Source organism: Schistocerca gregaria, chromosome 2 (assembly GCF_023897955.1).
Source record: "Schistocerca gregaria isolate iqSchGreg1 chromosome 2, iqSchGreg1.2, whole genome shotgun sequence".
Classification (NCBI taxonomy): Eukaryota; Metazoa; Arthropoda; class Insecta; order Orthoptera; family Acrididae; genus Schistocerca; species Schistocerca gregaria.
Genome location: NC_064921.1, coordinates 952,019,572 through 952,163,750, shown reverse-complemented (window position 1 = coordinate 952,163,750; position 144,179 = coordinate 952,019,572). Strand labels below are relative to the sequence as shown.

Sequence of the window (144,179 nt, the reverse complement as noted above, 5' to 3'; positions counted from 1 at the left end):
GATTAAAACTGAAGAAACTACAAAAAGGTGCTAATTTAAGGAGATGGGACGTGGATAAACTGAAAGAACCAGAGGTTGTAGAGAGTTTCAGGGAGAGCATAAGGGAACAATTGACAGAAATCGAGGAAAGAAATACGGTAGAAGAAGAATGGGTAGCTCTGAGGGATGAAGTAGTGAAGGCAGCAGAAGATAAAGTAGGTAAAAAGACGAGGGCTAATAGAAATCCGTGGGTAACAGAAGAAATATTGAATTTAATTGATGAAAGGAGAAAATATAAAAATGCAGTAAATGAAGCAGGCAAAAAGAAATACAGACGTCTCAAAAATGAGATCGACAGGAAGTGCAAAATGGCTAAGCAGGGATGGCTAGAGGACAAATGTAAGGATGTAGAGGCTTATCTCACTAGGGGTAAGATAGATACTGCCTACAGGAAAATTAAAGAGAGGCACTTGTATGAATATCAAGAGCTCAGATGGAAACCCAGTTCTAAGCAAAGAAGGGAAAGCAGAAAGGTGGAAGGAGTATATAGAGGGTCTATACAAGGGCGATGTACTTGAGGACAATATTATGGAAATGGAAGAGGATGTGGAGGAAGATGAAATGGGAGATACGATACTGCGTGAAGAGTTTGACAGAGCACTGAAAGACCTGAGTCAAAATAAGGCCCCCGGAGTAGACAACATACCATTGGAACTACTGACGGCCTTGGGAGAGCCATTCCTGACAGAACTCTACTATCTGGTGAGCAAGATGTATGAAACAGGCGAAATACCCTCAGACTTCAAGAAGAACATAATAATTCCAATCCCAAAAAAAACAGGTGTTGACAGATGTGAAAATTACCGAACTATCAGTCTAATAAGCCTCAGCTGCAAAATATTAACACGAATCCTTTACAGACGAATGGAAAAACTAGTAGAAGCCGACCTCGGGGAAGATCAGTTTGGATTCCGTAGAAATACTGGAACACGTGAGGCAATACTGACCTTACGACTTATCTTAGAGGAAAGATTAGGGAAAGGCAAACCTACGTTTCTAGCATTTGTAGACTTGGAGAAAGCTTTTGACAATGTAGATTGGAATATTCTCTTTCAAATTCTAAAGGTGGCAGGGGTAAAATACAGGGAGCGAAAGGCTATTTACAATTTTTACAGAAACCAGATGGCAGTTATAAGAGTCGAGGGACATGAAAGGGAAGCAGTGGTTGGGAAGGGCGTGAGACAGGCTTGTAGTCTCTCCCCGGTGTTATTCAATCTGTATATTGAGCAAGCAGTAAAGGAAACAAAAGAAAAATTTGGAGTAGGTATGAAAATTCACGGAGAAGAAATAAAAACTTTGAGGTTCGCCGATGACATTGTCATTCTGTCAGAGACAGCAAAGGACTTGGAAGAGCAGTTGAACGGAATGGACAGTGTCTTAAAAGGAGGATATAAGATGAACATGAACAAAAGCAAAACGAGGATAATGGAATGTAGTGAAATTAAATCGGGTGATGCTAAGGGAATTAGATTAGGAAATGAGACACTTAAAGTAGTAAAGGAGTTTTGCTATTTAGGGAGTAAAATAACTGATGATGGTCGAAGTAGAGAGGATATAAAATGTAGACTGGCAATGGCAAGGAAAGCGTTTCTGAAGTAGAGAAATTTGTTAACATCGAGTATAGATTTAACGGTCAGGAAGTCGTTTCTGAAAGTATTTTTATGGAGTGTGGAAGTGAAACATGGACAATAACTAGTTTGGACAAGAGAGAATAGAAGGTTTCGAAATGTGGTGCTACAGAAGAATGCTGAAGATTAGATGGTAGATCACATAACTAATGAGGAGGTATTGAATAGAATTGGGGAGAAGAGGAGTTTGTGGCAGAACTTGACAAAAAGAAGGGACCGGTTGGTAGGACATGTTTTGAGGAATCAGGGGATCACAAAGTTAGGATTGGAGGGCAACGTGGAGGGTAAAAATCGTAGAGGGAGACCAAGAGATGAATACACTAAGCAAATTCAGAAGGATGTAGGTTGCAGCAAGTACTGGGAGATGAAGAAGCTTGCACAGGATAGAGTAGCATGGAGAGCTGCATCAAACCAGTCTCAGGACTGAAGACCACAACAACAAGACATGTTGAAAACAATAGACTGGCTGGGTGAGATCAAGATATGTGGACACAAAATAAGCAGTCTTGCATATGCGGATGACTAAGCTGTGATGGCAGATTCGATTGAAAGTTTGCAAAGTAATATTTCAGAGCTAGATCAGAAATGTAAGGACTATGGTATGAAGATCAGCATCTCCAAAACGAAAGTAATTTCAGTGGGAAAGAAATACAAACGGATTGAGTGCCAAATAGGAGGAACAAAGTTAGAACAGGTGGACGGTTACAAGTACATAGGATGCATATTCTCACAGGATGGCAACATAGTGAAAGAACTGGAAGCGAAGTGTAGCAAAGCTAATGCAGTGAGCGCTCAGCTACGATCTACTCTCTTCTGCAAGAAGGAAGTCAGTACCAAGACTAAGTTATCTGTGCACCGTTCAATCTTTCGACCAACTTTGTTGTATGGAAGCGAAAGCTGGGTGGATTCAGGTTACCTTACCAACGAAGTTGAGGTTACGGATATGGAAGTAGCTAGGATGATTGCAGGTACTAGCAGATGGGAACAATGGCAGGAGGGTGTCCAAAATGAGGAAATCAAAGAAAAACTGGGAATGAACTCTATAGATGTAGCAGTGAGGATGAACAGGCTTAGATGGTGGGGTCATGTTACACGCATAGGAGAAGCAAGGTTACCCAAGAGACTCATGGGTTCAGCAGTAGAGGGTAGAAGGAGCCGGGGCACACCAAGGACAAGGTACCTGGATTCGGTTAAGAATGATTTTGAAGTAATAGGTTTAACATCAGAAGAGGCACCAATGTTAGCACTGAATAGGGGATCATGGAGGAATTTTATAAGGGGGCTATGCTCCAGACTGAACGCTGAAAGGCATAATCAGTCTTAAATGATGATGATGAAATAGTAATTGACCAGCGTTACCTGGTGAAACGTTGTCATGCCTCGTGTAAGGGGGAGAAATGCGTACCATCACGTTTCCGACTTTGATAAAGGTCGGATTGTAGCCAATCGCGATTGCGGTTTATCGTATCGCGACATTGCTGCTCGCGTTGGTCGAGATCCAATGACTGTTAGCAAAATATGGAATCGGTGTGTTCAGGAGGGTAATAGAGAACACCGTGCAGGATCCCAACGGTCTCGTATCACTGGCAGTCCAGGTGACAGACATCTTATCCGCATAGCGGTAACGGATCGTGCAGCCACGTCTCGATCCCTGAGTGAACAGATTGGGACGTTTGCAATACAACAATCATCTGCACGAACAGTTTGTCGATGTTTGCAGCAGCATGGACTATCAGCTCGGAGACGGTGGCTGCGGTTACCCTTGACGCTGCATCACAGATAGGAGCACCTGCGATGGTGTACTCAACAACGAACCTGGGTGCACGAATGGCAAAACGTCATTTTTTCGGATGAATCCAGGTTCTGTTTACCGCATCATGATGGTTGCATCCGTGTTTGGCGACATCGCTATGAAAGCACATTGGAAGCGTTTATTCGTCATCGCCATACTGGCGTATCACCAAGCGTGATGGTATGGGGTGCCATTGGTTACAAGTCTCGGTTACCTGTTGTCGCATTGACGGCGCTTTGAACAGTGGACGTTACATTTTCAGATGTGTTACGACCAGTGGCTCTACCCTTCATTCGATCCCTGCGAAACCCTACATCTGAGCTGGATGATGCACGACCGCATGTTGCACGTCCTGTACGGGCCTTTCTGGACACAGAAAATGTTCGACTGCTGCCCTGGCCAGCACATTCTCCAGATCTCTCACCAATTGAAAATGTCTGGTCAATGATGGCCGAGCAACTGGCTTGTCACAATACGCCAGTCACTACTTTTGATGAACTGTGGTATCGTGTTGACGCTGCATGGGCAGCTGTACCTGTACACGCCATCCAAGCTCTGTTTGACTCAATGCCCAGGCGTATCAAGGCCGTTATTACGACCAGAGGTGGTTATTGTGGGTACTGATTTCTCAGTATCTATGCACCCAAACTGCGTGAAAATGTTATCACATGTCAGTTCTAGTATAATATATTTGTCCAATGAATACCCGTTTATCAACTGCATTTCTTCTTGGTGTAGCACTTTTAATGGCGAGTAGTGTATTTAATAGATTGCCCGAAGCATCTTGTTGCTGTCTTTTGTCTATCTGTGACTGATTTCTGCATACTGGAGACTGTATATCAGTGCCACCAAAAGGATCTCTTTGTGGACCACCAGCGGCAAGGTAGAACAGGCCTCTATCCTTACCTATAGTGAGGAGAGGGCGAGAGAGAGGCGTGAGGGATGGAAGGGGGGGGGGGGGGGTAAGACTACCTGCAAGTTGGTTAGTTCGTGAGCGTCCTTCGAGGAGGGCACAGCTGCAGCTACTGCGCCTCTGCAACCTTCTGGGGTAGGTTTTTGCGATAGTTGTGTTATTACGAAGTTTTATTTCCCAATCCCCAGTACGTGTGTTGCATTATGACCTATTGATTACGAGTGCTGGCTTTTTTTCACAGTAGTTTTGATGTGTAATTAGAGCAGTGATGCATTTTCCGTCAGTTGTGGTAGCTTGTTACCCGGACTGCAGGGTTATTGTCGTGCAGGCGTCTGTAGCAAACTCTGTGTGAAACAGCGATAGATACGGTCCTCAACATTGTGCGTACGGCTAATACACTTATTAAGCTCCTCTCTGTCCAACACCGGCATTTCGTCAGTTTAATATATTTCCTGCCAAAAAAAATATAGTATCTTACATCACTGCCTTTTTCCCACCAGCTTGTAGGTGAAGGGCACAGTTTGAGTGTTTCTGCCACCAGTTTCGAGAGGTATACTGAAATGTTTTCCCTGCAGCGTAACACCAGTTATATGGCATCATCAATTTTTGAGCTGTATTGCGGTTTTAGGCATTCCTTGTGTATAGTTGTGTAATAAGGCCGGATGTTTATGACTAATATAGTATGTCAGCAACTGGAAGCAGTTAATTCCATAAATTATCTGGGAGTAGGCATTAGGTGTGATTTAAAATGGAATGATCATATAAATTTGATCGTCGGTAAAGCGGATGAGATTCATTGGAAGAATCCTAAGGAAATGCAATCCGAAAACAAAGGAAGTAGGTTACAGTACACTTGTTCGCCCACTGCTTGAATATTGCTCACCAGTGTGGGATCCGTACCAGATAGGGTTGATAGAAGAGATAGAGAAGATCCAACGGAGATCACTGCGCTTCGTTACAGGATCATTTAGTAATCGTGAAAGCGTTACAGAGATGATAGATAAACTCCAGTGGAAGACTTTGTAGGAGAGACACTCAGTAGCCCGGTACGGGATTTTGTTGAAGTTTCGAGAACATACCTTCACCGAGGAGTCAAGCAGTATACTGCTGCCTCCTACGTATGTCTCGCGAAGAGACCATGAGGATAAAATCAGAGAGATTAGAGCCCACATAGAGGCATAACGACAATCTTTCTTTCCACGAACAATACGAGACTGGAATAGAAGGGAGAACAGATAGAGGTACTCAAAGTACCCTCCACCACACACCGTCAGGTGGCTTGCGGAGTATGGATATAGATGTAGAATTACGTAATTAGGATGGATCTCTTCTTCAGTTTCCCAATCAGAATAAATGAAGTACATTAACTTAACCTTCCACTCCTGCATCTGGGCAGATTCTATATGATTTTTTTTTGAGACGGGGGGGGGGGGGGGGGGAGGTAGTGGTGCACTTCGTCTTCCATCCGTAAGGACCAGGGTTCGAGTCCTGGAAAGGGCACCACCATTTTTAATGTCTCGCCAATTTCCGGTTAGGAGGTGAAGTGGGACGTCAGCATAACCCTGAGACAAAGAAATTTCCGCCAAAATTCGGAATTCCCGCGAATAGGGTAGGTGTGGAAGGGCGGGTGAGGAAGTCGGGGGAGGGGTGGGTGTGGAGGCCCATGTGCGGGCTTAGAAAAACACATGACATCATCTGGAGTTGGGGGCAGGCGCGTTTGGGGGTAATTAATTGATAAATTTAATTAATTTGCATTGAATTAGATATCAATCTGATATCAGAATTGTGGTCATACTGCCCTTAGCCCAATACTGATGTTGATGGTGAGTTTGGATGTTCCACATGGTAAGGTTGGTTCCTGGAGCATTTAAGTCATGGGCACACACAGGCTACCGCTAAGGCTGCATTATGCAAGGAGTTGGAGCTTCTAAGGGGAATAAAGAGAGTGTGAATGGAAGAATTATTGTTGGAGTTTGAAGACTTGTTTTTTTCCTTGGGGGTTCCTTGCCAGCAATATCTATTACACAAAATTCCGAGGTGAAATTAATCACTGGCGTACTGGAAACCATATCAGATACCTCATTATTTGCAACCAATGATGATGAAGTTTACTACCCAGAAGCTGACTGATGGGATAACAAAGAACATCAATAGTCCAAATAGGAATTGTTGTCATACGCAAACAATCTATGGCCAGTTCTAAGAAGTCCTGATTGTGCTATGATTACAGTCATCTTATAGTAAGACATACCAAACATCATAGAGACCATCGATAGCTTGGCACAGCATTCCTTTATCATGGATTTAAGAAGTGGATACCATCAGTTGGAGGTGGTTCCGGAGAGTCGACCAAAGACAGCTGTGTTAATACCCTGGAGACATTATCGTTATTGGAGGATGCTGTTCAGTTTGAAGAACGCTCCTGCAACCTTTCAGATATTGTTGGACGGAGTATTAAGGGACTGAAGCCTTGCCAGCGTCTAGTCTACCTGGATGAGGTAACAGTATTCTCAAAGACATGGAGGAACATAGGCAACGACTGAGAGAGGCATTTAAGAGGCAGAGGGCTGTGCATTTGACTTTAAGTATGGAAGAATGTCATTTTGCCTTGGAGGAAGTAGGTTACTTGCGGCTTGTGGTTAGCAAAGATGGTGTGAGAACGGATCCAAGACCGGTATAAGTGGTAAAAGATTTCCTTGTTCTTAAATTGATTGAAGAGCTACAGTCGTTTCTGAGACTCTTAAACTATTACAGGAAATTCGTGAGGGAGTTCACTGATATAGTGCCACCAGTCATGCAGCTGTTAAAGAAAGGTGCAAAACGCATGTGGATGAAGGAATGTCAGGGCGCATTCCAAGGCTAGGAAGAAGTTTTAACCCCAAGTCCAATTTTAATTTTTGTAGACTTTTAGAAGGAGTTTATACTTTTTGTGATGCATCTAGCCATATTCTAGGGTGTTCCTGTATCAAGGGATAAACACTGAGGAATCCATTCCACTACATAGAAAGAGATGCTTAGCCTCTTACATGGAGTTACGTATTTTCAGTGTGGAGTTACGTATTTTGAGTGTTACCTTTCTGGAAGTAGTGACCGACCATACCACTCTGAAATGGTTATTGCGACTAAAAGATCCGTCCAGGAGCCTAATAAGAATGAGTTCGACTACGAAGTGATGCACAAGCCATAGAAGAAATATGGAAATGAACGTGCGTCAAGCAGAAAGGTAGCATTACTACACTACTGGCCATTAAAACTGCTACACCAAGAATAAATGCAGTTGATAAATGGATATTCATTGGACAAACATATTATACTAGAACTGACATGTGATTAGATTTTCACGCAGTTTGGGTGCATAGATCCTGAAAAATCAGTACCCAAAGCAACCACCTCTGGCCGTAATAACGGCCTTGATACGCCTGGGCATTGAGTCAAACAGAGCTTGGATGGCGTGTACAGGTACAGCTGCCCATGCAGCTTCAACACTGTACCACTGTTCATCAAGAGTCGTGACTGGCGTATTGTAACAAGCCAGATGCTCGGACACTATTGACCAGACGATTTCAGTTGGTGAGAGATCTGAAGAATGAGCTGTCCAGGGCAGCAGTGGAACATTTTCTGTATCCAGAAAGGCCCGTACAGGACCTGCAACATGCAGTCGTGCATTATCCTGCTGAAAAGTAAAGTTTCACAGGGATCGAATGAAGGGTAGAGCCACGGGTCGCAACACATCTGAAATGTAACGCCCACTGTTCAAAGTGCCGTCAATGCGAACAAGAGGTGACCGAGACATGTAACCAATGGCATACCATACCATCACGCCGTGTGTTACGCCAATATGGCGATGACGAATACACGCTTCGAATGTGCGTTCACCGCGATGTTGCCAAACACGGATGCGACCATCATGATGCTGTAAACAGAACCTGGATTCATCCGAAAAAATTACGTTTTGCCATTCGTGCACCCAGGTTCGTCGTTGAGTACACCATCGCAGGCGCTCCTGTCTGTGATGCAGCGTCAAGGGTAACCGCAGCCACCGTCTCCGAGCTGATAGTCCATCCTGGTGCAAACGTTCGTGCAGATGGTTGTTGTCTTGCAAACGTCCCCATCTGTTGACTCAGGGATTGAGGCGTGGCTGCATGATCTGTTACAGCCATGCAGATAAGATGACTGTCATCTCGACTGCTAGTGATACGAGGCCGTTGGGATCCAGCACGGCGTTCCGTATTACCCTCCTGCACCCACCGATTCCATATTCTGCTAACAGTCATTGGATCTCGATCGACGCGAGCAGCAATGTCGCGATACGACAAACCGCAATCGCGATAGGCTACAGTCCGACCTTTATCAAAGTCGGAAACGTGATAGTACGCATTTCTCCTCCTTACACGAGGCACCACAACAACGTTCCACCATGCAACGCCGGTCAACTGCTGTTTGTGTATGAGAACTCGGTTGGGTATTTTCCTCATGTCAGCACGTTGTAGGTATGCGCCAACCTTGTGTGAACGCTCTGAAAAGCTAATCAGTTGCATATCACAGCATCTTCTTCCTGTCGGTGAAATTTCACGTCTGTAGCACGTCATCTTCGTGGTGTAGCAATTTTAATGGCCAGTAGTGTACAAGTATTGGGTCATGGTCTTGCTGAATGGCAAGCGGTTCAGAACGCTGACAGTGACTGCTAACTATACAAGATGCAATTCAGCATGTGTGACGTCTTGCATAAGTAAATAGCTGAAGCCACGAGTAGTGGTGCCAACAAAGTAGAAGGAGGAAGTCCTGAGAGAGACACTAACCAAGGGACAAAATTTTATGTCGGACTTGGTAAAAGAGTTATGCCATTTGTGAAGTGTGACGAACCTGCGAACTAATCCACTCTATACACAGTCAAATGATAGGACAGAACAGCTACCTCATACAATCGGGAGAATGTTAAGCCGTTATGTGAATTCACGCCATAATAACTAGAACACATATCTCTTGCATTTGTCAGGCCATCGTAAAATTCAAAGGTCCACCATGTGATATGATTAAGACAAGCAGTGGCAAGGATGGAGAGTCCATCAGTTATTTGGCGAGAACAGTGAGAGTACAAGGTGCATTCAAGTTCTAAGGCCTCCGATTTTTTTTCTCCGGACTAGAAAAAGATAGAAACATGCGCATTGTTTCAAAATGAGGCCGCGTTCATTGTCATTACGTCCCAGAGTTGGCAGCACCGTACGGCAGATGGAAATTTACCGCCAGCGGCGAGAATGAGAACTGTTTTAAATACTTGAAATGGCGACGTTTTCCTTACTTGAACAGCGTGCAATCATTCGTTTTCTGAATTTGCGTGGTGTGAAACCAATTGAAATTCATCAACAGTTGAAGGAGACATGTGGTGATGGAGTTATGGATGTGTCGAAAGTGCATTCGTGGGTGCCACAGTTTAATGAAGGCAGAACATCGTGTGACAACAAACCGAAACAACCTCAGGCTCGCACAAGCCGGTCTGACGACAATGTCGAGAAAGTGGAGAGAATTGTTTTGGGGGATCGCCGAATGACTGTTGAACAGATCGCCTCCAGAGTTGGCATTTCTGTGGGTTCTGTGCACACAATCCTGCATGATGACCTGAAAATGCGAAAAGTGTCATCCAGGTTGGTGCCATGAATGTTGACGGACGACTACATCGCTGCCCGTGTGGCATGTTGCCAAGCAATGTTGACAACGACAGCATGAATGGGACTTTCTTTTCATCAGTTGTGACAATGGATGAGACGTGGATGCCATTTTTCAATCCAGAAACAAAGCGCCAGTCAGCTCAATGGAAGCACACAGATTGATCGCCACCAAAAAAATTTCGGGTAACCGCCAGTGCTGAAAAAATGATGGTGTCCATGTTCTGGGACAGCGAGGGCGTAATCCTTACCCATTGCGTTCCAAAGGGCACTACGGTAACAGGTGCATCCTACGAAAATGTTTTGAAGAACAAATTCCTTCCTGCACTGCAACAAAAACGTCCGGGAAGGGCTGTGCGTGTGCTGCTTCAGCAAGACAACGCATCCGCACATCGAGCTAACGTTACGCAACAGTTTCTTCGTGATCACAACTCTGAAGTGATTCCTCATGCCCCCTACTCATCTGACCTGGCTCCTAGTGACTTTTGGCTTTTTCCAACAATGAAAGACACTCTCCGTGGCCGCACATTCACCAGCCGTGCTTCTATTGCCTCAGCGATTTTCCAGTGGTCAAAACAGACTCCTAAAGAAGCCTTCGCCGCTGCCATGGAATCATGGCGTCAGCGTTGTGAAAAATGTGTACGTCTGCAGGGCGATTACGTCTAGAAGTAACGCCAGTTTCATCGATTTCGGGTGAGTAGTTAATTAGAAAAAAAAAAAAGTCGGAGGCCTTAGAACTTGAATGCACCTCGTAGTACGGAAACGGTTGCAGAAAGCAAACACAAAGGCGTTGGAAAGACAGGAGGAAGCTGCATAGCGTGTAGGGAGCTTATCACATTATAGAGTAGGGCAGTGGGTATTGTTCAACAGCCCTTACAGGCCGAAGAGTATGACTAAGAAATTTGTCACGGGATACCAAGGATCTTATCAAGTGGTTGAACTATGTCGTCAATCAACGTTAGACTATAGTCGCTAACTAGAACGACAGTATAGAATGTTTGACGCCTGAGGTGCTCTTGAGTCGATGTCTGGGGGTAAAGAGCGGAGCCTTAGAAGGGCGCAAAGAGAGAAAAGAAGAAAAGGGGATACTATGGGAGGTATGAAACGAAAATAGGAGATGATGATGGTGTTTGGTTTGTTGGGCGCTCAACAACGCGGTCATCAGCGCCCGTACGAAGTCTTAAAATTACACAGTCCAATTTTTTTCACAGTTCAATCTAGCCACTTGTCACGAATGATGATGATGGAATGATGAGGACAACACAAACACGCAGTCCCCAGGCAGAGACAACCCCCAACGCGGCCGGGAATCGAACCCGGAACCCCGTGATCCAGAGGCAGCAACGCTAACCACTGGACCACGAGCTGCGGACGAAAATAGGAGAGGTAGCGGGGAAGAGAAATAAGTGCAAATGTAAATGTGGGGTTTTACGGAGCCCCTACGAAGGAAAACGTTAAGTGAGCTAAATATTGAAGATGGCAACATTGAAGATGACGATACTGAAGACTACAACAATAGTCTGTGTCCAGGTCCACTCATTTCCCACACTAATTCTTCCTTCACTGACACTTCTCCATGTTATCGTAAGTAACTTGCAACAGTCTCCATTCGTACTGGAAATGCAGGACATGTGAGGGGCCTACGCATGTTCTGCACTTCAAGATACATCGCAGAAATTCTGTTACCCTTCACAAACCTGATATCTTGTAGTATAAACGTCATTGTCCTAGCGCAGATGTTGAGCTCAGGTCTTGAGTTCTTTTTTCTTGAAGTGAGTCTGCACAACAACAGGTGAGGTGGCTAAGGCTCTCGAATCGACTAAATGATCTGATACGTTTCAAATTAGGGATGGAAACAGCTTTTGTTTAACAGTAAACTGCAACGTGAACTGCAGTTGCTTGAACTTCGGGTAATTGGTCTATGCTTGGTTCTGTTTAAAAAGAACGGCTCGGTAATGCTACAAGGACGAGGATACATGTCTGCTTTCATGCCCAGAGGGTAAACTCGCTGCAGATCATAGTATGTTCCTGTGGTTCAACAGGCTAGAGTTGTAAATTAATACAATAATCAAAATATTAAATAAAAGATAAATGAATAATTAAAAAAGATCTGAAATTGATGTGGACAACACAGAATAATTATGCTGGAAAATGTTTATTCAAGTAAGCCGTCGCTAACAAACAGATAGTGGTCCAAAAATCATTTTTGCGCGTGTGTGCTCTTATTAAATGACAACAAACCATTGTTAAATATTGTTTGAACAATTAGTCTTATCTGCTTGACAGAAATGTCTTTGCCATTCTTCTCAATTGGTGGTGTCAGCTAACACAAGTACTGACCACTTCTTAAATTACCATAGTTTTTAACATCGATTGTAATTACATATATATAAAATTAATAGCAAAAATAGTACAATATTCCTTTAATAACTACAAAACTATGACTACATATGAGGCATTCATTCAGTTCCTGTGTTCTTGTGAAGAATATAATGATCTGTCAAACACTCACATAATGAAAAAGATATAGAAAATGTAATTAATCAATAAATAAAATGAATATAGATAAGCAGCTTTGAGATATTACAGCTGTAGTGCAATATTATATTTTGAGATGTGTTCGTTGAAATTCCATGAAGCATTTCAAAGTTGTTAATTTCAAGATTTTGTTGTTATAATGTTAGTCGCTGTAAATTATTAATTTTTGTAGTTTTTAAAATACTGAAAATACACTCCTGGAAATGGAAAAAAGAACACATTGACACCGGTGTGTCAGACCCACCATACTTGCTCCGGACACTGCGAGAGGGCTGTACAAGCAATGATCACACGCACGGCACAGCGGACACACCAGGAACCGCGGTGTTGGCCGTCGAATGGCGCTAGCTGCGCAGCATTTGTGCACCGCCGCCCTCAGTGTCAGCCAGTTTGCCGTGGCATACGGAGCTCCATCGCAGTCTTTAACACTGGTAGCATGCCGCGACAGCGTGGACGTGAACCGTATGTGCAGCTGACAGACTTTGAGCGAGGGCGTATAGCGGACATGCGGGAGGCCGGGTGGACGTACCGCCGAATTGCTCAACACGTGGGGCGTGAGGTCTCCACAGTACATCGATGTTGTCGCCAGTGGTCGGCGGAAGGTGCACGTGCCCGTCGACCTGGGACCGGACCGCAGCGACTCACGGATGCACGCCAAGACCGTAGGATCCTACGCAGTGCCGTAGGGGACCGCACCGCCACTTCCCAGCAAATTAGGGACACTGTTGCTCCTGGGGTATCGGCGAGGACCATTCGCAACCATCTCCATGAAGCTGGGCTACGGTCCCGCACACCGTTAGGCCGTCTTGCGCTCACGCCCCAACATCGTGCAGCCCGCCTCCAGTGGTGTCGCGACAGGCGTGAATGGAGGGACGAATGGAGACGTGTCGTCTTCAGCGATGAGTCGCTTCTGCCTTGCTGCCAATGATGGTCGTATGCGTGTTTGGCGCCGTGCAGGTGAGCGCCACAATCAGGACTGCATACGACCGAGGCACACAGTGCCAACACCCGGCATCATGGTGTGGGGAGCGATCTCCTACACTGGCCTTACACCTCTGGTGATCGTCGAGGGGACACTGAATAGTTCATGGTACATCCAAACCGTCATCGAACCCATCGTTCTACCATTCCTAGACCGGCAAGGGGACTTGCTGTTCCAACAGGACAATGCACGTCTGCATGTATCCCGTGCCACCCAACGTGCTCTAGAAGGTTTAAGTCAACTACCCTGGCCAGCAAGATCTCCGGATCTGTCCCCCATTGAGCATGTTTGGGACTGGATGAAGCGTCGTCTCACGCGGTCTGCACGTCCAGCACGAACGCTGGTCCACCTGAGGCGCCAGGTGGAAATGGCATGGCAAGCCGTTACACAAGACTACATCCAGCATCTCTACGATCATCTCCATGGGAGAATAGCAGCCTGCATTGCTGCGAAAGGTGGATATACACTGTACTAGTGCCGACATTGTGCATGCTCTGTTGCCTGTGTCTATGTGCCTGTGGTTGTGTCAGTGTGATCATGTGATGTATCTGACCCCAGGAATGTGTCAATAAAGTTTCCCCTTCCTGGGACAATGAATTAACAGTGTTCTTATTTCAATTTCCAGGAGTGTATTATTGTTTTATTGGAACCACTTCATTATTCTAAGATCGAAGATGTATTCAGATTTGTGTTATTATGTATCTGTGATTTATTATTCAATTACTGACAGCTGTAAGAAGTCATATTTGCGACTGCCTTAAACACCGTCATTTCTGGTATATCTCCTGTACTGAGTCTGCTGGCTAGAGCTCAGCCACACAAACAAATTTACCTTACCTCTCACCAATTCTAGCTGGCTGAATAAATCGCCTACATATGCATAACGTTACAACACGAAGCTAGAAACCGTAAACAAGACTTTCACGTATGTTCGATTCCAAGGATACACGTTTCACAGTTCATATTACAATCAGTCACAATCGTATTACATTAATTCTTGTAGGAAACATCTTCACAAAAATTATATACACTGTAACTCTGTTCTTCTCTTATTTGCGAGCAGTCGGTTGTTTGAATACAGTATTATGTGGTGCACATCCGAGATCTTATTTGTGCGACCAGCACCGCAAACTGTACAGTTCGACTCCCCACTGCAGACTGACGAGACTGCTCAAATCCCTTCACTTCGTAGCCCACTTCGGTGGGAGCCGAAGGTGTACTAAGTGCTTCATTTAAATACCGTTATTCTAATGAAAATGAAAATGATTACAAAAAGGATATCTGAAATAAGTGGATTAAAGCTTGCTGTTGATTCTGCACGACAGACAATAAAATCTGAATTCTACTTTATCGAATATTAATATATGAATCTTACGAAATTTGTTGCAGGCTCCATGTCGGCAGCCAGTCAGATTATCGTTCTACTAAACTGGCGTAATTTCTCATGGAATTTGCACTCACTGTACATCTGTTTCTTTCTTTCACCCCACCTCTTACGTTATGCCTCACCCGCTATAATCTCACCCAAGCTATGAAGTGAGAATATGGATGGTTCATTTCGGAGGTGCAGTACTCGGTGAAGGAAGTGACAGAGGTATTTTTATGTGTTTATTGATAATTATGTGTGAAGTGTCAGAGTGCAATATATTAAGGGTAAAGGAATGCGTTTTGTATTAAAATAATGGTACTTTGAACTTTCTTTGTATGAGAGTGGCCTTCTGAAGCAGGAGAGAGGATGATGTTAGTTCCTATCCCCAGGTTGTTATATATCGTTGTTGAGGACAGAAGATATGCTAGCAGTGGACCTGCTGCACTTCTTCTCCTCTAGCAGAGTGGGAGCACCGCAGAATGAGCACCTAGAGGGAGGAGTTCTTTTTTCCAAACAAGAGAGTGTGGTGGTCACTAATCGTCACTGAGCGCTAAGTTTAATTTTTAGTGCATGCAAATTCTGGAATTAGGTGGGGAAGCTGGAGGAGATGTTTTCTGGGCTTCGACAAGAGCCATTTATGGCGAAGATGAGTGGGACAGGGGCCATTTCTGGGGAATGTAAGAAGCGGTATAAATCTTATGAACAATTACAGGATGCAGCAAGCAGTGGAGATGGTGCCACATTCGCTGTGTCGACCAAATTGGCGTTCCGTAGAAGCTGGAGAAGAATTCTGAAGACAATGTTGCAACCGCAGGTGCCAGTGGCATCAGAGAATTGAACAGGGTGGCAGAGGCGATAAAGAAATTTGCAGATGGTAGTGAGCCAGTAGTGGATTGGCACACCATACAGATAGCGAGCTTGAACTGTGGAGTGTTGAAAGAAACGCTACAGAAACTGCGAGCCGGACGATGGGGTAGGCAAAGGCATCAGAGGGCGCTGTACATCGAGCTATGGGAACACTGCAAGAATGGGTGTATGTGTGGGATGCAAGTGTCACTAGTAGACAGAGTATGGGATGCATGAGTGATGATGGCGATCCTATGGGAAGCTATTCATCGTACAATGCACAGGCGACCGGTCCTGTCGTCTTATCATCAGAGCAACGCTTGTTAGGTTTGCAAAGTGCAAAGAGTGCAGGGGAATTTGTTGTCGGAGCTGAGATTGATTGCACAGCACAGTAAGCAGAGTTAATCTTTTCATCACCATATGCCATCAGTAGAGGAGAGGAATAACAGGGCATGGTTGCACTTACTTGCTCTATTCTCAGTAGTGGGGAGCACGAACAATTTAAACGTTACACTTTCCACCCCTTCTGGTGAAATGGAACCCTAGGGAAAATTCTATATAGTGGGTTGTTAATTTTTGCGAAAGGAGATAAACATGTAGTAATAACAGAGAAGGAACTATAAAATTGTCAAAAGAAGCACGTTACAGTATGCCCAGTACATGTAATTCAAAGTGGTTTGTTAGTTGATTCAGGGGGAGGGGGGAGGGGATCAAACAACAAGGTCATCGGTCCCATCAAATTAAGCCATGCCCTTTCACAGGAACCATCCTGCTGATTCAAACTGGTGAAAACACATGTGAGGTGCAACTATTTCTGGACACAACAAGTGGACGAGATTGTTTGAGTGACATGGTGGAACCTTAACTGTATTTCGAGCAAGCAGGGTTACAACGGATTTATTCAGCGGGCAATGTTGTAGTGACTGCAACTTCCTACAAGCAGGGGAGAAAGCTGGATAGAACTGACGGGCAGTCAGTTACAGATTAATAGGTTTTTTTTTGTCATCAGTCTACTGACTGGTTTGATGCGGCCCGCCACGAATTCCTTTCCTGTGCTAACCTCTTCATCTCAGAGTAGCACTTGCAACCTACGTCCTCAATTATTTGCTTGACGTATTCCAATCTCTGTCTTCCTCTACAGTTTTTGTCCTCTGCAGCTCCCTCTAGTACCATGGAAGTCATTCCCTCGTGTCTTAGAAGATGTCCTGTCATCCTGTCCCTTCTCCTTATCAGTGTTTTCCACATATTCCTTTCCTCTCCGATTCTGCGTAGAACCTCCTCATTCCTTGCCTTATCAATCCACCTAATTTTCGACATTCGTCTATAGCACCACATCTCAAATGCTTCGATTCTCTTCTGTTCCGGTTTTCCCACAGTCCACGTTTCACTACCATACAATGCTGTACTCCAGACGAACATCCTCAGAAATTTCTTCCTCAAATTAAGGCCGGTATTTGATATTAGTAGACTACTCTTGGCCAGAAATGCCTTTTTTGCCATAGCGAGTCTGCTTTTGATGTCCTCCTTGCTCAGTCCGTCATTGGTTATTTTACTGCCTAGGTAGCAGAATTCCTTAACTTCATTGACTTCGTGACCATCAATCCTGATGTTAAGTTTCTCACTGTTCTCATTTCTACTACTTTTCATTACCTTCGTCTATTTCCGATTTACTCTCAACCATTAATAGGATAGCATGTAACATAATGGTGCCAACCTTCCATCTACCAGCCCCAGTTATGGGAATTACCCAATTGAAAGTGACACAGCCACAGAGATACTCCTGATTCAGAATTTAACCTTCTCGAATAATACGTTGAAACCCAAGCTGATCCATTCTCTGAACCAATAAATAGCCCAACAAGGAGGACAGATTTCAGCGGAACAGTTGATGTTGATGCTACATGTTGAGCAATTCAGCAAAGAGCAACGACGGGTGACAGTGACCTTGAGCAATGCGATACCTAACACTGCAGATGCTCTAAGCCTGCTATCCATGGCCTTCACCTAACAGAATAGGAGAGCTGCCCAGTAACCCAATCCACTGGTGGTAAAGATCACAGTAGATGGGATCCCTCGATCATGGAAGTGAGTGAATGCAAATTTACTGTAGTATGAATGTTGACGAGAAATGTATTTCCTAAAGTATAAGAGGATACAAGGCCACAGAACAAGCTGTGAGAGTGTGAAGAGCTGATCCCTTGTTGTCTCAGAATGTGTCCTATCAACCAGTCCCTCCTTTTAGTCAAGCACAATTTTTTTTCTCACCAGTTCTATTCAGTGCCTCCTCATTAGTCACGTGATATACCCATCCAATCTTAAGCACACTTCTGTAGCGACACATTTCAAAAGCTTCTATTTTCTTCTCATCTAAATTGTTTATCGTCCATGTTTCACTGCCGTACATTGCTACAGTCCAATCATATACCTTTAGAAAAATTTCCTAACAATTAAGTCAATATTTGATGTTAACAAGTTTCTCTTTTTCAGAAACGCTTCTCTTGCCATTGCCAGTCTACATTTTATATTCTCTTTACTTCCGCCACCATGAGTTATTTTGCTACCCAAATAGCAAAACTCATCTGCTATGTACAGTGTATTGTTCCCTATGCCGGCCGCGGTGGTCTCGCGGTTCTAGGCGCGCAGTCCGGAACCGTGCGACTGCTACGGCCGCAGGTTCGAATCCTGCCTCGGACATGGATGTGTGTGATGTCCTTAGGTTAGTTAGGTTTAAGTAGTTCTGAGTTCTAGGGACTGATGACCACAGCAGTTGAGTCCCATAGTGCTCAGAGCCATTTGACCCATCTCGTTCCCTAATCTAATTTCCTCACCATCACCTTAATCCGACTGCAGTCCATTCCCTTATTTTGCTTTAGTTGATGTCCATCTTAAATCCTCCTTTCAAGACAAGGTCGATTCCGTTCAACTGCTATTCCAAGGCCTTTGCTGACTCTGACAGAATTGCAATGTCATCGGCAAACCTCAGAGTCTTTATTTCCTCTCCTTGGACTTCAGTTCCTACTCTAAATTTTTCTTTGGTTTCCTGCACTGCTTGCTCAGTGTACAGATAGAATAACATCAGGGATAGGCTACAGCGTTGTGGCACTCCCTTTTCAATCACTGCTTTCCTTTCATACCTCTCGACTCATAGCAGCCATTGGGTTTCTGTGCAAGTTGTAAATAGCTTTCCGCTCCCTGTATTTTACCCCAGCTAACTTCGGAATTCCAAAGAACGCATTCCATTCAACATTGTCAAAAGCTTTCTCTAAGTCTACAAATGCTATAAATGTAGGTTTGCTTTTCCTAAGATAACTTCTAAGGTAAGCCATAGGATCAATATTGCCTCGTATGTTCCTACATTTCTCTGAAATCTAAACTGATCTTCCCCAAGGTCGGCTTCTACCAGTTTTTCACATTTTCTTCAAGGAATTCGTGTTAGTATTTTGCAACCATGACTTATTAAACTGATATTTCAATTATGTTCACATCTCTCAGCAACAGCTTTATTTAGAATTGGTATTATTACATTTTTCTTAAAGTCTGACGGTATTTCGCAGGACTCATACAATTTGCACACCAGATGGAAGAGTTTCGTCATGGCTGCCTCTTCAAGGCTATCAGTAGTTCTGACGGAATGTCGTCTACTCCCAGGGCCTTGTTTCGATTTAAATCGTTCAGTGCTCTGCCAAATTCTTTTTACAGTATCGCATCTCCCATCTCATCTTCATCCACATCCTCTTCCATTTCTATGATATTGTCTTCAAGTTCATCTCCCTTGTATGGACCCTCTCTCTATACACTCATTCTACTTCAGTTTTCCCTTCTTTGCTTAGAACTGGATCCCTATCTGAGTTCTTAATATTGTTATAGCTGCTTCTCTTTTCTCCAGACGCCTCTTTAATTTTCCTTTCGTTAATATCTATCTTTGTCCTAGTGAAATATGTTTCTAAATCCTTGTATTTGTCCTCTAACCACTCCTGTTCAACCATTTTGTACTTCCTGTCAATCTCATTTTTTAGACGTTTGTATTCCCTTTTGCCTGTTTCATTTGCTGCTTTTTTGTACACTACTGGCCATTAAAATTGCTACACCAAGAAGAAATGCAGATGATAAACGGGTATTCATTCGACAAATATATTATACTAGAACTGACATGTGATTACATTTTCACGCAATTTGGGTACATAGATCCTGAGAAATCAGTACCCAGAACAACCCCCTCTAGCCGTAATAACGACCTTGATACTCCTGGGCATTGAGTCAAACAGAGCTTGGATGCCTCGGGCATGGATGTGTGTGATGTCCTTAGGTTAGTTAGGTTTAAGTAGTTCTAAGTTCTAGGGGACTGTTGACCTCAGAAGTTAAGTCACATAGTGCTCAGAGCCATTTGAACCATTTTTTAGAGCTTGGATGGCGTGTACAGGTACAGCTGCCCATGCAGCTTCAACACGATACCACAGTTTACCAAGAGTAGTGACTGGCGTATTGTGACGAGCCAGTTGCTCGGCCATCATTGACCAGACGTTTTCAATTGGTGAGAGATCTGGAGAATGTGCTGGCCAGGGCAGCAGTCGAACATTTTCTGCATCCAGAAAGGCCCGTACAGGACCTGCAACATGCAGTCGTGCATTATCCTGCTGAAATGTAGAGCTTCGCAGGGATCGAATGAAGAGAAAAGCCTTGGGTCGTAACACATCTAAAATGTAACGTCCACTGTTGAAAGTGCCGTCAGTGCAAACAAGAGGTGACCGAGACGCGTTACCAATGGCACCCCATACCATCACGTCGGGTGATACTCCAGTATGGCGATGACGAATACAAGCTTCGAATGTGCGTTCACCGCAACGTCGCCAAACACGGATACGACCATCATGATGCTGTAAACAGAATTTGGATTCATTCGAAAAAATGACGTTATGCCAGTCGTGCACCCAGGTTTGTGGTTGAGTACACCATCGCAGGCGCTCCTGTCTGTGATGGTCGAGGGTAACTTCAGCCATGGTCTCCGAGCTGTAAATGTTCAAATGTGTGTGAAATATTATGGGACTTAACTGCTAGGTCATCAGTCCCTAAGATTACACGCTACTTGATTTAAATTATCCTAAGGACAAACACATACACCCATGACCGAGGGAGGACTCGAACCTTGGCCGGGACCAGCCGCACAGTTCATGACTGCAGCGCCTAAGACCACTCGGCTAATCCCGCGCGGCTCCGAGCTGATAGACCATGCTGCTGAAAGCGTCGTCGAACTGTTCGTGGAGATGGTTGTTGTCTTGCAAACGTCTCCATCTGTTGACTCAGGGATCGAGACGTAGCTGCACGATCCGTTACAGCCATGCGGATAAGACAGACGCCTGTCATCTCGACTGCTAGTGATACGAGGCCTTTGGGATCCAGCACGGCGTTCCGTATTACCCTCCTGAAACCACCGATTCCATATTCTGCTAACAGTCATTGGATCTCAACCAACGCGAGCAGCAATGTCGCGATACGATAAACCGTAATTGCGACAGGCTAGAATCCGACCTTTATCAAGGACGGAAACGTGATGGTACGCATTTCTCCTTCTTACACGAGGCATCACAACAACGTTTCACCAGGAAACGCCGGTCAACTGCTGTTTGTGTATGAGAAATCGTTTGGAAACATCCTCGTCTCAGCACGTTGTAGGTGTCGCCGCCGGCTCCAACATTGTGTGATTGCTCTGAAAAGGTAATCATTTCCATATCACAACATCTTCTTCGTGCCGGTTAAATTTCGCGTCTGTAGTAGGTGACCTTCGTGGTGTAGCAATTTTAATGGCCAGTAGTGTATTTTCTCCTTTTATTAATTAAATTCAATATCGCCTGTGTTATCCAAGGATTTCTACTTGACTTTGTCCTTTTAGCTATGTGATCTTCTGCTGCCTTCACCATTTTATCTCTTAAAGCTATCCATTTGTCTTCTACTGCATTCCTTTTCCTAGCTTTGCTGTGCTGGTACTGCTAACGCCTGAAACTAAGGGGATACTACAGTCATAATTCTTTCCCGAGGGCAGGCAGGTCTACTGTATGGTTAAATCATGATGGCATCCTCTGCGGTAAAATATTCCGTGAGTAAAATAGTCCCCCATTCGGATCTCAGGCTGGGGACTATTCATTGTCAGGAAAATTTTCGTCATCAGGAGAAACAAAGCTGGTGTTCTACTGATCGGAGCGTGGAATGTCGGATCCCTTAATCGAGTAAGTAGGCTAGAAAATTTAAAAAGGGAAATGGATAGACTGAAATTAGATATAGTGGGAGTTAGTGTAGTTTGGTGGCAGGGGGAACATGACTTCTGATCAGGTGAACACAAGGTTATAAATACAAAATCAAACAGAGGTAACGCAGGAGTATGTTTAATATTGGATGATAAAATGGGTATAAGAGTAAGCTACTTTGAACAGCATGGTGAACGTCTTATTATAGCCAAGATAGATACAAAGCCGACAACTACCACACCAGTACAAGTTTATATGCCAACTACCTACGCAGATGATGAAGAGATTGAAGAAAGTCATGATGAGATAAAGAAATTAATCAGACAGTTAAGGGAGATGAAAATTTAACTGCAGTAGTAGATTGAGATTTGGTAGTAGGAAGAGGAGGAGAAATAAGTATAGTAGGTGAATACGAACTGGGGGAAAGGAATGAAAGAGGAAGCAGCCTGGTAGAATTTTGCACAGAGCATAATTTTGTCATTGCTAGCACTTGATTTAAGAGTTATGAAAGAAGGTTGTATCCGTGTAAGCGACATAGAGACACTGGAAGGTTTCAGATTGATTATATACCTGTAAGACCGAGATTTCGGAATCAGATTGCGAGACATTTCCGTGGGTAGAGGTGGACTCTCACCACAATTTATAGGTTATGGACTGTATATTAAAACTGGAGAAATTGCAGAAACGTAGTAAATTTCGAAGATGGGACCTGGATAGGTTGAAAGAAGCAGAGATTGTTGATATGTATGTAAGTAGAATAATATTCGCAGCTAACTGATCAATGTTAGTGGGCCTAAATAAGTAGCGATTCACTCCTGATTCTCACAGCTAACGTTAAGTACCTACGGCTACACAAGTTGTCTGGCTTATACTTAACGGTAATAAATGAAATACACACATCTTCCTCGTGAATCAGTCTGTCAATTAGTGAAAACCATCCTCAAAATACACTCCTGGAAATTGAAATAAGAGCACCGTGAATTCATTGTCCCAGGAAGGGGAAACTTTTTTGACACATTCCTGGGGTCAGATACATCACATGATCACACTGACACAACCACAGGCACATAGACACAGGCAACAGAGCATGCACAATGTCGGCACTAGTACAGTGTATATCCACCTTTCGCAGCAATGCAGGCTGCTATTCTCCCATGGAGATGATCGTAGAGATGCTGGTTGTAGTCCTGTGGAACGGCTTGCCATGCCATTTCCACCTGGCGCCTCAGGTGGACCAGCGTTCGTGCTGGACGTGCAGACCGCGTGAGACGACGCTTCATCCAGTCCCAAACATGCTCAATGGGGGACAGATCCGGAGATCTTGCTGGCCAGGGTAGTTGACTTAAACCTTCTAGAGCACGTTGGGTGGCACGGGATACATGCAGACGTGCATTGTCCTGTTGGAACAGCAAGTCCCCTTGCCGGTCTAGGAATGGTAGAACGATGGGTTCGATGACGGTTTGGATGTACCATGAACTATTCAGTGTCCCCTCGACGATCACCAGAGGTGTACGGCCAGTGTAGGAGATCGCTCCCCACACCATGATGCCGGGTGTTGGCCCTGTGTGCCTCGGTCGTATGCAGTCCTGATTGTGGCGCTCACCTGCACGGCGCCAAACACGCATACGACCATCATTGGCACCAAGGCAGAAGCGACTCATCGCTGAAGACGACACGTCTCCATTCGTCCCTCCATTCACGCCTGTCGCGACACCACTGGAGGCGGGCTGCACGATGTTGGGGCGTGAGCGCAAGACGGCCTAACGGTGTGCGGGACCGTAGCCCAGCTTCATGGAGACGGTTGCGAATGGTCCTCGCCGATACCCCAGGAGCAACAGTGTCCCTACTTTGCTGGGAAGTGGCGGTGCGGTCTCCTACGGCACTGCGTAGGATCCTACGGTCTTGGTGTGCATCCGTGCGTCGCTGCGGTCCGCTCCCCGGTCGAAGGGCACGTGCACCTTCCGCCGACCACTGGCGACAACATCGATGTACTGTGGAGACCTCACGCCCCACGTGTTGAGCAATTCGGCGGTACGTCCACCCGGCCTCCCGCATGCCCACTATACGCCCTCGCTCAAAGTCCGTCAACTGCACATACGGTTCACGTCGACGCTGTCGCGGCATGCTACCAGTGTCAAAGACTTCGATGGAGCTCCGTATGCCACGGCAAACTGGCTGACACTGACGGCGGCGGTGCACAAATGCTGCGCAGCTAGCGCCATTCGACGGCCAACACCGCGGTTCCTGGTGTGTCCGCTGTGCCGTGCGTGTGATCATTGCTTGTACAGCCCTCTCGCAGTGTCCGGAGCAAGTATGGTGGGTCTGACACACCGGTGTCAATGTGTTCTTTATTCCATTTCCAGGAGTGTAGATCTCGCCGCAAAGAAAACCGCCTTTGTTTCAGTGACTGCCACACCAACTCGCGTATCTCATCAGTGAAACTCCACCCCTATTGCGCGATAACACGAAACGAGTTGCCCTTCTTTGCACTTTTTCTATGTCGTCCGTCAATCCAATCTGGTAACGATCCCACACCGTGCAGCAATATTCCAGCAGAGGTCGGGGTTTGTCGCATCTTCTGAGTGTTCTGCCAACAAAGCGCAATCTTTGTTTCACCTTCCCCACAATATTATCTATGTGGTCCTTCCAATTTAAGTTGCTCGTAATTGTAATTCCTAGGTATTCAGTCGAATTGACAGCCCTTAGATTTGTGCGATTTATCGTATACCCAAAAATTAATCGGTTTTCTTTGAGTACCCATGTGGATGACCTCGCACTTTTCTCTGTTTAGTGCCAATTGCCACTTTTCGCACCATACAGAAATTCTCTCTAGATCATTTTGTAATTGGAATTCATCGTCTGATGAATTTACTAGACGGTAAACTATAGTGTCATCTGCAAATAATCTAAGGAGGCTACTCAGATTATCACCTAGATCATTTATCTAAATCAGGAACAGTAGAGAGCCTATGACACTACCTTGGGGAATGCCAGATATCACTTCTGTTCTACTTGATGATTTACCGTCTATCACTACGAACTGTGACCTCTCTGTGAGGAAATCACGAATCCAGTCACACAACTGAGACGCTACTCCATATGCACGCAATTTGATTAATAGTCGCTTCTGAGGAACGGTATCAAAAGCCTTCTGGTAATCTAGGAATACTGAATGAATCTGAGATCCCTTGTCGACAGCACTCATTACTTCGTGGGAATAAAGAGCTAGCTGTGTTCCACAAAAACGATATTTTTTGAATCCGTGTTGGTTATGTATCAATAAGTCATTTTCTTCAAGGTGATTCATAATGTTCGAGTACAGTATATGCTCCAAAATCCTACTGCAAATTGAGGTCAGTGATATGGGTCTGTAATTCAATGGGTTACTCCTATTTCCTTTCTTGAATATTGGTGTGACCGGTGCTACTTTCCAGTCTTTAGGAACAGACCTTTCGTCAAGTGAGCGGTTGTATGTGATTGCTAAGAAAGGCGCTATTGTGTCTGCATACTCTGAAAGAAACCTGAATGGTATACCATCTGGACCGGAAGACTTGCTTTCTTAAGTAATTTGAGTTGTTTTGCAACACCTAACATACCTACTTTTATATCGCTCATGCTAGCAGATGTTCTGGTTTCGAATTCTGGAATATTTACTTCGTATGGTAGACAGGGGGGCAAGTAGTTTGCGACAAGTTCAGAATTTGACTTGGAGAAGAGCTGTGTTTGGATAGCCGAAGTGGTTCAGGTGTAAAGCAGGAAATCTGGGTTAAAGTCCCAGTCTGGCACAAATTTTCACTTTTCGCCATTGAATTCATTTCAGTGCCATATTGTGGCCAATGTCCGAATTTCTGTTTTATCCCATCATTTGTATATATGGCTGTGGGATCAAGAACTCTGTCCGTTCTTGCTGACATGGCCAAATGAACAGACACCAGACAACCACTGACGGCAAATCAACACCAAGAAGGAGTTGTGTGACATAAACGAAAGTTGGGAGGCGTGTTTCTACATCTTGTAAGAGGTCCATGATTGAAGAATTTGTTGCTAGTGCAGTCGAGCAGATGTAATTTCGATGGATTGCTTACGCGCTGCCTGCGATATGTAAGCTAGAAGAGGATCTGAGACCAGAGAGCAGTATTGACTGCAGTAGGAACTTGTGTAGCAATAGGAGTAAGTTGTTGCTAGCGAGCAGTCTGGTGTATCGTGTTGGCTGGGCCGGTCGTGTGCAGCGATGGCGGAGCCTGAGCGTTGTAGGATAAGGTAAAAGCAGCCTCGCGCATATGTAGTATTGTTACATCAAGTCCCATGTGAATGTTTTAAATAAAATCTGTTAATAATAATATTTCTCATAAAAAGTAACTTTTGACATTCATCTCAATTTAAAGAATTCACTAATTTCTCCAATCCTTGGCCATCCCGATTATTGAAAAGAAAAATCTGTTATTTCCTTTTATATAAGACAAATCTATCGGCCAGCATTGCACTTAGCTGCGCCAGGAAAATTTCTTATAGGAGCAGATATATACGCGTTATCCGGCGATCTAATTAAGGTAAGATTTTTCAGTTTATTCAGAATGATGTATCAGGGCCATGACGCAGCATTGCTGACGTCCAAAATTTACCAGGTTAAATTGACTGTCAATTATTGAAAGGTTTGACCCACATTTTTTTATTGAGAGATTAGTCACATTTTATTATTGATACGTTACGCAATTTTCCTGTTGGTAGGTTATACTGAATGTGAACGACATAATTATATTTTTTACTGTTGAGAGGTTTAGGAATTTTTCTGTTTTGAGGTTACACTAAATGAGAATATTATTCATATTATTTTATTTTGGGGGGAGGTTACAATCTGAAAGATCTTGCCTATTGAGATTTCGCGGCAGTGGCGTGAGAATGGAGCTAATAGCGCCACTGTGAGGATACAAACCAGATTTGCTTTAAATACACGCTGTAACAGTCGTGAGCCTTAGTTACCTTTGACGTTGGACGTTGTGAGTTGATGTTGGCAACGAACGCCCTTAATGCGACAAAGACGCCAATATCAACACCTCACTGAGTTTGAACGAGGTCGTGTAATAGAGCTGCGAGAAGCTGGATGAGCCTTCTGTAGTACTGCAAAAAAATGGTTCAAATGGCTCTGAGCACTATGGGACTTAATAGCTGTGGTCATCAGTCCCCTAGAACTTAGAACTACTTAAACCTAACTAACCTAAGGACATCACACACATCCATGCCCGAGGCAGGATTCGAACCTGCGACCGTAGCAGTCGCACGATTCCGGACTGCGCGCCTAGAACCGCGAGACCACCGCGGCCGTCTGTAGTACTGCAGAACTTGGCAGGAATGTATTCGCTGTACATGACTTCTGGCAGTGTTAGACACGGGAAAGTACGGCTGCAAGAGGGCCGGGCTCTGGACAGCCAAGTGTCACTACCGAGAGGGAGGGTCATCTTGTTCGGCGTATGGCTCTGGCGCATCGTACTGCACCTGCAGCAGCAATTTGAGCAGCTGTTGGCATCACAGTTACACGACGAACTGTTAAAAATAGGTTACTTCGAGGACTGATTTAAGCCAGGCGCCCTGTAGCTTGCATCCCACTGCGACTGGTGTCAAGCCAGAGTTCATTGGAGGGCTGAGTGGATGTCTGTTGTGTTTTCTAATGAAAGCTGGTTCTGCCAGTGATGGCTGTATGTTGGTTAGAAGTAGGCCAGTTGAGGGCCTGCAAGCACCCTATCTGCATGCTACGCGCACTGACCTACACCTAGAATTATTGTGTGGGTTGCTATTTCGTAAGACAGGAGAAGCACTCTCGTGCTTATCCCACGCACCTTGACGGCAGATTTGTACATCAGTCTGGTGATTCAATCTGTTGGTTGTACCATTAATGAATAGCATTCTAGAGAGTATTTTCCAACAGAACACTCAGTCACATACCATTGTTGTAGCCGGCCGGTGTGGCCGAGCTGTTCCAGCCGCTTCAGTCCGGAACCGCGCTACCGCTATGGTCGCAGGTTCGAATCCTGCCTCGGGCATGGATGTGTGTGATGTCCTTAGGTTAGTTAGGTTTAAGTAGTTCTAAGTTCTACGGGACTGATGATCTCAGATGTTAAGTCCCATAGTGTTCAGAGCCATTTGAGCCATTGTTGTAACCCGACAGGCTCGACATGTTGCCTTAGTCTGCTTAACTACCAAATCAGTCTCCAGTCGATCACATATGGGACACCATCGCACGACAACTCCAGCGTCATCCACATCCAGCATTAACCGCCCCTGTACTGACCTACCAAGTGCAACAGGCATGGAACTCCATCCCACAAACTGACATCCACAAATTGTACGAAACAATGCATGCACGTTTACGTACTTCCATTCAAAATTCTGGCGTTTACGCTAGTTATTAATGTAGCACCATTTCACATTTGCAACGGCTTATCACATGTTTACATTAACACGTGAGCTTGCAATGTTAATCCCTTAAATACGTTACCTAAACAAACTTATTTGCGAAATTTCATTACTCTACATTAATAATTTTTTGTGATGTGATTTTTTTGTCTGTGTGTATAAATCTTGTGATTGACGATGGCTTCATTTTCTTACAGTTATTTCATTAATGTATCACTCTTTGTACGCTAGCAAAAGGTGATAAATAACAAACCTTGGAATCGAGAACCAGAATTCGCCTTCATACATAGCTCAATTCTAGTTGTCAGTCCCAAGATTTGTTAAAAATGGTTCAAATGGCTGTGAGCACTATACGACTTAACTTCTGAGGTCATCAGTCGCCTAATACTTAGAACTAATTAAACCTAACTAACCTAAGGACATCACACACATCCATGCCGGAAGCAGGATTCGACCCTGCGACCGTAGCGGTCGCTCGGTTCCAGACTGTAGCGCCTACAACCACACGCCCACTCCGGCCGGCCCAAGATTTTTTATTTTTCACATTTTTACAGTATATATTAGTGAAGATAAGGGCAAGGGGCATTACATCAGTAGTGTGTAGATACGTTCAGAATTTTCGTCTGGCTGGAGGCGTGCTTTGGCAGTCCACACAGTTGCAATGACAACTGCTGAAACGTCCCCTTAGAAAAAGTAATGAATTACTGTGCTGATAAACCTCTTACATTATTTGATTTTCAAACAGCTGAGCAGAACTGAATGTACTCAGACATATTCTTATCAACACTAAACTGACACACAATATTTTTAGCGCAACGCAATCTGACTTTTAATAATCCCTACAAAAGAATGGCCCTGAATAACTATAACCTATACCTTACACAAATCATTTACCTCACAAAAATCTTCGTTACTCGAACTACTGCAATACAGCGAGCGCCACTACTGCCAGCTAAATAAAAGATCCTAACTACTGAAGGCACTAACTACTGATAGGCATAGTTAGCAAATGAAAGATTTTAATAGAGAACAAACAATGTTTTTACCTTAATAGTGTTCAAAAGTCATTATATATATATATATATATATATATATATATATATATATTAGTTCATGACATCCAGTCTTACAAATGTACTGTCTCTGATGGACACACGTCCAGATCATCCGCTCTCAAAATTAGGCCATCTCTCTCCCCACATCCACCACGGCTGGCGGCTCACCTCCAACTGCGCAACTCTAAGCGCTGTTAACATCCAGCTACCCAACAGTACAATAGCCAACAACAATGCAAATCAGCCACAGACTGCACGCAGCACAGCCAGTGATTTTCATACTGAGTAAAGAGGAGACCTGATCTCGAATCCCACTCCAGCACAAGTTTCCACCTTTCCCCAAACATTTTAATCTGTTCCTACCGACAGCTAATGTCACTAATTTAAAAAAATGGTTCAAATGGCTCTGAGCACTAAGGGACTTAACATCTGTGCTCATCAGTTCCCTATAACTTATAACTACTTAAACCTAACTAACGTAAGGACATCACACGCATTCATGCCCGAGGCAGGATTCGAACCTGCGACCGTAGCGGTCACGCGGTTCCAGACTGAAGCGCCTAGAACCGCACGGCCACACCGGCCGGCCATTAATTCATTTTGGTCTTGATTTTTACAGTAGTTTTGTTCTGTGATTTCTTATAGGATTTTCGTTTTGGTGTTGCTCCAGGTGCTCTTAGATTCCTGCCTAACCTTACGTTCGAAAAACGTACCACATTCGAATAAAGAGGAAAGACTAATATATTGTGAGAAACAAGGTTATAAAAATGTAAGTTGCCCTCTTTGGTTCATACCGAAATTCACACTCGGAAACCGTGCCACTTTAGGAAAAAACAGTCGAATATTTGTGAGGACCAGGATTATAAATATGATTGGTACACATCTGATTCACATGAATTTAAGCAGTGTTCTTAGGTTCCTACCTAACCTCACCATCGGAAATCGCGACATAGTCGGAATAAACAGCATAATTAACACTTGTTACCAAAACCCCAGGTAACATTTAATAACAGGGCGGTACTGCTTGCCCCATTGCTGTCAGAAAATTGCCTAACTGATCTCCATGACGTCATAAGAACCGCAGAAAGTGTGTAACACCGCTGTCTTGAGAAGTGGCCGGTAACGACCTCATTGAGGTTTAAGCTGTGCTCTTAGTTTTCTGTCTAACTACACCCTTGGAAATCGTAACATATTCGGAGCAAACATCGAGCTGAGTGTGAGAAGCCACGGTACAAATGCCATTGCTGCTCATTTCACTCACAGCAATTTCAGCTTTCATTTTTTTATTCAAACTCACTCCTGTGACAACGCACTCTTATATACAACACTGAAAACCGATATTGCAGAACATATTGTTATTACATTAATAGGAATGCTCCAGAATCTGTTACAGACAAGAAGTGGAAAAAAATTAGCACATGTGAACATACTTCCATTGATGCCACATCACATGCCTCCATCATTATGCTACAGTAATAAATACAAATTCGTACATTATCTTTCGTCTTCCAATGTCTCGAAAGCGTATACCACTAATAAGTCGTTAACTGACAATTATAATAAATCTTCTCATCAGTGACATGTTTGTAATAGACTTCCAATTCACCGTTGCCTTCAGATAGCATACTGTCACAACACAACTTTTAATATGAGCTCAATGTAATACGATGAATCCATTATGGTGTCCAGCTGTTATTGAGTGCTGTGGTCACTTCAAGCTGCATTACGATGTCATGAGCAATAGTCAATCAGCAAACCCAATTCTGGGGTGTCACACTGTAAAATCATGATGTTCTCATGACTCAAAGCTGACCCCAAATTTTTATTTAGTTTTTTTAGGTGGTAAAATGTTTACAAAACAAAATTTCGAGTTATTAATAAATTCACTACTGTCAAAAATAAATAGTGAAATGGGACAAAGAAAGATGTGATAGGGCTAGTGTGGGGTTTTGCAAAAAGAGGTGAAAATGTTTTTGAGTGAATTTGGAACATTGTGTGACAATTTCCATAAAAATTAAGAGACAATTCTTGTAATTATCTACATGATAAAATGGACGAAATAGAGGCCTATCACTGCCTTAGGGACAACGAGACAACGTTATTGTCCACAGAGGCAATCATTCTTCCTGTGCTTCATATGTGATTGGAATGAGAACTACTGTGATATGTGGTAACCCCTGCATTTCACTTCAGAGTGGTGTGCAAAATATAGACGTAGATGTGAACCACAAAGTGAGTTGATACATGGCGACACTCACATCAATAGGGCGGGGGGAGGGGGGGGGGTGCTAAAATCCGATCCAACCATCCAGGTTTATGTTTACCATGGTTTTCCTAAATCACTTAAGGCAAATCCGGGAATGAATATCGCTCCTCATGCTACCCCATTCCGCACTTGTGTTCCACCTCTTATGTTTCTGCTTGGATGACATCGTGTTTTTTTTTCAGCTTAATGATAACAATATCTCAAAGTTAGCTGTAAGCGTTCATAATGCTTGTGACAATACTAAAATTTTACGATGGTTGCAATATTTCTGCTAGCAGTCTTAAAAGTATAAGTACTGGAGGAGCATTAAGGCTGATACACACTAAACTTCATATCACGTCACGTCATCAACATGTCACAATATACTCATACTAGTCGTCACATTACGTCAGGTCGGTTCACTTTAGCCCAGCACCGAGTGGTGAAACTGAGGTTATGAGATACCATCCGTGATACAAAGATCAGAGTACGTATCGAAATTGATAAAATCTATTAATGGGCAAAACAAACTTCATAACGTATGTTCTTGATCAGTTTTGTATGGTAACGTACAGAGGTGCAAAACAACGTTTCAAAACGTCGACATTTAGTTGTTAGCGAAAATACACTCCTGGAAATTGAAATAAGAACACCGTGAATTCATTGTCCCAGGAAGGGTAAACTTAATTGACACATTCCTGGGGTCAGATACATCACATGATCACACTGACAGAACCACAGGCACATGGACACAGGCAACAGAGCATGCACAATGTCGGCACTAGTACAGTGTATATCCACCTTTCGCAGCAATGCAGGCTGCTATTCTCCCATGGAGACGATCGTAGAGATGCTGGATGTAGTCCTGTGGAACGGCTTGCCATGCCATTTCCACCTGGCGCCTCAGTTGGACCAGCGTTCGTGCTGGACGTGCAGACCGCGTGAGACGACGCTTCATCCAGTCCCAAACATGCTCAATGGGGGACAGATCCGAAGATCTTGCTGGCCATGGTAGTTGACTTACACCTTCTAGAGCACGTTGGGTGGCACGGGATACATGCGGACGTGCATTGTCCTGTTGGAACAGCAAGTTCCCTTGCCGGTCTAGGAATGGTAGAACGATGGGTTCGATGACGATTTGGATGTACCATGAACTATTCAGTATCCCCTCGACGATCACCAGAGGTGTACGGCCAGTGTAGGAGATCGCTCCTCACACCATGATGCCGGGTGTTGGCCCTGTGTGCCTCGGTCGTATGCAGTCCTGATTGTGGCGCTCACCTGCACGGCGCCAAACACGCATACGACCATCATTGCCACCAAGGCAGAAGCGACTCTCATCGCTGAAGACGACACGTCTCCATTCGTCCCTCCATTCACGCCTGTCGCGACACCACTGGAGGCGGGCTGCACCATGTTGGGGCGTGAGCGCAAGACGGCCTAACGGTGTGCGGGACCGTAGCCCAGCTTCATGGAGACGCTTGCGAATGGTCCTCGCCGATACCCCAGGAGCAACAGTGTCCCTAATTTGCTGGGAAGTGGCGGTGCGGTCCCCTACGGCACTGCGTAGGATCCTACGGTCTTGGCGTGCATCCGTGCGTTGCTGCGGTCCGGTCCCAGGTCGACGGGCACGTGCACCTTCCGCCGACCACTGGCGACAACATCGATGTACTGTGGAGACCTCACGCCCCACGTGTTGAGCAATTCGGCGGTACGTCCACCCGGCCTCCCGCATGCCCACTATACGCCCTCGCTCAAAGTCCGTCAACTGCACATACGGTTCACGTCCACGCTGTCGCGGCATGCTACCAGTGTTAAAGACTGCGATGGAGCTCCATATGCCACGGCAAACTGGCTGACACTGAGGGCGGCGGTGCACAAATACTGCGCAGCTAGCGCCATTCGACGGCCAACACCGCGGTTCCTGGTGTGTCCGCTGTGCCGTGCGTGTGATCATTGCTTGTACAGCCCTCTCGCAGTGTCCGGAGCAAGTATGGTGGGTCTGACACACCGGTGTCAATGTGTTCTTTTTTCCATTCACAGGAGTGTATATACATACAGAAACGTCAAACAACATTTACAAGTCAATAAATAAAGCCTTTTACCCTATGTGTTGTGTTTTTTCTTACATAAATAACAACGTCATAAACGATTGCACGAGAGCTGTTCGATAAAGAATAATCATAATTTTTTATGGTCATAATTTCTAGCGCTAAAATTTAATCTTATGATATTCTGTTAGCTTAATGTGCAACAAACACGCCGTAGTACTTCCATTGTTGCGACTCCTGGTTCCCGCCTGCGAGAGGCAGTCAAGGTTACACATGTTCAGTATCCCCTACAGGTGCAATGGAGGTAACACGCGAGGAACAATATGCAGCTTTGAAATGCTGTTCTCGTCTCAACAAATCTCCGGCTGAGGCCTATACAATGTTACAGGAGGCCTATGGAGAGTCTGTTCTCCCCTACAGCAGAGCTCGAAGGTGGTTTAAAATGTTTAAAGAGGGAGGACAATCAATTTCAAAGGAAAGTGGACCCAGTGCTTCAGTTACTGCTCTTACGAAAGAAAACAACACTGCTGCTGTCACTGTGAGATTAGGTCGACGAATTACCTTAAGATCACTTTCTGAAATACTGAACATTTCATTGGTGCCACCGACACGTTGGTGACAGCAAAATTACACAAGACACGTGTTTGTGTGCGATGGGTTCCAAGGCTGTTGATACCTGAACAAAAGGACATTCATGAGCAGGTCTCCATGCAGTTAAAGTTGATGTTGGAGGAAGATCCGGAGTTGCTCTCAACTGTAATCACTTGGCTACATCACTTTGATCCTGAGAGCAAACAGCATAGCTCAGTGTGGAAATCTCCTTCATCACCAACCCCTAAAAAGGCAAAAGTGGTTGCATTTACTAGGAAAGTTATGGTCATCCCATTCTTTGATATTCATGGAATATTTTATCAGCATGTTGTATCTGCACACACATCAGTAACTGCACAATACTACAGGGATCTCCTGAAAAGACAGCAAGTCCATATCAGGAGCAAGAGACCACACTTCCTTGAAGCGGCTGGATGCTGCACCAGCATAATGCACAGCCGCATGTTACCAATGTTGTTGCTGAATATCTTGCAAAAATCAACGTGAAGTGCTTCCCTCACCCATCCTTTAGTCCGGATTTAGCACCGTGTGACTTTTTTCTGTTCCCTAACATGAAGAAACGCCTTCGTGGGAGGCATTATCAACCATCAGAAGCAGTGGTGAAGGCTGTGGAGGCGATTTTGAACGACCTCTAAAAAAATGGTTTCCAGCATGTATTTGAAGACTGGTAGAAACGCTGGGACAAGTGCATCACATTCATGGGAGACTACTTTGAGAAGGGCCATCAAAATTATGAGGATGAGTAAAGGTATATTGTCAAAAAAATTTATGACCATTCTTTATTGAACAGCCCTCGTATATTTCTCCTTCCTTGGAGCTGACTTTTTCATTTAAAAATGTGACTTAATGAGAATTGCTTCATCATCTTACTTTTTATTTATACACAGTGTAGGCATCAGCTCTGTTCTGTCAATTTACTCTTTCAAGTACCTGATTTCGTTTATGGAAGAACACTCAATGGAAAAATATCCAAGTCATCATGGAACATTTACAATTTGCCATGGCAACACAGTAAATAAAGCTTAAAGGCCAGCTGACACTGGGCTTCACATCACATCATGGCATGTCCTGTTAAAACATTCTGCAACACATTTCAAATGGCTGCATCCATACTGGCTATCCTATCACATCACAGCACTATCAAGCTTTCTCAGGAAGAGACAGCTGATGTCATCCATCTGTTGTTGACCACGTGGCCCCAAGTTCATTTCCTCCTGATACATGGCCATGCATAGATCTCCATATTTCGTTTCATTACAGTTTTCGTGGTTAATACAGTTGTTTTTTGTTTGTTATTTGTTATAAACTGTTTCATTTTGTTATTTCTTTTGTCAAAAGAAAGATTAATTGAAGCAGTGAGGCAGCCTTCTCAATTGTATGATGTGAGCATACTAAATTCCTTACCCTTCACTACATTAATAAAGTGAATTTTTATACATAAGGTACCATATTTAATTTTTAGAATAAAATGTATTGCAATATGGCTGCAACTTGAAGTGAAGTACTGTGGGTACAATCAGATTGATTATTAAGTGGAATTAATTTTTATGTTACCAGGCATTTGTAGTTTTGGCCGCTGTGTAAGAGAAGCAGGTCTGGAGACTCTACTAGGGCTGTTACAGGAATAACACACATATCAGAATATCTTCAACACACTAACAGAACTTTATTTGATTGTAGACTGCTAAATACAGTTTTTTTTTTCGTTATTGAATTTCAATTCCTCATATGGGGTGGGCTGGCAGCAGCATAGGCGCTGCTCTTCAGCCGAGAGACATTAAGTATATAACAAAAAGACATTTAAAACAACATAAAGGATAAAATATGGCGAACCCGAGATGTAAAAAGGGGGAACACAATGGAAGAGAGCGTACAAAAAGGGGGTGACTGTAAAAATGGAGATAAAAATCTAAAAAAAGTAGTTAACACAAAAAACACACGGCAAGGATTAAAAGAACACAAGGCGAAGTACGGCTGGAGCACAAAAGTTGCAGAATGATTAACACAGCCACACAATGGGCAGCATAGAACAGAACAATCATGGAGAGCAAAACTACATACAAGTCAAGCACACAATTAAAACCACAACACTTGACGTCACTGGAGAATGGCACCAAACACAACACTGACATAGCACACCGATGGTGAGGATCTGCCAGTGGTAGGGATACGAGGGAGAAGGGAAGAAAGGGGGGAAGGGGCAGTGCTAGAGGGGGGGGGGGGGAGAAGGGTACAGAATTTACGAAGATGACTGCTAAATACTGGGCTCACAAGACTAGGAACGTGTGAGCAGATCAGTTACACTTAGTGAGCTCATTATTTACTTGTGTGACTTGGTACATTGTACATACAGGGTGTTTCAAAAATGACCGGTATATTTGAAACGGCAATACAAACTAAACGAGCAGCGATAGAAATACACCGTTTGTTGCAATATGCTTGGGACAACAGTACATTTTCAGGCAGACAAACTTTCGAAATTACAGTAGTTACAATTGTCAGCAACAGATGGCGCTGCGGTCTGGGAAACTCTATAGTACGATATTTTCCACATATCCACCATGCGTAGCAATAATATGGCGCAGTCTCTGAATGAAATTACCCGAAACCTTTGACAACGTGTCTGGCGGAATGGCTTCACATGCAGATGAGATGTACTGCTTCAGCTGTTCAATTGTTATGGATTCTGGCGGTACACCTGGTCTTTCAAGTGTCCCCACAGAAAGAAGTCACAGGGGTTCATGTCTGGCGAATAGGGAGGCCAATCCACGCCGCCTCCTGTATGTTTCGGATAGCCCAAAGCAATCACACGATCATCGAAATATTCATTCAGGAAATTAAAGCCGTCGGCCGTGCGATGTGGCCGGGCACCATCTTGCATAAACCACGAGGTGTAAGCAGTGTCGTCTAAGGCAGTTTGTACCGCCACAAATTCACGAAGAATGTCCAGATAGCGTGATGCAGTAATCGTTTCGGATCTGAAAAATGGGCCAATGATTCCTTTGGAAGAAATGGCGGCCCAGACCAGTACTTTTTGAGGATGCAGGGACGATGGGACTGCAACATGGGGCTTTTCGGTTCCCCATATGCGCCAGTTCTGTTTATTGACGAAGCCGTCCAGGTAAAAATAAGCTTCGTCAGTAAACTAAATGCTGCCCACGTGCATATCGCCGTCATCAATCCTGTGCACTATATCGTTAGCGAATCTCTCTCGTGCAACAATGGTAGCGGCGCTGAGGGGTTGCCGCGTTTGAATTTTGTATGGATAGAGGCGTAAACTCTGGCGCATGAGACGATACGTGGACGTTGGCGTCATTTGGACCGCAGCTGCAACACGGCGAACGGAAACCCGAGGCCGCTGTTGGATCACCTGCTGCACTAGCTGCACGTTGCCCTCTGTGGTTGCCGTACGCGGTCGCCCTACCTTTCCAGCACGTTCATCCGTCGCGTTCCCAGTCCGTTGAATTTTTCAAACAGATCCTTTATTGTATCGCTTTTCGGTCCTTTGGTTACATTAAACCTCCGTTGAAAACTTCGTCTTGTTGCAACAACACTGTGTTCTAGGCGGTGGAATTCCAACAGCAGAAAAATCCTCTGTTCTAAGGAATAAACCATGTTGTCCACAGCACACTTGCACGTTGTGAACAGCACACGCTTACAGCAGAAACACGACATACAGAATGGCACACCCACAGACTGCGTGGTACAGAAGCTGCTGGTGAAGCAGTGCAGTTTTCCGGATCACTTCTGGGGCATACGTGAGCACTGGAGCAGGCAGTGGAGAAAGCTGTGTTTATTGGCCCACAAGTGGTGGTGGCTCTTGGAAAATGTAGGCCAGACTCACTCTGTCTACAGTGACTGTGGTATGCTTTTCATTGAAGAGAATGTCCATGGTGCAGTATCCTCTGCTGACAAACTGATTTGGATCAGTGAAGGACAGCTGGAGAGTAAGGCTGATGCTGTCGCTATGTAGCATCATGTGCAAGCATGATCTGCCGTCCTTGTACAAACAGTGAACTGTGACACGTGTGGATGGCTATGAGAGAGCATGTTTTCTTTATGTGCTCTCTAAGGGGCTCAACAAGCATAAACGGTTCGATCTCTTGTCACAGGCCGGCTTCTACAAAACCATAGGTTAGTCTCAGTGTTTCTCCATACACTAGCTCCGTGGAGGAACCTCCCAGGTCTGGTCTGTTGTGAAATCCAAGGAGGACGGTTCACAGAGCCTCAGTCCACCCAATTGCATGGCACATCAGGGCCACTTCTGGGGCGCAGTGCCATCATTCCACTATTTTGTTGTTGGCTGCGTGGTAGCTGGTCATTCGATGATGGCTCATACCACAGTGTGCTGCCAGTTTTGTGAATAACTCGGACTCAAATTGTCTCCCTCTATCATTTGTGACATGTAGAGGCCAACCAAACTGCAATATTCAGTGTGTTACACAGCTTGTGCCAACGTTTCAGCCGTAACGTAGTCTATCAGAATTGCTTCAGGCCAACGAATGAATCTCTCAACAATGGTGAGCAGGTAACACTGGCTGTTTGAGGGCTGTAGCAGTCTGACGATGTTGATGTGGACTTGACTAAAGCACATTATGATGGGGAAATTACCTATTGGTGCATGAATGTGCCTGTTAACCTCACCGTGTTGGACTGTAGACAGCACTTTGTCCACTGTCTAGAGTCCTTCGTCGCTCCTATCCAGACGAAGTGAGCTAGAACTAGACAGAGCATACACCTCGCTAAGGTTGTGCAGGAATTCGAACTAGAGATGGGGGATCCGCTCTTGAACTCATTCATAGAGTTGAATCTTCCCACTGCAGAGAGAGAGAGAGAGAGAGAGAGAGAGAGAGAGAGAGAGACGGAGCAATCAGCGGGGCCTCTGCTGGTCACTGCACACTGCACGCCACACAACACAGCCAGCGCCGGCCTCTGCCCTGCTTCTACCTTGGCTGCCTACATTGTGCAGTTCCCCATTGGATTTTGTGTTTCACATATGCCGTGCCGTCTCTGTGCTTCCTCTGCCGCGTGCAGTGTCTGGCGCAGCTTAACTTAGCATCGCACTCTTTCGGCGATCGTTTCAGTCGCACGTCCTGCCCTCTGGGCAGGTGATGCGAGCAACAGGACAGAGAGCCTCCTAGCGGAGAACATAAGAACTACTTGCAACAACCTACTCGCAACAGAACGGACGATTTGTCTCGGAGCGGCTGACTGGTGGCCGTGCAGCGCTCCCCCCACCCTCGGAACTCGCCCGCTCAACGCTCATCCCACCGTTCTCGACTCTAGCCAGAGCGTTGAGCACAGCAACTCAGGTGTCACTCTGGTCTCTGCGGTCTCAGCTCACGCAGTAATACAGCTCGCGGCTCGACCTGCTTGACTCACCGCCTCTGCATCGGAGTTCGTCTTCTTCGCAGTAATACCGCTATGTATATTACATTATTATGTTATGTATACATCATTTGTTTTTATTTTATTTTTATTTGTTTAAACTGATCAGATTAGGTTCCTGATGACTCCTCTTACTATAGAATTTTTATTAAGGACACTCGAATTTGCGCTTTAATTACGAGCGAACTGATAAACGTATCGCAAAATGTGATGCACCAATATTTTCCTTGTTTTATTCTGCGTAAGGCTATATGCAGCACTTTAGTCTTACAGTCAAATTTATGTTTATTTTTTTCTTATTCTGGTACGGATTTTGCGATTTTAGGCGTCTTCGGAAGGAAACGTTCACTTTAAAAATATATGGCTTACGATGTATTTGTATAAGGTTAATGAAATTTTAATACATTATTGCCAAATATATTGTTAATGTAAACTTCAAGCTACAACATTTTCCGATCACCCAAAAAACCACGATAGTGCAAAATAAATCAATAATCAAAAACTTTGTCATATTGTGGAAATTTCAATAAACAATACAAAATTCTTATTCATTATCTGTGTTACTTCAAAATAGGATCAAATAAGATCAAAATAGTACTGAAATAAACCAAGTTTAAAGGGCAATGTGCATTCCGTTTATTTTCTATTGTGAATGAGTGGTGAGTCATGTAAAAGAGCTAATTCATTTCAGGGAATGAACAGTTCTGATCCGATCTCTGAAAAGAACAGTTTTTCCCATCTCTAATTCGAACGCTTGCTGATGGAAGTCTGGAGGCAGGTGTGGACATAGTTTGGCTGCAGACACATAGCAATACAGTTATTCGTTGGTGCCAGGAATGTTCAAAAGCTGTAGTTGTAATGAGGACCCCGTGTCTTGTACTAGGTCTTGAAGCTCTTGTTCCGACCTCTGTGCTTCTGCAAGTGCTGTATAGTCCATTGTAGAGATGCTTCTGACGCAAGAGGGGCAGTCTACCACAATGTTGTCCATACCTGAGACACGCTGGACATCTGTGGTGAATTGGGTTAATACAGCAACTGACTGCTGTATCTCAGCTAGCAGCTTAGGTTATTTTTCAAGAAGACGAATGTCAGCAGATTGTGGTCAGTAAATATTGTGAAGGTACGAACTTCGACATGAGGGTGGAAGTACTTGATGTCATCATATATCTCCAGTCGTTCCCCGTCACATGTGCTTCATTTCTTATGTGAGGTTGTCAGCTTTTTAGAAAAGAAAACTAGTGGCTGCCATGTCTCTTCGACACATTGTTGAAGTACTCCACCTATTGCCATCTGACTCACATCTACTACCACAGCCAAGAGTGCATTCAGCTCAGGATGAGGTAACAACGCTGCATCCACTTATCGTTTATTTACACTTCTCTAACGACACAATCATATTGTCTGTCCAGGTAATTACTAAGTTGCCTTTAGCCTTCAGGCCCACCAGCTACGCTGTCAATGGCTCTTGAACTTCAGTTGCATGTGGCTGGTACTATCGATAAAAGTTCAGTGTGCCTGAGGAGGTAATGTGGTGCCCTAGAAAGCCTATCTGTCTTTGTCCGAAGACACACTCACCACATTCAGCATGATTCCAAGTTTAGTCAGTCACTGGAAAACTTGGATGAGATGCTGGCGTGTTCTTCGACCATGCAGCACTGAATCGACCTCTGCCACATCTGCACCACATTCTGGACGAAGAAAGTCATTAACTTGCTCTCAAATAAGACAAATGGTGCGATAATGGTTGCCACCATAATCTGTGTGTATGACTTGGCGCAATCTAGCGCACTATGTACACAAGCACTGTTCAACACATATCTGAAGTCGTAGAGCAGAGCTACTGGGTATCTGCCAAGAATCATTCAGGCATTCAGAGCTCTGTAGTTTCCATAGGCAATCACGCACCGCACTTTCTAGGAATGAGGTACAGGAAAAAAGATCAGGGGCTATCAGATGGATTCATAATGCCCTCTCTGGTCACGTTATCGAACTCAGCCTTCACTCTCTTCAGTTGGTCTGGCACTAGTCTTCGAGTTTGGTTCGAGATCAGTGGCCGCTCAGCAATCTTCACGTGATGGAAAGTGTTGTGTCAGATGTCCTTTGGTATGTGTGATGGCATCGTTAATGCTAGACTGTCTTTCTATAGTGCAGTAGTGGTTATCAGCCGGGCAGACTGGATGGCTGCCTGGTGCCAGAAGCATGCAGCCATCCGCCCAGTGGTCTGGTCAACAAGCCAGCAGTGGACTTGTCTGGCAAAAGATTAAAGTACACCAAGAAATCCGTGCCTCTAATTGATTCATCCACATCTGCCACAATGAAATTCCATGGGAAGGCATGGTAGAGGTCGATATACAGCATATACAGCTCTATTATGTGCAGACCGTGTGTGGACATTGGCGAGTTGTTCGCAGCCACCAGCCAGAATGTGGTACACAGTCAGTACCAATGTAGCAGCACACATGGGCCAGTATCGCTGATGAATAGGCCTTGTGACATTGGCCAGCAATCTGACAAAGCACCTGTGGTCGATTGCTGCTGGTGTGATGGTATACACACAGCTTGGTCCAGCATTGTGCACGTTCTCCAAAATGCCAGTGGTACCAACAGTCGTCCTTCTGTGTATCAGGTGTCAGTGCAGGTTGTTGACACGCAGACATGCCGAGAGAGCACCTTCTATCCATTTGCAGGATGTGTCTCCACAGAAGCTGCAATACGCTACGAGCTGGCTAATCTGTTGCATCAGCTAATCGACTTTCGCCACTAATGCCTCGTACTCAGCAAACCCTACAATGTTCCTTGTACTCGCACTCTGTGCAGTAGATTCTGGAATGTGTGCAGGGAATTTGGCATCCAGTAGTTTTTTGGCCAATTTTGCCACGGCGTCTAGTGACATCTCTCACTGCGTCGCAACAATCGCCTTGATGGAAGGTGGCAAGCAACTGTTCCAGATCCATGGTGGATCAGTTCCAACTTCAAGTGGTTGTATGCATGGTTTTCAGGATTTCCAATTCTGTAACACACCTCAGGAAGAATGAATTACTGATGTTACTGGGATTTAGCCTCTGTGGTGGGTCCTCCCTACTCAACTTACTAAATTGGTCTATGAATCTCTCACATATTCCTTTAGGTCACTCAGCAATTTTTCATTGTCACTTATTAGTATGTTATTGCACACTACATTGTCACTCCCCACTCTTTCCTTATTTACTTTACTCCACATTGTTTTGATAACATTACTAGGTTCAGCATACATCTGTGCTTTTAATGTTTTAAGTGCTTCCCTGTAGGTTTTTCTACAGGCTTTGTATTTAGATTGGAAGTACTGCAGTTTGATGTCTCTATAAAGAATATATAAAGCCTTCATAAATTCCTTTAATTTTATCATGTTACGGGGAAGTTTAAGATTTCTGAACTGTCAGTTTTCTTTAGTATTTTGACCACTGGCCACGCTTGAGTAAGACAATGGGTTAATGTTGTACAAATTTTATCCCACTTTTCATTAATATCTTCTATTTCGTATAGGCCTAGATGATGCCGATTTATATGTGCCAGGGTTTCCTTTAATGTATGATAGTCAAGTTTTCTTTTATAGGTAAATAGGTCCCCATCAGCTACTATTTCCTTGTCTTTAAGAAGCTCTAGGACTAATGCACCATTATCTGAAATGTGAGTCTCAACATTTCTAACTGCAAGGTCTTCCTTTCTTAAGTTTGTAATAACATGGTCAATATATGTCTGAGAGTCACATGTAATCCTTGTTGGCATTGAATACACATGAGTATAATTATAGGACTGTAAAAATAAATATATCTAAGATAATTTAGACTATTAGTTAAGGAGTTTATGTTCACATGGCCTACTATTAGAGTCTGTTTTTTTTTTAGGTGAGAGTTTGTCTACAAGTTCCTCTAAATGACAGAAAAATTCTTCTATGTTACTGTTAGTGGATCTGTATAGGCTAGATATTATTAAACTCCTATTTATAAGCTTAATCTTATTGCAGCTATTTAAAAAACCATCTCACGCGCAATTTTATCTACCCAACCAATTTTTTCGTACTGGACATTATTTTTGACACAAATACAAACACCCCCACCTTTTTGTTGTTTCCCACAATAGACACTGACCATTTTATGATTGCTTAAATTAATTCTACCGTTTCTTCAGTTTTGCACCTTAGTTCATTCACAAAATGAATAAATATGAAGTCAGCTAACACTTCGAAATTCGTCAGTTTGTTCTGTTTCGTTGGTAATATATTGGACATTTTGTGATATTATTTTTAGTTTACTGTCATTTATGATGTTGTTGTCAAGTTCTTCGCATTCACATATACATGGTGAAGGCTGTTTTCCTCTAAAATTTCTCTGTAGGACTACTTTCGCTTGTGAACGATCTGTTTTCATCTATAAGGCTTTTCAGTTCAATCCTTTCTTTTATTATTTGATTTAATTTTTCACACAAATAATGTTATCTGCATAAATCAAATGAAATCTGTGTTTAGTGTGTTGGTCTCTATCCATCGTTCCAAACTATGGAATTGTACAATTTCCATAGTTTGAACATAGTGCCTTAATTGTAATATTTGTTCTTCTTACTTCCTTGTTAACGCACGAGTTTTTCATCAGGTCGTACCGATACGGGACAGTAGCGACAATCGTGTTTATCTGCTTTTTTTTTCTTCAAGGGAATTCTTCAGAGCTTCAATGTAGACACGAACTTCGTTGCTTCCCACATCATGCGCACCATTTACACAAACTATAAAATCATTGCTACGCAGCATTTTACCTTTCAAGTCGGCGCCTTGAACGATGTTTTTAGTTTTCGCGCCGGATTTCACAACACTTTATATTATATACAGTCATAGAATACTATCACTTCGCCGTTCACGTATGATTGACGTAACTAACTTACTTTCAGAATTAATAACAGCGTACGCTATGAATCACTCGTTTCTAGTCTAGGTCTGATTTTTTGTTACAGTAATTACTCATTATTTATTATGCAAAAATCTCATTAGTCGAACTTCATTGTAAATATCGATATATCGAATTTTGCTGCCATCCTGCCAACCTTCAGCGCAACTATACGGAGTACCTTGTTTGTGTCTTTTAAATACTGTGTGTGTTGTAATTTTAATTGTATTTGGGGAGGGACGATGGCTGGAGCAATAGTTAGATGGCAGCAGGTATTTCGGGGTAGTGTAGGTAAGATACTTCTACTTTAGCCTCACTTTTGTTCTGTAATATCACTGAATCAGTTTAAACGCAATACAGCTGTTATTTATGTGAAAAAGTTGTTATTGTAATTAGGATTATTTTCACAATACCGCTACTAGTGAGCATGAAATGCTTCAGGTAATCGCTTCAACTCTTGATTTTCCTTGTTAATAGAGTTGAAGAACGCGAACAGTGAAAGTTTTGAAGGGGTTACATAATACTCTTCATGCTATTATAAACCATTCGTTTGTAGGGGCAATATTTTTCTTCTTTTGCAGTAACAAATTGTAATTCACCAGTCCATATTTTATATGCCACCGTGCTCCATTTAATCTTGTTACTGTCATCAGGACATGAAACCCATTGTGTGTGCTCGCCTTTTACGATACTGAAACGATTCTGTAACTGATGTAGGCCTACTCCTAATTTATCTGCCAAATTTTATCATAATTGTCTTATTTTGTGTGCGTTAAAAACATTGTTAACAAAGTATGATTATAAATAATGCACCAGAAAAAAATAAAGTTACCGGATTTTGATATCCTGTGGTATATTAAACTGATAGCGACAAAGCTGATTACTTGCCATAGACTCGTAGGTGTAGTACATGACCAACAGTGGAAAATTTGAAGTTCGAAACTCAGGCTTTAACAGAGGGAAGACAATACAAGTGATTAAAATAAGAAGTGGAAAATGGTCAGGCTTTATTTACCATTTGTGTTTTAAATGTTTAATGATGATGCACTGGAAATGCAGCAAACAAATGCTATTTGGTCAGTCTACTCTGCCAGTCTATTAAGATGGTATGACTAAGTAATTTGACCTATTTAAGAGATGTGAGGTTAAACTCCCTCATCAGGTCATTATGATTTATTTTATAGTTTCCTTGAATGATTTGAGACGAATATGATTGTTCTTGGTCCAAGTAGCTGCCGAGATATTCTTGTGCAGTTAATGACACTTTTCTGCATAATAGAGATCACTAATATATATTTATGCTGTAGTGTTCACTCAGCTGTAGCAGATTCAAATAAAGTTATTCTTTCATAAAAAGTTATTGTTAAACATTGTTGCAGCAAAGTCTGTGGCATTGAGTGATATCAGAACATCAAGACACCATCTGAAAACGAATATCACATTATGTGAAACTTATGGATCTTTCAGCCTTTCTTCTTGAAAACATACCTTCATTGGTGTAAGAGTCCTGTTTGTTTTGCAGGTTGTACTGCATCAGTTGTTAACAATGTGCCAGTCAGGCACAACACCACCACAGCCACTCCACCAACAAAGGTAGGTAAAGGAAAGAAAAGGGAAAGACCATGGCATGTCTTATATAGTTTTCTTACTGCAAGGTAGAATGAAAACACTTTACTTCAACTTAACAGTTTTTTCCTCATTGATATAGTTTTACATTAACTAAAATACCTTTCAGTTTGAAAGTTGGTGTATGATTTTTTTTTTTGTTTGTGCCCGTACATTTCAATGAACATATGTTTGTAAACTAAGCTTTTATTTTCAACATGCTATAACCTCTATATGCCAACATACGTTTTACACTTCCAAATTATACCATTGTGTAGGAAACTAATGCTTGCTTACTCTGCCCATGAGCATTGAAATTGCTCATACTTTTGATCTGGTTTCCTTCAAGCTTGAGAAAGACACTCTTCTGAAGGAGCTTTCTTCTGTTATTTCCGGAAATTATATATGGTACATATGTTAGTTTGGTTGTCCAAACTTATCAGAGATATATGGAGAAATTAGATGTTCCCATAATTATAAATCTCTACATGTACCAGTTTTTGTGCAAAGAAGTTAGTTTATTCCATGGTTTCCTGTCAGTCGTAGGGTGTCAACTGGATTGCAGATATATTACCAGTTAGTGATGTGTGAAAGTTTATGCCAAACTGGAATTGAAACTCAGATTTCCCACTTATCATTAGTGGTTGTGTTAACCACATTAGCTATCTGTGCACACTTTCTAGACTGACCCAAACTTCTAGTCTCTGTAAGTCCATTTTTACACTGAATGTTTGTGAGACATTAGCTGTTCAGTATTAAGTGTCAAATAAAAATACCTTCACATATCTCAATTTCCAATTTTATATTACTTTTGCTACCAACCTCTGTGTTACAAGGCTCGTATTTTGATTGCACAAGGTGTGAGATCTTCCTACAGTTGGTCAGATGGCATAATGTAATGCTGAAACTGATAGCAAAACTAATATAAAACTGGAAAGTGAGACAGTTGAGGGTGTTCTATCTGACATTTCAAACTTCTGTTAAGTCACAATGTCTACATTCTTGTGCCATTGTCCCATATATTCGCACCATTACTCTGGATTGTCACACCAGTGGGAATGAGACTGTGATGAGCCTTGACATGATGTTACTATCATTTGCACCCTGGACAGACACCCCCCCCTCCTGTGGCATATATTACTTACTTTCGTGTTGGGTAGAATAGACATTATTGACAATGAATAGCCGTATGAAATCAGTCTGAAATAGGTTTTGGATACTACCTATTGGGTTGGTCCAGGAGACATGAGTGGATAGCCGAAGTTCTTAGGCAACCAACAGGTAGTTTGTCTGTATATAATACAGCTGACATGAAGATATTTGCAGTCAGCAGATTTATTTCAAATTAATTTTGTACGGTTTTCGATCATTAGTATTGTCTATTCTTTCAGACATGAAAGTAAGTTGCAGGGTGCTCCGAAAACAGTAAGGCTTAAAAACTCTACTTGCTACAAAGTAGGGTGTACTATAAATAAAAAGTGGTACCAGTCAGTGAGCAAAAATACATTGTGCATTACAACACACCATATGGGAGAAAATAAATGCAAAAACTACATGATCTTAAAGATGAGTGTTGCTACATTGTTAGTCGCTCTCTTGATATGGTGCCAAATGACCAGTAACTACCTAGAACACAGCCATAACTAGGACTCACACAGAAATATGGCTCCAGTTGCATAGCCGGTGCCAGACAAATGCATTTAAATCCCTGGCCTAGCAAAGTAGGTCATTGGCAAGGCAGGGCCATGCATGGCATCTACAGTGTGTCAGTTGTCCCCACGAGTTCTACAAGCGCAGCCTCATAAGTATGATGCAGTGCTGCTGCCACCAGCCCAAGATTCATCTCCTTGGGTGGCACAACCTGCCGCTGTGCAACTAGGACATCACTGGCAACAATGTAAGATTCCTTCACCGGTTTGACACTGGCTGCCAGCTCTGAGGTGAGAGTTGTGATTGTCGTAGCCAACTTGACGCCCAGAATGCTGAGAACAGTGAGCCGCATCAAGGGCAGCAGGCACAGACTGCAGTCAGTTTGCTATGCTTACTTTTTCTGCATCACCAAGTGGAAATGTTGCGAGACAATGTCAAACTGTGCCACAGATGAGGAGTGCATCCACGTAATTTTCCAAATCTGATGGGGGTAATAAAGGACTGTTTTGTCCACGCTCGTTTTTCTTTTCAGCCACGTCCTACACCACTATACTCTGGAGTCACTCCTGTCTCCCTCACCACCATACAACAAACCTAGGCCACCCTAGGTGGGATTAGTGTGCCTCCTGAGCAGCAACAAGGCGGCTCCCACCACCCAGTGGTTGTCATTGCACCGTTGAGCTGCTACAGACCACTTGATATGGATGCACATTGACAAAGAGTGATCAGTATTTTGGGACACTACTAGCAACCTATTGTACTGGAAATCTAGAATTGATAAATATTTTTAGTTTGAATGATTTCTGCAAATGTTTCAAGGATGATAACAATACATTAAGAGGCCAGCAGGAATTCCACTATTGATGCATGGGAGAGAGAGCACCTAGGTGGAAAGAGAACATTGAGTGCCTTTTTGAGGGCGAGGACTTGCCTAGCGATGTGGCAGGAGGAGGAGTCAGTAGGGAAGCGATAGAGGCTCCAGTATTAGAAGAAGAATTTAAGAGCTTTGTAAGATTTAAGATCAAATAAGGAAGGAGGGATTGATAACATTCCCTTGGAATGTCTAAAATCATTGGCACAAGTGGCGCCCAAAAAGACTGTCACTTTGTTGTGTAGAATGTATGGGATTCGTGATATACCATTTGACTTTCCGTAAAACAATATTCGCACAGTTCTAAAGATTGCAAGAGCTGACAAGTGTGAGAATTCTCACACAATCTACTTAGCAGCTCATGCATCCAAGTTGCTGATAGACTAGTATACAGAGGAACATAAAAGAAAATTGAGGATTTGTTAGATGATGATCAATATGGCTTTAGAAAAGATAAAGGTGCCAGAGAAGCAGTTCTGATGTTGCAGTTGACAATGGGAGAGAGACCAAAGAAAAATTAAGACATGTTCATAGAATTTGTTGAGCTGAAAAAAATCATTTGACAGTGTAAAAGGGTGAAAGTTTGTGTTCTAAGGAAAAAAGGGGTAGGCTGTTGGGAAAAACAGGTAATATACAACATTTACAAGAACTAGGAGGTAACAATGAGACTGGAAAGGCAAGAGTGAAGTCCTTGGATTAAAAAGGGTGTAAGACTGGTATGTTGTCTCTTGTTGCTACTGTGCAATATGTACATTAAAAAAGCAATGACAAAGAAAAGAAGGTCAAAGAGTGAGATTTCAGTTCAGGGTGAAAGGATATCAAAAAGTTTTGCTAATGACAGAGCCATCCTCATTGAAAGTTGGGAAGAATTACAGGATGTGTTGAATGGAATGAGTGCAGAACATGGTTTGAGAATAAACTGGGTTGTATTTTTAGTCAGAATGTTGGTGGGAAAGAACATCCGGTGGCATATGCGTTTAGACAGTTGTCTAAGGCTGGAACTAATTATTTGACAACTGAAAAGTATCAGCAGTTATTTACAAAACTCCTTATTTTCATTGCTGTTTGTTCAGTTGGAAATTCAAAGTGTTTACAGACCACATGCCTTTAAAATGGCTATTACAGTTGAAAAATCCATAAAGCCAATTAGTGAGAATGGTGTTAAAATTGGGTAACGACTATGAAGTAATTCATAAACTAGGTGTCGGATATGAGTGCTGATATCCTAAGCAGGAAGATAGCAGTTTTATAAGTAATAGCTGGAAGTCAAGGATATTGGATAAAGGCACAATCACGTAAAGTAGATATGAAGTACCAGGAAGACGATTTTACCTTCCAGCTACCATCATGGACACAACAGTGATTAACATGTCCCAGCCAAAGATATATAGGCCAAAGGATCCACCACACATATTACCTAAACAGAACCCAATTTTTTAAATTAATGATACCTTAAATTCCACTTTGCTACGCCTCCTAGATGAATTATTAACTTGAGAAAAAGAACAAATTTCAGTTCCTCAAATATTGTAACATGTGAACAACATTACAAGAAACGTAGACAAAATACGGTTATTTTCAGTGTATCAATGGCAAGCATTATCTTGGTTCTAATGTTCATATAAAATGTAAGATATCTCCATCTGAGTGAACTACCCTCGGATACCTGTGGAATAGATGTGAACATTAATAAACAGTTAAGTGAAAAGTGTAATTGGTTTATGTAACCAGGACAGAATTACAAAGTAGATTAATTAAGCAACTAATATTCTAGACATAGGTTGAGAAGCAACCCAGAGAATGATTATAGAACTACTTAAAAAATACAAGGCAGGTATATAATAATTACAAATAAGTGAAAGAAAGGGAAAATTTGGGACAATAAAAAGAGGAGGGACGTGCTATTGTACAGACTAGTAATGGGTAGACATTACAAAAAATTTATCAAAACTCATTCACATTTCCACTGGTAAACTCGGGTCATACCGGAGGCAGAAGCAGGAAGTGAGCCAGTGTGTCGCGCCATAGCATAGCGAGGAACTGACACAGCAGCTAACAGCCTGTTAATGAATATAGTAGAATGAGGACAACACATATGGTCATTACAAACTCAGCTGTGTGTCATAGTCTCACGCCAGCTCCCTCAATATACCTCAGCTCTCATCAAGAGTCAGTAATTGGGATCAGTTGCATTCACAGTAGTGGCACTAGATTTCATGATGGTGATATTGTAGAGAATCTATGTCTTAGATGCCCACTACAGTCTATGAACTAGCCGAAGGTTCACTCAATGATGGACTCCGTCTGGTGAACTTCATGCTGCTTACCACCAACCATTTACTTGTGGAGGAGCTGACTGTTTTCCGACAGCATCAGGTACATCATAGATGGTCATCAGAGGTAATTGTAGAATTCAGAGTGGGACAGAGGACAATCTAGCAGCCAGCCTGAGACCATTTCACGGTGAGCAACAGCGACAGCTGCTTACCGGCAACCTGCCACAGCACTGGAATCATTAAACCTCACCTGTGCATGTACCGCTGAGTTGAATAACAGCTGAGACGGGTGCAGATGGATGACCACTTACAAACATTGAGATCTAATAATGTTTGATTGATGTCTTTGCCACGTCATGGGTTTCCAACAGCTATCCTGACATCACATAGAGGTGTCTGCTGAACCCTCTGTAGTAGTGCATAGAGAAAATACACAAAGCTTTAATTTAAGTTAAAAATATCTGTTTCCGTAACTTTGGTACGGATTTCATTGTGGGTCAGTACTGGGACCTCTTTTCAGTACATAAATAAATTGACTGCAACAATGTTATTCTATAACTGACATCAGTACAGTGGAAAATTCTAACCAGTATTTCGCTAGCAGTTTTACTTGTTCGCAAATGGAATGACAGCAAAAACCTTGGAGATAAGTGGTAGCCTAGACAGAAAATTTTAGTGTCAACCTCAGAAATTACTTTCTGCAGTAGACAAATAACTGGTGTTTTGGAGTGTGGGTTGGCTGATGGGAGAAAAGTAGAAAATATTTGTTCAGAAGTACAAACACCACTATTTGAGATATTTCATCAAGAGTCAAAATATCTGAGACTGATCTAGTTCCCATTTCAAGCCTGCATTACATAGAAATAGAATACACTGTGGGGGGGGGGGGGGGGGAAACAAACTTGTTTGTCCCACACTTTCAACCATAAGGTCCATAGTTTTCGCTGTTCTTACTACTTCTTATCGGTTGTCATCTAGTGCAAGACTTGCTAAATGATGTGATTAGCTGATTAAACCTTTAAGTAGTGAAGTACTAAAACCTAGTTAAGTCACTTCACTTGTATTTTGCAGTGACAAGAAAATCTATTAGGTCACACTGATACAGGCTTTAGTTGGTTGCATAAACTAACATTCTACAAAAATTGGCAAGCTGCTGGAAGATGTGATGGTCAGCTCAGTGTCTTGTTGTCCACCACAGCATGTGAGACATTGATCATTCTTGATGGGGAACTAAATCCGTTAAAAAAAGTTACTGTTAGTTTGCTGGTGGAGAAAAAAAACTCGTATTATAGTGAACGGAATTCCTTTCTGTTTCTCATATTCTGTTCGGTTGTATTGGTAATTATTTTTTGACTCACAGATGTTCAACTATTGTTATTAATCCTTCACATTGAGCCATTTCTGCTTACGAATTGTTTTGTAATTGCTTTAATTATTTAGATGTGTAACTTTGAGTGGCTTAAGCTTGTATTAATTTCAGAGCAAATACGGACCCCTTTCTGATGAAGATCGCATCTTCACAAACTTGTATGGTCGACATGACTGGAGGCTGAAGGGTGCATTGAAACGTGGTGATTGGTACAAGACAAAGGAGATCTTAGTAAATGGACCTGACTGGATCTTGAGTGAGTTTTCTGTGCAGAGAAATTTCAAATTTCTTTCCGCCTCTAATTAAGGAAATGTGTGCCAAACCGATAATAAAATGGAGCAACACTCAGGTATTTTTGCTCTGAGTGGAGGAATGTTTGCTATCAGTAGCCATCTATAGGCAGTTATTTCTGCAGAAAATGGAGGGAATTAAATACCCAGTTAATTTTGGTAAAATAATGCAATCAACTACATCTGCTCATTTTGCATGTAAATAATTTGGAACTTAAGGTAACAAGCATCAATTTTCTGAACAATAGAAGTTGCGCGCACACACACACACACACACACACACACACACACACACACACACACACACACACACACACACACACACACACACACACACACACACACACACACACACACACCAGAGAGGGGGGGGAGGGGGGGAGTTGTACAAGATAGTGAAGTTTTCATATATATATATATTCTTCTGGTTCCAGTCAACGACTCAATGTTTCTACTGTTCAGTTAATTGTTGCATTCACTCCTAAATTATTTACAATCTGCCAGAACTTTCCATAATGTATTTAGCATGTAACACCTTTGTGTAAATGGTTGTTACGAGAGGATATTTTTCTGTTTTGTTCTTAATATCTGTTTAGGGGAGTTTCCTCTACATGCAGTTCAGTGTAACACCATGGGTCTGTCTGGTCCATGTGTTAATTGAAACTCTTTCTCTTTCTCTCTGGTGGTGATGATGCATAGGTACAATGTGCACTTCAGAAGATATCACATTGTCCTTTTTGTTAAGGTTTCCATTTTCAAGATGTCAGCCATCCTCCTACGCATGTCCAAGTTTCTTTTTTAATGATTTTTTCCCCTCTATTTCTCTGTTTACTGTCATGTGGGAATGAATGACTCTTGTGGGTCATACCATGTCAAATTGCCTTATGTTCAGAACATTTTCCTGCTCACGGATTTTGATGAAATTTTATATGAAAAGCAATACTGACCTACATGCAATCACTTTAACTTCAAACACGACTTCACACAGAGTAAGTGAGAATTTCTGGTGACTTTTGACTGTATATCTCAGGCAATATTTTGTTAAAAGAAATGAAATTTGGCTATCTTGTAGAGCTTTTTGTTCTCTTGAGAATTCCAATGAAAAGAATTGTAGGAGCCATTTTCATTCATACGCAAAACTGCATGAAAAAATTTCAAATTTATAACTCTGGGACTAACAGTATGACGAACATGAAACTTGGCATGTAGTAACCTAACAACACGAGGTTCTCAAATGTAAAGTTTCATTTATGTTTCACTTTCCAGTACTGTATAAATTGAATGCAAAGTTGAAGATTTTGTAAAAGATCAGAAATGGAGTACTTCAGACCTGATTTTGCACACAAAAAAACACCAACTGTGGGCTGTAAAAGTTCCCAAATTGGACCCATTAGAAAGACAGTGGTTTTAAACGCAAAAAGTGTATCAACCCGTGCAGGCTAACAATGCTAGATAATTTGAATCGGAGCTGTGCCTAAAAGTCACGCAGCATGAAAATAAAATGTAAACTTTGCAATTCTTATCTCGTAGAGTAAAAGCATAGTGAACGTGAAACTTCATATGCAATAGGTCTGGTAGCACAAGGATGTGGAACAAAACATTTCATTCGCCTACTGTTCTCCAGTAATCTACAAATTTGCTGAAAATGTAATATTTTTTTGAAAAGCTGAAAATGGATATATTCGACATTTCTTTCACAAATACCAGTTTCATTTAAAACATGTTTGATACCCCCACCACCCCTCTCCCCAGAACAGTGGGTTTAATTTCCAGCCTGGACCAGCAGTCCCACATAAATTGAAGCAAACTATCTAGAAATTTCACACTGTGAATTAAGTTTTAAATTAGGCTTCTTATATCTTGCTGATGATAAACATGAAACTTTATCCACAACAACTTAGCAACTTGAGGTTTTCCAGTACAAAATATCATTCATATACTGCATTTCAGATTTACCCAAAAATCAGTTCAAACTTTATGTTCATAAAAATTAAAAAAATAGTTCAAATTCAGTCTAATTGTGGAGAATCTTTTTTTCAGACAACCAGGAAATCATATTTGATATTCCAGCCATGAGCTAACAATATCTGAAAAATACTGACAAATTGGAGGGGGTGTACATTTCAAACAACTTGTCGTGTTTAGCTGCATGTATTTTTTATTTGTTAATCGACATAATATCCTACTATATTGCTTTCATCCTCGGCAACATGAACAGTTCACAAATTAAAGTCTTGAGAACCTGGATGAAGAAACCCAGCCATGGCTGGTATTGCACAGTTATTTGCGTGACCCCTGTGTTGGTGAGGTTGTCAGTTCATGTTCTTGATCTGTTAGTGACATCACCACCGTGGACCAATGCATTATAGTGAGTTGTTGCTTGTCAGTTTAAAAATAAAAACCACATGCAACCAAACCCAGGCAGCAGGTTGCTAGGATGTAGCCTGTTGCCATGGTACATTTCCTCATATTTGTCCATCATTTTCAGGTATTGTTAGCACACATTGGAAAACAGATTTTCTAAAATCAAGTTCTATGTGATAGATTTTTTTAATTTTTGTTAAAATCGAGTTTGCAATTATTTCGTAGAAATTTGGAAAGCAATGTGTGAATGATACTTTGTTGGAAAACCTTACATTGCTAAGATGTTGTGTCCACAGTTTCATGTTTATCATGCCTTTAATCAATATAAGAAGCCTAAGTTAAAACATTATTCGCAGCACAATTTTTCCAGCTAGTTTGCTTCGATTTGCGTAGCATTGTTAGCCCTGGTTGGAAATTAAACCCACTGATCTAAGGGGGGTTGGGAGGGGGGGGGGGGCTACTGACTTATTGCATATGAAGTGTCATGTTCAACATGTATTTACTCTTGAGATACAAGAATACAAAGCTTACATTTTTTCATGTCGCAATTTTCATGCCCAACTTTTGAGTCAAATTATCTAGCATTGTTAGCTTGAGGTGGATAACCAAATAAACTTTCTTGCAGTTGAAACCATGGTCCATTTAATGAGCACACTTTGGTAGGTGTTATACAATACCGATTTTTGCAAAATCAGGTCGAAAATACTGCATTTTTTATCTTTTTACAAAGGCTTCAACTTTGCACTTAATTAATTCAGTTTTAGAAAGTGGTATACAATTGAGACTTTATATTTGAAAACCTAATGTTGTTAGGTTACTACATGCCAAGTTCCACATTTGTCATACCTTTAGTCCCTCTGAGATATAAGAAGCCAACCTTTGAAATTTTTTAGGATCTGGATTATCTTCTTCTTCCTCCCTCCCCACCTCCAGGTAAACTTGTCTAAAAAATTTTGGCTGAATATGGCTCATAAAATTCATTTGATTATTATTCTTAAGAGAACACATGAAGTTGTACAATATGGTGAAATTTAATTTCTTTCAACAAAATATTATCCGATACACAAAAGCTCAGTCATCAGAAATTCACACATGGAGCCAGACAAATGACATATCTCAGTCAGTATCTCTTCAACTGATGTTAAACTGCTCCAGTATTCATAACGACATGCATGAAAGATCACATAAAACTTCAGTGAAATCATTTATGTTCAAGCAGGCTTAGGTGAGTTGACAGAATACTCTTAGTAAGAATTTTGTTTCTGTATGGTTTCATTGTTTTGCAAACACAAATTTTATACATCTTTCGACGAAGTAAGAGTATATTGTAAAATTATGAGATAGAATTACTGACTAAAATTTCCTTCAGGAGACAAAATTATTCAAACTTTCGAATTGACTGTACTTTTGTTTTCTTTACTGCTCACAGCAGATGTGTATCTCCCATATAGGTGTCTGTGATCTTCTCTTCCCTTTTGATCTCCCCCAACATATCCCTCTATCCTCTCAGGAGGAGGATCTAATAGTCCCAGAAAATAGAAAATAGTACTGTGTATGTTTACAATTAGGTGACTGCTTCAGTATTCATAATTTCACCTCTTGGAGGTAGGTACAGGCCAGCAATTCTGACTCATAATTTTACAGCTCTCTCAAATGAATTTTTCTATTGATACTCGTTCAGTATAGCATAATGTATTTAGCTCTCTACAGTTCAGCTATAATAGTTTTCATATTCATTACCCTGCAATCATGCTTGATGCTATCATATAGTAATTATCCTGAAATTATCAGTCATCTTAATGAAATTGAGTTTATTGTCTATGTTGTTAACTGCCATAATTCTGTATTGGGTTTATTGCAGATGAGATAAAAACCTCTGGCTTGAGGGGCAGAGGAGGAGCTGGTTTCCCTTCAGGAATGAAATGGGGTTTCATGAACAAGCCATCTGATGGCAGGTACAAATTATTATTATTATTATTATTATTATTATTATTATTATTATTATTATTATTATTATTATTATTATTATTATACATTTCATATATAATAGTAAACACAGAAAATGAATACACTGTGCTAGATTTCATTTATTATCAGGAGTCAGACATAACCAAGTATCGAGGAATGCGTGATAGATCTGCACGAATTATCTGCAGATACAAGTAAAGTGGGTTTTGGTAGCTGGCAGGTGGGTATTTTATCAGTGTCATTGGTTTTAAAGTGCCCGATAAGATCTTTCAGCACTGCTTCCACTATGCTGAGAACCACAGGGACCTCTTGCACTGGGTTTATGCGAGAGCACTGTAGTTCAGTTTTAAAGTTTAAATATCTGGCAAGTTTTTCAGTTTATTTCTTCTCAGTTCTTCTGTCACTGGTGTGGCAATGTCAATGATCCACACTTTCTTACGCTCCACGATTGGGATGGTTGATATATTGGGTTCTAGCAATTACTGGTGAAAAGTCCCAAAGTAATTCGGTATGTTTGTTTCTGACAACTTTTTGTGGTTTGTGGCCCTAAAAGTTCCCACTGGCAGATGGTAATTTTGGCAAAGAGTTCTTGTGGATCATCTGTGCTCCATCTTTGTGCCTCTGCTTGTAATCAGCCTGAGCTTTTGGCAACAGCTCAAGATATGGTCAGTTGTTAAAACAGCTTTCTTACAGAGTCTACACTTTGAATGTTTTGCTGATTTCTCGATTCAGCCTTTGCTGTCATTGGTTCTGATCAGGGTGCCCGCAGGTTTTTGTGTCAGCAGGGGCAAAACATTTTATCCATTTTGAATTTTTGAGGACATTGGTATCTCTCATCATTTTCTCCTTTTGATCCTACTGTGCTACCACTCAGTGTCATAAACATAAACAAGATAACTGTACAATTGATGTAAAGAATGTTTTTACATTCACAGATTTTACATTTTCCTGCCAGTTATTACTTTCTCTTGTTCCTGTTGTAAGCACTGTTCTCTCAATTGTTTTCCTGCAATTACACATTTAATATGTATTAACATTTCCCATATTTGATGCTGCGAAACCACTACCACAAACTTAAACATCAGTTTGGAAATAGATTTATGTGGAAACTAGAAGTGTTTTGGTGGTGGTGGTGGTGGTGTGTGGAGAGAGCTGACGACTACACTATATATAAATAAGGACGTATATTGATGATGGTTCGTCTCTCTTTTCATTAAATAACCTTTTATTAACTGAAAAAGCCAATTATGTTGAAGGAGAAAAATATAGTTGTTTATAACCTTATTTGCTATGTAGGGAAAAAGTGTAATGGAAAGGTAAACAGACTCTATAACTTCTCTTATAAATATTGTTTAATGTGTTTGTATGTATGTATTAATTTTCACTAGCAAATAAATGTTGGTTTCAAGATTTTGTTTCACTTCTCAGCAATGTACCATACAAACATGATCAAGACTATCTGTTATGAAGTTTGCTTTGGCCATTAATAAACTTTATCATTGTTAGTTTTTCAGTTCTGAAACTATAATCAGACATTTTGTTTAGTGGATGGCAACTTATAATCTCACTTTTACCATTCAGCACTGGGCTAAGCGAATTGACATGTGCCATATGGTGTGAATTGGCCTTAATGCAAGACATAAACCTGAACAGTTTTCTTGCAGAATCTAAATAATTTTGGGATCTGTGGGGAAATATAGGTGCCATTTTTAGGAGCACTATCAAAATGTTTCCACAATGTTTCATGACCTGACCGTACTCTAAACTGCATTCAAGTGTCAAAAAACAGCAATTCAATTTATTTGTCCCCTTAAAGACAATTGTATAATGCACCAAACAATATACAACAACTGATTTCAACTTAGTGTGATAATTTTGTACTAATTTTGTAACATTGTCACTGACAAGTTCTTCCAGATTCTTAATTTTGTTTATCATAAATTAACAATATTAACAAAGTTATTTGATTTTTCAGCTGCATTTTTATGCCATTCAGCATTCATATACATCTCTGCAGTTTCTTGGAACTTCTTCAGATTGGTAAATAGGAGGCTTACGAATGTACCATTCCTTCCAAGGTTTCCTTTTTGGTTTTTGTTTGTTGTTGTTGTTGTGGTCTTCAGTCTTCAGACTGGTTTGGTGCAGCTCTCCATAGCACAAAATACTTATGAATGTCAGTAATTTTTTCTCTCTATTCATTATGCTTTTAAACTTCATGCTGCATAAAATTGTAAGTACTATATTTAACTGATCATAAGACGAGATTTTTTTCCCCCAACTTTGTCATTCAGGATATGTGAGAAACTATTAACTAGTCACTACAACCGTCAGATTGTGTGCTTAAAAATTGACAATTTGGTGAACCACAGGGGGAAATAGCATTAAATTCTATCAACTTTAAAATTTTGTTCTATTTCAATAAGTTTGGAATAAAAGTTCTCATACATGTATGGGGCCATATACATATATTAAAAACAAAGGTTCTATGAATTTACCAAACGGGAAAGCGCTGGTAGATAGACACAATAAAAAAAACACGCACACTGTCTTTCGCAACCAACGGTTGCTTCGTCAGGAAGGAGGGAAGGAGAGGGAAAGATGAAAGGGTGTGGGTTTTAAGGGAGAGAGTAGGGAGTCATTCCAATCCCAGGAGCCGAAAGACTTACCTTAGGGGGGAAAAAGGACAGACACACACACACACATATACAGACACAAGCAGACATATTTAAAGGCCTTTTAGATGGTGGAAAGGGCAACATAAGGCTAAAGTGATATTAAAAAAAATAAAAATTTATAGGGAGAGATAAAGGAGTGAAATTCAGGAAAATTTCGGAAAAACTGCATGTAAATGTATTCAGAGGACTGGTTATGTACTGGCAGATTATGAAAATGAGGCTAACAATTGTCTGACGAAGAAATAATAACATTTAAAACTGTGGGAAGCTGCTAAAAAATGATCGGTTATGTGGGAAAAAACGGGAATGGAAATAAAACAAAAGTTGTTGGAAATTTGGACCATATACATACATTTATGCAGCTTTTTAAGTAATGGTAACATTCATCTTGTTTTTCAAAAATTATTACTTGATTCTGAACCCAAGTCAGTGTTCTATTTGGTTGTGTTAAAGTATTGGAATACTGGGGGGAAAGGTTGCCAGCTTTTAATCAGCTTTAGAACTATATGGTGACATTAAGAAGAAATGAGAAAGAAAATTAATCCAGAATTAACTGTCTAATAAATGAAATAAATCACATTAAACTAACTACTATTGTTACTGCAAGAATAAATTGCATTGGAAAGACACAGCCAATGAGAGAGCAGTGGGTAGATGATGCGGTCGCAAGCAAGAGATGTTATTATAACATTCTCACATTAGCATAGAAGCAAAACCTTTTGTGTGATCGGGAAAAAGCAGCTGTGTTCTAAAGTTCTACTGTAACCATATAAGTCTCACTGCTGTCCCCTTAAGATGATTAAAAATAGAGATACCACAGATGACAGGCTAAATAAACAGGTCTGGCAGTGAATGAAAAATTAATGTAAACAATTAATTTTTCTTTATTTTATTTCACCGTGTATCATCAAGACATAGACAGTAAATAAGTGGCACAAGTTTAAAATAAGTGTAATGTTAACTCTTTAGGGAGATACCTTATATCAATAAAAGTTCTTAATTTTGATTAGACAGAATACGTTATAAAATAAATATTTGTCAAGGAGACAAAAAAATGGGAGGTCATCTTGTATTTAGAGTCTTCTTATATTCGGGTAAGTATGATAAACCATTTTTAAGATCTTACATAATTTCTTTCATATTTTTATTTAATGTCCATTTGACACAGGAAGTAATTCTTTCAATTTTGGCAATAATGAGCAATGCATGTACCACTAGGAACAATGCAACAATATTGTTCAAGAATGTATTTGTACATGTTGAAAATAAATAGATGATACAGCTCTTTATTCTCATTGACGTGTCATTTACTGTTGTTGACATGCACCAGTTATTGGTACTGAAATAAAAATATAGTTATTGTATTGATACGGTACCAAACTTAATATCCACTTTTTAAATAACATTATTATTGTGTTGACTTACAAGAGTAGCTTTTGAAACTGAAGGAAAGCAAAATGCACACTCCAGCTAATTCACCAAATACTGAAAGGATTTTTTTAGCTGCAAGCACATGTTGACCAAAAGCAGACATTCCCTCACTTTGAAGAACTTTGCATGCTGACTCTCACATACTGAAATAGCTCTGTGATGGTTAGATGACAATTTCTGTACATCTTCAAAGAACAAAATTTGTTAAAGAAAAATGTAATGCATTTAATTATCCTTTTTATAATTTCATTTGCAATCTCCTACAAAGTTTTTTCCATTACTGTAGGCCATTCTATAACTCGCTTTACATACCCTGTCAGTCAAAGAAGTTTAAAGACTGGATTAAAGTCATCTTATCAATATTTTCAAGTCATTGTTGTGCTAATTTTCTAGGTATTTTAGGTCAAAAAAACCAGGCTCTGCAGTTACAGGTCGTTTTCCATATTCATAAACTAAATGAATTCGTACAAAGGGCACCCCTTGTTCTCATGGCTTGTTGCTATACTACAAAATTCAATATTTAAATTTCATTCTTTAGGGTTCCATTGGTCAACCAAGACCAGCCCCCCACTTTTTTTTTCGTCTTCGTCTTCTCCTCCTCCAAGAGCTGTTCATGCAATGCTTAATTGTGCAGTCTGTTAGTCCGGCATTAAGTTTTGGTTTGCCATACATTGAGAAGCTTGTTGACTTCAATCAGAGCTGATCTTTTGCTATCTTTCACATAGTCTGCCAATGCATGCTCCTTTTCTTCCACTGAATGCCTCTCTTGGAAGAATCTCATACTACCTAGTTTTCTGGGCAAGTACAGCCTTTCAATGTTACTATGAGGCTGGAGTCCACTGTGAATTGTCACGAGTTTTCATGTTTTCTTGTCTAAATTATAAAGCTCTGCTTGTGTCCCATTCACAATGTCTGTAGTGTATCTGATTACATGTATGGCCCAGGTATTGCTTGCCCTAATGACATTGCTGCTATTCGGTTTACTTCTAAAAATTTTCTTTCCCTTTTAGGTGTACTCTTTCATGAACAAGCATTTTACATGTTCATGCTTGATGTGTCCACTAGGCTGGTGGCATTTTGTTTTGTTAATTGGAATTTTAGTTCCTTTACTTCGAGATTTTTCCCTTTCTTTAGTGCCAATGTGGCACACTTGTCTAAGCCAAATTCGATGCTTATGTCCAGTCATTTAACATTTCCAAATTGAAAACAAATTTTGTGTTGCAGCCCAGTTTTATTTATCTATTTACTTTTATTTTTCCAGACCAAAGTATTTGGTTGTTAATGCTGATGAAGGAGAACCCGGAACTTGTAAAGACAGGGAAATAATGCGTCATGATCCACACAAATTAGTGGAAGGTTGCCTTGTTGCAGGCAGAGCCATGGGTGCAAGGGCAGCATATATTTATATTCGTGGAGAATTTTATAATGAGGCTTCAAATATGCAAGTGGCAATATCTGAGGTAAGAATTATCACTGTTAAATATGTGTATCATACTCCATTAATATATTGCATTGAGGATACTAGTCTTGGGTGAAATATTTAATGGTTTCTCTCCCAAGCTAATTTTGTCAAACTTTGACAGTATTAAAATGTTACATTATAGATGCAACACCTTGTACTGTTGATAAACACACACACAAAATAGATGTCACTCCTAGCTTTTCAAATTGCCATTTCTCACCTGATGAAAAGGAATGTTTCATGTCTTACAAGTGAGTGTAAAAACACTTCTCTCTGTACATCAGGGAGGCGGCAGGAATTGGCTGAGGAGAAAGAGGCTAGATCACTCAAAGCACTGGCAGAGTGGAATGCATTTTGCAAAAAGAGGAAGGGTGTCCTGAATTGAATTTTACTTTCTGTGTAATTAAAATGTAATGTCACATTTGCACTTTAACAGTTTTGAGGGTACGTCTACAGATATACTTGTTACACCTATGTGGTATTGATGGGAATTCAGTCACAGTAGTGTGTGTTATAGCCATGATTAACAAGGTCAGTTTGTTACCATCTACATTTACAGAAAGTGACAGTTCCATAGCCAGTACCAGGATTTCGTTGTATTTAATGAGCTGTTCTTTTTTCATGTAGCATTTGACATTGATTTTATTTTGTCGGAATGTTTTGATGATGTTAATCTTTCAACGTAACAATGATCAGATTGGAACCAAAGCAACCTGTTGCACATTGAGGCTATTTTAGGACACAGGTAAAAAGTGTGAGAATGCCAACTGACAGGGAAAATTTTAATTGTTGTAGATTTAGAGCTCTTTCTTTGTAATATAAAATTTACAAAGAAAAGACTGCAATCAAGCTACAAACTGTGAGCTAATTACTAACAAAGAGATAGAGGGGCTGGCCAGTACTTACCTCAGCTCAGTACAGCCGATAGAAACACAAAAAACAACCGAAAATTTACGTTCCTAGCTTTTGGAATAAATGTTCCTTCATCATGGAGGAGAGAGGGGAAAGAAAGGGAAGAAGGGAAAGTGGATTTAGTTACTCACAACCCAGGTTATGAAGCAACAGGGAAAGGAAAACAGGGAAGGCAGCAAGGATGGAGGCATGGTTGTCTGAGGGAAGCCAAAGATATTCTACTGCAGGTACTGTGCCAGCTTCAAACCAAAGAGGATGCATACAGAAGTAAAGAGGTGTATAGTGTAAAGATGTAGGATGGAAAGATGCATGAATGGCTAAAGAGGAAAGGGAAAGAGGAGAAGACTGAAAAGTAAATGGGAGTGAGGTTGTTTAACGTAGGTTCAGTCCAGGGGGATGGCGGGATGAAAGGATGTGCTGGAGTGCAAGTTCCCATCTCCGCAGTTCAGAGGGACTGGTGTTGGGTGGGAGAAGCCAAATGGCACATACAGTGTAGCAGGTTCCTAGGTCCCTAGAATTATGGTGGAGGGCATGCTCCGCTACTGGGTATTGGACATCTCCTAGGCGGACAGTTCGTCTGTGTCCGTTCATACGCTCAGCCAGTTTAGTTGTTGTCATACCAATGTAAAAGGCTGTGCAGTGCAGGCATGTCAGCTGATAAGTGACATGTGTAGTCTCACACGTGGCCCTGCCTTGAATTGTGTATGTTTTCCTAGTAGCGGGGCTGGAGTAGGTGGTTGTGGGGGGATGCATGGGGCAGGTTTTGCAGCGGGGTCGGTTACAGGGGTAGGAACCGCTGGGCAGAGAAGGTAGTCTGTGAATATTGCAGGGTTTAACAAGGATGTTACGGAGGTTAGGGGGACGACGAAAGGCAACTCTGGGTGGTGTGGGGAGAATTTTGTCAAGGGATGATCTCATTTCAGGGGTTGACTTGAGAAAGTCATATCCCTGGCGGAGTAATTTATTGATGTATTCGAGGCCAGGATAATATTGGGTGACAAGGGGGATGCTTCTGTGTGGTCTGAGGGTGGGAATATTGTTGTTGGACGGGGAGGAATGTATTGCTCGGGAGATCTGTTTGTGGACAAGGTCTGCAGGATAGTTGCAGGAGAGGAAAGCACTGGTCAGGTTATTGGTGTAATTGTTGAGGGATTCATCACTGGAGCAGATACGTTTGCCACGAATACCTAGGCTGTAGGGAAGGGAGCGTTTGATGTGGAATGGATGGCAGCTATCAAAGTGAAGGTACTGTTGTTTGTTGGTGGGTTTGATATGGACAGAGGTGTGGACGTGAGCTTTAACAAGATGAAGGTCAACATCCAGGAAGGTGGCTTTGGTTTTGGAGAAGGACCAGGTGAAATTCAGATTCGAAAAGGAGTTGAGGTTATGGAGGAAATTAAGGAGTGTTTCTTCACCATGAGTCCAGACCACAAAGATGTCATCTATAAACCTATACCAGGCCAGGGGAAGCAGCTGTTGGGTCTTCAGGAAAGCCTCCTCCATGCGGCCCATGAAGAGTAAAACTGAAGTGATATCAGGTGTTCCCCAGGGAAGCGTCCTGGGACCTCTACTGTTCCTGATCTATATAAATGACCTGGGTGACAATCTGAGCAGTTCTCTTAGACTGTTCGCAGATGATGCTGTAATTTACCGTCTAGTAAGGTCATCCGAAGACCAGTATCAGCTGCAAAGCGATTTAGAAAAGATTGCTGTATGGTGTGTCAGGTGGCAGTTGACGCTAAATAACGAAAAGTGTGAGATGATCCACATGAGTTCCAAAAGAAATCCGTTGGAATTCGATTACTCGATAAATAGTACAATTCTCAAGGCTGTCAATTCAACTAAGTACTTGGGTGTTAAAATTACAAACAACTTCAGTTGGAAGGACCACATAGATAATATTGTCGGGAAGGCGAGCCAAAGGTTGCGTTTCATTGGCAGGACACTTAGAAGATGCAACAAGTCCACTAAAGAGACAGCTTACACTACACTCGTTCGTCCTCTGTTAGAATATTGCTGCGCGGTGTGGGATCCTTACCAGGTGGGATTGACGGAGGACATCGAGAGGGTGCAAAGAAGGGCAGCTCGTTTTGTATTATCGCGTTATAGGGGAGAGAGTGTGGCAGATATGATACACGAGTTGGGATGGAAGTCATTACAGCATAGACGTTTTTCGTCGCGGCGAGAGCTTTTTACGAAATTTCAGTCACCAACTTTCTCTTCCGAATGCGAAAATATTTTGTTGAGCCCAACCTACATAGGTAGGAATGATCATCAAAATAAAATAAGAGAAATCAGAGCTCGAACAGAAAGGTTTAGGTGTTCGTTTTTCCCGCTCGCTGTTCGGGAGTGGAATAGTAGAGAGATAGTATGATTGTGGTTCGATGAACCCTCTGCCAAGCACTTAAATGTGAATTGCAGAGTAGTCATGTAGATGTAGATGAAGAGGTTGGCATAGGATGGAGCGATCCTGGTTCCCATGGTAGTTCCCCTGATTTGTTTGTAGGTCTGGCCTTCAAAAGTGAAGTAATTATGGGTGAGGATGAAGTTGGTAAGTGTGATAAGGTATGAGGTTTTTGGAAGATCTTCGGGTGGGCGTTGGGAGAGGTAGTGCTCAAGGGCAGAGAGACCATGGGTGTGTGGGATGTTTGTGTAAAGGGATGTAGCATCTATGGTCACAAGAAAGGTTGCATCAGTAGAAATCACGGTGTCTTTGTGAATGTAACTTTGCCTCTCAGCCCAACACTACCGGTAGGCAAGATAATGTTACTTGCATCAAAATGCACAATAATACTTTCCAATCATTCTACTCTGTTTGGAAACTATTTTCTGCTACATGGGTCATCCTATGTACCGCCAAGACGATATCTCAACAAACACAAAATAATGCAGTGTCTCTCATTATCTTAAGTCTGTGAATGTGTTGCAGAGCAAAAATACTTCTAATTACAAAACAGTCCCTTCCTATGTGATTTGACTTGTAAATACCTCATGTCATAATGTGCGAACACAGCACATTTAGCCATAACTGCAGAGGAATCTCCCGCAAGATGACAGTGTGCTCCAGGCTCCAGCCTCCAGCCATGTTCTCTTCGAACAATGGCACATCCTCTCCACTGCGATGATTACATCACATCACATTGCATCCTCACTTTTAAGAACTGTTAATGTTTTTGATGTTAGAATAAGTTCTGTCGATAACTCTGAGACCCTTGCAGGATGTCTGCCAGAACTTTACCTCTCTCTTAACTGTTACAGTCTGTAACTTTTATCAGGTTCTACTTTGCCTCTGACTGTTTATATTAACCTTGAACCTGTCCACCCACTCAAAAAGAAGAGATTTCTGCTGCTGCAAGCTACACAATAATCTTGCTTACAACACAGTTCGTATCCATCTGGCAGCCTTCAAAACTTTCCAGAAGCCATGGCTTCACCTGCACCTTAGTGACTTGCGTTATCTTGGCCAAAATGACACCACTTTGTGACAATGGTGAAGTCTGCTCACTTCTGTCACTCATAAACTGAGATAGATTAGCTAAATTAAACCTTGACTATCTTGTTGCAGTTTCCACCACCATTATTCTAATAAACTTCTCTGTGTTGGTAGATATGCATATCCTTGCTCAGTTCTTTCATTATTTTAATTTGCTAGATCCAAACAGACTTGGAGATGGGGTAATAGAATGAAGGAGGTAGAAGTAAACTCTGGAGGGAAAAGGACCTGACATAGAAAGTAACGGAAATGGCACTGGACAAGATGACAGGAGGAAAGGCAACATGTGTGGACAAAGTACCAAAATGTTGAAGACAGCACTAGGGGTTGATAAACAGTGGATGTATATGTGATGAGGGTGATATGGAATGAGAAGATTCCGGAAGATTGGAAGAGGACACTAATTGTCCCTGTACTCAAGAAGAGCAGTAGGAAGGATTATAGAAACTACAGGAGAGTAACCCTGAAACCACACTGTGCCAAGGTAAATGAAACAATCCTGAAGAGCAGAATCCGAACAAGGGTTGAGAACAAATTGAGACAGGAACAGTGTGGCTTCAGACCTGGGAAGTCAACTGTTGACCTCATATTTAGAGTAAGGCTCCTACAGCAGCACCATTATGGATTTGGGGAAGACCTTGTAGTGGACTGTCTCAGTATAGAAAAGGCATTTGACAGCGTCTTTAGAAGAAAGGAGTGGAAAAAGACAACAAGCAGAGTGGAGGAGACATACTGTGGGAGTTGTGTGAAATGAAAAGACAGATTGGTTCCAGCAAACAAGTGGTGTGAAACATGTCATTGCTTTGTCACATCTCCTCTATATTGTCATATGGGATAAGATAATGCCTAAGGTGTCAGAAAAAAACTAGGTGAAAGCAGTGGTGTTGATGAATGATTTGATGATTTGGGGAAACAGGGGAGAGCTGAATATGTGGGAAGGAACTAAGACAGTATGGAATGAAACAAATGTGAAATCCTGTTTACAACTAGAAAGAAAGATCGGCCATCCGGTGGAATAGTGAAATAAGGTTTGGAGATGAACAATTGAAGAAGGTGGAAAGTAGTAAGTACTTGGGAAGTGTCATAGAGGAAAACGCAAGATATGAGAAAGAAATCTGTGAATGTGACAGGTGGACAGAAACATTCCTGCTAAGTGTTAAAAGCCTGGTTTGGAATAAAGACATTTCACATAAAATCAATGTTGTATATGGAAAATACTACATTTCAATACTGGCCAATGTATTTGAAACATGGGTAGTGAAGAAAAGGGATGTAAGCAGGTTACAAGCATGTGAAATGAAGATTATCGGGGGCAGGGTAGGAGTAACACAGGGAGACATGATGAGGAATAAAAGGGTAAGGGAAATACTGAGAGAGGAATCCTTGCAGAGCAGGACAAAGAACGGAAAATGAGGATTCCCAAGGAGATACATGAAATGGTGATGTGAAGGAAACGACCAAGAGGTAGGTGGCTGAAAGATGTGGAGGAGTGTGATTAAAAAGAGAGCTGAGGACTGGACCAGAGTGAACACAGGAAGATGGTGGGGAAACAGGAATAGATAGTGAGATTAATGTTCGAAGCACATCCAGCCTTGGGCTTGAAACTTTTGATGATGATGATGATTTTTAATTTAACCATTCATGGACAAAAAGTACAATGAGCATGGACAATGGACACACACACACACACACCATGTGTCAGTTGATTTAAATATCTTATATTTGTATAATCTAGAATGTTCCTTTACCTGCCTTCTAAAATATTTGATGATTGTATGAGGTTCATTCAAATGAAACCTGGTCAATGCGTCTATCTTTGCCTTACACGTAAGGTGGCACCACGTAACTGTGTGTAGGGTGGCACCATCTATTGGTAGAGAGGCTGATGCATGTGCACCCTTTGATGTTGCATAGCACCAGTGTGGCTTCACACTATAGAGAAGGTGGTCACACAAGTTATCCTCCACCACTGAACATGCGGGCGAGTAAGCAGGAACAACTAGGGGTGATTCGATTTTTGGCGGTGGCGGGAGTTACAGACCCATCAAATGTATCAACAGATGACGGCTGTGTACGGTGAGTACAGTCTGAGTCATTCAAGTGTTGTGGAATGGTGCAAACAATTCCTTGAGGGGAGCAAGTCACTGGAACATTATGCTCATCCGGACAGGCCCATACCTTCTTCATACCAGAAATGGTTGCAGAAGTGAACGCTTTAGTCTTGGACAACTGCTGCTGAGCTTTTCTGTGTGCGGATCTCAAGTGTAATCTTGCCAAATTTCAATTTTTTCAGCCAACAATTGAGTACCTTGTTTTGAGATTTCTCACACAGGAGTCAAGCCATTGTGTACCAGGTTGATAAAATTGCGAATTTGCCGCACCCGACCTCCGTTAAGAAACTGCAGGCATTTCTAGGTAAGGGTGCATCCACTGTTGCTCAGCCCCTGCATGAGCTTTTGAATAAAAATTAACCTTTTTTTCTGGTGTCTAGCTTGTGGCCGAGTGTTGGGTTTGCTTAAATCTAAGCTTCGGTCTGCCCCTTGTCTGGCCACATTCCACCTGGGTCAGCATCTCGCACTGGCTACGGATAACTGTCAGCATGGTCTCGATGCAACGTTGGCACGCACATACGGACATGGCTCTGAACGGATGTGTGCCTGTCAGGAGTGCAGATGACACACAGGTCACGACCCCGGCAATGCTTGCTGACAGCAGGTACTAGGTTCAGCTGGCGGCCAAACCCATAAGCCCAAACATAGGTGCACCCGGAAAAAACCGTTCTGTAGTCATCAACGCGGTGGGCGCAACATCAGATGCAGCAGGTGAAGGAATGCCTGTGGTTGGTGCCCATGTAGCGGCTCCTCCCATCTCTTGTCGTCCAACAGAATGAAACAGTGAGAATTCTAAAAAAAACGGTCTAAAGGGGCTTCAGGAGACCTGCCAGATACATACTTCCGCATTTGAGTTTTAAACATCAGAACCATGTGTTCGGTCTCAACGTTGAGTTGAAGGTGAAACAGGGGAGCTGTGAGATGGCAAACACCACTAGCCTGACAAAAAGATGAAAACTCTCGAGAAACAATCTGGGGGCTGTTATTGATAACTGTATACGGAAGTCCCTCAATTGCAAAAATCTTAGATGGGGCCGAAATAGTGTCTGCCCTGGACATGGACAGACAATGCGCCACACAGGGAATAGGCGTCCACCACAATGAGCCAATACTGATTTAGGAAGGGTCCATCAAAATCGACGTGTAGACACTCCCATGGGTACTGCAGCATTGGCCAGGGAAAAACAAAAAAGGAAAAGGGGGGGGGGGGGGGGAGAGGGAGAGGGAGGGGGGAGGGGGAGGGAGGGAGAGGGGGAGAGAGAGAGATAAAGATAGAGAGAGGGGGGGGGGGAGCAGCCCATTGCTGAGCACAATGAATGCCTGTCCAGATGTTGCGAGAGGTCCACTAATGACCAATATACAGAAGCCGCTGTACATTACAGCATAAGCGACATAAGGAAGTGGGACTCACAGCCTGGGGAGCAGCATCCTCCATAGCTAACAAAAGAACCCCATCAAATGCAGAAAGGCAGTGCTTGAGGGAGAAGTAATTATGCAAGGTATCCGATCGTGCCCTATCATCTATGAGGTGGATTCCTCTTTCCCCTCCCCTCCCATAACCTCCTCTTCTTTCCCTGCCATAGCTCCCCATTCCATCCTGTTAGTTGCCAGCACTTGCAGCTAGTCTGTGTGGTGGGGCTGTTATGTACCCATCTGGGTGAGCTCCCTGATAACAAATGGATCATACTTCCAATATGTGAGCTGTTACCTCCCATCGTATGTCTAGGAGTGGTTGCTTGTCGTTGGAACTCCCAACAAAGACAGCCATGCCAGACAACCCTTGCTGTGGCTGGCTGGCACCCATGACAAGAGCTCCTGATCAGAGTGGGTGGTATCAGGACGGAAATTTTGCATATGAAACGTATTAAGCACCAAAAAACTGGCCATACTTCGGTACAGCCATCTCTTTGGTTGGTAATGGATCATTTGATGCTGCTGTTTATGACCCTATGGCCTTCGATTCCCTGGCTACACCCTTGGAGGAGGGCCAGTGTTACCAGCTTTGGGTGAAACACTGCCACCAAGCCATTATTTTTTGTGTAAAATATTGAGGATAAATTTGGCGAAGTGTAGTCTCTCAGTAAGGTACCGTCAGATTTGCTATTGATCAAAACTACTTCTGCCAACCAATCTGCAGCCCTTTGTGCTTGTGACCATCTTGGTGGCATCCTGGTGTCCATTACTCCTCACCAGTCTTTGAATATAGTTCAGGGAATAATTTTTTATAGGGTCCTCATCCTCCAAACTGAAGAGGAACTCCGGACCAATCTGGAATGATGGGCCATTTATTTTGTTTGTCGTGTTCAGAAATGTCATAAGGACAATCACACAGATACCAGCGCCTTTATTCTGGCATTTGAGGGTAATACCATCCAGGAGAAAGTAAAGGTTATTTTTATTGGTGTAACATGAAACCATACGCCCTACCAGACATGCTATGTTTTCAGTACTTGTGTTTCGAGCACATCTTCCTGCTGTTCAGCAGACCATCTACGCAGCAAATGTGGACGCTGTCTCCATGAGGAGAGCCCATGTATTCTGCCACCTTAGTACGTTAATTGTCATAACTTTAACTTTCCATGCTTGCCAGATTGTCCAGTTTCTAAGAAGGAAAAGAAGATACAGGAGTAAAAGTCCCTCAATCATTTATCTGACACTGAGGCCCATCAGAAATATAACCGACTACACTCCATGTGGAGGACATCTAAATTTGGTTCTGTTACACACGTTCTCCCTCCTCCTTACCCCAGCACTGCCCCCTCTACTCTCCCCCTCCCCAGCAGTCCCCTCGCCTTCCGTTCTGGGTGCCGTTGGCACTCCTGTGACCCCTCCTCTTGGCTTCTTCCAGGCCAGAGGCCTGCTGCCACAATTCGCCCCAAGGTCGCCCAATCTCTCTCTTAGCTCTAGATCGTGCAGTATCCCGCTCTCCCTCCATACCCTTCCCTCCTTGTCCTATGAAAGAGAAGAAGAAACAGGACAAGCCATGGCCCCTCCCCGTGCTCCTGGAGGTGCCCTCTCCCCCTTGCAATCGGAATCTGATATCTTATTTATAGATTTCACCCTTCCTCTGTTGGTGACGGATGACCCTGTGGCGTGATTGATTCCATCTCATTTGGATTCCTGAGGTCACCCTTTCAGGGCTTCCATGCCGGTTCATACAGATGTTGTTAATACATGAATCTCCCTTTGTACCGTATTGGAAGCAGTTGCCTTTTGGCTCCACTTGGACTCTGTGGTCACGGTTTGCAATCTCTCTTCCCCCCTGACTGGCCACCTACACTTGCAGCCCTGACTGCCCTCCTTCAGCAACTCCCCCCTCCTTCCCTCCTCCTTGGGGATTTTAATCTGCACCATCCTTCGTGGGGCAGTGCTTCTTTGTATGGTCAGGGGCTCCTCATTTATAAATTTCTTGTGGACCATGATCTGTGCCTTTTTAATGATGGTTCACCTACTCATTTTAGTGCTGCATATGGCACTTCCTCTACCTTTGATCTTTCCCTCCCTTGCCCTCCCCTTCTTCTACCATACATTGGTTGCCACACAGTGACCCCTGCAATAAACCGTTTCGCATTAATTCTCCCCTTCCCACCTCCTGACGGCCATGTTACCCTGTTGGTCTTTCCATTGTGCTGATTGGCCTCTATATGCCTCTTAGGTTGTGTTTACACCTTCAGTGGCCTCTTTATACCTGCTAGGTCATGTTTACACTTCCATTGTCAGATAAATGAAGTCATTCGTGATCTGTCTGAGAAGATAATTCACACAGTCAGCATTACTGTTCCACCGTCGATGGGTTCTGTTTACCGCCAACCAGTTCCATTGTCCCCACCATCTGTGATCGTACTTGCGCCTTGGCGGCACACATCCTCCATTGATCTTATTACCTTTAAATGTCTTCACACCAAAGCCCATTATTTAACCAGGCATAGCAAGTGGGAGCATGAGAGTACTTTGCTCCCTAGGTTCCAGAAGTTGGCTTTGTCTGTGCTCCAGTGACGACAGCCTAATCTGTAGCATTTCCCGAGTTCTAGGTTTTTCAGTTGGTGAGTAGTATCAAGGGCTTTAGTTATTTCCTGAAAAGAGCTATGCAGAACTTAGTACAATGATTTGTAATGTATTTTGTCCCTGATGGCCATCATATGGACATCATCATTTGGGAATCAAGGTAGTAAAGAACTTGTTACATGTACTTTTTGTAAATTATGTTTATCTGTGTTGAGTATGTGGGAGGCATTCTGCTACACCCTGTAAAAACGTAAGTGGTTTGATTCAGATTTTGAGTGTTTTCATTTTTAAGTAATAAAAGTAATAATATCTTATTAGTCTAAAATTGTTCTTCATATTACACACTTTATTTGTCTGTATAGTAATAACTGGATCTATTCCTCCAGGCATACCAGGCAGGCCTCATTGGAAAGAATGCCTGTGGTTCAGGCTATGACTTTGATGTATTCATGCATCGTGGAGCTGGTGCTTACATTTGTGGTGAAGAAACTGCACTTATTGAATCACTGGAAGGAAAGCAGGGGAAGCCAAGGTTGAAACCACCATTTCCAGCCGATGTTGGAGTGTTTGGCTGCCCTACAACTGTTGCAAATGTTGAGACTGTGGCTGTTGCTCCGGTACGTAAAACAGAATTTCATGCATCTAATTATCCTATCGTTTTAATGTAACCTCAGTTTGGTGAAGTAGGGAAACTTACATATTCTTAAAAATAATGTATAGATTCCCAGTTGGTGTTAAAACTGAATTAATGATTCAATCCTTCTACATATTTTTAATGTTAAGGATGTTATGTGTTCAAATATATATGTAAACAATACTTGTCAATGAGGTGACAAGAAAAAAAGAGGTTAAAATCTAAAACTCGTATACTAATCCACATGAATAGAACAGTCAGCTACTGTTGGAATGTGTACAGGCCAACTTGTTCTGAATTCTAAACAGATTGTTCAAAAAAATGACATCTTTGTAGTCACAAAGCTGCCACCCTTTAGTTTGGTTTGCATTAGAAACACACCAAAACTTTGAGCTGAGCTGTGGTCTCATCCAGGGCCAGTTAGAGAACATGCTACCACACAAAGTGGCATCCCATTTGATGTCCTCACACACTGATCCCTTGTATACTTTCACATGCATCAGTTTTTCACTACTAATGAAGATACATCCAGTGTATAAATTTTTTACCGGCGCTCCACCAGCTCCCCTTCGCCTTGATGTCACAGGTAGCCATTGTGTGTCACTTATGCGTTGAACTGGCTCTGGTTTCATTTACTGTTGTAAGCTGAAAAAAAAAGAAGTCCTAACACTAAGAAATATTTAATGTTGATTAATGAAATTTCGGGAATACATTTGCCTTCTTGAAACTCTGGGTCAGTGGCCAGCTGGCCACTGAATTCTGCTGGGCTGGCTGCCTGCACACTTGGCGTTGCTGGCACAACCTCGTTACGTAAGCCGGCTGCACACACCCTGTGCCAGTGGTGTGTGATTCAGAAGCTGCTGTGGCCGCGGCAGCCCCTGGCACCGTCCAATGGCATCACGGTGGGGTTGGGGCATCACGGTGGGGTTGCCCACTGCGTTGAGACACTGTTCGATGGTGGAGGATTTTGGCAGGTGCAAATAGGAAGTGACCTGGCGCCCCTTGGGCAGAAGTCACCCTTGCTGTTGGAGATGACCTGGTGAGACCAGCTGCACCATGGCACCAAGTCTAGGGAGAAACTTAGTGCACAGAGCTGTTGGCCTGCCATGGCCTCGAATCAGTGACCATGGCCTCGAACCAGTGACCTCTGCTGGCAGATCCATGTAGGTCTTCATCCAGCGTAGCCCTATTGTGTTGGTTGCTCGGCAAGACTCAGAACAATTCTATCACAGAACTGACCAATACTATAGTTGGCAGCAGCGTGCTTGTTGTACATATGCACCACTACCAGTTAAGTATCTTAAACACTACTGCCACTGTCTGTGGAAATCTGTGTTGCCCCTTGCTGCACTAGTCGGTGCAGTACTCCTGAGTTCACTGTTACAGCAAGCTAACCTGCCTAACAACATTGTAGTTGGCCTTGTTGAATTGTTACAGTGACAATATTCTATGTTCGCCCATGATCAGTGCCGCTGCAGTTCACTGCTGAGGCTCTCACTAATATGCCTGTATATGGCTGCTACATTACAGAACAATAGATTAGTACACCCATTTTAATTAAAACTTCTCACTGCAGAGGAGAAATATATTCAGTTTTGTTGAATCTATGAATTTAATAAATTTTCATTTGTTTTCAGACCATTTGTAGAAGAGGAGGGTCATGGTTTGCTAGTTTTGGCAGACCCAGAAATTCTGGAACAAAGCTCTTCAACATCTCGGGTCATGTATGTAATCCATGCACAGTTGAGGAGGAGATGTCCATTCCTTTGAAGGAGCTTATTGAAATACATGCAGGTGGTGTCACAGGTGGATGGGATAATTTATTAGCTATTATACCCGGAGGCTCTTCTACACCTCTCATTCCAAAACAGTAAGTGTATTGTATAACTAAGTATCTTTCATAATTAATGCACCTTATAATCTTCATTTTATTCTGACAGAAATCCAATTTACTCGTTGAATCCTCATATTTCTTTGTCATATTTTCTAGTGTTAATGAAGGCAGGAAAATAACAATCAGTTGGCGTTGCCATTTGTGAGCTCAGTAGCTGTTTGTTATCTTCCAAATTAAAAGACTAGCCATGTATTTACTGAGGTCTTGCTGTTTTCAACTAGGACTAATTTGTTTCATATTCAGATGTGCCATGTAAGAGAGAACTCTCATATAGCACAACTTTTAATTTGCACTTTGTGAACATTCTTTATCAAAACCTACCTTCATTATTCTTCTTTCTCTTCTTTTTTGTGACTATATCTCCATGGAGTCTGCTTCACCAAATGTACCCGGTATACCCGCTGATTCAGCTCATCCAACGCTGTGGCAAGGAGGTGATCTTTTGCTGGGAACCTGGCCATGTTGGGGTACAGGGTAATGACATGGTTGATAAAGCTGCCAAAGAAGCATGTTAGGATGGTGCTGTTCATCAATGTCCCATCCTCTTGCACGCCATTCTCTCATTTTTTGACAGATGCATCATGCGTCAGTGGGAGACTGAATGGTTGTAGGTGTCAGACAACAGACTGCTGTCACTCAAACTGACCACAAACAAAAGCTTGGCGGACTCAGTGTCAGCCTTGCTGCTGGAAGGGGGTTTTGCTTATAAGACTGCATATCGGGCATAGCCCTTTTACACACAGCTTCCTCCTCTGGGGATAGGATCCACCTTTCTGCGAAGTTTGTGGCGTGCTGTTGTCAGTTCAGCATATTGTGGCTACGTGTGTCCTTTATACTGACAATAGGACAGCCCTTGGTCTCGCTGGTGATCTGCCCACCGTCTTCGCAGATACCGATACCAGTGTTAACAGAGTGGTGAAATTTTGTGAACTATCAGGCCTCATCCCTAAACTGGTGGGGCAAGTTCCCATCTCCGGAGTTCTGATAGGTTGGTGTCAGTGGGAAGTATATTCACTGCGAGTCCAAATCCCAAAGTTTGGTACAGATTTATTGATGACATCTTCATGATCTGGACTCACAGTGAGGAACTACTCCAGAATTTCCTCTCCAACCTTAACTCCTTTGGTTCCATCAGATTCACCTGGTCCTACTCCAAATCCCATGCCACTTTCCTCGACGTTGACCTCCATCTGTCCAATGGCCAGCTTCACACATCCGTTCACATCAAACCCACCAACAAGCAACAGTACCTCCACTATGACAGCTGCCACCCATTCCATATCAAACAGCCCCTTCCCTACAGCTTAGTTCTTCGTGGCAAACGAATCTGCTCCAATCCTGAATCCCTGAACCATGGGTTTCGAAAGCTTGATATTTGTGTGTGAATTTCTAGTTTTTGCTAGAGAGACCGTACATATTGGAGATTGATTTATCACAGTACATCAGTTTTTTCTGAAATCTGACAAGATTAAAGTTTAATGTAATCAAATCGAAAAATAACTTGACAAAGTTGTCAGGAGCCTGCTAATTTTCAGGTTCTTTCCATATAATATTTTGCAGCCATGAATGTACTGTGTAATTTTTTAAAACTTATTCTGGTTGATGTGCTGTGAAACCTTCACCCCCAGCCCCACTTTTCTTACACACACACACACACACACACACACACACACACACACACACACACACACACACACACACAGCCTCATTCCATTTTAATATTGAAGACGGAAATTTTACATCTAATAGTGGAACTTGAGAGAGTAGTGAATTGTCAGAAATAGATCTCTTGGTTGGTCTAAATAATTACTGTTGTTTGTATTCTTCATCCATCTTCCAGTTAGAGAACTTAAATGTTATTTCTGTATAAAATCTCTAATTTTTTGATACTTTTATTCAAATGATAGCTGATTTGCAAGAGATACGTGTGGAACTTATACTGTAGGTAGGCCAATTTAAGTGGCAACACTTGTCAAAAGGAAATATTCTCACAAGAAAGCTTTAAAATTATATGAGAGAATTTGTGGCTATTATTTACTTTCAGCACAGATATGTGTACTGTCATTACACACATGTAAAAGTGCATACACTATTCTAGCTTGTCGAACAAGTAGTTCCTTAATTGGGGAAGAGAGAGGGACAAATAGAAAAAGATTAAATACGAGTAACCTGCCCTTTCTTTTTATTTTATGTGCTTGTTTTGTAAATAGAAATGTCTTTCATATGTGTCCATTAGCAGTATTGTTATCTCTCTTGAAGATATGTGCTGGCCACCAGTTTTGTGCCATAATTTTAAGAATTATAATTTTGTGTACATTTCATCCAGGAAACTCCAGTACCTCTTGCTATTTGCTGTTTATCAGTTTGAGAAAGGATGACGAACCATGTCAATAGTAGTCCGTTTTGGCCTTCAATAACATTAGCTAGTCTGCATAATTGTGGCAGTTTATTGTTGCATAACATCTATATTTCTTTGGTCCTGTAATGAGCACATGGAACAATTAGTAGCTTTAGTGTACTTGTTCTTATTTTTCCAAAACTTTTTCATCCTTGTACTTTGTATCTCTAATCATTTATTGCCCTAGCATTTTTGTGTTTGATTCATTGCTTCAATAGTTTTTCTGTCACTCAGTTTTTCCCCATGGAATTGGTATTGGTGAAGGTTTTACATTCACACACAATTTGTAGTTTCTTGGCTATTCATAGTTTCTTGTAAAATTATGTATTTATTATAATGCTGGAATTAATATTTGTTTGTTGCCTTTTTCAGTGTTTGTGAAGAAGCCATTATGGATTTTGATGGGCTAGTTGCCTGTCAGACCAGTTTAGGCACAGCGGCTATAATTGTAATGAATAAACAGACAGACATTGTTAAAGCAATTGCAAGATTGATAGAGTTTTACAAACATGAATCTTGTGGGCAGTGTACTCCATGCAGAGAAGGTATTAACTGGATGAATAAAATAATACACAGGTTCATAACCGGTAATGCTGAACCTGGTGAAATTGACATGCTATGGGAACTGAGTAAGCAAATTGAAGGTCATACAATCTGTGCCTTGGGTGATGGTGCAGCTTGGCCAGTGCAGGTAAACATAACAAATACATGTATAATGATTATATGGTTACATAGTGTATATGAAATATCAAAGTAATATGTTTATTTCATTTTAGGGCTTGATTAGACATTTCCGACCAGAGTTAGAATCTAGAATGAAGAAGTTCAAGGAACAACAACCTGCTGCTGCAAGTAACTAACTATATATTGTCAGCACAATTTACTATTCTCCAGGATGCTGACGTTTATTGTGTGTAGTATAGTGTTGAGACTATGCTTGAAATGAATGAAGCACACAGTTAATTTATTCCTGTCTTGTAAAAAATGCTCTTTCATGTTTTATTGTGTAAAATATAAAATTGTCACAAAATAGCGGTGAATTTTTGTGTGAACTGCTTGGCAGCAAGTAGCATGTAAGTTCTCGAGTTATTTGTTTATAGGACTATTGTAACTGTATTGTTAAATATAAGTTAGTAGGCCCAAATCTCTCAAGAACAAAGCTATGTTAACTGTCTTTTCCCATATGAGTGTTATGCAGACTACTGTGAACAAATACAGGGGATATTTCATTAGACTATTTTACAACCCATTGATTTTAAATACATTATACTTGTTGTTTAGGGTGTTGTCAGTGATAGAAACATCAGATTACACAAAGCTGTGTCAGTTCCTTCGAATTCTATTGCACCATCCACTGCTTTGCGAAGAAATAAATGTTGTATATCATTTCACCTTCCAATCAGCAAATTACATCCTATTTATGAGGCATGTTAAGAAAATAAGTACCTTTTTGGAAAAAAACTTTTTTTTCTTCTCCAAACAAAAATTTATTTTCACGAGAAAGAGCCTCTCCTAAGCTATTTTTCTAAACATTTGCCATCATTGTTCAGTCATTTTTCGTAGAGAAAAACCCACTTTTCTATACCCTCTTCGTAGGTAGATGCCACCAATGAAAACAGCAACTGCCGAGAATGTTTTTTGTTGTCATTGCTGTCAAGGGGCTTTCCTCCAAGATCACACTTAAAGTTCAAGAATAAGCGGTAGTCAGAAGGTAAGAGTTCACGTCTGTACAGTGAGCACCCTGCTGAATAAGGTTTTGAGTGACTCCAGCAGAATGGGGACATCCTTTGTCATGAAGCAACGCAATGCATTCCACACCTTTTGTTTTAAATTGTGCACCGAAGTTTTCTCAATGAAAACAATCATTTTTTTTACAGTATAATGTAATTGTATAGATAAAAAGTTTACTCACCAAGGGGCAGAACACACACTTGTAATGCCTAATTATAACCTTGTTTTATATATGTGTGCTGCTGCTGCTTGATGAGGAGATTCTATTATCTATTCAATTATTTATGTTGTCAAGTATTCTCAGTGTTTAATCATATTATACCGCATTGATACTTTTACCTCTGGAAAGGAACTGAACAAGTGGCGTGCTTGTGTGTCCAAAACACAGTGCATATGACTTTTTGTGCTGGCAGCGGTGTTTTAAGTGTTTTGTGTTTTGGGGGATGTAAGTGCCTCCACTCAATCAACTGTTGTGTTTCTGGAGTGACATCACAAACCCAAGTTTCATCACCGGTCACAATTCTGTTTAAAAATTCATCTCCCTCATCGCTGTATTTGGTAAGAAGTATCACATCCATAAGCATGTTTGGAACCCAATGGGAACACAACTTGAGAAAATCAATTAGTACATTTTCACATGTTGATGATTAATTTCGGCTGGCTTCGTGTTCTTTGTGTTCAAAACGCATATTACAGAAAGCCCTTCATTGTTGGTGGGCTCAGAGATAGTCTTGAATATATTGTACAATTGCTAACAAATGTAAACTCAATAAATCTGGCAGTGACGGCATCAGTGGAAAGACATTAGACCAAAGAAAGGAGTGTGGAACAGTTCCGCTATTGCTGCGGTGGTGGAAGAATGAAACTGTACCCAGTTTCTGGACATACCTCGTACATGACTTTTAAATGAAGTATACAGTTGAACCCTCCACGAATAGAAACATTATCTACACCCTATAAATTTGTGGATCCATAATGCCACTTTCCTAGCGTAAAAACACATACTGAAGGAGAAAGTGCATGCAGCAACATTGTCTAAACGTTCTTACAATGAATACCAAATGTTAATGTAGTGTTTGAGTATTGTGGTTAGCAAATTGATAATGTATACAGTGAAGCACCACTTTTACACTTTTGAAGGGATTTAAAAAAAGGTGTAAAATGCGGGAAAATGTAAAACGTGGTAAATAAATTTTTAACCTGTAAAAATTACTTATAGGATACCCCCTTGCATTTTATGTATTATATATGTGCATAAAAGGCATCAAAAGACTTGTCAGGGACTTTATCATCTAATAAAAACCACTGATGTAACTGGAATTGATAACTGTCTGGGAAGCGGAAGTGTTAGACTTAATTTCAAACATCATAATCGATGTTTTTGGGAAGCCTGCAGCTGTCATTCATTTTTTTGAGTAATGAAATACTGCACTAGTTACATATTTTTTCATGCTTACCATGATGCGTTTCGAGAATTTTTGTCAAGTGCAAATATGTAAATAAGTATTTTGTATGGTGTTTGAATGTGCGTTATTCTGTGTCTCTTGCACTGTACTTGTCTTTTTGAGGTTATAAGCTACTGTGCCTCATCAGTTACGTAGACACCCCCTTCCCACACCCCCCACCACACACACACACACACACACACACACACACACACACACACACACACACAAAACTATCACTGACATTGTTTGTTTGTGTAATGTTACAAAAAAATACACGCGTAAATAGTGCACTTGACAAAAAGAATAAATTTTCGAAACACGTTTTGCTCAGCATGAATACAATACGTAACCAGTGCTGTGTTTACACTAAAAACATTTGAGCAACGCAAAGTGAATGACGGTGTCAACTAGTGCTCCACATGGCCACACACCAAAACGCGCTAAATATGGTTCGACAGAGGTCACGATGATCACAACAATCCCGCAATTGCATTTGCTCAGTAGAGACAGTTTGGAAATGGCTGTGATTGACCATGGTATCTTCATTCGAATTAACCTTGTTACTCCCATCAGCCACCATGCCAAGTAGAGCTTGGCAGCGGCGGGAGATACGGCACGAATTGTTACAACTTTTATTTGTTTACCGATTCAAATCCAGTGAATAAAGTGCCCTGGTGTCAAGAAACTTAACCACTTAATATTTGTAAACACTATTGGACAACAAACATTATGCGAGCATCATATGTTCGCCACACAACATTTTTTCATAATACATAAATCGCGGGAAAATTATAAATATGTTGACGCAAAATCAGGTGCAAATTAACATTGTGGGCATAGGAAATTTGACGGGACCTTTAAAAAATGTCATAAATGGCGGGAAAACGTTAATTCCGGGAACATAAAAGCAGGGTTATACTGTGTTTCTTCTGGGTGAAACGCATAATGCAGTTTCTCCAAAGATAAAGCAACCCATAGCACTTTACGTGAAATAAATGTTCATTTGCAAGTTTGAAGTGATAATCTCCCCTTCCCAATATAATGTAGCACACTTGTTGTTTATGAACTTGAAATTGCAAATGGGATGAGTGTGGTTTTAGTGGCTGTAAAGTTGGGTAGTATTTCACCAAATTTTCTCACTAATGACATAGTTTTATGTATTCTCACTCACAGCTCACCAGACTTCGCATTTCATAGTTTGTGGTTCATTAAATTCTCTGCTCTCAAGTTTTCATTACGATCTTTTGATATGAACTTCATTGTGTATTCTTTACTGTCAACAGACATAATGAAAAGAAATATTTTATGAAATACACACATTCTTAGTAAACAAATGCACCTGGAGTGGCTATGTTTCCCACCAAGGACAGGAAGCTATGTGCTCTGAAGTACATCTTTCATACCCAGAAGAAAATGCATGCCTTTCTTGTGCTGTGGGAAGCATCCAGCAGGTGCACAAAGCTGAACAGCAAAAGAAAAAACATTGTGCTGATCACAGGCATAACCCCTGCAGAATTAACTGTTAGAGATTTCTACAGTGCCGTACCATACTGGTAAATCTGTTTTACGGTCATCATAGGTCATGTATTCCACGCCTTACATGCAGCTGCTCCGGGATGACTTTGTGGAAGAGGCCTCATTTGTGTGTAATTGATAGTTGTACAAACTTGCTGAAGGTTGGTCAGTGTCCCAGGCTGCTGACTTGCAGTGTGATAAGGAAGCAGCTTGCTGTTGCTGAACGTCCTATAGTGGTAAAGGCCAAAATCCTGCCACTCTGTCTTCGGCTCTGAGCACTACTGTGGTCTCTCCCGTTAGACAGGCAATCACATACAGAGACAGCACAAAACTGAATACAAATAAAGAAATCAGAAAATATAAATACACTCCTGGAAATTGAAACAAGAACACATTGACACCGGTGTGTCAGACCCACCATACTTACTCCGGACACTGCGAGAGGGCTGTACAAGCAATGATCACACGCACGGCACAGCGGACACACCAGGAACCGCGGTGTTGGCCGTCGAATGGCGCTAGCTGCGCAGCATTTGTGCACCGCCGCAGTCAGTGTCAGCCAGTTTGCCGTGGCATACGGTGCTCCATCGCAGTCTTTAACACTGGTAGCATGCCGCGACAGCGTGGACGTGAACCGTATGTGCAGTTGACGGACTTTGAGCGAGGGCGTATAGTGGGCATGCGGGAGGCCGGGTGGACGTACCGCCGAATTGCTCAACACGTGGGGCGTGAGGTCTCCACAGTACATCGATGTTGTCGCCAGTGGTCGGCGGAAGGTGCACGTGCCCGTCGACCTGGGACCGGACCGCAGCGACGCCCGGATGCACGCCAAGACCGTAGGATCCTACGCAGTGCCGTAGGGGACCGCACCGCCACTTCCCAGCAAATTAGGGACACTGTTGCTCCTGGGGTATTGGCGAGGACCATTCGCAACCGTCTCCATGAAGCTGGGCTACGGTCCCTCACACCGTTAGGCCGTCTTCAGCTCACGCCCCATCATCGTGCAGCCCGCCTCCAGTGGTGTTGAGACAGGCCTGAATGGAGGGACGAAGGAGACGTGTCGTCTTCAGCGATGAGAGTCGCTTCTGCCTTGGTGCCAATGATGGTCGTATGCGTGTTTGGCACCGTGCAGGTGAGCGCCACAATCAGGACTGCATACGACCGAGGCACACAGGGCCAACACCCGGCATCATGGTGTGGGGAGCGATCTCCTACACTGGCCGTACACCTTTGGTGATCGTCGAGGGGACACTGAATAGTGCACAGTACATCCAAATCGTCATCGAACCCATCGTTCTACCATTCCTAGACCGGCAAGGGAACTTGCTGTTCCAACAGGACAATGCACGTCCGCATGTATCCTGTGCCACCCAACGTGCTCTAGAAGGTGTAAGTCAACTACCCTGGCCAGCAAGGTCTCCGGATCTGTCCCCCATTGAGCATGTTTGGGACTGGATGAAGCGTCGTCTCACGTGGTCTGCACGTCCAACACGAACGCTGGTCCAACTGAGGCGCCAGGTGGAACTGGCATGGCAAGCCATTCCACAGGACTACATCCAGCATCTCTATGATCGTCTCCATGGGAGAATAGCAGCCTGCATTGCTGCGAAAGGTGGATATACACTGTACTAGTGCCGACATTGTGCATGCTCTGTTGCCTGTGTCTATGTGCCTGTGGTTCTGTCAGTGTGATCATGTGATGTATCTGACCCCAGGAATGTGTCAATAAAGTTTCCCCTTCCTGGGACAATGAATTCACGGTGTTCTTATTTCAATTTCCAGGAGTGTATAATGGCATATTAAATTAAATGTGGGCAATAACGTTATGTATTGGAGGACAAGCATCAGCATGAGTCTGGTCAGGGTGGTAGGAGATGCATTAAAAAGATGCATTTTTAATTCCTTTTGATTCAGTGAAAAATAAAATGTTTCAATCCAGAACTGATAAGTAACAAACTGTCCACACTCATCTGACACATTTTCTGTAATTTAGGCTCTTTCTTGTGTTTCACCTGCAGAATCTCTTCATCCATTGGGAATCACTTTTCTATCAGCTGAGCGGTCACATGTGGCAACAACATGGACCCTTGGGGCAATACTATAGTTTTAGGGAATGTCCTTGAGCTCAAGAACCAGAAATCTACTGCAGCTAAATGGTCAGTACAAATTTTTTATCAGTCTAAAGGACCACTGTCATTATAAAATAACCAGTTGTTTGGTCTGGGTCATAATAAAGTGTGTGTGCGCTATTTGATGCAATTAGTTTCAGGTAACAGTGACCATTGGCTGTTTCTGGAGTGTGAAGCATGACATTTCAGTACTGAACTTACAGTAAAGAAATGTCATTATTCTCTTCTTGCAAAATTAAGAACTTTAAAGGCATTTCTATATTATTGTAGCAAAATTCTCTGTGAAGACGAGTCAAAGAAGTAAAGGTCTGTGAAGTCTAAAAATTAGCTTTCAAATACAGGTTAATGTAACAATATGGACAGTCGTGTCCACACACTGGGGATGTTTAATAGAAATACTCGAGAAAAATTGTCCTGCAAAACAATTAACAGCTGGTCTTTTTCGTAAGGAAACTTCTTGGTAGTAATTAATGAACAGCTCTGCAACACTGTTAGTTTTTGAGCAGTGTGTATTTATGTGCGTGGAACCTACTTAGTTGCGTGCACAAATTAAGGAAATACATTAACTCTATAAGAATGGCACATCATAGTCTGTAGCATGTTTGCCTTTGGGAAGTGTTACACAACATGTCATCAGTAACTATTTTTACACTACTGTGAAGTGAGATGTGTCGCTTTTCCTGGTATTTTTAACTATTTGTGATGCATTTTCAAGTGCCCAGAAGTAAAAAGCCTGAAATGGTTATAATAATCAGAAATATCTTGGACAATTAGCTGTTTCAACTGGGAAGGTATGTACACTTTAAAACAGAGATATACAGTTTTTATCTTAGTGTGAAGAATACTTACAACTTAAGAAAATAACTATTAAAATTATTTACATATGAGACTGACTATATAACATACACCACAGGAATCTGAAAATCTCTTACAATGCAATATGCTGGTAATCAGTTTTCACAATCATCAGTCGCACTGAATTGTACCCATCTATGTTGGATATTAGTAGTTGGCAGTGCAGTGTGGGAGATTGCTGCTTAAAAGACAATCTGGAAAAAAAAAAAATTGTCATGGAGGACAATCACAGAGAAATAACATGGATGGAGATGGCACATTGTTCATTGTGAAGGTGTTCATTGCTCACTGCTGTGCTCACCGTACATCTTCGCCAGTGCAATGCCTGCTCATCCTTACAAAAGGAACTCACTGAATCATCGTTTTATGCGAACTTGTTTCTTTTGCAAATGGTCTGCAGGATGAAATAAAAATTAAATTGAACAATGAAATGTATTTCACACATTAAAATGTACTGTCTGACATTCATATGTGTAAAATATATCTAATGATGCAATACACAAGATATTAACATTGTGAAATTGAGTAAATGGACACTTTTACTTTAGAGAGCTTGAATTACTTCATTTTTGTGCACAGTTAAAAATTTGATAATGCAGAATGACTCATTATGTCGCTGAATGTGCTGGAATATTAACTAGTTAGATGATGAATCAATTTAAATGCTAGGAATTATATAATATACTCGTGGTTTAGCCATGCACGTAGTTTTGAATCTGTCTGTCGTACACTTTATACAGAATGGAAGGGGGGAAAAAAGGAGTTCCTAGCATGAAGTTCAGAACCAGATAGGGAATGTCAAATTGTGCTAGCTTTGATTGCACAGCTATAGCCACAAACTGGCAGCCTGTCAGTGACAGGAGCATAGAATTTTCCCCAGCTAGTGTCTTTCACTGGCTGACTGTACATCACCTTAGATTTGGTGTCAGTAATTCTTAAAAACACAGACAGTACTTTTGATGGAACATAAGTAAAGAAAAGAATAAAGATAACAATTCGACGTACAATTGAAGTGTTGTGTGGCGATAGGCACATAAACCAGATATTGCTTATTTTCAGTCGTGTACTAGTTCAGGTTTTTCAACTTCTCTTTGATGCTCTTGACAGATCAAACAAAACATGCACTCCTTTGTACATGTTCAGTATGCTGGTTGAAGAGTGTCACATTTTCGATCTTTAGTCACTTTCTTTTTAAATGTTTTCACCTTTTTCATTTTTTGGCTGCTTTAGGAAGGAAATAAGTTGTTTACTTTTGTTTCCAAGTCTCTGTATTGATGTTCATTCATTTAATTCTTTGGGTTTCTCCAATGTGGAAAATAGATAAAATCTAACCTGAGGGGCTTCTGAAATTTGAAATACCTTGTATTTTTCACAACCATTGTTAGCATCATCAGTTATTCCTCTATTACCCCTGAGTCTATTTTTATTGCAGTTTTTAATGTTGCTGTAGTAAGAAGACTGCTGCTGTGATACTCTATTCAGTTTTGAAAATAAATTTTTGAGAGATGAGGAATATGCATATTCTGTAGCCACTGCCTTTAGAAGACAGATAATTTGGAAAGGAAAAAGTTCCTGCATGTGGAGGGGAAAGCCAGTGAAAGTGAACTATGTTGCAGTGTGTGTTCTTGTTCTATTAATTTTGAGACAGAAGGTAATCAGGCGATTTTTAACCACTCTGGTTCAATTAAATATATGTGTAACTTTGAAATTAAACTTGGATGACACCAGTTTGATTTAAAAGTTTCTGATGAGACAGAACCTTAGAGTTCAGTATGTATGTAAACAAGGCATATGTTAAGTACCACAGCTGAATCACTCTATGGACTCATAAAATGATAATTTTAATGTTTTTAAGATGATGATCCCTGTTAGTGTTCCTGGATGTTTTTCACTTTCATCCAGGAAAATGAGATACCTAATAACTGAGGGACTAGCACCATATTTCCAGGTACATATGTTCTAAGATCATCATATTACACACTGAGTTCCGATGAAACTACCAGTGTTAAAAATGAATTGCAAATAACCATTACATCTTGCTTGGTCAAAGTGTAGGTTGTCCTGCCGATGAATCAGCCTGCTATATGCTTTACCAATGACTGAACTTATGTGATCACTCCAATAATATCATGAGCAAATTGTTACATGCACATATCTGCAGGTGTTTATGGTGCCAATTGTAACTTAATATTTTAATCAAAGGTGTTTTGTGAAGTGCACAGTTTTACTACTAGTTGCCAATCTTTGGATCACTTTAAAGTCAGTTAAGATATTTACTGGGAAATCTTCAGACTACATCTTTTATGTCTCTACATTGTCACAATTCAGATTAAATCATTTGTCATCTGTCTTTCCAGGTTGATAATGATCAGCTGCTTCAAATTGTGTTGCCTGTGATTTCAGCAGGCCTGTAACAGCATCTTCAAATTTTTTGATGGAGATGGTATTGGTAGCCAAGCCTTTTTTTCATATGGTTGAAGGGGTGGAAATTACTTTGATATGAGCCTATTCTGTAGGGCAAATGTTCAAAACATTTACATTTGAACTATAGCAACAACTGTTAAGATTGCCACTCAGTGTGTGGCCAAGCATTGCCACACAAAAACCAACTCTGGTAATTACTTGATTTCAATGGATCTTCTCAGTTTTCCTAATGTCTAAGAGGATACTTCTGAATTAGTTACACTTCTATGTTCCATAATGCCCACAACCGATGTCCTAGTATTGTACTAGAAAATTGTTTCATAATGGCCATTCTTGGCTACATTTCAAAGCCACATCTTCACTAGGGTTTTCTGATGTTGAACCTTCATTGCAATGTCTACATACCACAAATGCCTTTATATGAACTTTGTTAGTATTTTTTATGTTTGATACGTGAATGAAGCAAATCCCAAATTTTTGACTTTGTGACATTGCAGTAATAGTTTACAACAGAATGACCTGATGGTGGAATTGTGACTTCAAAATATACATTGGCACAATACAAAGTTGGTATTAAGTTTTTCTGTGGTAGTCCCAACATTTCTGGCTGACAGTTTGTTGAGCTTGATCCACATCATTCACTGTTTTGTCTGCATGAATGACTATTCGTGTATCAAACAGCTCGGCTTTGTCTGTCTGACCATTGGGACATCTCAAGCTGCTTGTAGACTGGTCATCTACATTGCAATACCTTGCTACCCTGTAAGTACCCACATGTACAATACATTACTGTAATAAAGGTCTCACCACATTCCATTATTGCTACAATTTGATTCATTTGAAATAATGTAGTGTCTGATGTGCTTGCTGAATTGCAGAGATAATTTTAATGTTTTAAAACCTTTATGTGATACATTGTTTCAGACTTGAGTTTCTGGAACATTTTGTTGGCATTTTATGATGTAGTGCTTCGTCAGATGGCCAAGTTGTGTGTCATTATCAGGCATGGACCATTGCTAGGATGTTGAAGTTCCACACTTTATTCCCATGGAGGTCCCACATGCCTGTGTGTGACTTCAGATCCTAATCAGTGGTTATGGAAATCTGTGATATAATTCAGCATTCTACAGAGTTTAAACAAAGGGAGCCTCTAACCAAGACATATAGCTTCTCTGACTTGAACACAAGGAAAAAATCCATTGGAATTTAAACTGTGGACGATTACTACATGTACCTCAATGGTATCACCCCAGCAAGGCCTGGGATCTTACCCTTCAAAACAAGTTAAAGCCAGAATGTAATGATCAAAACATGACTATCGAACAAGAAGTTGGCATAAGAATGACTGAGCAGAGAGAATGAACTTAGAATAGAACATATGTTGTAACACTGTAACAAGCTTGAGTAGGGGAGGACACTAAAAGGCAATAAAATAGTGATCCAACCTCCTGACATCAATACGTCAGTGTCTTATCATTTTGGTTACTTGACTACAATGTGTGTGTCAGTAATCACGTTGCTGGTGTGCCTTCCATTCAAAAGTTATATTGAGTCAATCATTGCAATATGTTTTTCTGGGAACGGGAACCGTATCTATGCTAGAAGCGCACACAGACTGCTCATACCTAATGGTTTCCACGAAACAAAAAGCATGCTGATCATACGTTTAATTGAAATGTTGTTTCAGGAAGAATTTTAGACAATCGTCCTACATCAGGAATCATGATTATTCCACTTAGTACATGTAAGGCAACTAATAAAGAAGTTTCTAATTCAACTGTGTGTGTGTGAGAGAGAGAGAGAGAGAGAGAGAGAGAGAGAGAGAGAGAGAGAGAGAGAGAGAGAGGGGGGGGGGGGGGGGGTGTTATCAACTGACAAACTGCTGTTATGGTCAAGTGACAATCTTCAAATCACAAATTAACTATACACTAAGTTACAGAAAGGCATAGGGGACAATGCCGCTGACCCCCACCGCCATACTAGACAAGGTCTTGGCAAAAGTGGTTTGCCGTTGCCTTCCTCCGACCGTAATGGGGATGAACGATGATGAAGAAGACACAACAACATCCAGTCATCAAGGCACGTAAAAATCCCTGACCCCACCAGAAATCAAACCCGGGACCCCATGTTCAGGAAGCGAGAACACTACCGTGAGACCACAAGTTGCAGACATATAGAAAGGCTTACCGGTATTGGCATTAGTTGTGCGAGTGTGTTTAGTTGCATAAATGTGCTAATATTATCTTATGCAATTTTCATCAGTCACCGAAAGAGTAAGTAGTTCCCTAGTCTGAATTGCGTGGTTTGATTCAGAGATGTTTCCCAAGTTCATATTGTGTTTGTGAAACACTTGCACTTTCTTTTTGTGGCTGTTTCATTCTCTCTTAGCATTCCGTATCTGTAACATTGTTTGCTCTTCGCATTATATACTTTTGTTAAATGTACTTTTCGTGTGTAACGTTTTCTAAAATCCTTAACTTGTTAAGGATTCTTTTCTCTATCTCTCTCTTCCTTCCTGATAACTCGCTCTGTATCCGTTAGACGATATTACAAATCTATGATCCTAATTTGAAAGTGGTTTAAGCTCATTAATGAATGTTTGCAGAAATTTGTGGGGGTGGAAAGACAAATTTCCATTATATAAATGAGTTTGTCCACTTTAACACTTGTCATGATATAAGAAGTAAGATTTGTAGGTGAGAGAAGACGACATTCCAGAGAATTGGTTATCCATTCACTTCTAGATGTGTATGACAGTTCTGTAATGAATAAAAACTCTGTATTCCAGATTCAGAGGAGGGGAGTAAGTGCCACCTCTTGACCTCTGTGTCGCAGATGCTTATGGTACCATTACATAGGGTAAAATTTCTTTGCTCCATCATCTTCCCCTTTCAAGGAATGTGATACACAATTCCCATCCCTTTCCAATAGTCCTTTGCCTCACTGGCTAAAAATTTGTGAACTATTTTGGTATTGTTATTTCCTGCTCCTTTTAAATGCTGCTTCGTATCCTTCAACCTTCTGTTGTATAAATATTTAAAACTTTCATCTGTATCTGACTACATTGTTGTATAAAATCTATTCAGCATCAATAAAATTTGGTTCTTGCAAAGTAAATCATTTTCCTTGTTATGTTTAAAGCTTTCCCAGCATACTGATTGTTCCATAAAAACACCTTTCCTTCTTTGGGAATCATTTAAGTCAAAACCTGTCGTTCCCAGGAAATTCTAGCAGTGTATCACATCAGTCATTTCTGGTAACCTGTATCTGAAATACAGCACTAAAAATTATTCTTTTGTTGTATTTCCTCAATAATCTAATACTATAATTTAATAAGATTTGCTGTCATTTATCTGCCTCTAACTTCATAGTAGTGTACCTTTATAATAGTGATACCATGTCAGTAAAGAACCTGAATGATTTCAATGGCATATTTTTAAAACTCATCCTGCTATTTGTTGAGTTTCCTTCAGTATCAGTAATGTTTTAATTTTCTGCAGGCAAGAATATTATAAACTTTAATTTTGTCCGTGCTATATTCATCTTTAGCTTTTATTCAACTACAATTAAAAGAAAATATGGAGGTCCATAATTAACCAGAAACAACTTGAGGAAGGTGTTATACCTTTATATCTTTAGGAGTCACTTATTTGAAAATTGAGGCAATTCACTATTTTGTCTCCAAATGAGACAACTGTATGAAAATTACCTCAAGATTATGCATTCACTTTCATTTGTTGACAATTACTACTATGTTTAGTATGTGGTTACTTTCCTTGAATCCTGATTATGTACTAGTCAGTGAGAAGGCATTCAAAGCTGTGTTTCGTGAGGTCAGCGACCTTGTCAGTTGTTCAGGTATGTAATACCAAATGATTTTTGTTGCATTTTAGACACACACCGTTGGGGTGGCTTGCAGTGCGATTTGCAGGGGGGTGGGGGGAGAGATCAACTAATTATGGTCATATGATCTACATACGTGAACCACACTGGAAAATATTCTTGTGGTATAAACTATTGTAACAACTAGAATTAGCATGTATAACTCTTTTGCCTTGGTTGATTGGTATGAATATTTACCACCGCGTTGTTGACTTAAAAATACATGGAATTGAGGTGGTTTATTTGTTGCAATTCCCTAACAGTACATAAATTTGTATTTCAGTGTTATTTTGGAAAAAACCTTTTGTCACTTAATAGGCATCAGCGCAAAACCTAATTTCCTGTAATAAGGGGGGGGGGGGGGGTACAACAAGTACTGCAAATTGTAATATGAGCAAACAAATATGCAGCATTCTTTCTGCCCAAAGACATGCATTTGACATTAATTTATGAAGTTCCTCCCCATTCATTTTCAAGATGCTCTTAATTTCAGTGTACAAAATGGATTGCATAGGTCTAATGCCATTCATTCATGTCTACCCTTTTTTAACCTATTCGTGCTGGTTCATAACTGATGTGACAATTTGCAGTTATGACACTGACCTCATATTCAGGAGGTCTTAGCTTTTTCCAAATCATTTCAGGCAAATGCTAGGATGGTTCCTTCATCACAAGTGTGTGTGTGTGTGTGTGTGTGTGTGTGTGTGTGTGTGTGTGTGTGTGTGTGTGTGGTTTACTTTACATGCTTTTGTCATAACTAACAAATCCTATGTCATTGTGAGATGATCCGCAGAGGAATAAATGTTTTCTTTCATTTGATAGAAAGTAGAAAACCCACAATTATTTTGAAGTAATCATTTATTACTATTACTAGTCATAAACTAACAAATATTCACGTAAACTATTTACACAGGAAAAAAAAATATATGTACATTTCAGTTCTAGTGTGACATTTGACAGTACACCTTCCTGAGGGCTATCCCACTTCAAAAAAAAAGAGATCACAATTTTAACCGAAATATCTCTTCAGACCAGGATGCAATGGAAGTTGTGGCAGACTCCAAAAACCCAGCTCTGGAGTGGATCATGTATGCGACACTGGCACATTTTTTTTCCTTTTTACAACAGACATTGTTTTTGTACTAGAAATTTTTGCTATTGCAATTAACATACCAATACTTTTAGATCTTTGGTTGTGTCTTTTTTTGCATCCTGGTACTGATAATCAGTCTTTAAAACATAACTGAGTGATTCTGATGGAATACAAGAGAAGATGTGGTTTCCCACAGATGGCAATGGCATTATTACTGCCACTTTAATTTTAGCATTATCAGTCCAAAAGTCTTACTGTAACAAAATAAAAATAACTTTTTGCTACTGTGATGTATTGCAATATCACACTTTTTGTACCACACAACATTCACACTTTCAAAAATGCCTTCTGGAAGATTTGTTAATTGCTACAATATGCACATCTTGCATAACATGCCAATGAGATCTCTTGCAGCAACCGAAAGCTCACTCTCTCTCTCTGCCACACACAGACTGGAAGCACACTGCAGTGAGTACAGGTGCACTAGGGGGGGCAGGGCGAGTGAGGGTCAGGAACTCAGGGAGGGGGTAGTCGCAGCAGTAGGACAGGCACAACAACGACACTACTGGGAACAACAAATCACGGCTAACACTGCTAAATCACACACATACTAATAAAGGAATATTCAACGGGTACATGTAATCTTTACAATTTCATAACTGATGCTGCTTTGTGCCTGCTCCAGAAGAGCAATTGCGTCACTGATGATGTGTGACTCCAGATGCAAGACACAGGTAACATTGTGCCACAGCAATTATCATATAAGCCAAAACTACAACAATAAATGCGCAACATAACTTTTTGTGAACAACACAAAAATTTATGGTCAATTCACTTTAGAATGACATTTAGGATATTTATGCTCTATGCAGGATACAAAATGCAGCTCCTGGTCCCAGTCAAATTTCATATACATGGCTGTGGAACCTGAAAATGGAAATAGACCCACAAACATCCTTCACGGTTTTAAATTTTCTGGCTTCCTGAAGAAGTCTATAGCAGTCCCTCTGGAGAGATGTTCACTTTGCTTTGAATACTGGAACTACTTGATCGAGCCGCGAAGAGCTTTCCAACTGTTCTTCATTTGCAAGCCAAGGGTGTAGCAGCACATCCTCAGCAGACAGCCTTTCACTGGGTTCTCGACGAAGCAGGCTCCTAATTAAGCACTTTGCCCGAGACGATAGGTGATCAGGAATGACGAAATGGCCCCTGCTTATTTTAGCAAATAGACTGGCATGTTCACTATCATTGAATGGATACCTGGAACAAAGGTAGGCAAGTGAGCGTCATGCGACTTCTGGAAATACATGCTGAAAAATTATCAAGACTTCAATTTGTGTTTGTTTTTGAAAGAAGATGATTACCTTCCAACTAGCATAGTGTACAGGATTACACCGAGACTCCACATATCAGCTGCCCGACCCGAATACTGTGCGTGACTGCGTAGAATCTCTGGGCTGACATATGCAGGACAACCTCGCTTATCCTGTAGCAAATCGTCATCCGGATCATCCAAAACGACAGCGTCTTCCAAAGTCTCCAGCTTCAGATGCGTTCTGTAAACAAACAAACAAACTGGAATTAAATTTATGCACAAAAATGGAGAGAGTGACAGAGAAAATTTAAAAGTGATTATTTCTTGCCAATCAGTTACGCAGGAGATGTCATGCACTCAGGTTTCCAAATTTAATACTTGACTCATTGTACAAAACCTTTAACATAAGATTATATGTCTTAGTGAGTAGATTATGCCAGCATTTTAATGAAGTCAGTAATTATACAAAATATTGGAAACTATATTTCTAATGCCCCAGAAGCTGTCAGATAGGCAACTTGCCACTGGGAATGGTGACTTAACTGACTAATAACATTCTTTGACGAACGGGACACTTATTCTGAGGCAATTGTCAAATATCAAAGCAAATAGGCGAAAAATTTTACATTGCCACGCATTTCACACAACACTCAATTGCAATCACACAGTAAGTCACTTGAAATATTGATTAATATAACAATTCTCCCCCATAAAATCCCAATTTAATTGGGTGGCACGCGTTTAAAAATACGACATGTTGGGTTTTCTTGACTGCAAATTTGACAATACTGTGTGTCCGAGTGAGATTTTCTAGTTCTACCTGCATTGTCGAGATAAGAAGTCGAAATGTAAATTCACGTGCGAAAAGGCCCTGAATATCGCGCGTCACATGGCGACACGTCCTGCTCTTTCATCGATCTGTCGTAACTGCAAACAGCTCGTTTCCTGGCCGCCGCAGCCGTTACTCAACTCTCCATTCGAAATACGTGACGTCAGACCTTGCAAAACCTTCCGCTTGCCTGCCTAGCCATCTCCCCTCTTCACACGCCAATCCAACGTCACACAGGCAATCCCACAGAGGCATACGCGTTGAAGTTCGAAATGGAATTTCGACGTTTACTACATCAGTATACGACAATGAAATTAGTTTTTACCCGCTATTCATCAAAGAGACTGGGCCATCGCAATACCTATTGACCGTATAGCTACACCGGTATTCAAATACTTTTCACGAAATGCGATAGATGAGCGCCCTGGAACCGTAAGCGCACAGATGTGTGCCAGTTTATGGCAGCGAAGAATGGCTTACGTCAAAACTCCATCGCCGCTACGCCCCGCAGACAAGAAACTGAGACGAGACCCAATGAATGTTGCTCAAGTAGACGAAATAAAGCCGAGTGGTATTTCACGCTCGGCCGTTTCGAAATAATTCTCTTTGTAAAGCACGCGTCTTTCGGGCACCGTATTGCGCAGGCAGCTCCACCTGCCTTTCGAATCGGCTTTCCACGAGTTCACACGTTGCGCCACGCTAAGTGACTGACCCGATACGCCGGCGACAGCGAACAGATTCTCGCGCGCGCCCCTTGTAACAGCACCTGGAACGCTGCAAATGCAAATCCAACAAACAGTGGTCGCGACAATGACGATGCGTTTGTCCAACGACCACAGGTCGACCTAGGAAACACGTAAAGCGAAACAAAAATGGCGTACCATCTAAATCTGTGATGCTTTTTTCATTTTTTAGCACACGGCACAGTTTGGGGACGTTGGCGGTGAAATCGGTAAAAGTGCGCTAGATAACGAGGAGACTGGCCGATGCGGCACGGGTTGCGAAACACGGGCGGCCCATGGCCCGCCAGCGGATCCACTCTCTCTCTCTGGGCGGCCAGCGGGTTGACTGAACCCGGCCGGCATCCGGAGAAAGCACGGGGGAAAGTGGATGCGCCCAGCGCCAGCCGGACAATACGGACTTCGTCTCATTTTCAGTACGGCCTACTCTAATAGAAAGTGTTCACACTTCACGTCTACTGTTCACCTACATCGAGCGAGGTGGCTCATTATTAAACTGCACTCTTATTCCGGGAGAGCGAGGTTCAGGCCCCGCCCAACCGTCTTATTTCGGTTTTTCGTGATGTGCGAAAGATTGGTGGAAAACGATATTTCTTACTTGGTACTCTACGATCTGTGCGGCTCCGGGTAAGGGCACATTCGCGCCAATGACTGTCATTGGCATCGTTTTAATCTCAACTTTTTTAAAACAATACGAATTATGTTCCGATGTTATTAATGGGCACAGATTAGGTCAAAACGAAGTCCCCTATTAAAACTAAGCGTCCGAGACGTCTGGATGTGACAAAATTGCCAATGTGCAGTGCTGATGTACTTTTTTTTAGTATTCATCTTAATTAATGCTGACCAGGTCCCACGCTTTCTCAGCAAGAGTACGCAGGAGAATTAATACACTGTGACAACATCTGGAATACATCCGATTGCAATGATACTACAGCCCAAAAAAGTTACTAGATTACAGTGTGTTGCGCGCGAAGGATCAATTCCATGCGATTAACACCTTTTCAGTCCCCACAGGGTCCCTTTACACAGGATCTACTTTCTTCATCCTGAGGCGCCATCACTTCGCTTGAAAAACCGAAAGCTGAACTAGAAAAGTAACAAGATTTAACGAAACGGACGCTACCCATACAATCTACAGAAGTAAATACGAAAACAGCAAGATGGTGAAAGATCTGACGATTTCAGCGTTTAATACTCTACAGGAAGACCTTTAATTGCTGCCCACTAACATCCATGCGCCTCTACACAACTTCTCTTACCACGCTAATCCTGGACAACGCAAAAGTGAGTGTTGCAGAAGTCGCCTTGAATACATGTATGCTGACAGTGCGATCGGTATTCACGGTTTGTGCAATATACTGAAGACTGCAGAGCTTTATTAATACTGACAACCACTGACTACATTGTGCAATACAATGCAGTTTCTGCCTAGACCGAGAGAAAGTTTCAGAAAGAACTACAAAAAGTAAAGTGATAAATCGTCAGGAAGTAGTACGCGAAGATGTATATGGAATCGCCAAGTCCACTTTGGAGAAATTAAACTGCCAGATACCTCGTTTTCCAAAATAGTTCCGGAAGCTCAAGATGGTTTGCGTTCTGGATAACGTTAAAATCTATTACTCCCCCCCCCCCCCCATTTAATTTCTAGCACAGTTTTTTTTATGAAAGCAACCTTAACACACATTTCTGCTAATTTCATGAATTTCCATCTATTTTATACCACGCTGTTAAGACCTGACTCCGATCATTCCTTGTTAGCCAATTTCTTCCATATTTTTGCTCGCAGAGACATTTTCATTTAAGTTTACGACTGCCTTATCAGAACAGGTCATAACATGGAGTATAGATTTAAGTGTCAGGAAGTCATTTCTGAAAGTATTTGTATGGAGTGTAGCCATGTATGGAAGTGAAACATGGACGATAAATAGTTTGGACAAGAAGAGAATAGAAGCTTTCGAAATGTGGTGCTACAGAAGAATGCTGAAGATTAGATGGGTATATCACATAACTAATGAGGAGGTATTGAATAGGATTGAGGAGAAGAGACTATTGTGGCACAGCTTGACTAGAAGGGATCGGTTGGTAGGACATGTTCTGAGGCATCGAGGGATCACCTATTTAGTATTGGAGGGCAGCGTGGAGGGTAAAATTCGTAGAGGGAGACCAAGAGATGAATACACTAAGCAGATTCAGAAGGACGTAGGCTGCAGTAGGTAGTGGGAGATGAAGCTTGCACAGGATAGAGTAGCATGGAGATCTGCATCAAACCAGTCTCAGGACTGAAGACCACAATAACAATATGCAAATTAATTTGTTAGCACTACACCCGACGGAAGAGAGAATTCAGCAACTGTGTTGATATCTAAAAATAAACGACCTTTTTTTAATTTATTAGCAGTTACGCGCTTTCTTTCGATGCTTATCATATGGCTATACTAGGTGAGCCAGGAAAATGCTTTACAACTTTGGAATTAGATAGAAATTTGAAAGAACTTACAGAGCTGGTCAATTTTTTTGCAACAAGCAAACTCAAGATTCACACCGAAATTTCGCTTTGGTTCGATATGACTCATTTGTGATGCGGCAAACACCCCCTGCGGTAGTTAATTTCTTCCCGCACTCTCAGTAGATAGAGTATAACTTGTGTAACGGCAGAGTAGATTTGATTTTTCAGGTCGGCGAAACTATTTCGCGCGGGACGATCATACATACGGTCTTTGATGAAAACTCGGAAAAAACTAGTGGTGTCAACTAAAACACAGCGAGCAAGCTCCGCACCAGTATCGGGTGGCGGAATGGGGAACTGATGCCCTACGTTAATCAAACTTAAGGTTGTTTGCTACAAAATGGCGCATTTAAAGGCTTTGTAAGTTAACTCAAGTTTAGTTGTAAAGTCCATTTTGACTCACCTGTATATCTCTCGTCGCACCAGATCGCAAGTGGGTTCTTGGTAGGAGGGAAAAAAAAAAAAAAAAAAAAAAAAAAAAAAAAAAAAAAAAAAACCAGACTGCACGTAACAGCCGCGGAGTAACGCAATGGACGAAATCGACCGGTAGGAGGTAGTCGATCCCGTCGCGACATCGGCGTGCGACCTATCGGTGGCCTGTGTGCTGAACTTTGCGGCAGTGGACAGCAGTTTCGTAAGAGCTGTAATTGGCTCCGGCGGCCACACGACTGCGGCACAGCGCAGCGCGTCTTCCGCGTTGCCACACCAGCACCTCGCCAGGTCGATACATATTTCGAGAGGAGAGGAGAGGAGAGGCAGAGCCTTACGTAAGGCCCAGGAGACGGCCGGTTTCTCCAACGGCCGCTGACGATGCAGCAACAGGCGCAGAGCGGACAATGCGCAGGTGGCCGCCGGGGGCCGTTCACCCCGGCCGCAACTGGGTTAAGGCCTACTTCAAGGATTTCCCAAGCGCCGGCGCTCTCTCCCGCCAGTCGCGGAGACACACCACGGTCACGGACTTTCCTACGCAGATCCTGTTCTGCTTTGTTCCGCGTCGCGCTTTCTACGGATCCAGGGTGCCAGTGGCTCCGGGCAGGAAAGAGTGGCTTCTACAACCCCAGCTCTCCAAATAACGAGTGCACGACGCCGGGGAGGGCTTTGAGATGGGTGCGGTGCCACGATCAGGTCTCTCATTTCTCTCCCATGTGAGCTGTGAGAGGCTCACGAAGGAAACACTGTGACCGAGCGACCTAGGCGCTTCAATACGGAACCGCGCTGCTCCTACGGTCTGAGGTTCGAATCCTGCCTCAGGCATGAATGTGTATGATGTCCTTAGGTTAGTTAGGTTTAAGTAGTTCTCAGTCTAGGGGACTGATGACGTCAAATGTTAAGTCCCATAGCGCTCAGAGCGATTTGAATCATTTTTATTCTGTGAACTGAAGTCTTTCTTTTTGCCTCCCTCTATCCCGCGGTTCGCAGGGTCGTCATGGTTAGGTTAGTGGTAAGGGGTGGCCGGATGACCTTCCTGCCGCCACCCTGTACCACCCCCGGGACGGAATTAATGTACCCCGCCTGTCTGCGTTTAGCGTAATCCATTTAATAGTGCGGACGTGTTCCGATGACTGCGAGTCGCGTAACTGCGGCGGTATGTGCGGACTAGACCGGTATTCACCTAGGGAGATTTGGAAAACCGCCTAAAAAACACATCCAGGATGGCCAGCACACCGGCCCTCGGCGCGCCTACCCGAATCCAGGAAGGAACGCATTAGCGCTCTCGGCTAACCTGGCGGGTTCTGTGAGGCGGAGTAAAACTAGAAATAACCTGAGTCGCTGGCTACAGGGCAGAGCACGCAACAAAATTACAATTCTTTGCCTTGAAAACATTAACTCGATACTCTAATTCACGTGGCAACGGCCGTGTCCGTGAGATCACCAAAGTTAAGCGCTGTCGGGCGTGGTCGGCACTTCGATGGGTGACCATCCAGCCGCCATGCGCTGTTGCCACTTTACGGGGTGCACTCAGCCTCGTGATGCCAATTGAGGAGCTACTCGCCCGAATAGTAGCGGCTCCGGTCGAAGAAAACCATCATAACGACCGGGAGAGCGGTGTGCTGACCACACGCCCCTCCTATCCGCGTCATCTGAGGATGATACAGCGGTCGGATGGTCCCGATGGGCCACTTGTGGCCTGAAGACCGAGTGCTAATTCACGTAATTTTCTGTGTAATAAAATAAAATTGAATAATCTATCTGCTCCTGAAACTACTTGTAGCGCACGTAATATGTCACCCTATAACCAACCACATAACTAAACTCTTCCAGAAACAGGGCATGAAGGGCCAACGGTACAGACCGGCCGCCGTGTCATCCTCAGCGCACAGGCATCACTGGATGCGGAGATATAGGGGCACGTGGTCAGCGCACCGCTCTCCCGGCCGTATGTCGGTTTACGAGACCGGAGCCGCTACTTCTCTACCAAGTAGCTCCTCAGTTTGCCTAACACAGGCTGAGTGCACCCCGCTTGCCACCAGCGCGCGGCAGACTGGATCGTCACCCATGCAAGTGCTAGCCCAGCCCGACAGCGTTTAACTTCGGTGATCTAACGGGGACCGGTGTTACCCCTGCGGCAATGTCGTTGGCTATAACCAACCACATGAAGGGTGAAAACCTGTTAGGTTGATGGAATATACTGTTGGGTTCTAGCCGAAGACTATGAGCTGAACAGTCTTAAGTTTCCTTATGCCCAACAGCACAGGTACTCTACCTTATTCCCATCACAAATTAGATTGGTAAAAAGTACAAGCCTGCATAAGAGATTCCAATAACTTTGTGACGACGGCTTTTGGATGTTAAATCCAAGTAACTGTCAGAATGAGCAAATAGCAAATACACATGGGATTGTTATTACCGCTGCTTTTCAGTTGCTTTTGAAAAATGAGCAAAACTACGACAGCAAATATGCTGCGTATGGTACATGACGGGAGCGGCTAGACCAAGAATATTCAGTGAAAGAGAAAAACATGTAAATTGTTAAATAGCAACAACAAAAAATTTTGTAATGCAGTCTATCGTTGAACTAACAATGCACGAAGTATAGGTTCCATATTAAACCTTGGCGGAGAAAGTGTATGAAAACTGATTACAAAAGTTCGGTGCAAAATTTCCAACTAGTCGACGGGAAAAAGTACTACCTGGCAATGTCAAAAATATTCTTCAGTGTCAGTTTACGCATGAGTATATTCTTAATGTGGCTGATGTGAGTGTGCAGCATTCTTGGTAAGATTTTCTTTTTACGTCGACGCAACGTCTTTCACAGTAAGTTATTTCCGCATGGGGGTGGCCCTCGCACATATATACGTGTTTGATATGTTCCAGGACGGAACCACTGCTTTTAATGCCTCACTTCCGGCATCTATGATGCATCCCGAGCGGCGAGGAACGCTTTTCTCCTTCGAAAGCAGTTTGTCAGCTTGTGAGAGTAAGAGTGGAGGATGAAACATTTCCAAGTAATCTGATCGGTGCTGAATAAGGGCTCAAGAACACAACAATTCCTGGGTCCTGGAGAGAGTTGTTCAGAACGAATGAGTATGCTTTCGATACAGGAGGGGGCGGGTCGGCGTGACGTGTCGCAGGCGTGAGCCATTGGCAGTCTGCGTCATCAGCTGTGACGCACAGGGTGCTGCCCTCGATGAACCACCCCAGGGCGGTGGTCTGCAGCCAAGAGCCCCGGAGGCGCTGACTCACGCGGCCGGCATGGGAACAGCCAAGGGGGACCGGCTAAGAGCTGTGATTAACACACTGCTTACTGTTCAGACTCAGGTTTCACGAGCGTCTGTGAAGTGTATTCGAGACGTATAGGTCACGTATTAAGGAAAAGCGAGACCCCACAGCGGATGAAACTGGTGCTGAAACGCTTGGGTACGCGAAGAGAAAAACTGGCCAGGGCCGAGTTGGTCTCGCGCACTGACGGTTCCTACAAAATTAATTATGTATATGGACAGTTCACACGTTCCAGGACTGACAGTTTTTATCTGTTATCGACATTGATACTAGGGAGACATCGGTCCATGGGATTCCAAGACTTTGGAGGAGGTTTTAATGTCAAGTTTGAAGTCTGATAACAAGCGTATGACATATTTACAAATTAACAATTTTGGATTTTTTGCTTTTACTTGTGCGCTGAAACTATTCTTGCCAAACTGTGTGATTCTAGACCAACACGAAACACCCTTTGCGATTTGATTAGTACCAAAATATCTGAAAAATTGTCGTATCTTGACTGCACTAAGTTTTTTTTTTTTTTTTTTTTTTTTTTTTTACGTCACCAAGGGACCGTACAACTTAATGTGACAAATTTAAACTTTGTATCTCTACCCGTTCCTGTGGGAAGTGTTTTGAATCGTCGGAACAGACAGGCGGACAACCAAGTCATTAGATAAGGGTTCCGCTTTTACCGACTGAGGTACGAAATCCTAAAAACAATTGTGTTCTGCAGGAGGCGAGGTTACAAAAACCAGAAATCTAATTCCTTCTGATTCAGATTCCGCTAAGTTTTCAATTGATCCAACCCGGAATTATTTTGGCGGAATGGTTAATTACGTCGGAACGAAGTGCTAAAGTGCCAATCCGTTTTACGTATAGCAACCTCGGCAGTTTTCAGTGATGCCTGTTGAAATTTGAATGTTACTGGTCTCTAAAGGTATCTTATTCTGGCTGAGAAACTGCCTAACACGTTGTGGGAGAGGCATCCGAAATGTAACATTCTTCTAAATCACGCCTGGGAAACCACCTATTACGATTTTCTAGTGTCCACAGTTGCGATTTGGGCCTCCCGTCGGGTAGACCGGTAGCTTCGTGCAAGTCTTTAGTTGACGCCATTTGGACGAATTGCGTGTTGATTAGGCTAAAGAGTGCTCAGTCCTTGAGCGGAGAAAATGTGCGACGCAGCCGGAAATCGAACCCCTTGCTTGGCGTTCTGCCACGCTAACCACTAAGCCACGGAGCAGGCAGCGTCTATACAGTCTTTCGACGTGTTTTAGTATTTCGACCCCAATTTCTGGTCGCTTCCCCCTCCCCCCCAGTTGTTTAAAGCCGAAAATCTCGAGATGTTGCTTCGTGTCAAACTAGCAAATTACTACGCCTGTCGGTGTAGCAAATGCTGATTTTTGGACGGCACGTGTCTTGTTTTCTCGCAGCGACCGAGAGGGAAGTAGGTGGTGGCAAGCGTAAGCTCCGGTGTGTGGGCCGCTATTTGTGAGGCTGGACATCATCGCGGCAGGGATGGGGCGCCGGCCATTCACCGGAGGGGGTATTTGCGTCGCCAGCGGCGGCCAAGGCCGGCGCCTTATGGGGAATGCGACTGTGGCGGTGGCTGCCGGCTATTCCTGGCGCTGACGACAGCCGCCACGCCCGCAAAGTCAAGGGCTGCGGCGGGGCGCCGGGCTGCCGCAACACGTCTCCCTGCTCTCACAGCAATCACCATCGTGTCCTCATTGCAGCCAGTATCGGTAACAACATCCCTCGAGCAAACCAAAAGCCAGTTATCAATTACATGGGCTTCCCAATTTTACGCCACTTCAATCAGTTCACCTACTGCCTTTCTCCACGGCTGTTTCCCAAGAACACATTTATACCCAGGTACGTACACACCTACAGTCCGATTAAAATTACTTGTAGCAGACGTCTCACTAGTCACTACAGTGTTGCTACATCCGCTGCAGGCTACCGCTCGGTCATAGGCGACACACAAACACGGCGGGTTACTTTGAAAATGCTGTTAAGGTTTAATGTTCACCAATATGGGAAGCGGCCGCCGCGAAGTAAGACGGAAATGGAAGATGCTCTGCCGACACCTGATTTTAAGTGCGGCAGACGACACGTTTTGTAGCCCTGAAATTTAAACTTGTCTTGGCCTACCCAAAACCTCGCGCTGCGCAATGTATCCGAGAAAACGGGCGCAATGTAGCCGAGAAAACGGCCATCACGTCTGCGGCAGGACTAAAACCACAATCGCTTTGTTCACGGCGTTTAAGGCTCACTTCTACGAGCAAATTCAAGACGGGAAAATTTCATAATATGTCTGCACAAACATCATCCGCAGCAAAATTTCAATTTCAGCGGTAAAAGCAAACTAATTTCTCGTTGTCACTGGTTACCTGAAACTGTCCTCACATTGGCTAACGTCATGTCACGCTACCGACGGACAAGCCGTTCTGGTTGACAATTCGTTGGTTGCATATTGTAGGGATCCCAAAAGAAAAAACAAAGATAGTTAGAAAAAATAAGAGCAAATAAAGAAGCCAACACTTTGATGAAAATGACGCGGCGAAGTATTAGAAATTAAAAAATACTTTAAATCAATTTAATAAAAATATTAAGTCTTGATTAGATTCAGAAAAATAACTTTCGCTGCGATTGCCGTGATTCGAGCCTTTGACTTTTTTTTTTTTTACGGGAGGCTTACACTGTAACCAGTACGCTATGCCGTTACACTGCAAAATGCTCTTGTATTTATCACTTTCTGGGGCCCCAGTCGGAACGATTGACTTCAAGAATACAGCTTCACACAATGTCGCGCGGAGCCTGGTGCAATCGAGTTCTGTGATAAGAACTATAAAATGACTAAATGGCGTCTTCTAGGGAAGGATCCAATAGTGTGTGGTTAGCGCTGTGTATGAAACGTGTGTACTTCGTTAGCATAGCGCGCGCGCGATCGCGTGCGTGTGATGAAATACGAAATAGAGGGCTCACATCGATAAGGCGGGATCCAAACAAATCATGAAGAGCAGTCCAACAAGAAACTTCTAGTGAACTACTTACGGCAACGGCGAACAGTTCGACTTTGACGTTGAGCGTTCTGACTGGAGAAATATAGCTACAACGCGTGAAGTGTCAACTATTACGCAATTTTTAACTGGCATCGAGCAATATTAGATTAAAAAAATACTAAACCAAAACTTCGTCTACAGCACGCAAGAGACATTGCCGGTAGCGGGGCCAGAGAAAAAAAAAGTACGTCTCTGAATCACTGTGCTGAAGAAGAGTCAGATGACGGGCCGGCAGAATGAAGGACGAATCTTTTATAAGGCTAACAAAGCGAGGGAGGGGGGTGTTATGTAGGAAGGTGACGTGTCGCAGGCGTGTGCAATTGGCAGGCTCCGTCATCAGCCGTGACGCACAGGGTGCTGGATGGGATGGTCTACCCCGCAGAGCGCCAGCTGAAGCTGAGAGCACGCCCTGACTCATACGGCCAACACAAAAAACTGTACAAGGGCTATTCGGAAAGTGTCTAGTATGGCTGTCGATTACGTCATGCCGAGTCGCTCTTTTCAGTTCTGTGCACACAGTGAGCACGTAAAGATGCCCAGGATAATTTCTCCCGTCAACTATGAGTGGGGGAATTTCGCTCGATTTCTCATCCCCACACAACGTAATTATTACGCATTTCGCCGGCCGGAGTGGCCGAGCGGTTCTAGGCGCTACAGTCTGGGACCGCTACGGTAGCAAGTTCGAATCCTGCCTGAGGCAGGTGTCCTCAGGTTAGTTAGGTTTAAGTAGTTTTAAGTTGTAGAGGACTAATGACCACAAAAGTTAAGTCCCATAGAGAGGGGGGGGAGGCGAGGGGAGTTCCTTGGGGGAAGAGACCAAACCTCGAGGTCATCCGATTAGGGGAGGATGGGGAAGGAAGTCGGCCGTGCCCTTTCAAAGGACCATCCCGGCATTTGCTTGGAGTGATTTAGGGAAATCACGGAAAACCTAAATCAGGATGGCCGTACCATAGTGCTCAGAGCAATTTTTTGTTACGCATTTCCGTCTCCATAACAATTCTCTGCCGCACACTGCAGGGGCAATGAAGACTCGCCTGCAGCGTTTTCGGTGGTGTTTCTTTTGATCACCCACCATACAACCAAGACTTGACACCCTCTGATGTTCATCTCTGCTCACATAAACCATTCGCTACGAAGACAACGCTTTGGCACAGATAACGAGGCGGCCGCAGCGTAGAGAAGTGGCAGAAAGCACAGGCGGCCACCGTTATAACGAGGATATTCGAAAGTTGGTACAACGCCAAGACTGAAGTCGCCGTGGCGACTATGTAGAGAAGTAGCTGGAAGATGCAGCAAACTGCTGCATATAAAATATTTTTGATGTTCACTGTGGTTTCCATGTCGCTACCGATCGGACGTTACTTTCCGAGTACCTTTCGTATTATAGAAGTAAAGATCGCATGAGAAATCCGCATGGTAGTACTACGGCTTCAGTACATACAGATGTAAAATTAAAAATACACCGCTAACTGCATCGATTCGAAAACTAGTGGACAAAGCGGGCCGATGAACGAAGACCACAGACCCCTACAGAGTCTTCCTGTCTGCTTGTGATTTAACGTCTCTTATGTTGAATGTGAACTGACATAACAAAGGTTACTGAACCGACTACAGCCGTGAAGCAAAATGAGCAGACTGCAAAAATTTTGCAACGACAGCGACCCTCTTCACAAAGTAGTAAAAAATTTGTTGTGGTTGTCTATGAAAGCTTTCCTTCTGTACCTAGACTGCAGTACCACCAGAAAGTTCTCACAGCGTCTTACGCACAGCCGGCAACCCCCACTGAAGTCGCCCACGTCAGCAGCTGCACCTGCAGTGCTGAGCAGCATGAGAAGGGCTGCCGAGGTCCGACGACCCGCGCGCCGGGTTGCGACAGTGGCCACTGGAGGCGCGCCAGTCGCCGCCGCCTTCCGCTTTCTCCGGAGCCGACAGCGCGGCGCCCCGCCACTCTATTCAAGGCCGACGACCGGGCACGGCACTTTCTTCCCCACGGCTTGCGCCGGAAGTGACAGTGACCCAGCATCGCTTCTCTGCCTCTCCAACCTCTGGCGCCAGAGAGCGCCCACAGGAAAAAGTCCGGTGGCGTCACGTCTGGTGATCGCCGGGGCCAAGCCCTACGACACCTCTGCCTGTTACCTGGCTGTCGAAGAGTTCATTTAAATATCCGTGCACAGCACGACTTATGTGTAAGCGCCCCATTATGCAGCAACCGCAAGTGTAGCCGTCTGTTCAGGGGAACATCTTAAAACAGGTCGGGTACAGTTTCTTGCGCAAGTGAGGGTAATTAGACGACGACGATGCGGCTTTTCGTCCACGCAGTCAATTGGAGAGGTTTCAGATGACCGAACGGCCCCCTTCGATTCTTGCACTTCCTGTACTGATGGCGCTCTAGACTTGGCCGCTCTGAACGGTGGAAGTTTGTCGATCTCAAATGTTTACTGTCGCTGCCAATATTAGCTACGTAACTGTATTGCGCGCAGTAAAATAAGCAGCCGTTGTAAATATAGTGTTGATCTGGTGCAGTCTTGTGCGTAGTGATTGTTAATAATATTAACGAAGTGAGCGAAGAAGCTGCACCTGGTCCAAGTAACAACTCGCCATCAACTTTCGTGCCACTTCTGCGACCTTTCCTTAGACGTTCAGTCCTTTTGCATGCTGTAAGCTGGCCACTGTGGGAGGAGAAGGCGGGGCTTGCCTCACCAGCTAATCTGCTAGCTTCCAGCATCCTCCGCTCAGTAAAAGTGTGCGAGCTGTCACACTCCATCAGTGAAAACGCATGTCATTGACACCCGTTGGTATGATCACGTCCTGGTTAAAAAAAATTTACTCTGGAGAACTATCGTAAACAGCACAGAAAATTCGAGGCAGCGTCAATAATCCACGTCGTACGATTGTGTCCCGGTTGACACTAGTTCACTGGGCGCCAACTATATTCAAAAACGTCTATCGACAGTAAGTAAAGCCATAGACAAGCTTTTTACAACAGATTGTAAAGTCAAGACTCCAACTTAGCAGCTGCATTTGAGATTTTAAATTCACAACAGACGAACCTGTCTGTACGTTGGTTTCAACCCTTTCCCTTTTATCGTGTGCTCGGACAAGCTGATTTACCGACCAGTTCCCATTACAGTGGTCCCTTGTCAGGACAGAGTTAGCTCTTGTCAAACGAGTGGCAGTTTTATAAATTTTCATGTTAGCATTTGTTTTTATGTACAGGTCAACAGCCAAGATAAGTTCACCCAGTAAAATGAATTTTCCTGGAAGGCTGTCTATACAATAATTTTTTTTTTATAAGTCACGACTTGCCAGTTTCGAATAATCCGTCATTTTCATATGAGCCATTATTCTCGCAAGGGTACATGAAATATTTTAATTCTAGTACTGTTCGACACAAAGTATTGTACACGCCACACACATTGGGGATTCAGGCAGCCAGTAAAACACCGCCAAAATGTAGCAACATTGCCGTGTATATACTAAGGATTATCCGGTTAATTATTTTAAAAGGTGAAGAGTATGATAAAAGCAGTGCTATTTTAGGACACTGCTATTCGCCCTGTGTTCTCGATGCCGGTTACACCGTCGGCGACGCCATTGGCGGAACAAGTGCAGCGAGTGCGCAAGCTCAATCCGCTTGCGTCAGCCAGCGCGCAGGTGAAGGTCAGGTTTACCCCTACCATCTCCCCACCTAATGTCAGTTATTTTACACGGCCCTGCGCTGAAACGATGGCGCCGGCAGCAACAGTACCCACGTACAGCGACTGCATGTCACTATACACTGCTGGCATACGCGAACACAGCACACACCATGTCGATAATATAGACTAAACATTAGCAACATGTCGGAAAAGCACAGAAATGGCATGCCAGAATACTGGAAGTTCACCAGATACGAACTGGTTTGGCCACAGCTCAGATAGGCGACGTACGGAAATGGAACACTGAGGTCAGCTGTAATTGGCGACTTCTTGCGGCACCGCAGCGGTTTGCACACCTCCGACGGCCGAGACCTGGTCTACCACGAGGTCATTCGTTACTACGCCGCTTCAGCAGCTTCGAGGTTGTTGCTTGATCGTGTGACTCAAAAACCAGGTAGACGATGTTTCCTCGGTGCCGCCACATTTTCAGGAACGAAATACAGAATGACATGCCTAAGCCATGTTTCCTGATACAAAGCCTTACACCATCTACAGACCGTGAACTCGCTGCCTCGTGCCCGTTGCCTGAATCTTTCGCAGACTAACTTCATTCCCGCGGGACTCCAAAACGCCGCCATCTACACGACTATACAATTCGCCATCTTTTTTGTTAAGTAAAGCTGCCATCAACTCTAAGGCTGGAGTGCTTCCCTAAACATGGTACTGCTTGAGGGGCTGTGCTGTTGCCTTTGAACTGATTTTCCCATCATTTACAGAGGGACATACAGCTAAAAGTGGACAACAAAAATCGGTGTAACTCAGCATTTTCCCATTACAAATTCTGTGAGATGTGGAACAAGTGATAAATGAAATAAAAATCTTAGAACTGACCGTGATTCTAACCAAGGGCCTGGGAATCTGTCCGCCGACCGCGGTGGCCGAACGGTTCTAGGCGCTTCAGTCCGGATCCGCGCGACTGCTACGTCGCAGTTTCGAATCCTGCCTCGGGCGTGGATGTGTGTAATGTCCTTAGGTTAGTTAGGTTTAAGTAGTTCTAAGTTCTAGGGGACTGTTGACCTCAGATGGTAAGTTCCATAGTGCTCAGAGCCATTTGAACCATTTTTTTTGGGGAGGAATTTGTCGTATGGTCAAGGATACGACCCAGCGAGACTTTCTTGTAACGGGAACAAAATTTATGTCATTCAGACAGTACCCTTGAGTGTTTTCAAACTCCCATTTTCTTTCCCAGACACTGACTTCCAAAACTGGCAAAAAGGTGCTTGTGCGTAAGTAGCAACTTAAATCGTGTTTCAGATCCTACGGTAATCTGCTGATCGCCCATTATCAGTTGGTTCCAAAGAGCCTATTTCACCCAAGACGACGATTGTTAATAAACAGCTCTTTTTTTTTTAACTGGTCGATTGAAGACAGCTCTCTACGAAGTAGAGGGGACCCGCCCGAGGGTCAAGGATACGACCGGCCGCGTCCGTTGGGGGCGTGGCGACCGAGGTCACCTACTTTCGGCGCCGCCCGTTTCATTTCCTAAGCAGGCAGGTGGGCCAGCGTTTCGTCACGGACCTTGGGCAGCCCAGCCCACTGCAGTTGCAACACGGCAGAGCACAAAGAGAACGCAAGCCTCGCACGTGGCGCCGCCACCAGCTGCACCCCCCCCCCCTCTCTCTCTCTCTCTCTCTCTCTCTCTCTCTCTCTCTCTCTCTCTCTCTCTCTCTCTCTCTCTCTAGCAGCTTAGGCCGGTAATGCACTATCAAATTTCTTTGTCAATGATATTTAATGGTGTAATAGGGAGCTTTATCAAATGTCGTCCAATATTTGATCAAATCTAGGGCCCCGCTGCAGATTTGATCAAAGAAGTCGCTTGTCTTCTGTTCACTGCAATGTGACATGTTACCACATGGAGCGCTAGCATCGCTGCATTCTCTCGTCTAGTGTTTTTTTATAAACATTGCTGGTAAATACAAGTGGTGTGAGCCGAGAACTACAAAATTAATAGGGATGTACGAAGCTGATGAGACGCATTACAACATGAGGCACGCTAAATACAAAAATAGATTACGAAGATTAGAGACCTGTCCTAACCTAACCCTCTCCTGTAGCAAGGAATCAGAGTGTTACAGTGAGCCTGTCTTCTGCAGATGCAGCAGTTTTTAAGTGAATATTGTGCTTTATAATATGAGGATACACTTCATTGAGCACATACAGAAATGTATGCTCATCCATTCTCAAGTAATTTATGTACGACTTGTCGTCCTCCACTATAAGCTCACGTAACAAGTTTTGTTAAATGTTTTTATCGTGTCGTCGTAAAACCCACGGCTTCACCCAGATGTGTTTCCTTTTTTTTCCGCTTCTCTTCCGCATGTGCACACAGTGCAATTGTGGTACATGCAACTGCTGCGGTTAATAACAAGTTGTCAGCCATCTTGCACTTTCACGAAACATATGATGACAGTGTAATAACCCTTCTAGCGCTACGTCCAAGATCTTTGTCAAATATATTTGACGGAATATTTGATCAAATCTTTGACAAAGAAATTTGATAGTGTAATACCAGTCTTAGCGAAAACCCTTTAATAAGTACAGAGCCACAACTGACACTTTCCAGTTCCTTGGAAGAAGTAAGTTTGGTCATTCGTACAGGCCGCCTTTGCAGAGACAGCTGACGTGTAGCCACTTAACAAAATTATGTATCACCAGCATCTCGCGCCAACAGATAAAAATCCTAACAGCTACACTGTTTACACTTGTGTGACTTCCCAAAACATCTGAGCCGACGTGACGTTTCATCATCTTGCCTGTGTGTGTCTTTACCGTACATGCATTCATCAGTCACCGACAGTGAACAATCACCGAAATTGCTGTTAGCCTATAGGCTTGCATCGCACGAAATGCTGAATCACTTATGGAATACTTACGTGTCGCCGACACTTACGTACAAAGTAGTTGTTATACAGACGACTGTTGTCTTCTTCATCATTCTTTACATCTAAAAGCTACTTTTCAATTAACAGGCCCGTTTTGACTGCAAGTATGATGAAAAAAAGAAAAAACCAGTAGGTACCCGATATTCGAGATGGCATGAACGTGCAGAAAATTCCCTTTTCGGGTTGGCGCTCATAGTATCTCGTTCTTTTTACACAAATCATGGGATCAATGTTACTTATACACAATTTTCGCGTCACACTGATCCGAAAGCTGAGCAATAATCTGAATATACATCTTTCTTTGTGCAGTACTTTCCCCTCAAATGAAAATTTAATGCAGTACAAGCTGTATAAACGCCCTCCTTGTATCACTTGTCACGAAATAGCTAATCTGTTTACATAATCTACCAGCCCTCCTGCTAGTAAGGTTGTCGCTAGAACTGTTTTCAAGGCCTGGAAAAAAAGTATGTCTAAATCTGCTAGAAAATTGCATCTAACATCTAGATCACGTCTACGTCGCGCCGGTGACTACCTATTGCTCATAGGCTGACAACGCATCAGTTTCGCCTAGCCAGTGGGATGAGTCTTTGACCTATACAATAAGAGGCCAGGACAGGGGATATGTATTTCTAACGCCGACGATGAAGTCTTTGTTTTGCTTGCTATTTTTTGGTGTGCTAGTGAGTAATATTTTGCGATTATGGCTGCTACTGCTACAAAGTGGGCTGACTTAAGCGATTTAGTTCTGAACACGATGCCATCCGTTGGTGCATGTCTCATGGATTAATTGCAGAGACACGCAAGTTTATCAAATGTAGCGGTGAAATGACTAAAGACTAAGGTTTGCATGGATGGAATTATCTGGAAGTGCAACAAAAACTGATACTTTTGAGTAAGTCGATCAATGTTTTTTTAACTCAACCATGGAAGAAGGTAGGTAGAGGCGCACGTTCGATATATTAACAAACACGGGCCCACCTACCTTCGCCCATGATTTAATTAAGAAAAACAGATTCACTTCCTGTGCGGGAGCAGATGAACTGCGTAGCAACACAGCGGAGAAATATTTCCACTTGTTTTTTCGAATGACATAGAATGCGACCCTGTCTTCGGTTTGCAGTAACTAGCAGAGTTTAAACAACTGCGGCTCAAACAACGAGTAATTAAATTTATAATCAACGTTTAGAACAGCTTTTCACACTCTTCCGAATGAATCACTTTGGAACACGTCGTCCGTCTACAGCTCTCACATTGGCTGCATAGCACGAAACAACTGACATCTCTTGTATCCACCATACCTCATGGCAACCGCTGACAATTCCTTCTACGCTATACTTTTGCTGTTAATGGCAGATACTGGATATAACAATGTGACTAAGGCGTTAAAACAATGTATAGATAAACTCATGTTACTGAACTGCTATACGCAACTAAAGGCAAAGTACGTAAAATACGCACAGGATGTTTAAGGTATTATTACATGCTCTAAAGTAAAATCTATTGTGAGCGCCGCACCTTGCGACTAATAAAAATATATATGCTTCCATTTAAGCACGCCCAGTTTATTATTATGCACGAGATGCGTTTTTCTGATTATGGGTGTTGGCAACCAAGAGAGCTTTTGCAATAAATTCTGTGCAAACAGAAGTGGCGCTATTACACAACAGAAACAATGGTATATCTACATCGTTTCGTATTTTATGAGCTATCGAAGTTCACGGCCACAAAATAAAGACCTGAATGTTCAATTTTACGAAGAGCTTCAGTCGCTGCACGCCAAAGTTGGCAACAGCCCACCATCAGTTGGCTGCACTGCACAGTCGCAATCGTGGCCACAGACAGCAGAGCCATCTGCAGGCTGTTCTGGTTAGAGCCACGTAACGAACCAGACCAATGAAACGCTGCGGTAAGGCGGCACTGGTACCAACCTGGCGGCGTCAGCGAAGACGAATTTGCGCAGCTTGAGATCTCGTAGCACGATGCCCTCCTCGTGACAGGCGCGCACCGTCTCTGCGATCTGAAGGAACAGCTGTCGCGCCTCGTGTTCGCGGAGACGCTTGCGCGTGCGCACGTACGAGTGCAGGTCCCCATGCGCCTTCGGGAACACCAGGTACAGGAAGCTGGGCCCCAGTACGACCTCCCGCGTCCGGTTGACGTGCGGGTGCTCGTCCAGTCGATGGTGCGCTGCCAGCAGGCCGCCCGCCTCTCGTCCCACCACCTGCACCACCAACACAGGCTTAGGCCACGCAATTTGCGGCCCACCTCCTAACGCGGAAATATTTTATAGAGTTTTGCCGTGATGCCATGACGTCTATGTACGTGCTTCGAACACGTAACAAATGTCCATTAATGACTATATTTCCTCTTTTAGTCTTTATGCACTCAACTATTACAATGAAAATGAGTTTGCAGCACAATTTGCAGATCGTAAAATAGTTCAGTGCCAAGTTTACGTCGCAGACGTGGCATCGCCGTCGTCTACAGATTTCGTAAGATCCCTCGATAATTATTTGCAAAACGTGACAAACAGTAAAAATTATTTCATAAATGTACAACAAAATCGCAGATCTCAATACATGCCATATAACACTGATTAAATTTAAGATAATTTTTCAGGTTACTATCAGTTCATGTCATACCAATACTATTTATCATAAAGGGTTAACCCATCTACAGCAACAATATCGTTAGAAATCTATGACAAAAAAGCAATTCTGAGCAGCACACAAGAGTGAACACTAATTTCTATTCAGCTGCCCCTTCACCTACGCTCACAGCTATGTAATGCACAACAGCTTTGACATTTCATCAGCCACCACAACCTCTGTGCAGCTGGTCGTGCTCAAACCCGGGAGAAAAAGTAACACCAGGCAACAACTAATACTTCAATACCAGTAAATATATACTAACAGACAACTGTTGACAACTTCTGCATATTAAGAACATTACGCTGAAATTTTCAGAACAAAAATCTCGTTTTGGTCGAAACACTGTCACCATATTGGGCTACTTGTGTATAAATCACTTATTACTCCGTAACAAATTTCAATTTGTGCTTTTCGCATACCTCATCAATGACTAACGCACTTCCAGTCTTTATCCCTGTAGTACGTGACAGGAGATATGAGAAGTGGTCAGACTGTTACAAGCAATTTGTGCCCCACTTTTTCCCGACGGTGACGAATACGGAGCGGCGAGGCCAGCCTGCTGACCTAGTTGCGAATTGGGTGCACTATGGCGACATTTAAATACAGCGCATTAACTACCATTCAGAGTTAATTAAAACATTTTACCGTTCACCCCAACCGCGGCTATATTGGAACCGATAACAGCTATCGCTTCGCATGGGCAAATATAGAGCAGGAAATGGCCACTCGATCAATTTCATCTCCATTGGGCCTGTTGGGGGCAAAAATGTGTAGGCACGACACAGATGAGCAAGGTGTTCTTCAATCTCTAGTATCAATCTGTTGAAGTGGCAAGGGATGATACTTCCCTTTTCCGTGGAACAATGTTGTACAGGATGGAGCAAGATTAAAACGCCTGTTGGCCCGAGTTGCACAAGGTCTCCAGTTTACGCAAGCACAGCCGCAGCGCTGCTAGCGCCAGCCAAGTGCAGCGGCAGGCCGGAACATCAGGCCAAGGTCAGCGCCGACGGCTGAGAGCGATTACCGCTCATTCGCCTGTCTTCCGGAGCGTCTATGTTGCAGGCGCAGCTACTGAAGACATCACTTTTCAACTAAATGTTACAGCATGTACAAGTACACCGCTGATGTCAGTTCCTGCATTTTTGACTATTTTCTACATGACACAGGAAAGTTTAACTTTAGGACCTGGTGAACTGTATTGGTTCTGCAGGAAATTCAAGATAAAAGTTTTAAGGAAGCCGATGTAAGTATGGACTAGATCGACTGTAGACGTAAGAAATAGATCGACTGTAGACGAATTGTTAGACGTAGTTTACAGACATTTCAGTGAGTTATATCGAGACGGATGTTACTTTTTAAAACACACGCACAATGGAAATCTGTTGTAATACAGAAAAGGGAAGTAAATGCAGCATTGTCTATTTGGCCAATTAAAAGAAGTCGTCTGGTTAATTTATGTTCACGTTGGTTACTATGCAATTTTTATTTCAAACGGTTTGACGCTCCAAAAGGGACACGTAAACGCACGTTTGCTCTCTGACGTTCAAAAGTCATACAAACTAACGTACACACATGACGGAACATCAGATGGTAAAATTGTTTTGTAAATATTCCGGCATTCAAGCAATGACTTAAGGCAACCATGGAGAAGGTAACGAATGCAATGTGCGTCTTTAGCCTATTGCGACGAACGGATTTCTTCCACAACCATCTAAGTTTGGCAATAACGGTAACGTCAAAAAAGATGCCGCGTCCACTAACCTTCCAAAGATTGTATACACAAACACTACACGCAAATTTTTATACTACTAAAAAATTTGTTTTCGCCGATGACACACACTTCGTTGTGGCAAAAGCCCATAAAATAAAGACGAGCATATGCAAGGTAAGCATGTTTCCGTTACCGCTTTTAAATAAAAATAAAAACACAAAGAAACTGATACACGCCAGTGTCAACAAAAGCAAGTCAATTTGGGGCAGCAGAAGCAGTTTCTTTTCATAGTGAATCCGAAACAAATATGAGAGAATACATTTGACACAATGGTATACACAAATCAATTCTTACCTTACACACGAGTTCCTCTTGCGTATGGACGTTAATACACCGACATAGCGTGCTGCCTTCAACTTGCTCCAGCATCAGGTACTTATCGGCGACGAGAGAAACTGGTGGGAACTGTCTCGAAGATGGTGACACAGGTGGAGGAACAACGGGGAGGTTCGGGCACAAGCCACCCTGGGCCACCGGCGGAGGCGCCTGTGCATCAGGCTTGAGCAAATCACAGTCCGCGTCACTGACGGCATTCTGTTGCTGCAACTGTTGTTGCTGTTGCTGCTGCTGGTCTTGCGGAGCAGCCTCTTCCTGATCTTTCAGCCTTGAAATAGGCAGGTTAAAGGTGGGAGTATTTTCCACTTGCATTTGGATCTCCTTGGCAATTACACACGAACACAAGATATTGCAGTTTGTACTATATAAACACCTAATTAACGGTTCCGCACACGCGGATCACTAAATATGCACGTAAACACTGTCACTGGAAGACTTTACAACTTCAGGGCCGTAAATTGTAAAGCACATAACACAAAACGATGTTATCCGATTCCACCCTCACGGAAACCTTCGGTTTCTGTAATAATTATTCACGGATATATAATATCCAGATTTTAATACAAACTCGATGACTTCGCCGTCATCGAAATGACGGATCAGCGCCCTTTTGGAACGACAGGTCCGATTCTTTTCCTGAAACAGAAGTGTTAAATTCGTTAGCAGTCGGCGGCTACCTCCAACTCAATGACTGTTACTTTTACATCTCTACGAATATATACATCGAACGTATGGTTGTCTCAATATGGTGTAATACCAAAGTAACTTACTAATTGCAAAATAAGGTGAAATATATCACAATATTGCCGTACACAGAATGTCTTAATGCAATGAATACTGCAAGTAAATAATCTGAAACAAGTTTACGGCACTTAGAATGAAACAAAAGAACAGATAAAACAGCTTACCGTAGTAAAGCTTGTTCCTGAGTGGATATCGTTCCAAAACTTGACCGTCGGTACGAGGGATGTTCGTCTGGCCCTTGCGACAACGTCTCCGTAACCTGGACAGGCCAATTTTTGGGCCGGTCCCCGCTCAGAAACAGACTTCACAGCACGTACAACACGCTTTAACGCACGCCATTGTGCAACTGAACAGCCGCTCGACGTTGCGCCGCGTCAAGTACCAGCGACTGCGCGAGCAGCTGGAAGTGTATCCCTCCGCGCAAACAAATCCACTTGTTTTAAAGCATTTACTACGCCTTTAGTGCAACAAAACTACTCAAATTACTTATGATACTACTCAAATTTCATACTGAGCCTGCAATTTTGCTTAAGTGTTTAGATTTTTACTTGAACTATTTTATGCTTCCGCGATCTTGAGTTCTCCACCTAAACGGGAAATGCAGACGTTATTATGAAACTTCAATGCGTATTTCGTTCGACTTGTGCTATCAAAGCGACGTATCTCCGACTGGAGGATACAGCCGATAACTTTTTCGGTGATTTTGGAAAAGTCTCTTGCAAATGTGCAATTGAACGTGACGGAAGGAATCGAATTCTTTTGAAAATCTGGTACGGAATCGGCAACTAATCTGTTGTTTTTTTTTTTTATATAAACGATGGGCTTACTGAAGCAATTAAAAAAAAGCAAAGTGACATCATTTTGATGTTTAGGCCGTTGTAATTGCCCTCATTTAATCTCTGTCCGTTCCTGTAGCTCGCTAATAAGATATTTGTCCGCGAAATTCCTTGGATGTTTTACTACACCTGGTTCACATAATACTGCCGTTCTCTTTGAAGAATCCAATGAAGTTAAATAAGAACTTGAACAAAGTTTTTATCAAGTTCGTACTGATTAGGCACCCTTAATTCTTCTTACTACTCTAAAGGTAAACATAACGTTCTAAAGTTGCAAAACAAAACTTTTTCAGAACAATTACACAACACTCATAGTGTTTCATCCTGTCAGTATGACCGTGGTTACTGTACAGTAGTTTTAAGATATTTCAGAAATGACTGTTCAGCTACTAGAATGCGTATTTTATCTTCCGCGATACATTTTATTGAATTAAAATATTTATGTGCTATAATTGTGCAATACTTAGTTGTGTAAAACAAATATTTTCGTGTCCGCCTAGATTGCTAGATTAAAATAATCGCTGTCTAGATTGTTTTAATCTAGCAGTCTAGGCAGACAAGAAGAAATCAGTTCTACAAGCATTAATTAGCAATTTTCTCCGAGGTTACTGGCAATTTTTTTGCTATATTTAGTGGTATGTCACAGGAGAAAATGGCCAGAGCATCAAGTGAAAATCAAAATAGGCCAAAGACTAGAATAGTGAGAAATGTGCACCTACACGACACTTAACGGATGTGAACAGTAAACAAACGAAAAGGTTGGAAGTAAAAAAGAAGACTTCCGTGTATTGTTAAAATAATAGCTTATAGATCGACAGCCAAACCAACATTATAAATGATTCCAGATAACAAACGATGTTTTAATTCATGAAAGTGTCACGCACATGGTAAAATAATTTTTTTTTGTGGTTGCATGGACGGATCTGAATTACGGGCACCTGAAGAAATGTTCCGTATAAATCAATGTATTATGTGGTAAGTCAATGTCTGTCACATACACCAAGAATGAACGTATCTTTTACTAATAACGTCCTACACACATTATAAGCCAAGAGTTGGATTATAATTTTGGTTCGTATTTGTATTCAGACAGTAGTTTTGACAGAAGTCTGTCAGTTAAAATTACTTCTAGACACTAATCACCGACCATTAACCGGCCATGTCTCTGGCTGAGCAGTAAAAATTTGTAGTTACGCTGCGGCAAAATTACCGTTTGCCTCGGCGGCTGCCCCACATTTGATCGGAACTATAGATCAGTCCCTCAATCGATTCGCCACACACACACACACACACACACACACACACACACACACACACACACAGAGAGAGAGAGAGAGAGAGAGAGAGAGAGAGAGAGAGAGAGAGAGAGAGAGCATTTTCAGTAGAGATATTCGTTATTACCGTAGTGTTGCGTTCCTGAATGAAAACACTTCGACAGCTGACGCAAACAGCGCCGGACGTGACTCGGCGGTCGATAGCGAACGGCGACTTCTGTTTCCAGGCAAGCAATAGCCCTGGTATCTCCTAGTGCAAGCATATACCTCGACTACTGCTCAACGCAACTTGCACAACAGTCTACGGTATTGGTCTAGACATTGACACACACACACACACACACACACAAATTGTGTAAGTCGTCACACATTCAAAAATTCCACGTGACTGACAAGTCGGTTTCCTCGCCATATTTGTTACTCTACATGGGGTAATGCTCACTATATCACGTCTCCCTTCATCATGGAAGTTCTGTCCATGCAGAAAACTGTGTTTCTGTGACCGACGCAAAAAATTCCGATTCTCTGTCGAACATCGCGCAAGTAGACTTACACGTTTAACTAAATGTCACAGGTACAGAGGGGGTGCAAAATCTGACCAATTAAAAAAATTGGTTTTGAAATTAACCGGGAGAAATACGTGAGTTCACCTGTGCCTACCTACGAGGTAGGGATGACGGTAATCGCTGAAACATCCGGTTTTCGGTTCCACTTTTTTTTACGCCACTTTAACTGGACCGTTAGAACCGGTCAAAATAATCGGTTTCTGAAGTAACCGATTTTCGGTTTTTCTTACTGTAATACACGTACAAATCGAGCAAAGATTGAAAAATTTGGACTCCCTCACTTTCAAGATGCATAGACTCAAAATATGAAATTAAATAGGCAAATAAAAGAAAACTCAGTGTGTCCAATGTTCGCTGCTTTTCTCGAAAAGGGACGAGTGGCTGACTGCCACAAAAAACCACAAGTGTTCTCCAAGTGATTCTAATTTTTTGGATCTCTGCTAAGAAGTCATGTTGTGATCGGGGACCATACCACTGTTCTGATATTCCGAATAGTCCATCGAAAGGGTGAAAACTGAAGTCGAAAAACTCTACTTTTCGAGTTGGTTTGTCCGTTTTCAAGGGCTACAAGCAATGTTATACAGACACAGGCAGCAGGTCAGTTGCTTTCTTTTTTTATTTTAATTATGAATGAACTGTTATCTCTTTTCTCGCAAATTTGTTGTGACTTCTGCTGGTTTTTTCTTTGGAACCAAAGAAATCATTGTACTACATTGAGACCGCACTTCGTAAAATACTTCCAGACTAGGGATGGTGTTATTATGCAATACAAGTGATGTCCGGCGACGACAGAAACAGCCACAAAGACCAGATGGGACAAGACTCGCACATCACGTGTAGACGCTACCACCCAATAGGCCACGCCACGTGGTAACCAAGTACATTATTATCTCAGCAATGCCGTACCAATTCTTATGCCAGGTAGTTGCTGCTCGTTTCTGTCGGCACTGTTATTAAAATAACACTGATCGCTTTTACCACTTTCTATAATAAGGCAATATTTCAGAGAACAGCAAATGTTACGAGTAAAAATTACATGTTCTTTAGAAAACGTTCATTTAAAAACGAAAAATTTTAGCACTGCTTCTGTGGCTAATTGACACTTCGGTTTATTAGGCGGATATTCTCCGCTCCCGGTAGCTGAGTGGTCAGAGAGTTGGTTGGCCTCTGCAGTAAAAAAACTGAATGGAACGATCAAAAAACGAACTTGAACGGATGTCATGTGACGTCCGCAACGACTAAACACAACTATCAACAACGAACAAAATGAAAAAAAAAAGTGGTCAGCGCGACAGAATGTCAATCCTAAAGGCCCGGGTTCGATTTCCGGCTGGGTCGGAAATTTTCTCCGCTCAGGGACTGGGTGTTGTGTTGTCCTAATCTTCATCATTTCATCCCTATCGACGCGCACGTAGGTGTCAAATCAAAAGACTTGCATCCGGCGAACAGTCTACCTGACGGGAGGACCTAGTCACACTACATTTTATTTACCCGGATATCAGAAAAAATACAAACACCTGTAATAATTGAGACCAAACAAATACCGAAAAATATCGATTATTAAGAACTGAAATACCGGTATCGGTTTTAGCCTTCAGTTTTTCCCACCGCTACTTCGAGAAGAACCCTTCCGCTTAGCCGGCGAATGTAAAAGCGCGCTGTTGCCACAGTGTCCTTTCTACAACGTCATATCGCCCAAACAGCCGATTACGGAACAGACGTCTGTCGGTAACGTTTTATGTGGCACCAGTGCACTTGCTTCATACAGCTGCTGCCTACACAACTCGATGTTCGACTATGGAGCTCCTTGCTGCAATTTCGCTTCGATATTGTAGGTCTCAAAGGTACGCAAACTGGTGCAGAAACAAATACGCTATTTGACTGAAAACATCCGATTTTTGTCGGCTGAGGAATGGAACGAGACTGTTTGAACGAGAGTGCTTTAAAGTATTTAACATAATAAAATGTGCAATGCAAAAGAGATCTCACATACACTCCTGGAAATGGAAAAAAAACACATTTACACCGGTGTGTCAGACCCACCATACTTGCTCCGGACACTGCGAGAGCGCTGTATAAGCAATGATCACACGCACGGCACAGTGGACACACCAGGAACCGCGGTGTTGGCCGTCGAATGGCGCTAGCTACGCATTATTTGTGCACCGCCGCCGTCAGTGTCAGCCAGTTTGCCGTGGCATACGGAGCTCCATCGCAGTCTTTAACACTGGTAGTATGCCGCGACAGCGTGGACGTGAACCGTATGTGCAGTTGACGGACTTTGAGCGAGGGCGTATAGTGGGCATGCGGGAGGCCGGGTGGACGTACCGCCGAATTGCTCAACACGTGGGGCGTGAGGTCTCCACAGTACATCGATGTTGTCGCCAGTGGTCGGCGGAAGGTGCACGTGCCCGTCGACCTGGGACCGGACCGCAGCGACGCACGGATGCACGCCATGACCGTAGGATCCTACGCAGTGCCGTAGGGGACCGCACCGCCACTTCCCAGCAAATTAGGGACACTGTTGCTCCTGGGGTATCGGCGAGGACCATTCGCAACCGTCTCCATGAAGCTGGGCTACGGTCCCGCACACCGTTAGGCCGTCTTCCGCTCACGCCCCAACATCGTGCAGCCCGCCTCCAGTGGTGTCGCGACAGGCGTGAATGGAGGGACGAATGGAGGCGTGTCGTCTACAGCGATGAGAGTCGCTTCTGCCTTGGTGCCAATGATGGTCGTATGCGTGTTTGGCGCCGTGCAGGTGAGCGCCACAATCAGGACTGCATACGACCGAGGCACACAGGCCAACACCCGGCATCATGGTGTGGGGAGCGATCTCCTACACTGGCTGTACACCTCTGGTGATCGTCGAGGGGACACTGAATAGTGCACGGTACATACAAACCGTCATCGAACCCATCGTTCTACCATTCCTAGACCGGCAAGGGAACTTGCTGTTCCAACAGGACAATGCACGTCCGTATGTATCCCGTGCCACCCAACGTGCTCTAGAAGGTGTAAGTCAACTACCCTGGCCAGCAAGATCTCCGGATCTGTCCCCCATTGAGCATGTTTGGGACTGGATGAAGCGTCGTCTCACGCGATCTGCACGTCCAGCACGAACGCTGGTCCAACTGAGGCGCCAGGTGGAAATGGCATGGCAAGCCGTTCCACAGGACTACATCTAGCGTCTCTACGATCGTCTCCATGGGAGAATAGCAGCCTGCATTGCTGCGAAAGGTGGATATACACTGTACTAGTGCCGACATTGTGCATGCTCTGTTGCCTGTGTCTATGTGCCTGTGGTTCTGTCAGTGTGATCATGTGATGTATCTGACCCCAGGAATGTGTCAATAAAGTTTCCACTTCCTGGGACAATGAATTCACGGTGTTCTTATTTCAATTTCCAGGAGTGTATATTTCGTCTGACTTAAATCTCCCGTCAGGAAACAAATGAAAGATCTGTGTTCTATTATGTGCAGCTGGTTTTGGTGCCAAGTTCATAAGCGTTACTGACAAGGCGTAATTAATTACGGTAATAGCTGCTGTCAAATTCTATGTGAAAGAGCCGATTGTGAGCAGTTAAATACTTTCCTGCTTGAGTATGTTGAAGGTTCGTCAAAGTATGAGCTTTTGCAGATCTTATCTAAACGTCGAAATAGCCTTGTCACGGACTGTAGTGCTTTAGGTGAATACAGACTGTTAACTCTAACACGTCGTCCACAAAGTGCGACGTTGCTGTTAATCATGACTTCAGTAGCTTAATCAACGTGTTTCGATACTTAAAAAAAGTAAATTCAAATCAAAATTATAACACAGACATAATTCTACAAAGGGATACTGTCTCAACTCTATATTACCCGATTTTTCTTCAATTTCTAATAAGTAATGTATGCACTATCGATAATTTGTTGTTGTTGTTGTGGTCTTCATTCCTGAGTCTGGTTTGATGCAGCTCTCCATGCTACTCTATCTTGTGCAAGGTTCTTCATCTCCCAGTACCTACTGCAGCCTACATCCTTCTGGATCTGCTCAGTGTATTCATCTCTTGATCTCCCTCTACGATTTTTACCCTCCACGCTGCCCTCCAATACTAAATTGGTGATCCCTTGATGTTCAGAACATGTCCTACCAACCGATTCCTTCTTCTAGTCAAGTTGTGCCACAAACTCCTCTTCTCCCCAATCCTATTCAGTACCTCCTCATTAGTTATTTGACCTACCCATCTAATCTTCAGCATTCTTCTGTAGCACCTTATTTCGAAAGCTTCTATTCTCTTCTTGTCCAAACTATTTATCGTCCATGTTTCACTTCCATACATGGCTACACTCCATAAAAATACTTTCAGAAATGACTTCCTGACACTGAAATCTATACTCGATGTTAACAAATTCCTCTTCTTCAGAAACGCTTTCCTTGCCATTGCCAGTCTACATTTTATATCCTCTCTACTTCGACCATCATCAGTTATTTTGCTCCCCAAATAGCAAAACTCCTTTACTACTTTAAGTTTCTCATTTCCTAATCTAATTCCCTCAGCATCACCCAACTTAATTCGACTACATTCCATTATCCTCGTTTTGCTTTTGTTGATGTTCATCTTATATCCTCCTTTCAAGACACTGTCCATTCCGTTCAACTGCTCTTCCAAGTCCTTTGCCGTCTCTGACAGAATTACAATGTCATTGGCGAACCTCAAAGTTTTTACTTCTTCTCCATGAATTTTAATACCTACTCCGAATTTTTCTTTTTTATCCTTTACTGCTTGTTCAATATACAGATTGAATAACATCGGGGAGAGACTGCAAGCCTGTCTCACTCCCTTCCCAACCACTGCTTCCCTTTCATCTCCCTCGACTCTTATAACTGCCACCTGGTTTCTGTACAAATTGTAAATAGCCTTTCGCTCCCTGTATTTTCCCCCCGCCACCTTCAGAATTTGAAAGAGAGTATTCCAATCAACATTGCCAAAAGCTTTCTCTAAGTCTACAATTGCTAGAAACGTAGGTTAGCATTCCTTAATCTAGCTTCTAAGGTAAGTCGTAGGGACAGTATTGTCTCACGTGTTCCAACATTTCTACGGAATCCAAACTGATCTTCCCCGAGGTCGGCTTCTACTAGTTTTTCCATTCGTCTGTAAAAAATTCGCGTTAGTATTTTGCAACTGTGACTTATTAAACTGATTGTTCGGTAATTTTCACATCTGTCAACACCTGCTTTCTTTGGGATTGGAATTATTATATTCTTCTTGAAGTCTGAGGGTATTTCGCCTGTCTCATACATCTAGCTTACCAGATGGTAGAGTTTTGTCAGGGCTGGCTCTCCCAAGGCCGTCAGTAGTTCCAATGGAAAGTTGTCTACTCCGGGGGCCTTGTTTCGACTCAGGTTTTTCAGTGTTCTGTCAAACTCTTCACGCAGTATCGTATCTCCCATTTCATCTTCATCATCATCCTCTTCCATTTCCATAATATTGTCCTCAAGTACATCGCCCTTGTATAGACCCTCTATATACTCCTTCCACCTTTCTGCTTTCCCTTCTTTGCTTAGAACTGGGTTTCCATCTGAGCTCTTGATGTTCATATAATTTATAAAGGACAAATAAAACTGTTCTTTATTATTGACGTTATTATTAACATTAACTGAATTTACGTCGGTGCTTGGCAGAACATGATAATAATATTCAAAACGAAAAACGCTCCGTATAGTTCTGCAAAATTATATTTACTTGGTCGCGAACCGGCTTTCGGCTTCTCAAGCTATCTTCAAGTGACAACTGACTGTCGCAGGTAAGCATGGTGTGTGACTTACACATATATTATTTGTACAGAAGAAACAAAAACATGACTGAGTGTTTACGCAAGAAAACATTACATTTTTTGATCACATAGAAATAATTACATTAACTAAGAAGGGGGGGGGGTAAACAAAGTTTTTATGTGGATGTACGTTTAACAACCGATACCCGCCAGGGTAGCCGGGAGCGCTAACGGGCTGCTTCCTGGACTCGGGTAGGCGCGCCGGCCCCGGATCGAATCCGCCCGGCGGATTAACGACGAGGGCTGTGTGTCGGCCAGCCTGGATGTGGTTTTTAGGCGGTTTTCCACATCCCGCTAGGTGAATACCGGGCTGGTCCCCGTGTTCCGCCTCAGTTATACGGCTCGCAGACATCTGAGCACTTTCGCACTATTCCATGGACTACACTCGACGCTGACAGTTGGGGCACACTGATTCTGTCCCGGGGGGTACGGGGTGGCGGCAGGAAGTGCATCCGGCAACCCCTTAAAACATTAACATGCCAAATCCGATAAACAATGGCTGACTCTGCGTAACTGCGGGAGAAGGCTCAAGCAATAAATAGTACGTTTAACAACAGATAAAAAACAAGATGAATTTACAGTTTGAATCTAGTATTTGTAATGAAAAGTTAATTTAACGAAAAGAGTAAATGCATAAAATTACAACATTCCTGTACGCTGGCCAACAGCAATCACTCAGCAGTTACTAAACCTGTTGGTAAATGCTATACATCGGCAACATTTCAGACAACCTCTTAAAAATTTAAAGTCTCACAAGTTCAGACCTGCATTCTGTAATACCAATAGCACATCAAAATTTCTATTCAATAGTAAAGACAAATGCAGCCCTTGGCACAGAGAGGTGTTTATAAAATCACTTGTAAGCAGTTTGAGGAAGTGTATATTGCTCAGTCTAGCAGAGCGCGGCAATTAGGCTACGTGAAGATTTAATCTTCGGCGATCGGCTTTTAGCAGAAAACCTTTGATATGATGTAGAACATGAAGTTTACATTCTGTTCAAAAATGCATAAAGATGACCCTACAGGAAATACTGGAAATCAACAAACACATGATACAGAATGCAGCCAAGTATTAAATGAACAGATTCAGTTTCCATTTTCCCCTTTGTTAAATTAAGGTTTCGTTACAAATAACAGACTGAAACTGTAAACTGATCTTATTTCTCATCTGTTGTTAAATATACCTCCATATAAAAACATTGTTTATTCCCTTTTTTAGTTAATGTAACTATTTGTACATGACCAAAAAATGCATTTCTTTGCTATATAAACACTATGCCATTTTTTTGTGTCTTCTGTACAAATAATATCTGTGTAAGTCGCATATCATGTATATCTGTGTTTGCGACCATAGAGTAGAAATATCTCTGGAGTGAGCATTGCGTCCTGTGCATGTTGTCAACATTAAACTGCAATTGTCACGTGATCTAGGGACGACGTCGATCGTTTAGCGCCAATTCACGTCAGCCATAAGATAACGTCACGTCTCGTCGCATAATACCAAAACATTCTACAATACCTTTCGAATGGAGGCATTCGCACAGGTCGTCAACGGAACGTCACGTCATTTCACGGTACGTCAAGGTTTCTCGGGAAGAAAATTTTGACGGTACCAGTCTGTTAACATCTTAAGTTAACCTGTTTTCTCCGCGCTCATTCTCCTCATAATAGTGCATTTTCTACTGTTGTATCTTCATTTTCTTTATTTTATAATAGCGCTTTGTTTTAGTGACAAATTGGAGATGTTCCATGACGACTGGGATATTTTTTCCACTTTCTTACATAACCGGGGTCGTATATCTGAAGGCGAAAAGTTATTTAGGTTTTACGATAACGGCACTGACGCCCACAATGTATATGTATAAGAACATAAGTAGACGAAGCAAATTCCATCATATGACATTTTAAGCAAAACAGTCAACTTTAATGAAGGAGTAAAGTACAGTTATTTATGACGTTATTAATTACGTAAGAAAAAACATAAGGATAAGTTTAACATGCTTCATTAATTCGATTGAAGCTTTCTTTTATGTGTGTGAATGTATATATTTTCCCTAGCAAATAATTGTCGATGTTTTCAAACGTTGTCTCACTTCTCAGTAATTTACCAAACATAATTGATCAAGAACATAGGTTATAAAGTTTGCTTCGGCCATTGACAAATTTTTTCGTTGTTAGCTCCTCAGTTCTGATACTATATTCTAACATTTTATGCATATTAGGGATGGTGACTCACAACCACAATTTCGCCGTTCAGTATTGTGTTAAGCGACTTGACGAGATGTGGCATGGAAGACATTGTAAATACATGCCGTCGTGAGGCTTGTGTGACGTCATGCTCGTTCATTTTGCTCTTCAAAGCTAAGAGCCTAATTTATTTCAAATATCAGACGTAAACTGCTATGGTGCCTGCAAAACGTCTATACCAAATCCATAGCACTTATGAAGGGAATCTGTCTTTACTAGAGATATGACAACATTAAAAATTTATAGGACAAATGTTGGACAAATCTACGGCGTCCCGAGATCACGTGACCGTTGTGGCAACGTATGTTGACAACATAAAATCAATTCTGCGCTTCTGAATGCTCATTCCAGAGATATTTCTACTCTATGTTTGCGACATTCAGTTGCCACGTGAGAAGCCGAAAGCCGGTTCGTGACCAAATAAATATAATTTTGCAGAACATTAGGAAGTTTTTTTTTCTTTTTAATGTTATTATTATTTGCGTCTGATCTCTGTTGTATCACGCAATGCTTTTAGATTCGTTTTCCCGGTCTCCCGCATGGCTCTCATTCTTTCTCCGTAGCCTATTTTCCTTTCCTGAGTTCACTTGGTTCCCGGTTCGTTTGGAACCTCATTCTATGCAACAGATTATCTTTTGACTGAACAGCTTTCTGTTTACTACTTCCACTACTTCTTTCTGGGCTTTCTCAAGATTCTTTCTAATCTTTTGATCCATTGTATATTCTTTAATTTTCCGATGTGTGCCATAACCTGGCGTGTAAGTCTTCTTCTTAGGAGTCTTCGAATATGTTCAAAAATTTTTTTAATCCTTCGTTTCTAATGTGTGCTGTCAGCGGTGACCATTTCTCTAGTGCTTTACAAGATTTCACTCTCTCTAGTGCCTCTGTTTTGTCTAGGTCAGCAATTTTCCTCAAACACTGATGTGACAAAAGTCATGGGATATCTCCTAATATCGTGCCGGACCTCTTTCTACCAGCATAGTGCAGCAATTCGACGTGGCGTGGACTCAGCAAGTCGTTGGAAGCCCCTTCAGAAATATTAAGTCATGTTGCGTCCATAGCTAACAATTGCGAAAGTGTTGCCAGTGCACCATTATACAGGGCAGGGGCCCTGAGGTCATTTGCTAGAGGAGCTCGATAAAACCATGGCTGGCATAGCCCCCTTAGGAAATGCGATGGAATGGACACGTAGTGATTGATAAGAGAAGCTGGATAATTTTCTACCATGATCTAGTGAGCAACCATAAATCGGCTACAGGGTTTATAGTGAGGCAAAAAACTTAAGCATACAGTGCGCGGATATACTGGAATAACATTTAGAATCTCTAAGATGAAACTGAAGGCCCGATTCGCAAACTATTCATTGAGCAGTGTTCCTGGACCTACAGAAGTATCAGATGACCAGGATAAAGATGCCTTCCATGAGAACCTCGAGGGAGCCTATAACGGATGCCCTATGCATGATGTTAAAATAATTATTGGAGACCTCAGTGCACAGACTGGAAAATAAGATCATTGCCGTCCAGCAATAGGAAACCACATCCTACATGAATACACAAATGATAATAGACACAGAGCTGTTCAGTTTGCACTGTCACATAACATGGCTGTAGTTAGCACTATGTTCCCACGCAAAAGCAACATGGTGTAGCCCTGGTCGGCATACCTTCAACCAAAACGACCATGTAATTATTGACAGTAGGAATTTCTCAAACTAACTAGGCGTACGTACTTACTGAGGAGTTAATGTGTATTGCGAAACTAAGAGCTAGAGTATCTAACTCAAGAAAACTGTAAGGAACATCTGCTAAAAATGAAGAGATTGCTAAAACGTACTCTGAGGAGGTTATTGAGAATCTTGCACTATACGCCCCTAGTGTAAGTGATACTCTGGATCAGGAATGGAGTGCTTACAGGGACGCAGTTATTATGGGACCAGAAGAAGTGCTAGGGAAAGTACGAAAACAATCAAGGACTTCCCGGTTTAGTGAAGACCGTAAGAGAATAAGTCATGAGAAAAACCTTGCGTACAGGAAGATGCTTGAGAAATCGTATGCACGTTTTGTGATAAGAAATTTTGAAGATAAAAGCAAGAAAGAGAAGAAACTGTATCGGAAGAAGAAAAGGGAATGGGAAAGAAAACAAACTGAAGAATTGGACACAATTGGAAAAACAAATGATCTGAGAAAATTCTACCAGACAATTAATAGTGAAAGAAGAACATTTAAGCCACTTATTAATATACTAAAATGTAAAAATGGGGTATTACTAACCGATGACCAATAGACATTGGAACGTTGGGATGAGTATTTTAATGAACTGTTGGTTGCTTCGGAACTTCATACTGAAGAGATCCTGATCCACACGGAAAAAGACGATGAGGCCATAGTCCCTCCCAGCTCTTAAGGAGAAGTAGACAAAGCAATTGTCTGAATGAGGAACAATAAAGCAGAAAGGACTGACAAATATAATATCAGAACTATTGAAAGACGGAGGAGGTATGTTACATCACAGGGTACACAAGATTTTGTGCCTCATTTGGGAAAAGGAAGAATTGCCAAAAGAGTGGAATATAGGAATAATGTGTTTGATACTCAGAAATTGTGTTTGATACTCTCACTTGTAGCAGAAAACATTACTGGAAGTTATCAATGTGGATTCAGACCAAGAAAGCCAACTGTGAACCAGATATTTACTCTTCGGCAAATAGAAAAGACCAACGAATTTATAGTTGGTATGTACCATCTTTCCATTGATTTCAAATCTGTATATGACACAATAAATCGGGCTTAACCTTAAAAGTCAAAGCGGAAATTTTGATTGCCTGGGAAATTGGTGCATTTGGTGGAGGGTACTCTAAGGCACTGGTTCCCAATCTTTCTTAAAAAATTAGCCCCAAGTGCAATTAGACATTAGCTAGTACTCCCGCCTTCTCCCCCCCCCCCCCTTGCCGTCTGTTGTCCCCCTCCACCTCTCACCCACTCCCCTACATTATCACCAAATTTAGCAACTAACTAAACTGTAGAATGAAATACTTTTCTTCGAACACTTTTATTTTTTAAACAGAAGATGAATGATATTTAGTGTGTGTGTGTGTGTGTGTGTGTGTGTGTGTGTGTGTGTGTCTGTGTGTGTGTGTGTGTCAGAACGGATGACGAAGGAATTCATAGTGCATCGCAAGTGCTAGCGCAACTGACTATCCACAATGAGGGTAGACACTTGTCACGAAACATATCTTCCGTGCATTACTCTTCTCCACTGCGGCACTGGTTTGACCGGCGCACCGCAATCGCATTTAAAATCAAACAAGTTTAAAAGTCTGCACTATACTTGCTGTTCGTAAAACACTTGATTGCTGCACTCCTTATTTCTGGCAGAAATTGGTAGACTTTAAGCTGCTAATGCTTTGTGTCTGACCACAGCCACTAATAATAATAATAATAATAATAATAATAATAATACTGTGTACAGCACTATGGTAGCTTTGTCGTGCTGTCAGTTAATCATTTACCTGTTACGAAGCGAGTAATGAAGCAATTTCTGGACTACTGCAATTACTATCAACAATTTGGAGAAGGCATTTTCTTGAGATATTTAGCATTTGTTACGTACAAGTCTCACTTTTATCATCAGCGATGTATGGGACAAAGCACAAAATACGTGTGTAGTGGGTGAACTATGTGAGGAACTTGTAACCTCCACCGCGTTATGCTACTAATTGAGAAAAGTAATTATTGATAACTTATCAACATTAGAATCTTAAAAATGGTGGTAATAGGAACGATCTTTTGAAAGTAATTTAGTTTCATGACTGAAACAGAATCTAAGTGTTTTATTAAAACAATACACTGTGCGCTGTAGGCTATATTGTGCTTTGTTAAAATAGTGCTTTTCGCTAACTTCGGCGGTGAGCCATTATCAAGCACATTTGCTTTGTCAAACATTACATATCATGCTCATTGTGTGATAAGGACGATATGCAATACATGACACAGCAAATTGGGTTGATAATTCTCATACTCATTGTGTGATAAGAATGATATGTGCTACCGAAGTCAGCTAATAGCACGAGTTTAATAAATCACAATACAGACTACAATGGACAATGTATTCTTTAATGAAGCAGAATTGAATCGTTTGGTTTTTACCCTTCAAAAAATTGCATTTTACCTCTCAGAGGGTACTTACCCCCAGGTTGGGAACCATTGCCCAAATGCACCTCCAGCGTACTGTACGAGTGGAGTCTAGGCTGCCACACCAGGTCCCCACACTAACTGGGCTAAGACAAGGGGTGGGCTTTCCTACCTATCTTCAATTTGTCACCCGAAAGAGTAGTGAGTGAATCGGCTATACAGAAAAGAGGTATTATCTGCTATAAGCTTCTACAACTGTTGGAACATGCAGATAATTTGGACCTAATGAGTAGAACATTTAGAGACCTACAAGGTGCATTCTTAGCTCTAAAACTGAGTGTCGAGAAGACGGGCTTGAAAATTAATGAAGGCAGTATATGTGAAGTGGTACAAATCAACCCTTGCTGCCCACAGTAACCCTTGATCGAATGACTTTTGAGCGAGTGGAATGTTTCAGTTATCTGGGTGCAAAGATGGAAGCAAATGGCAGCATTTCTACTGAAACTATGGCCCGCAAAAGTGCTTCTCATCGGTGTTATTTCGGAATGTTGCGACAAATTAAATCCAAGCTTCTATCACGAGAGACTAAGTGCCAGCTCTATAAAACACTGATACACTCAGTACTTATGTATGGCTCAGAAACATTGATTACAAAGGAGGCTGAAAGCAAACTGATTTCACACACAGAAAGTATATTGAGGAGAATCTTTAGACCTATGTATGAAAATGAGAGTTGGAGAAGGCGAAGGAATGACGAGTTTGATAACTGCTACAAGGAGGATGATGTGGTCAAGTTCATAATGTTGTGTAGGGTGAGATGGCCTGGACATGTAATACGATTCGACGAGACACATCCTGCAAGGAAAGCCTGCTGCAGTGAACCTGGAGAAAGGAGAGCAAGAGGACGACCGAGGTTGAGATGAAGTGACGAGGTTACAAAAGCACTGCTCGCTCGGTTGCCGTAGCTAGACGTCTACAGCAAAGTCCAAACAGGAATGGCGTGAAATTATCGAGAAGGCTAAGTCCCATCCTGGGATGTTGTGCCAATGGAAGATGAAGATTACTTCACCTGAATGGCTGTTATTAAATAATGAACGGATGTACTCCCATCTGCCCGGGCTCTGTTAAACGCTAAAAAGTAAAGATACCAGAATGTAACAAAACGAGATCAACCTTATCATATCTAATGTTTTTCTACAGAGATCATAATATTCCATCTGGCACCGAAATTGTTCACTGTAGCGTTTCAGCCTACACACTGTTACCATTATTATTATTACCATTATTATTTATGGCTGTTGTCAGATACAAAAATATCGGCAGCCTGAAATCGTCAATTTATGCCAGCCGAAAGATGATTTACAAACAATAAATATAGTTCACAGATGTTAACTTGATGGAAGGTGGGGGGGGGGGGGGGGGGTGCAGGGTATGAGGGTATGAGTGAGCACGTTTTACATTTTGTAACAAGTGTCTCCCCTCGGTGTGGACAGTCGACTTTCTTTTCTGAGAACCAATCGTAGGCAGCACTTATGACGCACTGAGAAAAGTTCATCATTACACAAGAAAATGTTGTTAGAAATAATTATCTCACTCACTCTTTAGTTCATGGATTAAGGAAAATTCTTTTTCATTCTAAAGTTTAATTAGTCGCTAATGTTAAAGATGCTGGGGGGTAAGGCGGGGGGTGTGAGTTACTAACTAATATCTGATTACACTCAGAGGTATAGTTTCTGAAGGGTTGAGAACCACTGGCCTAATGGGATTCTTATATCGATTTTTTTATACATCATACTAAAAGCAATGTGCAGTAGCTCCACAGACAAAACCATATCGTTTTAGTTAAATTTTTTTAGAAAGCATTCTAATTGTGATTTGTTTACTATAATGCTCCTGAAAAAAGCGCATAGCCCCGTTAAAAAAATGTTGTAGTTGATTTAGTATTTTGCCGGATAAAATAGTTATAGGCATCCATTTGTGTAGCACCTTTCATAAAAAAGATATTTTAATAACTTGAACTACTGCGGATTTATTTGTAATGTTCCAAAAGAGTCAGAAATAGATAAAAATAAGCTATTCGAAAACTGTTTCCCTTAAGAATCGGTAGTTTGTATAGTGACCTAGTGCAACTGTGTGTATTTTTTATCACCATTAAGAGAACTGAAGAACATATAACGGCCAGTCGTTACTGTTTCCCATTTGCACGAGCCAAAAAATCTGCTTCAAACGATGGACAACGGCTCCACGCGAGTTGCTGCGCAAACTTACGGTGAAAAAGTAACTGTTCTGAAAATTATAATGATTATTCTTTTTTCTTCTTCTTCTTCTTCTTATTATTATTATTATTATTAATGTTAATGCAATTCTGCAGAAACTACAAGGTGTCCTGGCAATACGAATTACTGAACTTTCACTTGGTCTGCTACTTCTCGATAGCACGCCAAAACACGATAAGTATTCTGAAATGACGGGCCACGAGAAAGTGATGTTATATGTGAGGGGCCATGAATAAGATTTCAACACAGTCACGCATTATCTTTGTGAGGGTGCAGATTATAGTAGACATTATTTTGCTTTGGCTCTCTCTTTAGAGTTTCCCTGTGGTGGTGCCTGTGAACTGGAATTACTGCCAAGGATGGCATCACGCCATTCCACCTGGTTCTTGTTCGATACGACGGTCCAGACGAATTCAGCCTGACTGTAACCCCTTCTAATGGATACGCGGTATGCCTTTGTGGGCAGTCATAGACCCATCGTTGCTTGATGTCCAGACGTGTTCTGGCCGACTACAGCGTCTTCTAATGGATACTGTCTTTGTCGGCAGTTTCGCAGGTATAGTAGCTTGAGGGGTTGAGGATTCGGCGCCGATGATTCAGCCGCGCTGTCGTTCGCTGTATGGGAATTCCAACGCTGGCGAATCGCCGAGTGAGACAATGTTATGACTGTCGCAAGTTTCAGCGTAGAGCGGAACTAAGAAGTGGATGGTTCATCACTGACATGAAGGCAGGCCTGCCTTCGACGTTATATTTCAGGGTCCACTGCAGTATTTTATTTCATGTGCTTACTTTCTGTTTACCTGTTTCACTTGCGCAATTCTCATTCTGGAACATCCCTTAGGCTGTGGCTAAGCCATGTCTCCACAGTATCCTTTCTTTCAGGAGTGCTAGTTCTGCATGTTTCGCAGAAGAGCTTCTGTAAAGTTTGGAAGGTAGGAGACGGATACTGGCAGAAGTAAAGCTGTGAGTACCGGCCGTGAGTCGTGCTTCGGTAGCTCAGTTGGTAGAGCACTTGCCCGCGAAAGGCAAAGGTCCCGAGTTCGAGTCTCGGTCGGGCACACAGTTTTAATCTGCCAGGAAGTTTCATATCAGTGCACACTCCGCTGCAGAGTGAAAATTCTCATTCTGGAACATCCCTTAGGCTGTGGCTAAGCCATGTCTCCACAGTATCCTTTCTTTCAGGAGTGCTAGTTCTGCATGTTTCGCAGAAGAGCTTCTGTAAAGTTTGGAAGGTAGGAGACGGATACTGGCAGAAGTAAAGCTGTGAGTACCGGGCGTGAGTCGTGCTTCGGTAGCTCAGTTGGTAGAGCACTTGCCCGCGAAAGGCAAAGGTCCCGAGTTCGAGTCTCGGTCGGGCACACAGTTTTAATCTGCCAAGAAGTTTCATATCAGCGCACACTCCGCTGCAGAGTGAAAATTCTCATTCTGGAACATCCTTTAGGCTGTGGCTAAGCCATGTCTCCACAGTATCCTTTCTTTCAGGAGTGCTAGTTCTGCATGTTTCGCAGAAGAGCTTCTGTAAAGTTTGGAAGGTAGGAGACGGATACTGGCAGAAGTAAAGCTGTGAGTACCGGGCGTGAGTCGTGCTTCGGTAGCTCAGTTGGTAGAGCACTTGCCCGCGAAAGGCAAAGGTCCCGAGTTCGAGTCTCGGTCGGGCACACAGCTTTAATCTGCCAGGAAGTTTCATATCAGCGCACACTTCGCTGCAGAGTGAAAATTCTCATTCTGGAACATCCCTTAGGCTGTGGCTAAGCCATGTCTCCACAGTATCCTTTCTTTCAGGAGTGCTAGTTCTGCATGTTTCGCAGAAGAGCTTCTGTAAAGTTTGGAAGGTAGGAGACGGATACTGGCAGAAGTAAAGCTGTGAGTACCGGGCGTGAGTCGTGCTTCGGTAGCTCAGTTGGTAGAGCACTTGCCCGCGAAAGGCAAAAGTCCCGAGTTCGAGTCTCGGTCGGGCACACAGTTTTAATCTGCCAGGAAGTTTCATATCAGTGCACACTCCGCTGCAGAGTGAAAATTCTCATTCTGGAACATCCCTTAGGCTGTGGCTAAGCCATGTCTCCACAGTATCCTTTCTTTCAGGAGTGCTAGTTCTGCATGTTTCGCAGAAGAGCTTCTGTAAAGTTTGGAAGGTAGGAGACGGATACTGGCAGAAGTAAAGCTGTGAGTACCGGGCGTGAGTCGTGCTTCGGTAGCTCAGTTGGTAGAGCACTTGCCCGCGAAAGGCAAAGGTCCCGAGTTCGAGTCTCGGTCTGGCACACAGTTTTAATCTGCCAGGAAGTTTCATATCAGCGCACACTCCGCTCCAGAGTGAAAATTCTCATTCTGGAACATCCCTTAGGCTGTGGCTAAGCCATGTCTCCACAGTATCCTTTCTTTCAGGAGTGCTAGTTCTGCATGTTTCGCAGAAGAGCTTCTGTAAAGTTTGGAAGGTAGGAGACGGATACTGGCAGAAGTAAAGCTGTGAGTACCGGGCGTGAGTCGTGCTTCGGTAGCTCAGTTGGTAGAGCACTTGCCCGCGAAAGGCAAAGGTCCCGAGTTCGAGTCTCGGTCGGGCACACAGTTTTAATCTGCCAGGAAGTTTCATGGTCAATAATGTTCATGTCTGGGGAGTTTGGTGACCAGCCGAAGTGTATAAACTCAGAAGAGTGTTCCTGGAGCCACTCTGTAACAATTCTGGAAATGTGGGATGTTGCAATGTCCTGCTGTAATTTCCCAAGTCCTTCAGAACGCACAATGGACATGAATGAATTCAGGTGATCAGACAGGATGCTTACCTACGTGTCACCTGTCAGAGTCGTATCTAGGCGTATCAGAGGTCCCGTATCACTCTAACTGCACACTGCCCCACCAACTTGAACAATCCCCTGCTTACATGCAGGGCCAGGGGTTGAAGAGGTTGTCTTCATACCCGTACACGTCCATCCACTCGATATAATTTGAAACGAGATTCGTCCTAAGTCATCAGCAGTCGAATGTCGGTGTTAACGGGCCCAGGCGAAGCGTAAAGCTTTGTGTCGTGCAGTCATCAAGGGTACACGAGTGGGCCGTCGGCTCCGAAAGTCCATATACATGAAGTTTCATTGAATGGTTCGCACGTTGACACTTGTTGATGGGCCCAGCATTGAAATCTGCAACAATTTGCGGAAGACTTGCACTTCTGTGACTTTGAACGATTCTTTTCAGTCGTCGTTCGTCTCGTTCTTGCAGGATGTTTTTACGACCGCAACGATATCGGAGATTTGATGTTTTACCGCATTCCTGATACTGACGGTACATTCGTGAAATGGTCGTAAGGGAAAATGCCCACTTCGTCGCTACGTCGGAGATGCTGTGTTCCATCCCTCGTGCGCCGACTATAACACCACGTTCAAACTCACTTAAATCTTGATGACCTACCACTATAGGAGCAGTAACCGATGGCCCTGTTATGGCGTTTAGAAATGGTTGGACAATCATCGACGCCACCATCTTCGTAAACGAAACAATTTGATGAAATAGCGCTTATGGTTTGGCACTGTTACCTATGTGGAATTTTTTGTTGGAAACGTGTGAAATTTTTGTTTTATTTTGTTTCGTAGGATGTGCTAATGGTTTTTCCCTCTTTCACGCTTTATATTTTTATTTAATTTTAAGATATCGGCAATTAAAATAAAGTTGCGCGAAGAAGCAGTATTCTATATTTATAGGATTCAGACGAACAGTGGATCTGATCCTGCAACGATATGCTCCAATGTCTGTCAACAGTCAATGTGTTTCAGATAGTTGTCCAGTACCTCCGCCGATTACTACAAAATATAAAAAAACATCGCTTTGCATAACAATAAGTTAAGGCTTATTGGTCCAAAAAATAATTTATGATTTTGGCTCTAGGTCTGCTATTCACTTTACTACAAAGAAATGTGAAATGTGAAAGCAGTAAGATTGTATAAGGGCCAGTCAAATGAAACCGAGATCGATGGAAAAAAGTAGTACTTCAAAAGTAATCGCCGTAACTGTCAATACCTTTATCCGACTGTGAGACAAGGCAGTCAATTTATTTATTTATTTATTTATTAACATTACAGAGTAGCCCGTCACATTGGTAATTATAGTGGATCATTTTCTACTATAAACTAGCCAATTTTCAGAATTTTAGTAGTTTTCTTGCTTTTTTATATAATTAATTGTTAATTTAAGAAGAGGAAGAAACGCAGGATGCATGAAGTACAATTGGGAAAAATTACTATTCCTAAGAATAAAAAATACACGAATGGGACGATTTAGATAGCAAAAGAGGTCCCATTACCAAACTATTTCAAGCGCAACGGCTTCGGTAATCACTTCCAGCCTGTCGCACCCGAATTAGCATATTCTGTTCTAATATAGGCGCTACTATGTGTATGTATGTTGTGATATTAACTCTGCATGTTTTGTGTGTAAGTTACGAGCCGGCCGCGGTGGTCTCGCGGTTCTAGGCGCGCAGTCCGGAACCGTGAGACTGCTACGGTCGCAGGTTCGAATCCTGCCTCGGGCATGGATGTGTGTGATGTCCTTAGGTTAGTTAGGTTTAAGTAGTTCTAAGTTCAAGGGGACTGATGACCACAGCTGTTAAGTCCCATAGTGCTCAGAGCCATTTGAACCATTTTTTTGTAAGTTATGAGAGTACTACTTGTTGCTACAATTGCTTCCTGGAGCCTCGTCTCCCCGAAGGGCGCTTCTGTGCTGTGCGCCTGTGTTTGTGTATTTATGTCTTGTTATACTGCATATGTATGTTTGTGCACAATTTTGTGAAGTTCACAAGTTTCCATCTTATACATTTCACACTTTAAATATTTACATGTTTGAAATTAATGAGCCAAAGATCTAAATAATTACTTGTACAAAACGGAAACTTCGTTGTTTTATTTCTGTTACTAACTTATTTATAAATTCCATGTTTGTATTACTTGTAGTATTGTTGCATTTATCTGATCTGTTTCTATGCTATATATGTATTTGGTGATATTGGAGTGTTAATGTCATCATCTGGGTCTAAATGCTCATCTGTTCCCATATCAGTGTTTGAATCTCTGTTGTCCCATGCATCATGTTGCGGTGTAGGGTGTGTTTCGGGTCGTGATCTTGTGTACGATTATTGCTGATTATAAGTCTTGTGTAGCGCTCTTGATATTTCATCAGTGTTTCGATTAAGCCTGCTCAAGTAATCTGGGCCACCTAAAGCTTGCCCTGTGTCTTCGGTTCTGACGTCGGCCTTACGTGTGTGAGTGAGCCACATTTTAGTGTTATGTGTTCGGGGGATCCATGTTGTCCACATTCGCACATACCACTCTGGCTAAGAACAAAGCGGTGAAGGTGTGTAGGATAGGGGCCATGGCAGTGCACCATACCGCGACTTGAGTCATCTTGTAAAGGTTTTTTAAAATCATCGCTACCAGTCACAAAGTTTGTCAGCTATTGTATTACTTATTTATTTAGCGACATGTTTCGTGGGAGTACCTCATCTTCAGGATAAACGGCATTACAAAAATAACATTACAATATGGTCATAGTGATGTTACATAGTCTTTTTATAAATGCCGTGGTCATCCTGCGGAAGAGAAAACTTAGCAAGAGACGATGTCACTTTGGAAGCTGGACCGATGTTTGCACTAAAATGTTTTGTAACGGTCACTCACTTTGTTCTTCTGGCATGGCAGTCTTATTGAGATGCGCTGCGGTGTTTCCATTTCTGTGGCTCTCTTGGCTTTCTTGGTCACTGTTCATAAATTTTCACTAAATAACAATTTGTACAGAAACCAGATGGCAGTTACAATAGTCGAATGACATGAAAGGGAAGCAGTGGTTGGGAAGGGAGTAAGACAGGGTTGCAGTCTCTCCCCGATGTTATTCAATCTGTATATTGAGCAAGCAGTGAAGGAAGCAAAAGAAAAATTCGGAGTAGGAATTAAAATCCATGGAGAAGAAATAAAAACTTTGAGTTTCGCCGATGACATTGTAATTCGGTCAGAGACAGCAAAGGACCTGGAAGAGCAGCTGAACAGAATGGACAGTGTCATGAAATGTGGATGTAAGATCAAAATCAACAAAAGCAAAACGAGGATAATGGAATGTAGTCGAATTAAGTCGGGTGATGCTGAGGGAATTAGATTAGGAAATGAGACACTTAAAGTAGTAAAGGAGTTTTGCTATTTGGGGAGCAAAATAACTGATGATAGTCGAAGTAGAGAGGATATAAAATGTAGACTGGCAATGGCAAGGAAAGCGTTTCTGAAGAAGAGAAATTTGTTAACATCGAGTATAGATTTAAGTGCCAGGAAGTCATTCCTGAAAGTATTTGTATGGAGGTTAGCCTTGTATGGGAGTGAAACGTGGACGATAAATAGTTTAGACAAGGAGAGAACAGAAGCTTTCGAAATGTGATGTTACAGAAGAATGCTGAAGATTAGATGCGCAGATCACATAACTAATGAGGAGGTATCGAATAGAATTGGGGAGAAGAGGAGCTTGTGGCACAACTTGACAAGAAGAAAGGACCGGTTGGTAGGACATGTTCTGAGGCATCAAGGGATCACAAATTTAGTATTGGAGGGCAGCGTGGAGGGTAAAAATCGTAGAGGGAGACCAAGAGATGAATACACTAAGCAGATTCAGAATAATGTAGGTTGCAGTAGGTACTGGGAGATGAAGAAACTTGCACACGATAGAGTAGCAAGGAGAGCTGCATCAAACCAGTCTCAGGACTGAAGACCACAACACCACGAACTTCCCGTTCATTCAAACAGGAGTATTTGAATGAACGGGAAGTTATCTATATTCTGAGAAAAAAATGGACGCCCTATGAAAGAACAGTCCTTCACTCCAAACAAAATCTCCATTTTCAAAAGCAAGTGGGAATCCAACAACGTAAGCCCATTTCGAAAGCGGTTGAACTTTCACATGGATTCGAGTATCGATTGTGAAACAGGAAATCCGTCAGCTAGAAGCGACACAGGATTGTTTACTTGACCAGTCAGAAGCGGCATTGGGAAATCGGTTTACGAAAACCGGATCTGAGAGCCCTATATAAACGTAGTAACAGTTCTCACCCAATCGTTGACGCTGTTTGTTAACTTCACAAGTTCGTAATAAGCGATAAATTTCGTTTTTCACTTTAAGCGGCCACAAAACCAACTGCAGGCTTTATAAGGAAACGCTTCTTACATGAGAAGGGCAAAGCCAGCGTATCGTTGATGCCCCCCCCCCCCCCCCCCTCGACATACCCTAAGCACGAACTGATACCTGTACAAGCATGCATAGGCTGGGCACAAAATGCCTCACGAGTCGTGTAGCAATTTTTACTGCCCGAGAAATGAGGAAGAAAAAGAGAGCAGTGCCTGTTCATCACTACATAATGGCTTGGCGTGGCAGCTGGTGCCGTGCCATAAAATTTCGGCTTACGTGCAGAGCCTTGTGTACCGGAGGTGTAAACTTCGTGTCGTAACTACCCGGTAGGATCAAGAGCTAATAAACTTCGGATGAATCACGCGACTGTCACTTGGCAACGGGAAATTCCCATTGCATTTTCGTCTGCCAGACATCAGCGATATGACGTGTCCAGGTTACAGTTCGCCTCTCTGCTATTTAAGGGACGCGCCAATCCCGCCAAACGGAAATGCGCTGCGCAGCATACGTTTCTGTTCGCTTCCGTGCACCGAGACGGTTCGTTGTACGGAATACTTGTAGTCTGCAAATCAGAATAAGTTGAAGTTCAAGAGCAAATACAGCTTGGAAACAGCTTTGTGGCACAGTTCCGCTACGTAACTCCACTGAGAAACGTTTTTAGTTCTGTATGAGACCGATTCCGCTGGTCGCTGCTTTGTGGTGCATGTACATGCAATCAAAAGTCGACGTCATTATTCTGTACCAACATATATATGAAGTGATTAGTGGTTGCATCCTTTGCAGACTACTTCCGGAATACTCTTCAGTTTATGTTTATCTTCACTGCAGTACTTTCAGAAAAGATTTCATTACTAAGATGGTGAAATCTTGTGAAGTGTACGGCTGCAGCGGAAGATATGTGAAAGCAAATACGATTAATAATTCGTTCCACAGGTAAAGTAGTTTTAAGGATACAAAAAGAAAAGTTAGGATGTATTTTGGTCTTCAACATAAAACTCGGCGAATGACGAAGATTTTGAGACAGTAGACTGTTAATATTACTTGTGTAATACTAATAGGATCTATAACAAGTAGTTCAACTGTTAAAAACCAACGCTTTATTTCAGCTATAAATGAGAAATATGTCGGCTCCACTTCGTATATTCCATAATGAAGGGCACTCCGCTTTTTCTCCTTCGTTACGTGGGTTAAATGTTGTTCTAAAACCTGTACACAACAGAGATACTGGCACCTGCGGTCCAACTATAAACGTCGCACACTTGTATGTTTTTAGGCATGGAATATCACGGTGTGCAAATTACCCGGGCTATATTCATCCAGCATTTGAAAACGAGAGCACTTAACGACTTGCAACAAATTTTATACGTAATTTCAAACCTTTATGAAGCTGCTTCTCGCTGGCATCCTCCTCAAAACGATGAAAGGAAAAGAAGTTTATCGCTTACTATATTTTCGCTGTTCTCGCAGCAAAACTTTAGCGTCCGGCTTGACGTTTCGGTTCATTATTTCTTTACTACTAACTCTATTCGCAACAAATTTTGCAGACAATATCCACATATACAACTGAATCTACCTGCAAAATTGTATCATTGTACGCCACATAGTTCAGCATGTAGCAGGTCATATTGAGATGCGTGAAAAACTAGCTATTGCTTAAAATTGTCCAGACTAAAAACGTCCAGTGTTTCATAATGAGAGCACTTCGTGATTTGAACTAAATTTTAAATATAATTTCGAAGCTTTTCTAAACTTTTAGCGCTTACGTGATTAACGTCAAATATTTAACACATTATTTTGTCAAGTAATCAGAAGTTTGAAGCTGTTTTGTTTAAAAAAATCGTGTGTTTACTGGTATGTATCTATGGCCAAGGGCGCCAGTGGCCTGCGTTACTATCCATGCTTTTCCACAGTATCTCAGGGAAATGATAGGATGTGACATTGTTGGGGATACAAGAGATGGACGAAAATATGGAAGCACCAAATATACAACACACCGCCATGCCTAATACGGTGCAGGAAAACCGTTGGCCTTCAAAACAGCTCCTATTCTGTCCCGGAATGGATAAATACTTGTACTGTGTGGTTTACAAGAGAAGCTTATATCATTATTTCCGCAAAAGAGATCGGGAGAATGAGGACAGGCAAAAGTTAGTAGAGATTCGTGCTGCTGTAAAAAGAGCGATGAGCAAAGCATTCCACCACTACCACCGCCATACCTTAGCAAAAGATCTTGCTGAAAACCCAAGGAAATTCTGGTCTTACGTAAAACCGGTAAGCGAGTCGAAGGCTTCCATCCAGTCACTCACACTGATCAGTCTGGCCTGGCAACGGAAGACAGCAAAACGAAAGCTGAAATTTTAAATTTAACATTTGAGAAATATTTCACGCAGGAGGATCGTACAAACATACCGCCGTTTGAATCTCGTACAGATTCCCGTATGGAGGACATAGTGATAGGCGTCCCTGGGGTTGTGAAGCACC

At 42.4% G+C, this 144,179-nt stretch overlaps 2 protein-coding genes across 2 annotated transcripts; one reads left to right on the top strand and one right to left on the bottom strand.

Moving 5' to 3' along the window:
• Nucleotides 1-44,542: 44,542 nt before the first annotated feature.
• On the top strand, nucleotides 44,543-79,321 carry LOC126335422 (NADH dehydrogenase [ubiquinone] flavoprotein 1, mitochondrial). Its single transcript, XM_049998698.1, has 9 exons — nucleotides 44,543-44,978; nucleotides 46,210-46,280; nucleotides 52,570-52,714; nucleotides 56,974-57,067; nucleotides 62,448-62,646; nucleotides 73,556-73,786; nucleotides 75,441-75,673; nucleotides 78,468-78,786; nucleotides 78,872-79,321. Exons 1-9 carry the CDS (start codon nucleotides 44,930-44,932, stop codon nucleotides 78,953-78,955), a joined length of 1,425 nt encoding a protein of 474 aa, XP_049854655.1. The 5' UTR covers nucleotides 44,543-44,929; the 3' UTR covers nucleotides 78,956-79,321.
• A 13,598-nt stretch (nucleotides 79,322-92,919) lies between these two features.
• On the bottom strand, nucleotides 92,920-117,997 carry LOC126335420 (tribbles homolog 2). Its single transcript, XM_049998697.1, has 5 exons — nucleotides 117,576-117,997; nucleotides 116,626-117,303; nucleotides 113,841-114,130; nucleotides 94,537-94,728; nucleotides 92,920-94,432 (listed from the first exon to the last, which is right to left on the bottom strand). The coding sequence occupies exons 2-5, from the start codon at nucleotides 116,977-116,979 to the stop codon at nucleotides 94,192-94,194; spliced, it is 1,077 nt and encodes a 358-aa protein (XP_049854654.1). The 5' UTR covers nucleotides 116,980-117,303; nucleotides 117,576-117,997; the 3' UTR covers nucleotides 92,920-94,191.
• Between the last annotated feature and the right edge of the window lie 26,182 nt (nucleotides 117,998-144,179).

Bases quoted from the DNA above. Each gene is read 5' to 3' on its own strand.
- LOC126335422 (XM_049998698.1), top strand. From the start codon at position 44,930: ATGGCTGGAGCAATAGTTAGATGGCAGCAGGTATTTCGGGGTAGTGTA. The intron at 57,068-62,447 runs GTACAAATTATT...TTATTTTTCCAG, and splicing joins AACAAGCCATCTGATGGCAG to ACCAAAGTATTTGGTTGTTA. The intron at 73,787-75,440 runs GTACGTAAAACA...ATTTGTTTTCAG, and splicing joins AGACTGTGGCTGTTGCTCCG to ACCATTTGTAGAAGAGGAGG.
- LOC126335420 (XM_049998697.1), bottom strand. From the start codon at position 116,979: ATGCAAGTGGAAAATACTCCCACCTTTAACCTGCCTATTTCAAGGCTG. The intron at 114,131-116,625 runs GTAAGAATTGAT...TTGGTGGTGCAG, and splicing joins AAGAGGAACTCGTGTGTAAG to GTGGTGGGACGAGAGGCGGG. The intron at 94,729-113,840 runs GTTGGTACCAGT...GTTTGTTTACAG, and splicing joins GTCTTCGCTGACGCCGCCAG to AACGCATCTGAAGCTGGAGA.